We start from the raw sequence: 144,179 nt of genomic DNA on the forward strand, positions 1-144,179 counted from the left end.
TCGCATACAAACAACTACGGGGAGCCACAGGTGAGAGCTGAGTGCCAGCTGGGGACCAAAGTTGGACTAACCGCCTTGAAAAGGTCATGACATGCTCCCCCACCAGAGGTGCTACCCCTCCCTGACACCCCATACACCCCAAGTCTTGTGGCCATAAGGTGAATGTGAAAGCTGCATAAAAAGAGCAGTGGTCAGATTCATCATCAGGTTGCTGAAACTGTGAGGCAGCAACCCTGCCACCAATGTGCCATCCAAATGGGGTTACATACAGTACTGTGCAAAAGTCTTAGGCACATAAATATAACTAGGGTGCCCAAAACTTTTGCACAGTACTGTATTTGTCAACATGGAGCAGAGAGCGAACTTATAAAGGATGTTGGAAATGGTGAGGGTGGAGCACTGAGGAAGGGGTGAGGGACAGGTGGCAGAGAAGGAGTGCTAGGGGCAAGGTGTGGCATGGGTACAGACACACCCGGCCCTAAGTCACCAGGCAAGGTAATTTGATCCCAAACAACTGGCTTATTGATCAATATAGAATGTCCCTCTGGTGCTTCCCACTCTCGCCCCGCTCCAATCACCTTTACCCAACTATGATTCCCCTCTTCCCACCCCCTTCCCATTCTCAGCACACAGCAGAGACCCACATCAGAATCAGGTTTATCATCACTCACATATGTCATGATTTATTTTGCGGCGGCAGTGCAATACATAAAGCTACTATAGTACTATGCGAAAGTTTTAGGCGCCCTATCTGTGCTTAACACTTTTGCACAATTCTGAAGTTCATTTCAACTTCTGCTCGTAAGGCTAATTTTCCCATCCCAGTACTGAATTAGATGCTGCATTCTCAAGCACAAAGTCAAAACAGAGGTTAATCTGTTAACTAATTCAATGATCCCATGATACTTAAAGGAGCAGGATTTCTCCTTACTTCTGGCCAATGTTTAGCTCATCAGGTTGTTACTTCACTCATGTTTTTGGGACCTTGAGTGAAAATTAATTGTTATGTGTTCATGGTGACTCAAATTCTTAAGTATTTCACGAACTGTAAAGTAATTTGGGAAGATTCTGGAGTCATAAAAGGTGTTCGTGTAAAACCAAATATTATCAAATGATAACAAAAACATGCTAGAAGTCTTAAGTAAAATTTTTAAAAATGGAAGTACAACAGATCAAGCAGCATCTCTGGAAAAAGACACAGAGTAAATCCTTCTGATCTAGGGCAATTCAGCAGAACTGTGAAAGAGGGAAAGCAAGAGAGTTTGAAGTTGCAGAGGAATTGATTGTGGGGAGGGTGGAACAAATGATATCCATCTATGCTAGATGCCTTACCAAATATATTCTCTTTAGCCGATCCATTCCAGCTCTATTACTAAGAACTAACCTATCGTCTCTCTGGCCCAGTTCTAAATCAACATTCCTCAACTTGAAGTATGAATTCTGTTTCTCTCTCCATTTTGCTGCCTGATCTGCTGAGCATTTCTGGCATTTTCTGTTTTTGTTTTCTTTAGAAACAAGCTTGCATTTCACATCCATTTTGATGCAATTTTGGATATGATTTAGCACGACATCCACTATGCCCTTTATTCTCTGGATCATAAACAAAAATATCAGCTTCTGACCAATAGCTGAAGATAGTAAAATTCAATTTTGTTTTAAGGTACTGACAGCAACAGCTGATTAAAGCTGGGAGAAGGAGGGACAGAGAGGCATTGAGAAAGCAACAATAATGGAGGAGATAATAGACAGATAGACCCAAAGCACAAACTGTACATTTTCCTTCACGGATGCTGCCTGACCTGCTGAGTTCCTTCAGCAGCATTTTGTGTGTGTGTGTGTGTGTGTGTGTGTGTGTGTGTGTGTGTGAGTGTGTGTACGCATGCATGCATGCGCACACAAAGGACCCAACACTGATCACCAATAGTCATAGACTTGTAACTAAACAAATAGAAACATTGATGTTCTACCTAATAAGAAGATCTCAGGACAAAAGGCATTTCATTTAGTGAAGGAGGCAGGTTTTAAAAGGTGGGGAGAGAATGAGGGGGGAGAAGTCATGTGTATTGGAGAGTGAAACCTTAAGACAGGGTTTTGAGTTTCAGCATCAAGATGAACTGTGGAAGTGACTGAATTGGGTAACGCCAAGGAGTTGGAAGCAATAAACAGTTATAATAGAGATACAAAATTCAAATATCACACCAAGGTTATGAGCAATCTAGTTAAGTTTCACACAGTTAACGGAGAGAGGGATAGAGCTGACGAATGCGGAATGGAGTTTGTTACAGGGAACAAGATCTTAGTTTCTTCCTAGAAAGTGACTGGAGGAAATTTCTGTTCATGTGATGTTGAATGTTGATGATTTAGGTCTAGTGGAAAGATTGTGTGTGCAGATGACAAGCCAGTGAGTCTCCTTTGAGGATTTGTAAATGCTGACTGTCGTTTCAATTGACATTACTGAGTGAAGCAAGCAGATGATTAAATTGGATGTGCTGGAAGCAAAGAGAGATCCTTGGTGAAGGCAGAGATGACAGTGAGGACATAGAAAGAACAAGCATTATGAGTGAAAAAAAACATTTAAGGTATTAAACAGGCAAGAGTGCAAAAAAGATTTACAAGAAGGTTGCCAGGATTGTGGGACTGAGTTACATGGGGAGGTTGGATAAGCTAGGGCTTCCTTTCCTTGAAGTGTAAGAGATTGAGAGCTGATCTTACAGGGGCATATATAATCATGAGGGGTATAGATATGGTGAATACACTCAATGTTTTTCCCCCAGGGTTGAGAAATCAGGAAATAGAAGGCATAGTTTTAAGGTGAGAGTGGAAAGATTTAATCAGAATTTGAGGGACATTTTTTTTACACCAAGGGTAGTATTTATGTTCAATAAGCTCCCAGAGGAAGTGGTTGAGGCATGTATAATAACAGCTTTTAAAGACATTTGGAGAGATACATAGATGAAAAAGTTTCAGAAGGTCATGAGCAAAATTCTGGCAACTGGGACTAGCTTGGATGTACATTTTGGTCAGCATGAGGCCTATCTCTGAGCTCTATGACTCCTGTGATTCATTGGTTGGGACACAATAGATGAGTATGGACAGGCAAATATGCAGGCTCTCCAAATTAACGAAAGGGGAGAGCTGTTGAGAATTAGATTATGAGAACACTCAGTCCTCTTTTATTGTCATTTAGAAATGCATACATGCATTAAGAAATGATACAATGTTTAATGAATAATAGTGTATCCAATTTTATCAGAGTCTGCTGATAAACTAGGGCCAAGGAGCAGTACATTCTCCTTGTTATAACGGCGAAGTTTGCCATTGGTGAATTTGGAAATAGCACAGAAGCAGAAGCTCACTTGGAGGATTCACTGTAAGATAACAGGCTACATAAAGGAATTTGAGAGGACAAGGGCAGCCAAGTGGAAATGAGTTGATGGCTTGAATCTATGGTAGATTCAAGGGTCTGTTGTGCAAAGGATAGATGGAGGCAGAGGAAGGGTGATCCCTAAAGAAAGAGGAATATTCACAGTATGAAATTAAGACGAGGTGTAGGGTATGAGCAACACCCACACGCTGCTGGAGGAACTTAGCGGGCCTCTCTGCATCCATGGGAAAGAGGACAGTCGACGTTTCGGACCAAGACCTTTCAGCGGTCCTGTACCCTTTCCCACGGATGCTGCCTGGCCTGCTGAGTTCCTCCAGCGGCGTGTGGGTGTGGCTTGGGTTTCCAGCCTCTGTACATTTTCTCTTGTTTGTGACTAGGCTATGAGGTTGGGTAGTCAGCAGCTTCGAGTGAACGAGACCGAGGGACCAGAGAACGAGTCTCAAAGTAGTGATGAAAAATTGATCTTCGATTCATAGAGCATTAACAAATTAAAGACCTCCTGGTTTAGAGAGTATCGTTTTAAAACCCAGTGATTAGTTAAACCCCATTAGATCCCATCAGGATTAACTTAAAGCGCAATTAAGATTTCTCCCCTCAGTAAGTAATTCGAGTTCAGCGCGAGTAGGCTATGCTGCTTGGCCTCATCATTTCGCTCAGGGCTCAGGTTAGTCATTCACAAACCAGTAACGCAGATATATTAGTAAGATAGCTAATGTTGGGGTCGCAAATCTTCCCGTTCTTGTCCCTCTGATCTCAACTTAACGATGGCTTCAACCCTTTCTCCCGACCCATTCTCCTGTCAGCCTAACACCCACACAGTCATTATCCTGTGTGTTTTTTTTACAAAACTGGAGGCTCTGACTGGGAAGAACCGCCCGCCTTCAATCTTCCATTGCGGCCAATGGAGGAAAAAATGTCTCTCTTAAAGATTATCTGCTGAGCCAATGGTACGAGTCTGTGTGCTCCACGTGACTATATTTCCCCTGTCTTTCACATGGGTGTTATATAGTTCAATTCAGTGCAGCAGATAAAGCAATACTGGAGCAATGGGATGTCTGCACACAAGTGTCTGACTGTAAATAGAAGCATGCTTCTTTGTATAATTAATGGGACTTCCTCACCCTTTCCCTTCTCACCCAATATTAAAACTGAAAGGCACTGTACAGCTTAACGAAGATTGATAAGAATCTATACTGTCAACTGAACTGTAAGTATTTCTTTTAATGCACTTAACTACACAGATCCACACACCGACTCAGCAAATGTTTGTTAAACGGTCACATAACCTTGTAAATAAATACATTGGAAAAACGTTTAAAGTTTGTGGGGAAACAGCTCACATTCTGCAGTTTGACCTTAAATCACTTTTGTTTGAGGTGGGGAGGGGGTGGGAATTAAGAGTCGGCAGTTTAAGGGAGCTGCCGGCCCGCTGCAGTGGAGGCAGCCCGCTGCATTATTCAAGCAGAGCTGGAGATGAAGTCTGATGCTTGTGATAACACATCAGCCGTGTCCAATCAGTGGCATTGTGAGCAGTAAGTAGAACAAACTCAACTGACCCCACGGCGAGGGGCTGAAGCCTGTCCAGCCAACTCCGAGTTCAGTTCGTCCAACGAGTTGCTGAAAGGGCAGTGGCTTACAGAGACACAGCTGCAAGACTATGAAATTCAGACAAAGGCCAAGCAGGAGGGGATTTTTTTCTCTCTTTGTTGTGTGTGTTTACATTAATTAATCTTTCCTAGGCATTTCTACGTACAACACTGAGCAGCGGCCAGTAAATCCTGAAAGAAGCTGGACTTTATTGGGGCAGGCTTAAATCGGTCTCCAGTTCTCGGGAGAATGCACAGATAAAATAGAGTACATACATTCATGTAACAAGGGAATGAGCTTTTTTATATAGGCGTTTTTTCCCCTTTCTTTGTCTGCCGTCATGTCATCTACGGCGACTCCTCCTTCACCCCCCCCCCACTCCCCTCCTCCCTCTCTCTCTCCTTCCCCTTCACCACCACCCACTGTGAGCTGAGACACCTGAAGGCTAGACATAATGATCAACAGAGCTTTCGCCTGTCTGGCCGCCAGCCAGCTTTTCCCCTACAATCAAGGAGCCTGCACGCAATGCAGGTCGAGTGTATTTTCTGTACCGAGAGATCGACTACAGTGAGCTTCCATATACTGCAAACACTAAAAGGGTGGATTTTTAAAAATGTTACACGACCAGTCGTTTTTGGATCTGCCTACATTAAGGCACCTCAAAAACGACAGGACATGCAGGAGAGAGACAGTCGCTGCAGTAAACTTTGTACAGAGTTTGACCAGACCAGATGGCCGCGTGCCCTTTTATTATTTAGATGAGACTCTTCCTTTCAATAACATCATTCTTCCTGCTCATAAGGCCCAGCTTAAAGTTTCCAGCGAATGGAATCAGCTGAGTATTTTCAATACTAATTGACCATATGCAGAGGAAGGGCTCGTGTGTGCAGTCACTGGGACCTTTGTCAGACTAAGGGGATCAATCTGCTCTTTGTCTCCCTTTGCGATGGGGGGGTAGAGAAATTGAAAATTTTTTATGCAGCACTTGCTTCGGCGCTACCTCATTTCTGACACATCATTTACAGTACGTCGAGGGCTCCGGGGCTGCTGCTCTTGAACTTAATCGATCTATTGCGGACATTTCCCGCTTCAGTGTGGCTGCAACGTAAATATTCCGTCATAAGTTTTCGCGACTGGCATAACTTTCAAACTCTCCGCACTGATATGGAGTGACGACAGGATGGCTTGCCGGTTTCTTACCCTGGTCATTGAATACAGAGTAAAATCCCATTTGTGCCAGTTCCCAAGCATCCGTCAAACATGAGAACTTTTAAACTGTTTACATTTTTTGAAGAAAAAGCAGGAGATTAACGGCGCTTTGAATTACAGGCCTTTAGATGCATTGCATTTTAGCAAGCATTATTGCACATCTCCAGACAAAGTATTACTATATTGGCCAACGCCACTGGCAATAGGTCGTATCGGGACAAAAATATTTTCCAATTGAATCACGTCATTACTGCAAGGAAAATTTGGTCTTCAAACGCTCCTTATGGGCTCCTTATGGTATGAAGAAACCCTCTTACTACCCGGACCTGCACTTGTATTCCAGTCGCTTGCCCGCAATTCGAGCGGGTCTGATGGGAGGTTGAGAGTAGGTGTGTAAAGGCAGACTGGAAGTGACAAGAGGAAATGCCACCAAAGGTATCGTTCACGGTTCGCATAACCGAGAAGCCAGGTGTGTGTAACTGCATAGGGAGAGGCTGTAGCTCACTGCGGAGGAGGTGGCGGAAAGGCGCTCGTAGGCATAGGTACGCCACGCATAACTCGTGTAACCCGTGGTAGCTTTTTTGAATGACAAAAGTATCTGACGTCTGAAAGAGACGAACACCACGCCCGCAGAGAAGCTCCTCGCTGCAATGGCTCTTCTGCCGTCTAACGAGGCTCTTAGCTTCTAACGGTGAGGATTTAGATCGGCTTGATGGAATTTGAAAGGTAATCATAAGACAGGTTTTCTGTGCAATCTAAATTTTAAAGTTTTTTTAAAAAAATGCCCGTATTTCTTGCAACGGGTGGGAGAACAATTACACTGCTGGTGATCTTGAGTGTATTTTGTGGATTACCGCGGCTGGGAAAGAAGAAAGGCGGGTGTCACATGATGAATCCGCAGGGGCTGTCTGGACTTTTCATACGGTGCAAAGTGTGTGCAGTCAGTGCCCTCGGCCGGGTCAGCCCCTGCCCTCTTCATCGTCTCCCCCCGCGCCCAGGTGCAGCCAGCTACTTGACCTCTGTGGCGGGTGGGGGAGCTCTGACTGCCGGCTACACATGGAGCTGGGCAACCATGCAAGCCGCAGCCTACTCCCCTGCCCGTCTCCTCTGGTGCTGCTCCCGTCTGAAATGCCAATCTCAGCTTTTACTTCAGCCCTTTCGGATACCCTGAGAGCCCCGACGTGCCTCTAATGTGATTTCAACCTGCATTTAACTTATCAAGTGTAGAAAAATGCGGTAGCTGTTCTCAGTACTCCGATGCTGCCTGACCAACTCAGTTCCTCCAGCATTTTGTGTGTGTGTGTGTGTTACTTAGTTCTGTTTTGTGGGGGGAAAAATCTTGTGCCCTGAGAGCGCGCTTTTAACTCTACCTTTTCTTTCAAATTAAATAACCAGAGACGGCCCACAGGGGGTTTAAGGTACCTGGTCGCCTCCACGAGGAGGGAGAAGTGACACTTGACTCAAAAGAGCACTTGGGCTGTTACCATGACAAATGTTAAATTGAACGTGGCTTTGGAAGTGAGCGTTGGCCTCTCCCACCAATTCATGTGGCACGTTGAATTGTTTTACAACCCCTAGATTGGCCACCAGTTTTTGTAAACGGCCGCGTGTCTGCGAATTTTATGAACCGCGTACTGTTCGGTGTAGTAAAATGAAGAGTGAAGGTTCCGCGCTACCTGGTGGATAACGGAGAAGTATCACGTTCTGTGAAGAATCTTCTCAACTGTCTGTAAAGGGGGCCCTTTTCCCCTCCTGCCTTGCCACTCTGGAGTTGGGAAATTTGAAAATAGGGTCGTACAGACTATCTTCAGCATGAGACTTGGACAGCGTTTGGTTCGGTATTTCTTACATTGTTTCTTATTTCTTCACTCCCTCCTTCCCTTCCCAACTGTTTCTCTAATTTCACGACCGCCGTTTTCGTGCATGGTTGGAGGCGATGCATTTTATTTTAATCATGGACTTCATTATCAGTAACTTTCCTGGTGCGCTTCTTCATGAGAAATACAGCCCCCTCCCTGTAGCACCCTGTAATCCATTTTGCCACTGTTTCTGAAAGACAAAGCGAGACCTCGTGACAATCAATAATTGAGCAGCAAGCAATTGAATTCTGCGAAGACATGCATTTAAAATCAAAAGCCCAGACATGCTGTGAGCCTAACTGTCTGGATGCATTGCAGACATACAGAGCTTTGCTGAAAAGCCGCATTGCTCCATCTAAACTATACATTAAAACGTTACTCCATCCAGTGAACTAATCCATCCCCTTTTAGTAAAAGCTGGATATCATTACCGCTGCTGACTCGGAAAACACAAGTAGGCAGTTACACATAAAAATCAGTAAGAGATTCTTGTTCCTAATCAGAGTGCTTTGACGGTGTGCTACACAGCCATTTCCCCGTTAGACAGTAAATTATTAAAAGCACATTTTATGCCCCCCCTCCACTTTTAAGAAATTTAACGTGGTGTGTTTAATCTTTATGAACAGGCAGGAAAGAATTTAAGCAGCAAGTCAAAATACACACTTTCCAGATTTTTTTTCAAAAGTCTCCTGATGACTTAAATCGTTTCCACAGTCACTGTTTAACTGCGTGCATGGAGCAGTCTGAAAACCTGAGCTATGTTTTCCAACAAATCTTGGTAAACTGGTTAATATAAATTTACAGTACACTCTGCTGATTGAATAGATCAGCTAGGAGAAGAAATTTAATTTTGGCAATGCAAATACCCTGTAGCGGAGTTTAATGTTTTCTTTCACCCAGTGTGATGTTTCCCTTTGCTGTTTTATATTGGTGGAAGTACTAGGTAATGAATAGTTTGGTTGTGACTAAGGGACATCCTGCAAAGCCCAGGCCATATTAGTTCCACTCTTGGTCACATAGCCTTTTTTACCAAGCTCTCAGACAGGGTGGTGATTTTCTTGTTTGTGGATCATAATTTATATTTTAAAGTTGTACATTACAAGAACCAACTTTTAACCACCCTGAAGCTATTTTTTTTAATCAGAGCAATCTTTTGACTTTTAACTGCTGTGTTCAGTAGTGAATTTTGAAAGCATTTAAATTCAAGCCAGGAAGTGAAAGGTAGTAGAATTGCATGTTCTTGTTGAAGAGTGAACCTAGTGTAGCTGAACAAGGTACTTTTCATAGAGCGCTCAAAACTAAATTTTAGATATCTGGAACATGGATTCAAGTTTGCAATCCCTTTTGTCTTTTGAACCTGTCAAATTTTGCTCTGTACAGTTAAAGGACTAAGTGACTATTGATCACAGCACAAGGGGGTAGGATTATTTGGTAAGGAAAGGTTGTAGTCAACCCTTGTCTTGTTAATGCACTGCCCGCTCCAGTATCTGAGATTGCAAGATCGTTACTGGAAGCAGAGATTCCAATAGTTTGTTCTTTCAGGGATAAATGTTAATTTTGCTTTTTTGGCTAGGATCAAAGATTACGTCTTTAAAATGTTGGTTCCATGTGTGTCCACCAAGCCATTTGAAATATTATTGTTGCAATTTCACATTTTTTTCAAAGGCATATAATTTCTGACATTAACTCATTTATGTGTGGGTGGGGTGGGGGCAAATAATAGATGCCCCAAATTTGAATGAATGTGAACAGAGGTGAACAAACTTCAATGGCGTAAAGTTCAATTGGTTCACAATAGGAAAGGGTAATGACTGGGAATGTTGGGCCATAGGAACAAGAACACCTTTTAATTCCAACTAGATCACCTCATCTAGCACGTGCACAGAAATTTTCACCTCATTTTTCCTCCAGCTGTATTCCGTTGTATTTTTTAACTGGGTGCAAGGATACAATCTGAAGTACTGAGCTGTGTTCTCCAACAAGAATAGAATAATGTTTGTAAGCTGGTCAAATAATATAAGTTTATTGCAGATTCAACTGCAATTTGAATAGATTAGTTACAAGAAGAAAAAATCCAGTATGGGCAACTAAACCGTGGTACTTTACTCCTTTTGGTCCCAGAATATTATTCCAGATATATATTATTAAAGATGACAAAATGCGGTAATCAAGTTGACCTTTGTACAGTTTTTATCAAAAACAGGAAATGGTTGACTGGAAGTGGGAAGATTAAATAAAACTTTGCTCTCTAGCCATACTTCACGATTAAGAAACCATAACTTCAAATGCTATGTATTAGAAATTCTCATTGTTTAATCCACCTCATATCATAGATTTCCTTTAATGCTGAGCAGAGTATTTTTGTTTAACATATTGAGACTTAGTATTGGTTGTGTAGATCTTGTACCTCAAATAACAAAGAGGCCAACCTATTCACACTTTAAAATGGGGGACAAATTTTTACTATCTAACTATTACAGTCTTCATTCTGAAAACACCAATTTAACAATATTAAATTTTGAAATTGTGTCTCAAGAAGGCAACTTTAATTAAAAACTTCTCTGAGTTAATAGATTTTGTTAATTAAGGATGATCAGTTAAGAAGCCATGTTTCTGAAGAAAATTACATGTTAGTTTTAAATGCTCCACCCCTAAGTATTGTTGTAAGAATAAAATGTTGAATGTCACTGGGGATTGAGCTTTGATTTTGGCTGCTCCAAAATCTTTCTGCCATCTGCCAAGCATCCCGAATGATCATAGCAAAGTAGTTCTGCATTCTGGCTTCTGCATCCTTCCTTTTCTCAGGACCTCAGCCCAAAACATTGACTACTTATTCCCGTCCATAGATGCTGCCTGACCTGCTGAGTTCCTTCAGCACTTTGTGTTGCTGAAAATTTCCATCATTTGTTGATGATTGTTTATAACAAAGCAGTTATTTTTTTTAACTGGTACCCAGTTTAATTTTTCAAACAAACTGTGCTTCTAATTTTCCTTTGTAGACTATATTTAATACACCAATTTATTTTGTTTAAAATTAAATTCTGACAAAGTTTCAGTCGGTTTTGTAGTATCTGTTGACAAAAATGTACTGCCATCTTGTATATCGGCAGAGAAACCCAGGTTAATGGGTGATAGACGAATCTAGAATTGATCCTTTTGTCAATCAGTCAATGAGTAATGGCATGTCCTCTCTCCCTTACTACAGTATCATTTATTGCAACTTCCTAGTAGTGTGAGTCATGTTTTGATTTTCCTGGTTGTTGACAAAAAGTTGACATTGCCAATCTTAAAAATATTAAATTTAGTTTTCACCAAAATAATAGACTGAGGGAGATTTAAGCAAGAAAATAAGGAGGAAGAAAAAGCATCATTATCCCAGAACTGCATAAGTATTGATTTCTGTCTGTCAAGGTTTACTCTATTTACTGTGTAAGGAAAAGACGGGGTCAGTCAGATTTAGCTACAATGCCAAGTGCAAGGTCATTACAAAGATGTTTAAGATAAATTTATACAACAAATATTTGTTCACAGTTTGCAGTGGCGATATTTTTCTTGTATGACCTGACTAGAACGAGATTATATCCTTTCATATATTTCATGATCTCTTTCTCTTTTGTGTGAGTGTTATTTTCAATTATGCAAATCATTATTTAAGCTAGGGGCAATTAACAGTGTTTCACCAGAGCTTTTGTTTGTTTGAAAAGATAGTGAATAAATAGAGGCTGAAAAATGCAACTGTAGCAACTTTGTGAATATTAGTTTTAAATTTTAAAAAAATCCTTCCTTGGAGCTTAAATAAAATAAGCTGTAACTGTACAAAGCTACCTTTGACTGGCTTGGAACAGTTGCTGAGATGAAAAATAAAAGGTGGCTGTCAATAATGGCTGAAACAGCCCATGCTTTCTCTGCATAACACCTTGTGGCTGAAAGGATAAATTTTACACACCAGTGAGAAGAGTAACATTTAGGAATTCTGATTTTTCAGCAATTTGCTTTCCTCTTTCACATACTGTTTACAGTTATTTGAAAATGCTTAATCGTAATCTTTAAGATACAGAAAGTCCTCAGTAGATTTCAGGCTAGCCACATGTTTCCTATCATACAACATCTGCAAAGCTTGCCTCTGCACTTTCCGTTTAACCAGAAGAAAGTAGGGATCCAAAGAAAATCTTTCAATCTTGGTTTTCTCTGCTAGACAATTTTCTCTTTTTTTTTGAAAAATCTCCATGTAGTCATCAAAAGATTAATTAGAAAAATGCTGTTACGGTATAATATCTTTTCATTCTCTGCCAGATTTCTGATGAAGCAGAACACCATGGGATTATATACCTTAAAAAAAAATTCCGGTTTGTGACTTTTGACCAGTGAAAATATGAGAATTTTTTTGTGATATTGAAGTGCTTTACTTTACATTTGTGTTCTGCCAATTTATTCAGATAACGTATTCCCTACTAGTCTTGTGCTCCATACGTTCCGTCATAATGAACCCAATTAATTTGAGTATGGGCAAAATAAGTGACACCATATTGAAATGATCATTAGTGGCGTACTGTTAATCAAACAGATTGCAACTACCACTGATATGGGGGGGAAAGTTTTCTGTTGGATTCAACCTGCCAACTCTCAATAGCTTTTTTATGTCTCTATAATGTGTGACTCACAGACCTCTCCTGCTCTCATTGCCTTGACAAGATCAGCTTTGATTATTCCAGAACACAGAACATTGCAGCACATGCCAGGCCCTTCGGCCCACAATGATGTGCCAACCTTATTCTTTGGCATTTGATTTAGAAATGAAAAATGTTGGATGTGCTCAGCAGGTCAGACAGCATCAGCTTAGGGAAAAAACAGTTAATGTTTCAAGTCAGGGATCCTTCATTCCTGAGACCCAGAGCTCTATTTTTCTCTCTTTACAGCTGCTACCTTGAGAAATTTCTATTTTGTTTAAATTTAAGATTTTCAGCAGCTGCAGTTTTTCTCTGAAGTGTGATTGTCTGGGATAAACTGCTTAAATCAGTAATGTAGCATAGAACCACAAATATAGTTTTACTCTGAGCTTCCTTCTGGTTATGGATTCGTAGCTTGTTTAATTTACTAATCCAAATAATTTGACTTGCAAAAATTTGAGTACCATGATATGAAGCACATTGTATCAAACTGTGTGTGGAATAACCTAGCTAACTTCTGTGAAGTTGTTCACTTTGGTGTGCCTGTTTTTTAACTAGGTGAGAGACTGAGTAATGTTGATGTTCAAAGGGGCCTAGCTCTATTTGTGCAGGAGGCACTGAATACCAACCTGCAGCTGCAGCAAGTGATTATGAAGGCAACTGGTACATTGACCTTAATTACTGGAGATTTTGATTACAAAAGGCTTCTTATTGCAATTATCTGCATCTGGAGAATTGTGTACAGTTTGATCTCCTCAGAAAGGATGTGCCTTGATTAGTGTGGGTGCAGTGATCTGGTTTTGGAATAGTGAGTCTTCTTTATAAGAAGAGATAGAGTACACTAGGTCTATATTCCCTAGCATTTAGAAAAATTGAAAGAAGGTTTCAGTAAAACATTAAAAATTCAAGACTGAGACAAAGAATATATTCTGATGTAGAGGTGGTGTGTCTTTAACATTTTTTACTCTAGAGGTGCAAGGAGTTTCTGTTTGATCTTTCAAAGCAGAAGGGTAGATTTCTGGGCATTTAAGGAACAGGAGATATGGAGATGGTTCAGCAATGATCTCAAATGATGGAACAGCGTGGAGAGCCAAGTGACCTAGTCCTGAATCTAGTTATTATATTACGTTGCGTAAACTAATCATTGTTTAAAATACTAATCTGAACATAGTGGATTGGACAAGGTGTTAAGGAGCAGAATGAAAGAAAAATCGTCAAAGTTTAGAAATATGATGGCATATGACCGGATCTGGGCCGTACCCTCCAAATATCCGGACCTGCCTCTCAGTTTTTTTTTTGCACTACCTTACTTTCCCTTTTCTATTTTCTATTTATGATTTATAATTTAAATTTTTAATATTTACGATCAATTTGCAATCCAGGGAGCGCGAAGCGCAGAATCAAATATCGCTGTGATGATTGTACACTCTAGTATTAGTTGTTTGGCAACAATAAAGTGAAGTATTTGTATTGGTCATATAAACAGCCATTTCAACCCTGTGATCCAAGCTAGTGATACTAGTACTTTACGACAGTCTGCTTCATTGTACATGCAGAAAAGTCAGGAAATAATGTGAAATATTTCATATCATAATCTGGGTACCTGACTCGTGAGAAATGTTTGACTTCAAGGTGCAGTTTCTGTAGAACAAGGGTAATCTCACAAATATGCAGTGTGTGGATAGAAAAGGTACAATGTTGCTTTGAGCTACATCCTTGGTGAACAACCTTTGAGCATTGTGGCACATTCTCAGCTACCTTTTAGAACTTTAAGTGACAATACACTTGCTTAAGTCCTTCAAAGTGATCCTGTGCTTTCAACATGTATATTGCTTTGTACAATTTACTTTTGTAATCGGTGGGGTTTTAAGTGCTGAATTCTATTTTAGCTAAAGTATTTAATGAAACAAAGTATCTGACACATCCTTATATTTAGTCTGGGATGGGTTTTTTTTAAGGTCCGTGTGAGTTCCTTGATTAGTGCCTGTCTTGCAGGTTAAGAAGTTTTTAAAAATCTGCTTTGTTTAGTTTGATTGACTAATTGGAGTGCCCACTACTCTTAACCATGAGTGTTAATGTCTTGTATAATTAGACTGAAATGGTTAAATATATCATCAATTTGCTTTGTGATATGTTTAATGATCCTTCAAACAATATTATATGAAGTGAAATTTGCCCATTACCTAGTAAACATGGAACTGGATGGCTAAAATATTTAGATCTGACTTACCACGTACCATCTTGAAGATTAATAAACCTGATCAGGTATTTCTTGAACTATTGACTCTGTAGATAGCTTGTTTGTATATTTATTGAGATGCAACACAGAATAGGCCCTTCTGGTCCTTTGAGCTGTGCCAGCCAGCAATCCCCTGATTTAATCCTACCCTTATCACAGGACAATTTACGATGTCCAATTGGCCTACCAACTGGTATGTCTTTGGACTGTGGAAGGGGGGGAGAAACGGAGCATCTGGAGGAAACCCATGCGGTCACAGGGAGAATGTACAAACTCCTTACAGACAGCAGTAGGAAGCTTAGCAAGACAATTCTCATAATGTTTATGATTTTTATTGATGAAAGTTCTGCAAGGGGCATTAATTGGGCCTTCACAGATGTAACCAATGATTGATTATCACCAACTACAATGAATGTAAATGATCAAGAGGCATTTAGGTTTTAGAATTGGAGAATTTGAAAGTGTGAGTGTGTGTACGCATACACGATTTTTTTGGGGGGTTTATCTTGACCAGAATCTGCTATAGTTTTCTAAATTCAATACAATCCAGATTAATGTTAACTTAAACACGCACAGTAAAAAGCTGATTAATACATATGCTAATTCTACCAACTGATAAATAAGGTGCCATGTCAAACTTCAGGAAGGGGAAGTCAAGAGAACACACACCAGATCCTCATTGAGGAGTCAGAAGTGGAAAGGGTGAGTAGTCTCCAGTAACTGGGTGTCAACATCTCTGATGCAACATCTATCCTGGGCCCAACATATTAATGCAATTACTGGCTATATTTCATTTGAAATTTGAGGGGAATTGGTATGTCAGCAAAGACACTTGCAAATTTCTAAAGATGTACCGTGGAGAGCACTCTGGTTGCATCGCCATCTGGTATGGGGGGGGGGCACTGGGCAGGATTGGAAAAAGCTGTAGAAAATTGTAAACCCATCCAGTTCCATCATGGGTACTAGCCTCCCAAGAGCATGCAGGACACCTTCAAAAGGCGATGCCTCAAAAAGGCGCCGTCATCATTAGGAACCACCATCACCCTGGACATGCCCCCTTCTCACTGCTACCATCTGACAGGAGGTACAGGAGCCTGAAGAGACGCACTCAACATTTCAGGAACAGCTTCCTCCCCTTGGCCTTCAGATTTCTGAATGGATGTTGAATTAGCATTCATGGGTTCGGTATTATTTTCCCTCTAGTGATATTAAACCTGATTCTGATTCTGCTCTCATTTTAATAGATTTCTATTTAAGGTAATATGCAAATTTACATTGTTGGTCATTGTAGTTGTGGTGATCAATCATTGGTTATATCAGTGAAAGCTCATTTACTTTGTACTTCTATTAGTTAACAATATAATCATGTGCACATTGACAGGATAATACCAGTTTAACAAATAGCATTTACCTGTTAAAGGTTACAGTTGGTAGCTTAATGTTCTGGGCTAAGAGAACACTTGTATTTCTTTGCTTTAGCACAAAAGACAAACCTCTCTATCAGGGTATACTTCACGGGCTAAGAAGACTTTCTTCTTTAGTGTGTTTTATGCATAAGTTCACTGGATCCTCTTCACAAACTTATTAAAGTGTGCTTCATAATTTTGCTTAACTATATATAAGATAATATCAAATAACTAATGCCATAAAGAATAGCTTGTAGTAAATTTGCTTTGAACTGGATTGAAATACTGTTGCGCTTATTCGGTGTGGAAGTTGATTGTAAAAAGGCGTCCACTGGATGAAAACGCCAATTTTTAGTTGTGTCGCTCTGCCAGCAAAATGGAATCCTCTTGATTGTATTACTTATTTTTACGATGGGTCTATCGTTAGCCTTAAGAGCACAGCTTTCTCTTTCGAGTTGGAAGTCTTTTGTGAAGTTCATTGCCAGAGTTAAATTATCTCAGCAATCTCAGGTTTTGGAATTAACTGAAGAAGCTGATTTTTGGCTCTGGAACATATGTGCAGAGAGTGTTTGAATTGATCACAGATCAGTTTGACTGTCTCAGTCATTAGCCCACAGCTTGGATTTGAGCAGGTTCAGAACTGGGTTTGTAAACAACCATATACTTATTTTTCGAAAATGCTTTGCAGAAACCATGAATTGTTTGTATCTCTCGTGGCTGGTCAGAAGGAGCAGGTAGCAATGAAGTACATTATTGCAGAGTAGTAGACAAGGATCTCCATTGGGGAAACAAAGTTATTCCAAATATCTGAAGTCATGTTCATCAGTTATTAGTTATTGAAGTAAATAATTTTCTAACTTGCTGTACTAAGGACCTTTGTCTCCATTTCTAGTGGCAGAATATGGGGGAAAATATCCTCTTGCTCTCCTGATCTATCACATTGGCTGATAGTTCATTGTTATCTCCAAACCAAATCAGCCTGAAGGAGAGGCACTGGAAGGCTGGAAGCATCTTTTTATCATGCAGTTTTGGCTTGTGATACAAAAGAGGAGGGAGTGAGATAAAGAAGCACTAACTTAAAAGCTTTAGCACCAAAGGCTTAGAATGCTGGTGTTTTGGATTTGTTCCTATTTTGTTATCTTGCACTCATTCCTGTAACTTAACTGTGGACGACTTTTTAATTCTTTTCCCAGGTTTCCAGATGGTTTTGATGTTCTTAATTAAATTACACAGAAGATGCCATTTCTGGATCAGTAATCTCATTATTGCTCCTATCTAAACAGATGAAGGGTTTCTGCAAATTATGATTCAGGGGTGACAGCATCAATTCCCCTTCGCTCGCCCCTCCAAAGAGTGCTGAGTTGGCTGGAATTTTCAGGGTTGAGAGAGCCTTGCAAATGATTGCTTATCCCCTCCTCCACCTTCTCTGCAATACTGAGCTCCTGTCAAGACATGCCTGAGAGCTAACAGTGAGACAAAAGCAAATAGACTGAATTTTTCCATGAATATGAGTGTACTGTTACCATTAAAATCCCACAGGAAGGAGGGAAGCTGGATGTATTTTGTTTTTGAACTACAGTGGCTGCTGAGAATTAAATTGAAACCACTTAGCTGTTTTGTTCAGGCTGAACGCAAGGCTGGGTCAATTTTTTTGGGGGTCTTTGCAAGAGTAACTAACATATGCCTCCTTTTGGAATTTTAGTTGCTGTACGGTTATAATGCAAACATGAAGTTTGATTCTTGATTCAAAACTTACTGAGCACAAAATGTATATGTGTAACATTTGAGATAACATTTTAATTACAGCATGTTCTTATATTAAAGAATTGTGTGTTCTGACATGAGTTTTTCTTGTTCTCTAGGCTACTTGAATCTCTACGCCTTTGAGAGTTAAGTCTAGCAAAAGAAGGATGTGACTGAAGGCATTTCTGGCTGATCTACACTAAGGTAAGGGCGGTACATTGCCATGTGTTCTTGCCTTGAAGGCACAGACACAGATTAGCCCATTAAACTGGAAAAATCATAATGACTGGAGCCACACTATTATCCTGAGTCGAATCTTAAGCCGATGCGCCACTGGAAGTTAGGATATTTTGTTATCCTTTTACTTACTGCACATGGGCTGTAATTGCTGTTTGTTGTGGCTTCAAACTGTCTGCCATCAAGCAGGTGCTGAGAAACACGGATGCCTCAATAAAATGGACTCTGAATACCATTCTAGAGGAGGTAAAAATAACCCACTGCATGGACTCCTGTTCTTCCTGTGTCTCAGAATGCCTAGCTGAAGCTTTCTGATCTTGCTCTTTTCACAAATAAATGCTTCGGAGTAGTTATTAAATATTTTATTAATAAACATGCTGTGTATAAGCTACACACTCAATTGATAAACCCTTATAATTCTTTCTATTTTGCTTTCCAACACCCACTTTTACCCCCCTCCCTTGAAAGTTGTTTTTTTCCCCCCTGCTGTCCCTAGGCTTTCTTTTAGGTCTGCCTTTTCCTACAGAGTCCACACTGCATATTTTGAATCAGCCTGCTAAAGTGGTCAGACGGACATAAACTAGAAGATTATAGTTGCAGAAAATAAGAGGTTCAGGCAGTCTGAAAGCTGTCATTTTAATGGCCTTTCTGTGGTTGCTACAACTGTGAGAAATGGTGCCGAACCTGATTTCTGGGAACTGGGAATAACGAAGTCCAGTGAACAATTCCTGCATCTCTATTTTTAAAAGAAGCAAGAAGTGTTTTCGTTTTACAAGCTTCACACCCTCCAGCTGCTTTACGTCCTGTCTCTGCTCATTCACTAGGAGATTCCATTCTCTGGCTTCTCCTGCAATTATTTTTTGTCCATCTTTCATATGTAGCAGTAATTCACGGCTTTGACTGCTGTTCGGTGTTGGAAGTTTCCATTTCTTTGCGAACAAATGGGATGTTTTTCAACATGAAAGGAAGAGGATATGGAGATGTCCACTTTACAATGATGTGCCTTCCCTAGGTCCAGATTCCTAAAGCATGTTGAAATATCTTTCCTTCCAGTACCAGTTTTTGCAGGAGCAGTGCTCTGGTCACTTACCTGGTGTTGATCTGTGCTTTATCTACAGCTCTTTGCTGATAGTAACTTGTTTCCAAGCAGGTTTTCAATGTTATCTGAACCCACTCCTCTCCATTGTTCACAGAATACAAACTAAGATGATGCATGCTTCTTGTTCAAAATGTGTTCCGCTTGTTCCTTTCTGTCAAGCATTTCTGCCTTTTTAATTTCTGACAATTTTAGGTGTCATTCTTCCATTTTCTGAAAACCGTTAAGATTGACTTTCTAGCTGCTTTGGAGGTACTTAATGTGATTGGCTGTGGGCGAGAATAAATGTGTTTTTTGTGTCTCTGGGAATAATACAAACAGTGGATTGTTCAGCAAATGTAGCTTTAAATAGGGCAATTGTCTGTCTGGTGCTTGCACCATTCTTCTGAATTTCAGTTAACATTAATTCATTGACTAATGTCCTTCCTGATCCTTGGTACCAAGGATGAGTGCAAATCTGACGCCAAGTAGATCAGTTGTGAGCTAATCCAAATCTAGTAGGTTTGATTAAACTGGGATAAAAATCAGCTTTGCCTGGTTCGGCCCTAGAGATGATTTATTCATTTCATTAAATACTAGGCATTGTGAAAACTGGAGCAACATTGATTCAGATTTGGCATACATCTTGGGCTAGCGACTATTTAGTAATTTTAAAAGGATTGTATTCTTCAAAGCAGATTAGAATGAATCTTTAATCCAAATCTGGATCTTTGTCATGCACCTGTTCACATACTGTATATTTTAATTTTCTATAAGATGATACACAGTTCAAAGTGCTACATGCAAGCAGTGAACAAAATCTGTTACTACAAATCTCTTTAGGTAGATTGAGAACCATACCGCAGAGTTAGATGTGTGGAACAATGTAGCGAATGAACAAAGAATTTTTCAGAAGATTCTTTAGCGCAGTACAAAGCTGAGTAACAACTAGCATTTAATAAAATTGTGAAATTCAAGAGGAAATTGCCAGCGTTAAACCTGTTCAAAACATTTGTTAAGCTACAGTTAGACAGCAGTTTTAGGATTTTCACTGCCACTGTAATCTGTCATAATCCATCAAAAGCAACGCTTTGTCTATAATTTGACAAATGATCTCTCAGTACTCCTTGGCAGGAACTTTAAGCGCCTCACCTGAAAGTGAGCAGTGTAGCTCCATTGTGATTTGTAGCTGATTTGACACAATTTGCAACAATTCCTAATTTGCTCTTAGTTTTGTATTTTGTTCTGTATATCCACTTTTTTTTGGTATTTCAGATCTTAGGTGATCTGCAAATTGACTTAGGCTAAATCGTTAAAAAAGAAATTATTTACTTTTGGAAGAGACAAAGTTTTGTTCATCTTTTGCCATTTTTGATTGTTTAGAAGTTTTAATTGCATCAAACAGCTTTGCAGGAGATCATAACCCATTTTTTAAAGCATTGCACTATTTAATTCATAATGCCCTTACAATCAATGGTGTGCTGCTTACTTGTTTCCAAGCTGTAGAAGAAAATGATATTTATAGATTGGACCTCATTTTGTCTCAAGTAAAGAGGAGTCTCAAGTAAAGAGGAGTCGAAAGTATGTGTTTATTTTGTTTTATCTAACTGCCAATTACAGCTTTTAAGAAATCTTGCGACAGACAAACATATCTCTGTCTAATCCCCCTTTAGTCAGTTTTACATCTGCTAAGAATGCCTAAAGTGAATAAACATGTGAGTTCTTTTATGTCCTAAAAATTATAGGGTGTGTAGAGTACAAGCTTCAATGCCAGCCAACGTAGGAAAACATGCTATCAGGGGTTTTAAAACAAAACTGATCCAAAGACGATGATTGTGTTCATCCAAGAATTTTTTTAAAATCAAGATCTTAGCAGGCTAGTATTTAGCCTTGTGCATGCATTCGTTACCAGAACATTGATGATCCTGTTCTGGGATTATTCGAAAAAACTACCTTCTATTTGCATTGACAGTGTTCCATATTCAAGGGATGGATTCTTTCAGATGGAACAGTAGATTGAGGTCCGATCTGCTCAGCTGGGTGGAAATGAAAATCCTGTGCCGCTATACAAAACACAGTAGTGGAGTTATTCTTACTGTTCTGGTGAATATTTATCCCTCATCCAACATCCTGTAGCATTGATTGCAATGAAGTTTGTGGCATTTGGTGGTGCTTAAATGCCCCTGCACTTCCGCATCTTGCAATTGTAACTGCTTCCAAAACATTCTGTTAGGTACATCAAGACATCATGAGGTTGTGGAGGGGACTTTATAAATTTAAGTTATTCTCAAAACCACAGGAAATATGAAAGCATGCTGAATATTGAAAGTTTTTTAAAAAAACTACTGGTAGTCTGAAACAGTTTTTGCATATTTTATGGTGGATGAGGCTGCCTCCGTGTTTATTTAGGTGAGGTCCGTGAACAAGCCATTGTTCCCTGTTCAAATATTCACAACAAAACTGCTGAATAGTGTCATAAACAGTAAAACTGTATTTTCACCGGGGATATTAATTCACATGTAAGAGAGCATAGTACTTTCTGATGATTTTACTTAGGAAGTTCAGTCATCTAATGTACAGTATGAACAAGTACGGAAGGTAATGCTAGCTGGATTTGTCATTTAATTTGTCACGTTGTGCTAGTCATTTAGAGTGTTTTATTAAACAAGGCTGTCCAATCAGTGCTAAGCATAAGTAGTTAACTGTATTGAACCTAGTGACACTGTTTCTGCATTCTTTCAATCCTGAGTCTTTCTGAACTCTTTCACCCTACAGTGCTTACGAGATATGGATCTTTCACACTGCAGACAAAAGAGCTACTGTAGTGTTGTACAATGTTTAGCATAATGTAGCCTTTTATAAAACAGGCTTTAATAGGGGAAAATGGGAATACTGCTGTAATTATTTCACTATGTTGGCGGTGAACTTTAAAATGTACAAAACAACAAATGTATACCATTCACCTGTGACCATTCAGTGAAAGATTTCACTCATGGACTACTTAGCCTGTGAATATTTTCAAAGTCATTTTGAGTAAACTATTTGCCTTGTCTGATGAGATGAAAGCAACAAGATGAACATCACTCATTAGTCTAATATGCTTCAGCAGTATATTTAACGTGTCAACAAAGATTTTTCAAGTCATGGGAGGTGGTGGGGGGGTGGTGGTCAGTATCTCTTCTACACATTTCCCCATGTGCTGCTAAAATCTAGCAGGAATTGTCCAAGTTAACGATTCCTTAGTATGTTTTCTTAAAGATTCTTTTTTTTCTGAAAATTGCCGTTCCAAATTAATGAAGAGTACTCAAAATGATTATTTGCAGACAATGCAAATTAGGCAAATTGAAACCTCTGGAGAGTGGATTGTGAAGAAGGGAAAAAGACTCTGTTCAAACTTCCATGCAGTCGGAATGTGGTAATTCAAGCAAAATAAAAATGTTTTGTTCAGGGAAACTAACCACATTTCTCAGCACAAATAAACGTGACAGACAAAGGTACCATTTAATACATGCAAATGGAAGTCTGCATCTTTCTTAAACACTACAGCTCAATTTTTATTTTAACTAACTGCACATGTCAAGTAAATGGTTGTAGTAATGGTCACTCATTTATCTGACTGCTGGAGTAAACTGAATTATGAAATGAGATTTGATGGACTGAACTGCCTAATTCTGCTCCTATATTTTGTGATCCAGTGTTGAAAGATTGCAAATTTCTGGATGAGGTGAGTCAGGAGTTGTTAACCTAACAGCTGATGGTTCATGAGAAGTAATGTACCAACATTAAGGAGACAACCAAAAGTCATTTCATTCAAAGCTCAAGTGATTTGTTACTCTGGTATTAAGATTATTTCATATGAGAGTCTTGCCAAGCAGTCATCATAAAGATTTATTTAATCCAATATGCTTTTTTAATCATTCTTTAGTCCTTCTATCAAAAGTCAGATGCAAGGATCTTTGCTGACAGAAAATTAGAAAGCTGTTCACATGGAATGCTGCAAAAGAGCATGTTTAATAGCAAATAAATGAGTTGAGAATACAGTTTCTGTAAGTACTTACTGAACACAGGACAGCCTATTGGCATCCATTACTGGCTCACAATTGCAAGATTAAATTGCAGACAGGCTTGTAAGGTTGCCAGAAAATGCTTGTGTTCAGTGTACAATAATTACCAGCATTACCTCTAATAAATGTGCTATGATAACATCAGGATTCAACTAAGGTCTTAAATGATGTAATTCCACAGCCATTCTCAAAAATATCTAGGAGTGGGTAGCATTTGGACAAGGAAGCGGGTAGTTTTATCCAAAAAACAGTTTAAACTTTTTACAGAATGTACACCCTCTCTTTAAAGACCCCAATAAGTCATGCAAAAGTAGTTTCATTCAAAACATCTGCACTATTGGGATTTCAATAACTAAAGAACAGCAAACCTTAATTAGAATTAAATACATAAAACTGATTGAACATCTTAAACTCAACTATTCTTTAGTTTTTGGGTTATTATAAGACAGTATCATTATGAAAGATGAGAATTAAATAAAAATTGCCTATGTAACAGCGTTTCATTCAAATTAAAGATATTAAATCAGGAAAGCAGGTTACTACAACTAATCCATTACTGTACTAAGAACACTTTTAGGTAAGCAAACTAAGACTATAAAGGACAATGAATCTACAGTGAAGTGGCTATGATCTAATGTCTGTGGGACTTGAGCCTAACCATATACGACAGCAGAGAAAGCTGACTATTATTGCAGTCAGCAAGAATAAAATATTTGAAGATGGCTTTTATGCATGGCTTATTCATTCTGTAATGCATGCAGGATGTTTGTTTTCTTACAAGAATCTAAAGTGAATGATGATGCATTAAGATAATGTTTTTTTTAAACTGCATTGTTTCCCACAATGGCTCAGCAGCTGTAAAGACATTTTAATGAAAGAAGTTGGAGCAGGCTTGTCTCTGAATCAGAGGCAGCGTGCTGGATTCCAAATTCTGTGGGCTCCGGAGCACAAAACAAGGATGCCACGGTGCAGTACTGTAAAAGAGCTGCATTATCAAAGATGCATTTATGTAGACTGCACTCTAAACCAGTGTCTCCATACATGAGTGACAAGCCCTATTTGTACCACCTTGGAGGCTTCTTAATCAACAGCAGTAAAAAGAAGTTACTTAATTTTTTTTTTGTTCATTGGTTTAGTTTACCTTCTGCAACTCACTGGTTGTTTTGTACTCTAGGTTTTCTTTAGTTTTTGGTAGTGGAAAGCTGGAGATCTTTTAAGGCCGCCGATGTTAGGCAAGAGGGCTTATTATGAAAGCAATTGACCCATTTTGAGCATAACTATCTATCAGGCATCCCACCCTTCCCACCCTGCAAAAACTCATTCCAGGGAAGTAGCACCCCCGCACTCTCTCCCCCCCCCCCCCCCACTGTCGACCTCCAAGGGTGTATGTAATACTTTGTTTAGTGTTTTTGTCTAATCTGTAAACCATGTTGGGTATATGCAGCAAATGTGACATTAAAATATGTACTTATATTCTATTATATTATCATGTTTATTCTACTACAACTTTAAGCAAGCCTACAGGGAGTTTGGCCTCATCAAGTAGGACATCAATAGAGTAGCTCCTTAGCAGCTAGCCAGCTGGTTTAAATAACGTTAGCTATGCTGTAATGACACCTGTTAAATTCACCTAAACATGTCTTTTACATTTTAACCCACCATGGGCAATAGAAAAGTCGCTGTTGCAAACAGTGCAGCGAGCAACACTGTCATTATTTTTGAGGTCGACTGTAAAGCCCACCCACAGAGAAAACTGATAGGTCTACTTAGCAGGGGTCCCCAACATTTTGTGCACCGCAGACCGGTTTAATAATGACAATATTCTTGCGGACCAGCTGACGGGGGGTGTTAATCATGACTGGAATATAGGTGATAAGTCAATAGCATCATAACATTTTAAGTAACGTTTGGATATTAAACACACAGTGCATATTTTCCCTGTATGAACATATAAAATCATTGCAACACACCAATATCACTGAATCAGTGGGAGCCCTGGGCTTGTTTCCCTGCAACAAGACGGTCCTATCGAGGGATGATGGGAGACAGCGATACTCGAAGGGGGTTCCTTATGTCCATTCTATTCCGCAATTCAGTTTTCGTTGCATTCATTGCAGAAAACTCCACTTCGCAGCGATATGATATTGGAAATGGAAGCAACGTTTTCAATGCTTCCGTGGCTATCTTAGGATATCTTGACTTTGATCTAGAATGCCGTTGATCCAGAATACCGGCAGAGATGTTATGTCAAACATACTTTTCAGCCCACTGTCATTTACAAGCTCGAGGAGTTGATCTTTTTCCCGCGCTGACATGGATGATGCACGCATAATGACCTCGCATGCGTTCAAGTTCAACAGTGTGTGACAGGGAATGAGGAAAGGTGCAAATGACTCATATCGTTTCATATCGCCAAATCATAGTTTCCTCACGGCCCAGTGGTGGGGGACCACGCTTAGCATGAAGACAGACCAATCAGGGTGCTCACTCTCGCTCTCCCTCTCCCTCTCAAAAAAAATCTATTTCTGGGATATTGTATATAATTTCCAGGCATCAGGGAGCCACTATCGATATGCAGGAGACTCCCGGATCTTCCAGGAGAGGTGGGATGTCTGATCTAGCAATATAAAATTTTGGAACTGAGGCACTGTTCCCTCCTATGGTGGAGCACCCTTGAAGAACTGGACTGTCTGCTTCTCTTCTCATGATCTTAAAGTTGAAAAGAGTAGTGAAAAATTACTAGGTGCAAAGTAGAATGAAATGCCTCTGATCCTCTGCAGGCAAAAATAACTCAAAATAACCCAACAAAATTTGTATGGTTGCTTTCATTTAACAGGGGAAGTTTGGTAAGTGGAATGATTGAACTTTCACCACTATGTAATTTTAAGTATAACTGGAAGAACAGATTTAGTTGACAAAGTGGCACTGTGCTTATCTAAAATTAGAATGAAATGATTTGTGCCTATTTTATATCTTGGTTTGGTCAGTATGGTCTGAACTAATCAGGGAGATGTCAGAGTGGAAATAATTTACTGAGAAAAGTAAAGAAAATGAGTGCATGTGATGTGCTTAGCTTAAAATAACTCTTCATTATCTGACAGACATAATTATTCAGTGGCAGAACAGCAGAGTCTGACAACAGCAGTATATTTAATTTACTGTCAAGTCACAGGCACCAGTTTGATCAGACATCCAAGTGAGGCTGCAAGCTCTGTCATACCACCACCAGAGTCAAGTGTCCTTCTACCTTGCTCTCCTAATAATGGTATTTAAATTACAGACTTCTGGATTTTCTCAGTCACAATAAAACCTCAACATATTCTCCAGTCTCTCATTACAGTCTGTCTGTGCTGCAACAACCCTCTCATCTTCTTTTCATGCTACTCAGCTGCCTTCAACAAATAAAATATTCAAGGTGCCTTGGTGGAATGAGAACTTCTTTATCTCTTTGAGCTAGTATCGGAGCACTGTACATGTCTTTTTCCAATCAGGATTCTTATTTCCTTTGAAGAGATTTGCGGAATACATAAACTCAAAGCAGCTTCTTCAAATTGCTGGTGTATTCCCTCTTCGCGTTGCTGTATAATTACAGGGGCCCAGCAGAGGCTGTTCCATTTCGAGCGGGGAGAACCACTCAATCTCTGTTGCTGGCATTGTCTCTAGGCATACAATTCCTGCTGTACTGTGTGCTTGCCTCGGGCAACAGTGGATGAATTCCACTCCCATATCAGATCACACCCTACCCATAAATGGATATCAGTTCCTGTCTCTGGCTCCAGTCAAGGGTGCGCCTCTTGTCTCTTCCCTGAATTAGGTTTGGAGCCTGTTTTGTCACTTGCCGCCTTTTCGGTTTAGTTGCATGCATTACTACTGCCTTGATGATATCTCCACTCCTTCCATCCTTTTTACTTTCTACGTTGCCTCTCTGTCACTGTGCTGTTGAGATAAACAGACTTTGTAAGTGATGCCACAGACAGAGCGCTTGTGCAGTCTCTTTTTTTTCCAGTGTTCATTGTTAGAGTTTTCTATTCTGTTTTATCCCCTTTGCTTTGCCCTGCTTATTCCCTCCATATTTTCTCCATCAACTTCTTGCAGCATTTCCACCCTTTGGTGCAGTTGACTCCCACTGGGTGGATGTTCCCAGCACACGGAAGCTGGGATTTCAGGATGGGTAAAGGCAAATTTATGTATGGCAGGGAAGTGAGGAGATGATGACATGGTTATTTATTATATTTTTTATTCAGAGGTACAGTATGAAACAGCCTGTTCGAGCACAATGGGCCACGCCACTAATCCACCAATTGAACCCTAGCCTAATTACAGGACAAATTACAATGACAAATTAACCTACTTAACCTACTGGGTGGAAACCATAGGACACATAGGAAACATGCATGCACACGCCATACACAGTCTCTTAGTGATGACGCTGGATTTGAACTCCAAACTCTGACACCCTGAGCTGTAATAGCATTGCATTAACCACTACACTACCATGGTGCCCCGAAGTGCTTACTCCTCACTGGTTCCTTTTCTAGAAAAGTGGTATCCTCCCATGAATTTTAGCCTTGATGCTGATGAAAAGCTTCATACAAACTTTGTTCTGCTTCAGACCCGGAGTTCAGGGTGTTTTTTTATATTTGAAAGTCTGGGAAAAGAAGCATTGTTGGAATTAGGATTGAATAGCTTAGTGGAGATAGCCAAAAGAGTAAAGAACTACCATGGCTGTATATTTTCATTCCACAGTGTGATTGAATATGTATGAGAGTGTAGAAATGTTTAGTTTTACGATTAGTTTTGCAAAAGAAGTAGAGAGGGTGAGATGAAACAATGAAGAATCAGACAGAAAATCTGGTGCAATGACCATTTTCTTGCGAACTTTGAAAATAATTTGAACAGTTCAAGATATCAAATGCAATTTTTCAGTCTTGTAGTCATTTAAACTAATATGCTTTACACTTTTGTGAAATCTAGTTAGAACAGATCTGGGATCACCCTATTGACTTTGATGAAGATGGAGCAATATCATAAGATTTACATTGCAAGAATGGCAACTTCTATTCCTGTAGCCTCTCTATAAAAACTCCAAATCACGAACCAAGGTTGTCCTTCAGCATGTTCAAAGCAGTGATTATCATCAATTTTTAAATTTCTCGCATCCTGTAGAAATGGGTTCTGGTATTGTTTGACTTTAAGAATTCTGTCACATGTGCAATTGAAAATTGCTTTGCATTGAACTTAATAAAATGCACTAGCCTCCTGCTCAGAAAAGTAATTTCCTTCCACCAAGTCACTATTCCTACTTCAGGGAAAACGGGGCACAATAATTATTGCCTGACCTTTTTTTTTCCCATTGAAAGCTGTTGCATGGACTAGCCATTTTTGCACCTGTTTTAGATTAGAACCTGAATTGAAGATGATCCATGCAATATTGATTTGAACACTGGGGGGATATTTTGAGAATTTCTTGGTTTCAGTCTCCATTTTGCATTAGGATTTCAGTACGTGTTTTCATTTTCTTTTTGAAGAAACGACATGTGCTACTCAGTAAAGTTAGAAAAGTAGCCCCTGGGTTTCGAGCCCTTCCTTGAGTAACTTGGATTCATTTCAAATATGCCAGTGTTTGACAGGTTGTAGCATGAAAATAATCAGCCTCCTGTAACTTACGTGCCCCAGGTAAAGTAGTTTCTGATGTCCTCTAATTCTAGTACAGGTGTGTACCAAATGCTGTGGTGGGTGTCTCAACAACGGAAAATGTTGATGCTCAGATAGTAGCATCAGATAGTAGATAGTAGATAACTCTCCCTAAATATATCCATGAGGATTTTTTTTTCCTGACTTCCATTCTAATTCCAGCTGTACCAAGAGAAGTGCATAAGGTGATTCTGTAAGTTTCCAGCCAACTATTAATGTGTTCATTAAGCTTCTACTTGGGATGAAAATGATCCATTCCCATCTGAAAAAATTACCACGGTGATACTCATTATTGTAATTAAGTTATTGAATAGTTCTTCCCTATATGACTTGTAAAGAAGTTGCTGTAACCATCTTCTACAAGGAAAGGGCTTCCAGCCTCCAGAACTATTCCTCTAAATGCTCCAAGAAAGGGATAGCTCCTGGAGAACCTAATTCTCTTCTCTTCTCTTCTTTTTTTTGAAAAATACTTGCAAGGGTTGGAAGTTTTAAAGAATCTGAACCAGGGTACTCAACAGGTACCTTCCTGAACTATTTTTGGGGCAGGGACTGCGTTATGGACACCTGTCCGATAGCGATCCCTAGCATATGTGGCAGGGCATCAAGGGCAATACAGACTACACAAAGGAGGGAGGGGGGAAACTGCATTGACTGTACCAGTGATACTTCCCTCTCTGATGCTCTAAACAACTTCTATGCATGCTTCGAGGCATGCAACACAAAGCTGGGCAAATTCCTCCCAGGTGAGCAGCCACTCTGTCACAGCAGGATTCTGCAGGGAGTCAACCGGGCCGGAAAACATCCCAGGCCGAGTACCCCGGGAGTGTGCATACCAGTTCACTGATGTCTTCATGGACATCTTCAACACTTCGCCTATCCAGGCTGCTGTCCCCACATACTTCAAATCAACCACCATCATCCCTGTACCAAATAACTAACGTTTAGAACTAAATGTCTACAACCCAATGGCATTGACTCCAATCATCATGAAGTGCATTGAACACCTATAATGGCGCATATCAAAAACACCATCCCTGCTGCATTGGACACTCACCAATATGCTTACAGTCAGAACCGCTCTATGGCAGATGTCATAGCATCTATCATGCACCTGGCTATGAATGCTGTTTCTAGATTTCAGAACACTTTTGTCTCACTGACTTGGTGAACAAACACCCACTGCTCGGTCTAAATCTATCACTGTGCACTGGGTGTTGGACTTCCTAACGAACAGACCTCAGATAGTCAGGATACACAACTGCTCCTCCTGCACATCGCTGTTAACACGGGTGCTCCCCAGGGCAGTGTGCTGAGCCTGTTGCTGTGCACTCTGCTCACACGTGACTGTATGGCCAAACACCCCAGCAATCACATTGTCAAGTTCATTGTTGATACAACAGTAGTGGGCTCATTACCGACAGCAATGGAATGGCCTACAGGGAGAAGGTGGAAGAGCTAGAGGCCTGATGTTTGGCAAATAACCTCTTCCTTAATGTTAACAAAACAAAGGAGAAGGTTATGTATTTCAGGACAATTTGCACCACTCACCCCACCCCCACCCCCGCCCTTTACATCGGCGGCACAACAGTGGAAACTTGAAGCACTTCATCCCTTTAGCCTCTTCTACTTCTTGAGGAGGCTAAAGAGAGCCGGGCTTTGTACATCCATACTCGCGTCATTCTACAGACAAGCATCCTGACAAGCTGCATCACTGCATGATGCGGAAACTGCACTGCAGCGGACAGAAAGGCTCTACAGTGGGTAGTCAAAACTGCTTAAAGCATCACCAGCACTAGCCTATCCTCCGTTGAGGACATGTATTCAGAAAGGTTGCAGACGAGGGCCAGTAACATCGTGAAGGATCCCACCCACCCTGCTCATAGACTGTTTGTCCTACTCCGTCAGAGAGGAGGCTTCATAGCATCCATGCCAGGACCACCGGACTCAGTTACTTTCCCCAAGCAGTAAGGCTGATCCACACCTCCACTACGACTTTATTTCCTGTCAGTCACCTTATGCACAGCCTGGAGTCATTTTATGGACATAAAATCAATCAAAGTGTATAAGCCATTTTATGTATTTATAATTATTGTGTATTGAGTTCTTTATCGTTTGTGCTGTATCAGATCAACAGTAACAATTATTTTGTTCTCCTTTACACTTGTATACAGGAAATTACATTAAACAACCTTGAGTCTTGAATCATGACTCTTGAATGTGGCATACAGAGCAATATGCTCACAGATCCATCAATGCCCACAGCCCCCAGAATACCCAGTGAGTCCAGATCAATCGGATGCCCCTTTATACTTTCAGATCCTCAATGGGATGAGTATTGGCGGTGTCTGGGGTCATGGAATATTGAACTGTATTATTGTGACGTTGACAATGGTGCTAATTTGTTGCAGTTGGCTCTTCTGAAATGGCTTAGAGCCAATAATGATGGGGAGTTAATGCTAGTCTTGCCAGTGATAATTCCCCCCCATCTTGTAAATAACTTTAAGGACTTTTCAATCTGACGTGAGTAGTGTGCTCTGGTTAGCCTCAACATCTTCCATAAAATATGGTACCCAGAACTGCTTCAGTGACAACTACCATCTTACAAGCTAAAACTGTTTTGGTTAAGTTAATCAGCCAAAATGCTTGGTTTACAATAATATGTCAGCCATTTTGCCACTCCCTTTCGCTCTCTTCACAGGGTTATGTTATGAATATGCTTTTGTTTCTTAATTGACATCAGTTATCAGTAAAATATTGTAGAATTTTGTCAAAGGTGCAAGAGTCCACTAGCCACTATGGTTAATGTGTCACTGGGCAAAAGTCTGTAGAAGATCGATGAGGCTCCAGAGCTTCCTAGTCAATTTGCAATGTTTTACGTTTTATACCACCATGTTGCTCCTCACTCAAATTCACTGTTTAAGAACAAACTATTTGCTCTGTAAACTCTAGGCATTACACATTATTTTATGGTCTCATACATGGTCACTCCATTATTGAATAATACATTAAACAGTGTATGCAACTTTTTAAACCAGAAGCTATTTAAAAATTTACCACAGATATTACGTTCTAAAGAGAAAAAAAAATTGGAAGCAAATTTCAACTTGATCAAAGTTTGTAATTTGTCCTTGGCAAAGAACATGTCATAATACAATTGTTTCAATGTTGAGTGTCACATTTGGTCATGGAAACTATAATTAGTATCATTTAAAGCCAGCATTACTGTTCAAGGTGGTAATGTTACATTGGCAACAAGTGCAGAATAAGCCAATGATACCCTAAAACCAAATATTAATTGCAGTTTTTTTTTTGCTTTAACATTAAAGTAGGTTTTGTATCTGTTGTATTACTTTTGTGATGTGATGGTTAATGTAGACTATGTGGGTCATAATAAAGGAAAACTCAAAATGTTGTTTTCATGAAGTTGCCAGAAGCAAGTTCCATTACAATGGATTGTAATCAGGTTATTTGAAGTTTTCTCACACAATTGGAACCAGTTATCATAATGACCTTTTGATCACAAATCACCTTTGTCACAGCACGTTGTTTTAGTCTGAATGCTCTTTTTATAATGGCTGTTTCTGAGTCGGTCCATTCCCAGGCGTTAGAAGTCTCCTTGTGTCAGCCGTACTTCATTCATTTGGAATGTGGCCAGGGTCTGCGATAATCGAGGCATTAACTCAATTTGAGACATTTTTCTGGAAGCCCTGTGCACATGGTATGTTTTCTGATAGTTACTGTGATTATCACTGATTTAACACTCTTTCAACAATCACAACTAGCAAAATCACTTTACCCTAAATGGTCCCGAACTTCAAACATTTCACTTATGGCATTATCTTGCCAAAGGCCAAGGTTATAGTCTTAACCTTTTCCAGACAAAAAAAAAAATCAGATTTATAGCTGGTCGGTTGTATTTTTTCCAACTAAGAAAGATCATACAACATGTCAGGAATTCAAGAAAGATTTTTTATTAGAAATTAAAGATGTTACCCGAAACAAAAACTGCCTCCTTGAATCATGAATTAAGCCTCTTTCTAAGAGTACCAAAAGTCCAGCAATAGTGGCAGTGGATTTATAGGAAAAATCCATAAGAGCATACAATAGCTTGCTCAGGATGTTTGTTTCCATTCCTATTTCTAACTTGTTCTGTTGTGTAATGAAATATGGTTGTATTGCTTACAAGGTGGCAGTCACACTTTGTAAATGAGAGGACTAAATAAAAGGTCTGTAATTTCCTTAGTAATATGCTCTGGGAGATGGAGGAATTGATTTTGGGCAAAATTGGCAAAAATCCATTGGTGGCCAATTTTAAACCCTGTTTGATTCTCTTCCTTTTGAAGTCAATAGAACAGAACAGGTAGTAGTGTGAACAGTTAATGGAGTATAGGGGATTGCCAACTTGTTTTGGAATTACTACACAAAAATATTGCACCTTTACTGATTTCCCGGAAAATATTTGAATGGCTGTTTATTTAAATGCCAGCTAACCATACCATCTTCATCCCTTCTGAGCCAAATAATAGCTTTGTTCTGAAATGGACTTAGAATAGCATAAATTTACATTTTCGCAACATTCTGGGTGAAATTAGATTTGGCTGCGGATGCATTGGTAGTATTACTTTGTCGGTTGACACACATTGCTCAATCCTCCATTTATCCGCTGGAAGTGAATGGCCAGTCTGTATAGCATGTGACAAAATGATTCCATATCATTACTCAAGTCTATTGCCACATCTGCTATAATTAACATGGAACAATTAACATACTTTGCCATATTCAAGGAGGGAAGTGACACATGGGACTCCCCTGCTGGCTGACTATCAGTTCCTGGATGAAAACAGAGCATAGCCTTGGGTACAACTGGAGTCTGTTTCTGCTGTGAGCCACAGATGTGGTGAGACCTTTTTCCCCAGAAGGAAATAAGCTTGCTCTAACTTGATCACACCTGCGAGCTTCAGACTTGGAATCACTATGGTGTGGCAATGCTATTGGCTGTGGAGAGGGAGCTTAAAGCTCCACTTCTTACTAATCCCCATGAACCAGACTAGATTTAAGTCCTTAGGACTTCCACAGTGGGGAAGCAGGATCTCTCGATTCTCAGTCTCCTGCTGTAACTTTAGCAAAGTTAAACTGAAGAAATCCCAGAGCGAGATGAATTGAATTGAAGCAACACACATCAAAGTTGCTGGTGAACGCAGCAGGCCAGGCAGCATCTCTAGGAAGAGGTACAGTCGACGTTTCAGGCTGAGACCCTTCGTCAGGACTAACTGAAGGAAGAGTGAGTAAGAGATTTGAAAGTTGGAGGGGGAGTGGGAGATCCAAAATGATAGGAGAAGACAGGAGGGGGAGGGATGGAGCCAAGAGCTGGATAGGTGATAGGCAGAAGGGGGGATACGAGAGGATCATGGGACAGGAGGTCTGGGAAGAAAGACAAGGGGGGGGGGGGCCAGAGGATGGGCAAGAGGTATATTCAGAGGGACAGAGGGAGAAAAAGGAGAGTGAGAGAAAGAATGTGTGCATAAAAATGAGTAACAGATGGGATACGAGGGGGAGGTGGGGCCTTAGCGGAAGTTAGAGAAGTCGATGTTCATGCCATCAGGTTGGAGGCTACCCAGACGGAATATAAGGTGTTGTTCCTCCAACCTGAGTGTGGCTTCATCTTTACAGTAGAAGAGGCCGTGGATGGACATGTCAGAATGGGAATGGGATGTGGAATTAAAATGTGTGGCCACTGGGAGATCCTGCTTTCTCTGGCGGACAGAGCGTAGATGTTCAGCAAAGCGGTCTCCCGGTCTGCGTCGGGTCTCGCCAATATATAAAAGGCCACATCGGGAGCACCGGACGCAGTATATCACCCCAGTCGACTCACAGGTGAAGTGTTGCCTCACCTGGAAGGACTGTTTGGGGCCCTGAATGGTGGTAAGGGAGGAAGTGTAAGGGCATGTGTAGCACTTGTTCCGCTTACACGGATAAGTGCCAGGAGGGAGATCAGTGGGGAGTGATGGGGGGGACGAATGGACAAGGGAGTTGTGTAGGGAGCGATCCCTGTGGAATGCAGAGAGAGGGGGGGAGGGAAAGATGTGCTTAGTGGTGGGATCCCGTTGGAGGTGGTGGAAGTTACAGAGAATAATATGTTGGACCCGGAGGCTGGTGGGGTGGTAGGTGAGGACCAGGGGAACCCTATTCCAAGTGGGGTGGCGAGAGGATGGAGTGAGAGCAGATGTACGTGAAATGGGGGAGATGCGTTTAAGAGCAGAGTTGATAGTGGAGGAAGGGAAGCCCCTTTCTTTAAAAAAGGAAGACATCTCCCTCGTCCTAGAATGAAAAGCGTCATCCTGAGAGCAGATGCGGCGGAGACGGAGGAATTGCGAGAAGGGGATGGTGTTTTTGCAAGAGACAGGGTGAGAAGAGGAATAGTCCAGATAGCTGTGAGAGTCAGTAGGCTTATAGTAGACATCAGTGGATAAACGGTCTCCAGAGACAGAAAGATCTAGAAAGGGGAGGGAGGTGTTGGAAATGGACCTGGTAAACTTGAGGGCAGGGTGAAAGTTGGAGGCAAAGTTAATAAAGTCAACGAGTTCTGCATGCGTGCAGGAAGCAGCGCCAATGCAGTCGTCGATGTAGCGAAGGAAAAGTGGGGGACAGATACCAGAAGAGGCACGGAACATAGATTGTTCCACAAACCCAACTAAAAGGCAGGCATAGCTAGGACCCATATGGGTGCCCATAGCTACACCTTTAGTTTGGAGGAAGTGGGAGGAGCCAAAGGAGAAATTATTAAGAGTAAGGACTAATTCCGCTAGACGGAGCAGAGTGGTGGTAGAGGGGAACTGATTAGGTCTGGAATCCAAAAAGAAGCGTAGAGCTTTAAGACCTTCCTGATGGGGGATGGAAGTATATAAGGACTGGACATCCATGGTGAAAATAAAGCGGTGGGGGCCAGGGAACTTAAAATCATCGAAAAGTTTAAGAGCGTGAGAAGTGTCACGAACATAGGTCGGAAGGGATTAAACAAGGGGTGATAAAACAGTGTCGAGGTATGCAGAGATGAATTCATCTTTGGTTGAAGAACTGGAGGAAATAAACTTTGGAAAGCAAATTAAATGTGTCTTTTAAATTCTCAATCATTAAAGATATCAACCTATTTTTGCCATGCTTTCAATTTTATTATTCGGGTAAATGAACATAAAATCTGATTTTGGACACTTAATTGGGTGTTAACATTTTTACTGTACTGTCGGCAGCCAGTTTTTTTCCCCGTTTGTCCTCTCATTCATCCTTCTCTGCTTTCAGCCTGCATTCTGTTAATCATCAAGGAACATTGCAACACATAAAAGAAGTGAATGTAAGCCAGCTGGCATGTCTCAACTGGATAGGGTCCTTTTGCCAGTGTAGAAATGTCAAATACTTGAGAAGGAGCGTTTAAGGTTAGAGAGAAAAAGTTTTGAAGATGTGCAGGGTAAGTTATACGGAGAGTGGTAGGTACTTGGAATGAACTGCCAGGGGTGGTGGTGGTAGCAGATATGATGGTGGTGTTTTAGAGACTTACATAAATACCTGAATATACAGGGAACAGAGGGTTATGGATTATGTACTGGTAGAAGAGATTTGGTCTAATTCATCTTTCTTTGGCACAGACATTTTGGGCTGAATGGCCCGCACATGGGAATGTACTGTGTTCGGTGTTCGATGTTCTATGTCCTGTCTATAATCTGGGAAGGAGCCATTGGTGTCTGTTATCAGGATGTTTCTGCACTGTGATGCTGAAATTTGAGACTTTTCAAACCTAATGTAACGTAATCTATATAGGACCCTTGAAATGGTTGATTGATTCCTAGTATGCATTGTGAGGAATAGTTGTGCTGTACCGTAACTATGATCAAGCCTGTTTGTCAGTATGCCTAACAAAAGATTGGAACAAATCATTGGGTTAACTAGTTCTCAGTGTGTTCATGTCTAACCTGACAGTCTGTGTTTGTGTACCATCCTGTATCAGAGTGTAAACAACCAAAATTAACTGTTTTGTGCATTGAGAAATATTGTTTGGCACCAAGGAAATTTAGGGCAGGTGACCAAAATCCTGAATAGAGATCAGTTTTGCGGAAAACCTTGAAAGAAAAGGAGTCTATAAGAGCTCACAATTGAGGAAGGGAATTGAGTTGGGACCTAAACGGGTAAGGTGACAAAAGTGGTTAGTGAGCAAGAAGCCAGGGTTCTGGCTGGAGGAACCTTCCCACATCTATTAGCCTTAGAGTGGAGAAGGATTAGGAACCAGAAAGGCTTAGTACATTTTGTGTGGGTCTTTGTGTATGCTATGAACAACCCAGGGAGAAGATCAAAACCATTTCCAATCACTTGCCAGACAAATATACTATGTGACATTGGGACAAAGAAGGGCTTTATCATTTTTTTTCCCTGATTAACTTGATCATTGACTTGATGAAACAGCAACATTTGCAGAGGAATGAAAGTTTGCAGTACATCACTGTGTACTCAATTTCAATGAAATTCATTTTCCTAGCACAATGTTTAAAGGGGGCATCTTTGGTAGACAGCTGTGAAATGGGACATTATTTTTCTTGAGATGTAAAAGAAATTCAAAGGCCTTTTCAAGCAGATAGGACTCTGCTGAATCAAAGTAAAGATGTGTTGGTTTTCAGTGACAGAACAGCTTGTATAATTTACTTTTTTTGGTTTTATGATGGTCCTGATGTCTCTGCTCTGAGCACTTGATGAACATTTACTGGTCTTCCATCCATCTTAACCCTAATTATGATTCCACCCCCACCAGATTTCCAGTATATAAGATTAACAAGCACTTGAACCTACACCAGCACTGGGAATTCAGGGGAACACTGAATCCTCCGATTCTAAACTCTACAAATCCACCATCTCTGCTCATTTCCATGTGATCAATATTGAGTAAGGGACACCAAGGGTTTACAGAAATAAGGATGCATATTCAGTTTCAAATAATAGAAAAGCATCTAACTTTCATTCCTTGGCTTAGTGATGGCTCTGTACCTCTGCTCCGAGAAAGCTAAGGTCCATTTATGTTGTGCTCACATTGAAAATGATGTGCTTTGATGAAAACTGGAATGAAGTAGTTATTTTTTCATGGCACAAGCGAACAGTTTTCTTTGGAACTCCACTACAGAAGTTTTGGAACTTCCTATGAATGGCACATAGTCTGCAAAACACTCTGCTGCCAATGTTATGAGGGAGAGAGGGAGAATGAACTTGTGCAGATGAAGTCCTTGAAGAAAATAGACAAAAGGAATCTAATCACTTCTTGAATGCATATACACCATTGTTTCTGTGGCCTTCTGTGATTGATTAATTTATTCCACAACATTGGGTGTCACAGGCAATTCTACCAAGTCACCTCTTATTTGCAATTGTGCCCCAGGGAACAGAACTACTCGTCATCTGTTAGACCATCTCTATCATCTTTGTTCTTGCAGCCTTTATAAACTTCACTAAATTGCTAGTGATTTCAGCAATGGCATCACAACACTGTTCCTAACCCTGGCACCTGACAAAATATTTTTTGGTTCCATTTTATTATCAGAGAATGTATTCTGTATACAACCTGAAATTCTTACTCTTCACAGACCTCTGCAAAAAACAAGAGAACACCAAAGGAATGAACAACAGAAAAATGTTAGAACCCCAAAGCACCTCTCCCCGTGCCCCCCCCCCCCGCACAAGCGGGAGCAAAGCATCAACCTCCCCCTCCCCCCCCCCACCCATTTCAGCAGAAAGCATCAGCGCCCACCAAGCAATAGCAAAGCACCCAAAGAGAAATCATGATCTGCAATCATCAAAAGCTATTGTTCACGCAACAGTTCGACATGCCACAGGTGCACGCTCTCTCTCATTAACGAGAGACAGAGAGACATCACCCATTTCACAGTGAAAGGGGAGACCAACAAACAATCACTGTTACGATATTACATTCTGCCATGTGGCTTTTTATTCCAAGATTCTCCGACTCGAGAATTGGCAGCAAATTCTCCCCACCAAGAGAAAGAGAGAGCAATCACTCGAATACAGAGACCTCTCCGCAGCATCCACCGCTGCAAAATCCTGATGTTCCTTCTCCTGTCGGAAGCACAAGCCTGAAGTCGGTCGTCCGCAGGGCTGTACCCTGGCGTATTCCAGGCTGCTCGTGGAGAATGTCAGAGAACGGCCGGCAGGTGAGCTCCGAGAGCAGGAACTCATCAGCTGTGGGGGGGTGGGAACACAGTTGCAGATCAGGGACTTCGATAGGACCTCAACCTCCTTGAACAGGGGAGAAAAAGACATTAAAGAGAGGAATTTAAGCTGTTTTTGCAGCCATTTGGTGCCATCTTGGCTCTGCTCACAATTACCGCTATATTACCATATTACAGCTACAACTCATTGCTCTTCAGTCCAACATCGTTCTGGCCAGCTTTTCTTGATAGAAATTCATCGTTAAGTTTAGGGAGGAAAGCTTTACATCAAATGGAAATAAGATGTGCAAGATCATTAGTCGTTTGGTTGCCGATTACTGAAGAAGTTTACATTGCCAAAAGGCTTATTACAAACCAGGGAGATAAAACTAATTTAATTAAGCTTCCAGATAAGCAAACATGTCCTCCACTATTGTTCAATGGCTAAGATAGGGAGATGGAAACATTAAACTTGTGTTTGCTTTTTGCATGGGAACAAGCACTTACAAAATGACTGGAATGGTTTGTCTCAAGCTGTGCATAGAATCAATGTTCATTGATAGGAAAGTGAAGGTTTGGAAATAAATGAGATAAAGTCAGAGGCACAAAAATGCCTTTGCAGATGTACTGGGTTGGAGGTCTGCTTCTGCACTATGGTCCTGATATATTCAGGGGGATTGGTTAGACAAGACAAAAGGGACTGCTACTGAATAAAAGCGAAGGCAGTGGTGATGCCGAGGAGCGGTAACGTAATCACTGCTTTATCCCATGGGAGAACTCGAGGAACAAAAGGTTTGACTCTGCGAAGGATTGACTGCAGCAGCAGTGCTCCTCCAGTGGCCAGGAGGTAATGCTGCGTTTTTGGATCGCTCGAGGTTTAGCCCAGCCAGTAATTCGCTCAGTAAAGTGATATGATTTCTTTGCAGAGTGCCAGTAGCACAGTAGTCAGGCATTTGATTCATGCAAGTAGTGCTCGGTTTTTGTTTGTGAAAGTAATCCAACTGTGTACTTGTATGAATGGTGATGCCAAATCTCTCAACTGCTACACTGGGGCCTTCCCAGTTTCCAAACAGATAACAATAAAATTTCAGGCTTCTGCTTCAGACTTTAGTCTGCTGCTTGATTCCCATTAAATACTTCATGAAGTCCCATGAGTCACAACTGAAATCATTCAGTCATTCTCATTAATCTCTGTACAGAGGAGAGGCTCAAGAAGAGGAAAAAGATTAGGACAATGTGAATTCTAAAATGCTCTCACTCATGAATTGCGAATCTCTTAGTTCATCTGTGGGGGAAAAAATATATGTACTTAATACGTGAGTTGTGGTTTCTCACAATGAAATGCAAATCTTTGCAGTTTGCTTTTGCTACACCATTAAAAACTCTTCAACATTATTCAAAATTCTTCAATATCATTCAAGCTTCAGAAGGGAATGTTATGATGTAGCTACCAATCAATTAGCAGAAGTAGTCAATGTGAAGAATGATTATTGCTCTGAATTATTTTAATTGCCCTTTAAATGGTTTTATCCTCTAATACTTGGCATGCATTTTTCTTTCAAACATCTGTCTGTTAAAGCAATTGATGTATGCTCTTATAATATTGTATACCATAACCTTGTCTCAGCTGCTGAATGTGAAACCAAATCACACAACAGCTAGAAGAAACTTATTTGCTGATGGTTGGGGTCTTGAGTTCATACACTGGTCACCGATGTCGAGGCATTCGTGTTCCGGATTAAGCACAATAACCTAGAATGTATCCATTTTGGCACACTAAATGGGCAGAGTGTTTGCTGCAACATATTGGGCAATACCGCATCCCAAAATAAATTGGCCATCCTCACCCCATTAATAAGCTTGAGAAGCCTCTTTATGCAGATGCAGTAGGAGTTGGCGTTTGCTGCCTGAGCTAACTCGACCTGTGAGAGAGGGTTGGCACAGTTGAAGAGCTCCCTCCATGGCAATCACACTGCATGAAGACGAGGGAAGCTGGGTGGGTCGGGGAGGGGGTGAAATTAGGGCATAGGGATGGATTTTTATGGTGCGTTGCAGGTCCTGAGTTGCAGTCAGGTCAGTGGTAGCCAGGGCCAGAGATTTCAGCATGCATTGCACACATTGCTCTGATATGCACTCTTGCTACCGGTCTGAAAGGGCAGCACATTGAAATCAATGCTGGGAAGGCAATGAAGGTAATAGAAGATCTCTGGGGAGCTTTCAAATTCATGCATGATTCTTACCTTCCTGCATGGTTTACTCTTTTTTTTCTCTGTGAGTGAACAGCGAAGGTGTTGATTTTCTGATCTGGTCTCCATTGGTGAGTCGGAAACATGACCTTATCACCAATTAAAATGGGGAAATGGCATCAGTGTTGAGGTGAATTATAGCTACATGTCCCCCAGCAAATTTCCTCTTGGGCAGAACAGACCAGAAATGGTGCACACACCAAAATGTCCACATGCCTGATCTACACATTGGGGAAAAAAAAGTCACATTTTTTTTCTCACTAATCCATTTTATAGGCTTTCCTCGATCGTGTTCTGAGGGTCTGTCAGGTTTGACCACAGACGTGCAGTGCTGCTGAACAAGCATTTCATTTCGTGCCCTATTCCCAGTTGATCTGAATGATAGCTCATCCTGGTGCAAAATTAGAGACACCATTCTGACTACCAGAAATGCTTGAGGCAGTCCAAGTGAAATTCTATCTAGGCCATAGAAGGGTGAAAGAGGAATCATTTAAATTCTTCCATCTGGATGCATTCAAGTGCAGGCAATGTAGGTGAATTCCCATCATTCATCCATCCCAGCATCTAATTCTGAAATACAGGAATTTCTGAAATGCAGGAAATCCAGAGCAACAGAAACAAATTGCTGGAGGAACTCAGCAGGTCAGGCAGCATCTATGGAAAGGAATAAAGAGCTGATGTTTTGGGCAGAGACCCTTCATCAGGACTGGAAAGGAAGAGTGACGAAGCCAGAATAAGAAGGTGGGGGAGGGGGAGGAGTACAAGGTCGAAGGTCATAGGTGAAGCCAGGTGAGAGAAGGTAGATGGGTGGGAGAGAGGGGATGAATTGAGAAGCTGGGTGGTGAAAGATGGAACAGGTAAAGGACTGAAGAAGAGGGAATTTGATAGGAGAGGAGAATGAACCATGGCAAAAGGGGGGGAGGAGGAGGGGCACAAGGGAGAGGTGATGGGCAGATGAGGAGAAGAGGTAAAAGAGGAGCCAGAATGGGGAAGGGAAAAAGGGAGGGGGGGCAGAAATTGCCAGAAGTTAGAGAAATTAATATTCATGCTATCAGATTTGAGGCTACCCAGACAGAATGAGGTATTGCTCCCCCACCCTGAGAGTGGCCTCGTTGTGGCAATAGAGCAGGCCATGAACTACATGGCAGAATAGGAATGGGGATTGAAATCTAATTACCTGAAACAATTTTGTTGAAGAGCTTCACTAAATGCTATTTGATGTACACTTATCTGGAGTGTCAATGACATTTATCCAGATCATCTACCTGAACAGTTTCAAAATATTACAATCTAAAAATAAACCCAGAGATCTGTGTTGTTTCAGAAATACACACTTGTAACAGTTGACTAAGAAATGTAATACAAATCTGCAAATGTATTTATCTGCCTGTACTACTTGGTATAGTTTCATCTGTTATTTTTCTAGTAGGAGCTCTGATCTTGCAGTGCACAGAACATCGCTTAATCCAGTCCACATGGAGCTCACCACGTTAAACCCATTTTCTGTCTTTTTCCTCTAAATTCCGAATGTTTTGCAAATTTATTAAATTCTTCAAATGCTCTTTATACGTCGTCAGTATCAGGAGGGGATGTGGTGACATTTTCACTCCTGCGTTGGTAAGTTCCAGCTCAGATTCCATTGCAGAGGAGTAAGCACCAAAGTTGAGGCTGTCTCTCCAGTGCAATCAATATTTATCCCCCACTCTACCTCACTGAAAACACAAAGCATATGATAACTGTTACATTCTTCCTGCGACAACTTGTCCTGTATTAAATGGCTGTTCGTTTGCAGCATTGCAAAAATAACTACACAAATACTTCACCATAGTGCAGTGGTTAGCGTAGTACCATTACAGCGGATCATGTTCAATTCCTGCCATTGCCTGCAAGGAGTTTGCACATTCTCTGCATGACCACTTGGGTTTCCTCCGGGTGCTCTAGTTTCCTCTCGCGTTCCAAAGACATGCGGGCTAGTAGGTTAAATTGATCACATAGGTGTAATCGGGCAGTGTGGCCTTGTTGGACTGGAAGGGCCTGTTAAGTGCTGTAAGTCGCTAAATGTTTGTCATATAAAGTGTTTTGGAAATTCCCAAGGAATGCAGAAGACATAAAATAAACACACATTTCTCCTTTTGCATCAAGTGCTACTTGTAATGCATTCTACATTTTAATTAAAAAGGTATTTTTATAGTGCCTATATTAACTTTCAATCCTGCCTTTAAATTCCCATTTTATAATCACTCGGTATCGAAATCATTAGCTCCTGAAACAGTCTTCCTGTACTCATGTCCTGAGCGTTTCAATTACATCAGCCCTTAATCTTCCCAGTTGCTATAAAAGCAACATTAACTGCAGAAGTGGAATTGATCATTTCTGCACTTAAATTCTCTATTGCTCATCATAGGTTTTACCTTTCACCACAAAAGGCAGTCACTTTCTCCCTAAAAGGCAGCGTGAAACGTGGTGTCAAAGGCATGGTCCAGTCTCTGAAACCATCCGTATGAGAGGGGCCATAATCCTTGCTGTCAGCAGCAATACACGCAGACAGGCAGGTTTTAATTTGATGCCGTATCGCTTTTTGCAACGACTCAAGTGTTAATAATACTCTGCGCAATTGGTGACAGTATAATTGGCTCACTGAGTCACTGTACACCATCCACATTTAGAATAACACATGATATTGAAAGAGATTCTGTTGGCTGGTTCTGACAAAAATCTATATCTTGACTGAATTACATATTAGCAAATAGGGAAAAGAAGTGATGCATTATCTTAGACTTCTTTTAAGAGAAGAAACAAGGTCATAGTAATAATTGAGCAAAGAACACAGCAAGATTAGTCCTGATTGCAACCTGGTTTAAGTGGAATCTCCTGGAACTCTGACTAATTGTGAGGTTTTAACTGCCATTGACCTCTTGTCTAGACTGTAAATGCTTCTACTGCTTTCAAAGGGCTATATATTTCAGCAGCTCTAAAATTATCCTGAGAGGTGTTTGAAGTAAGGGCGGAGTTATCCAGACATGCACAATTTTTTTTACAGGAGTTGAGTTATAAAAATCCTTTTTAAGGACATTCCATTTAAATCATTTTTGGAATTATTTTCATTACCAAGTGACCATTTTAAAACAATTTTTGGTGCTACCTGTTGTTTTTGTAAGTTGCCCGGTCATGCAAGTACCTCCTAAATCAAAACTAATGAATGCAGGATGGCGTGCACCATCGACAGAGATTGCAATGTATTGCACCCTCTGCTTCTCAACCATCTTCGATGTTGGAGAGAATTGTAAATGGACGTCTCGCCGTGTAGATTTATTTCATTTCATTCCAGATGTAGATCTATGATTTTAATCTGTTTATGTCTCTGTGGCTGGATTTGTGTTGTCTGAAACCTGTAACTACCTTAATACAGTCCAGGAAGTGGGAGAAGATGGACTTGGAAACTAAAGCCATCAAAGTTTAATGTCATTAGCTAAAAATGGATCAATGAAGGGTTGTGTGGGGAGGGGTGGGGTCTAAGAGTATCAAAAGCAACAGCCTACAGACATATGAAACTTCTGTGTGTCTCCATTTTCGGTTAGCTCCAATCCCACACCTAGTAAATGACCCTGGATTGTACAATTGATGTTTGATGCTGTTGGCTGCAGCTGATCCCCTAGTTGCTGTTTTTTAAATTTTTCCTGCAGACACAGTGTCTGTACTTTGCTTGAAGAGTCTCAGGAGGGGTTCCTGTGCAGAGCAAGCACACCTCTGAGGTCACGTCATTTGGCTCGGTTGTCAACCCCATCACCTGAGCACTGTCACACTTCCAGAGGTGTGTGGAGGTCTCTGGGAACAGACACAAGTTGAGGAGTCTTCAGAGAGCACATCGGTTGTTCCTTCTGCTCTCTGAGCCTTTACAAAAATGAGTCACTGCTGGCTCACCTCAGTAATTTATCATGATAGACACATCTTGCTTGCACCACAAGCAGCATTGTAACTTCAAACACAGTTGGATGAATTATTATGGCCTTTGTTCTCTGTCTGCACTTATGAAACATAGTCAGTTTTACTTCTGCACAAGATGGTTAAACGGCTATTATGAATGAGCACCTTTGCAGCTCACTCAAGTGCTGACTGCTGGCAACTGTTACCTGTAGTTTTGGGCAGGCAGGTGAAGCTCTTGGCAAGACTGGACCATGCAAGCTGGAGTGTCTTCATGTCTGAGGGTACTTAGTGTCATTGTGACTGCATCTGGGTCAGTAAAGCCAGCATAGTGTTTTCACTTGCTGCATTGGAGCTGACCTGAATAAAAGAGAGTCATTGTTCTTGTGAGGCCAGACCTTACTGACTAGCTGAACTGGGACTGTGTGGTCACTTTTGGCCTGAGCCGTTAACCTATTCTTTTCACAAGCCTGATCACTTAGCTGGAACTTGTCATGGCTAAGACTCTGTAGATGAGAAGGACATTGTTTTCAAATGAGACCAGGTGGTTAAAATCTCATTGGCTTCCTGCTTCCTCTATCTTGTAGGTAATCAACTTTCCATACACACATACAATTCTGAAGGAACTCAGCAAGTCAGGCAGCATCTATGGAGGGAGTAAACAATTGATGCTTCAGGCTGAGACCCCTGAAACGTCAACTGCTTATACCCCCCCACTCCATAGATGCTGCCTGGCTTGGTAAGTTCTTCTATGTGTTTTACTCAAGATTTCCAGCAATTTTATGTGTGTCACTCAAGATTTCCGGCATCTGAAGAATCTCTTGCATCCGTAATCAACTTGCCGGTGCAGCTCGTCAGGGAACCTGACCTACAGTTATAATCCATCTAGTCAGTGTGCATTGTGATGTTGGTAATTCCATGACGAGCAGCAACAGTTGATTCAGGGCCTCTGGCCCATTCATCCTCATGTACACAGCGGGACCTATCCTGATTGGGTCCAGGATACTGTAGGATTGTGGAATTCAGCTTTGGCACATTCCGGAGTAATCATACCACTGTGCAGGTGTTTCAATGTGAGTTACTAAATGAGGAAACACTGCAAACTAAATGTGGAACTAACGCATTTCAGAGTTGGTTGCTCTGTGCACTTTTAGCACGGATAACGTTATTGAATGGAAAGTCATCAATTTCTGCCAGATAAACTTGGAGTGTAAATCTGAATGATGCTTATCTCCAAATGATGATGGCTGCACTAAGCTAATCTACATTTTGCTTTCCAGAGGTCTGAGGAAAGGATAGGCTGTGCACAGATTGTGACTGGATGGTGGAATGGCGTGAAGTTAACCTTGGTGACTTAACAAAATAACTGAAAAAGGTATTTTCCTTCCTAATACAATTCTTTCCTTTTCAGTATCCGTTGACTTTCCAGAGTAGATCAAAAGCTGAGCTGTCTGTCTTGGTTCCTGTCGTTATCTTTTTAAGATTTTTTTTCCACGTATTTGATAAAGTGCTGACAGAAAGTAATCGCTGTCTACAATGAAAAAGGTGCACCGTGTACTTAAAAGATGTAAAACTGAGACTACCACTTCTCCGTTCTCCCTCTGCTTTAACATCATCTCTGCCAGTTCATTGCCCTAAGCCTACAGGTACACGCAACAAAAATGGTTCAAGTAGGAAGGAGGAAATGTTGTGTTAAGTAAGTTGATTTTTTTCAGGAGTTGGTCGCAGGCATTGAAGCGGTGATGTGGCATTGAATGAGACAGCAAGAAGGAAAAGAAAGGAAGAAAGTATGGGAGAAATGTTAAAAAGACAAGAAACTGCCAAATTTTAAGGAGAGCAGCAGTGAAGAGGAAACAAATCTGCTTGTTAATAAGGACAGTCACCAGATTATCCCCTTTTGGAACCATATTACCCCTCCAATTCACAAGGTAGAACAGGTGTGCAGGAGATGAAGACAGTAAAGGAAAACTAGAATGTGTGAAAATTATCGGTTTATGTATAGTTCAGTGCAAGGCAAATCATTCTAAGAATATTACTGTTCCTTGCTTGTATTTTAACCTGAGGGATATAGATAAGGTGAGTTTGCACAGTCTTTTCCCCAGGGTTAGAGAATCGAGGGTGAAGGTGAGGAGTGAAAGATTTAATAGGAGCCTGAGGGCAATTCCTTCACTCCGAGTGTGGACATTCGTGGAATGAGCTGTCAGAGGAAGTTGAGGCAGGTACGTTGACAGCATTTAAAAGGCACTTAGACAGGTACATTAATAGGAAAGGTTTAGAGGGAGATGGGCAGTTGGGGCGGGGGGGGAGTGTTAGAGGACCGTAATGGTTAACACGATGATATTACAACATGGCATCAGAGTTCAGAGTTCAATTCTGATGTCATCAGTAAGGAGTCTGCATGTCCTCCCTGTAGAACACATTGGGAGGATACCGCAGTACCTGGAGAAAACCACAGTCCAAAGACAAACTGGTTAGTAGGTTCATTGGTCATTGTAAATTGTCCCGTGATTAGGCTAGTGTTAAATCGGGGGATGATGGAGTGGCGTGTCTTGAAGGGCTGACAGGCCCTTTCAGCCCTATCTCTAGATAAATAAATACATGGGATGAGCGGTGGTCGGCATGGATAAACCATTTGGGATAAAGGGCCTACCTCTGCGTTATATGACTTTTAAAAGCAGTTGCTGAGATTTAATAGATTTACAATGGGTATTTGTTACAAAAAGATGTATTTTGTAAGGGAGCTGAATAAGCTGTGGTAACCAAGGAACAGAATTATTACTTACAGGACTCGCTTTTGACCCTAACTATTGTGGCTCAGCCTCTCCCTTATTGTTTTCAATTACTTTAAAGGTAGCATTAGGCTTTGCTAAGCTGATATCATTTTTGGACAACACAAAGTAAAATGGGAATAGGAGCAACTGAACGCTTCTGCTGCATGACATGGAGAAGTAACGTTGCTGTTTGAGTGTGATGGGATCTTTATCTGGAGATGTCTGTCCCTGATGACTGTCTATGAGTCCTGCTAAATGATGCACGAGTGGATGTCGGGAAGGGTTTGGCACTATTTCCCTTAAGGCTGAGCTGGTCCGAAACATTGGATTCAGCACACACAAGAGTGGCTTCTTGGACTGAGTATTGCAGAGCTCATTGTCAGACTTCCCCAAACAGAGAGCAAGAAACTGGCAAAATGAATGACCTGTCAGAGGTTTGTGTGTGATTTTAATCTGTCACTTAGTTCCACATATGTAATGATCTCGGTGATGGAAAGTGGTACTTTAAACATTGGAGATATAGAATATGCAAACAACAGGAATTCTGCAGATGCTGGAAATTCAAGCAACACGCATCAAGGTTGCTGGTGAACGACGCAGAATATGCATTCTTTTCTAGCACCCCAGATTAATAATAGAAGCAATTGAGGGAACAGAAGGACATTTCAAAAATAGCATTCTTCATATTTTGAATGAATAATTTTGTGCAATATATTTCAAACTCCCCTTAAAATGCTATCTAAAGCAATGAAGTTGAAATCCATTATTTTGAGTAATTGTAATGTGGTAAGCTTATGAATTTAGGTAAAGTCATCACTTAAAGAAGTATATAATAATTACTGGAAAGAGTAAGGCATGGTTTCTGTTTGATGCAAAGACCTTTGGGTGTTGCATGGGACAGTTCCTCAAAGTGTTTTCCATATTGACATTTTGAAACCATAGTTTAGTTATCATTATATATAGATAGCTCCTTAAAGAACAACTTTGTTTGCACCACTTTTTAAGTTACCTATCCTTTCAATGAGTAAACATGAGAAAATCTGCGGATGGTGGAAATCTAAAGCAACACACACAATTCTGGAGGAACTCAGCAAGTCAGGCAGCGTCTATGGAAATGAGTAAGCAGTCCATTTTTTGGGGGGGGGGCTGAGGCTCATCATCAGGACTGAGAAGGAGGGGGCTGATGCCTGAATAAAAAGTTGGAGTGAGGGGAAGGAAGGTGATAGGTGAAGCCAGGTGTATGGGAAAGGTCAGGGGACTAGAGAAGAAAAATCTAAGGAGAGGGGAAAGTGGACCGTAAGAGAAAGGGATGCAGAGGGAAGTAATAGGCAGGTGAGAAGAGGTGAAAGGTCAGAGGGGGGAATAGAGGAAGAGGGTGTTGTGGGGGCGATTACTGGAAGGAGAAACCAATATTCATGCCATCAGGTTGGAGGCTTCCCAAGTGGAATATAAGGTGCTGCTTCTCCACCCTGAGGGTGGCCTCATCTTGGCACGAGGAGGCCATTGACAGACGCGTCGGAACGGGAAGGGGAATTTGAATTAAAATATTTGGCTACCAGAAATTTCCACTTGTGGTGGATGGAGCAGGGATGCTTAACAAAGCAGTCTCCCATTTTACGACAGTTGTCACCAATGTAGGGGAGGCTACACTGGGAGCACCGGGCACAACACACCACCTCAGCAGATTCGCAGGGGAAATGTTTTCTCACCTGGATATGGGCTGTTTGGGGCCCTGAATGGAGGTGAGGGAGTATGAATGGGCAGGTGGAGCATTTGGGCTACTTGCAGGGATAAGTGCCAGGAGGGAGATTAGTGGGGAGAGATGAATGGACAAGGGAATCACAGAGGAAGAGATCTCTGAGGAAAGCGCAGGGGAGGAGGTAAAGACAGGTTTAGTTGTCGGATCCCTTTGGATATGGCGGAAGTTGCGGAGGATGATGTGTTAGATGCAGAGGCTGATGGAGTGGTAGGTTAGTACAAGAGGAATGCTGTCACTGTAGTGGTCGCAGGGAGATGGAGTGAGCGTGGATGTTTAGGAAATGGAGATGAGAGTGAGGGCAACATCAACAGTGGAGGGAGGGAAACCCTGTCCTTTGAAGAAGGAGGATACCTCTGATATCCTGGGGAAGAAGGCCGTATCTTGAGAACAGATGCAGTGGAGATGAGGGATGTGAGAAAAGGAAATAGCATTTTTACAGGAGATGGGATAGGAAGAGGTATAGTTGGGATGACGGTGAGAATCAGTAGGTTTATAAAAGATATCAGTTGACAGTTTGTCTCCAGAGATCGGGACAGAGAGATTGAGAAAGGGGAGGGAGCTGTCAGAAATTGACGTAGTGAATTTAAGGGCAGTGTGGAAGTTAGAGGCAAAGTTGATGAGCTTAGCACGGGTGCATGAAGCAGCACCAATGCAGTTGTCAATGTAGTGAGGAAGGCTTTGAATGTGGACTGTTCTGCATAGCCAACAAAGAGGCAGGCATAGCTGGGACCCATGGCTACCCCTCGATTCTGGAGAAAGTGGGAGCTGAGGGGAAAAAATTGTCCAGGGTGAGGACCAGTTCTGCCAGACAGAAGAGGGTGGTATATGTGCTTATTTACTCACTGCAAAACAAATAAGGACAGTGTGATCACTGTAAATACCCTAGACCAAAGATACGAATTGACCAGAGCAAAGATGAACATAAGATACGGACAAGATCATTAGCTGACAAACTGGTGCAACAGGTTACAGGAAGTAGAATAGGTCCAAATACTGGCTAATTCCAGCCTAATTCATGCTTTTATTAAGAGGATTCTCACACAAATGCAGTGTCAACTTTAAACTGTTACACTCACACCAATAAAACATCTATCATCATTCCAATTTATTTAATAGCTGTCAAAATAATCATCCAGCTAAAAGGGTCACTGTTCACAAGAGAAACTGTCAACAAAGACTTCCTTGTATGATGGTCCAGCATATACAGTATTTAATGCTAACATTTTGGAAATTTTTACATAAGCAGTTCCCATCTCCCACAGTTCACTGTGGCATTAGTGTCGTCTGCCTATACTACTGCGTGATGGGGGTATTAAAGATTCCAAGGCTTAGTGGGAAGGCCATTGCAGCACCCTAAGAGGTGTTCAGTGGGCATCTTCAAAACAAGCAGTTAATGCATCATTATTTGAAATGTTATTTCTGCCTTTAGATTACGTAAAAAGTGCATTTCCATATTTGCCTTTCTAAGAACTATCACTGCTCCATGGAGAAAATCATTGCATTGGTAGCATTGTTGATCCATTACTTTTTAGTGGACAGAGAGCACTTACTGTCAAATATCCCATCCATGGAGAAGAGCATTCACTAGAATTTACAAATGAGCTTCTGTTATTTGTTGAATTGTTTGATTTACTTAGAGTTCACCAATTCAGTATGTCAATTCAACAGTGGGAGTGCAATTATGATGGAGAAGAACAAAAAATCTTTGCCTTTATTCACATTGTCATGCTGAGCTTTGAAATATAGGGGTGAAAATTCTAATTCCTCACTGCTTGGTACAAATCCAGAAATGCCACTACAAGTTTTGCACTCTTGGGCTATGATATTCTGTCCACTAAAATGACTGGACCAGAAGCCAAGAGGGGAAGATGGGCTCCAGGCATGTGTCAAGAATCAGCTCATCAGAATCTTTTGCCTTTGGATTATAAACCCTCCATTTGCAGTAACATGCCAAAACAAATTAGTGTTACAGTTTGACTGTGGAAATCTTTTCTGAATGTTTTTGATTTTAATGGAAGTAACTGTACAATAAACTGGTGCACTGACGTTTCATTATTATGTTCATTGCATGGGTAAAATGGTTTGATGTCTTGTCTCTGCTAGCTGGGACTTCAGCATTTTTTTTTTGAAGCAATGCCAACTGATTACACAACAGAATTAGTAATGGTTTCTCTCCTACAGTGGAAATGTTCATCCACTGTACTTGGGTGTACAGTAAGCATCCTACAAGAGAAAATGTGAGTCACTACTTTCTCAGAACATCACTTGCATGCATGTGCTGATTACCAAGTTAATCTGAATCACAATATTAGCATGAACTCTTTGTTGATACTTCAAACACTTCGCTTGAAACAAGCTCTGCATCCAACATTAAAACCGTTAAGCTGTTCCATTCAAATCATCCCTGTAGTTTAAAACCTAATCTCTCAGAAGAGAATTTAGGGCAAGGTCTCTTGCATTGTCTCAGGTGGTTGTAAAATAAACATCTAGCACTATTTTGAAAAGCAATAGTGCAGTTCTCCTTGTCCTTGTTAATAGATATCCCTCAGTCAGCATTAGTGAAGAAATAGACCAGTTATCATATAGTTCTTTGTGGGATCTGTGGTGTATGCAATAGGGCTGCCACATTTCCTACATTACAACAGCAATTGCACTTCGAAGGTAGTTGTAAAGCCGAAATCATTAAAGATTCAATATGAATTGGAGCTTTTCTTTCATAAGTGTGCAGCCTGTTTACATCTTTTCAAATTTGGAAAGTAAATGAAGCCTTCATAAAGTGACCCCTGGGTTTGCTCAGTCCAAGGATTATGGTAAGGTACAGGCAATAATTAGTGCCTTGCGTCAAAAACAAAGGTTATGTATGGAGTAGGGCATTGTTAACATAAAATGGCTACTTGGATGAATTTAAGAGAAATTTATTTAGCTAGAGCACTAGGAATGCAGAACAATTTAATACAGAAGGGATACAGCATGGTGCATGTTCTTCATGCAGGTTAGTAGGTGGATTGGCTGGTGTATACTTAGTGGCCACATTATTAGGTAACTCCTGTGCCTAATAAAGTGCCCACTGAATGTATGTTCATAATCTTCTGCTGAGCCCATCCACTTCTAGGTTTGACATTTTGTGTGTTCAGAGATGCTCTTCTGCACACCACTGTTGTAAGGTATTGTTATTTTCCTGTCAACTTGAATCAGTCTGGCTATTCTCCTCTGAACACTGTTCATTAATAAGACATTTTTGCCCACAGAACTGCCCCTCACTAGAAGTTTTCTTATTTTTCACACCATTGTCTGTAAACTCTAGAGAATTGTGTGTGAAAATCCCCGGAGATCAGCAGTTTTCTGGGATACTCAAACCACCCCATCTGGCACCAAGAATCATTCTGCCATCAAATTCACTTAGGCCATATTTCTTCTCTGTTCTTGTGCCTGGTCTGAACAACAACTGAACCGTTGACCATATCTGCATGCTTTTATGCATTGAGTTGCTGCCACATGACGGCTGATTAGATATTTGCGTTAATGAGCTGGTATACATAATAAAGTGTAATGTTCTATGTTCTAACTGGTGAAACATCTTTACACAGTGGTGTAGTTAGTCATCTGCTTCCAAACATCCCAATCTTATTCAAGGAAACAATGTAAGCTGACATTGAAGTTAGCATTTTAAATGTTAGGCTATAGTTACAATTATATGTGGGACTTCAACATGTACATAAGAAGTCATAGAATCAAAGCTTCTCTTGCCACCCAGCCAGTATTAAATAGGTCATTTTAATCTGCTTCTGCTGTGCATTCACACCGGAGTTTTTTCCAGAGCATTGGGCTAGAAACACACTCATATGGTGCAGTCAAGCTGAAAGAGACTTTCCGCCTGAAGGGAGAAGAGCAAAAAAAAAGTGGATAAGCTTTTTGAAATATGGGGTGGGGTAAAAATATGTCAGCCTTGCACTAATACCATGCTAACTCTTCTCAGAAAGTGCCATAAATTCTGTAAAATGGAGGAAAAGAAACAAAATGCATTTGTGGGAACAACATTAGCACACAGATGATGAATTTATAAACACGATGTCAAAGGCATGTAATTTAACTCTCAAACTGCTTTGAAGGGTAGTATAAAAATTACATCTTTTATCAATTGGTGGAGGGAGAAGCTGGTGGTAGACAAATTTATCGGGCATCTAAAGTACACCCTACTATGTAGATTAAGGAGAAACACTTATTTGCTTTTACCCGGTGACTCCAGGCAGAATTGCCCCACTCTCCCTACTGGGAATCAAAAACCAGCCATTTCAATCCTGAGGGAAAGCTTGACTGAATCGCACCAGATGGCTTCTCTTAGATTACAGTGCAGTGGATATTAAGCAACTGGTATTGTTTATGGGTTTGGGTTTTATCCTTCCAGATTGAGGAAGGAAGAGGGATAAATAATTAAGTCTTTGATATCATTCGATAACTAGAACTTGGCTGATGACTACAGAGCAGAATTTAGAATACAGCGAGAAAAATTAAGAATACCATTTACACAAAAAAAAATTAGTGTATTCGATTTGCATTTGGCCATCATGAAGGCAGGGAATGCTTTTTTTTTTGAAGAAATGAATGAACTTTCTACTTGACAGTCCAACTTCTTTGTATGAATATTTTATGCAGCTTTCACACAGAGAAATGGGCTGAGGGGCCCATCCGATGGTCTTTATCTACAGGATAAAGGCTCTTGTACCTTTATTCTCAACTCCTCAACATACCTTCTGTTGTGTTGATGATTTAATTGCTGTATTGTGCCTCCATGAGGTGCTTTCACCTATTTTATCTGTAAACTTTCCTTATGACATGAATTTAGGATTGACTTTAGTCATAAAGTGGGAACTGGAGCACTGAAGACCCAACAACATGGACTCAGTCAATTTGGTCTACACTTGATTAACAATCCTCTAAACCATAGAGCTAAGCCCTGGGTGAAACAGTAGAACTGCTCCCACAAAGTTCTAACAAGACGGATTCAATTGTTAACTCCAGCCACCATCTGTGTGGAGTTTTGTAAATTCACCTTTGACCACATGGGCTTCCCCGAGTGCTCTGGTCTTCCCCACACACCAAACACATGCAGACAGGTAGGTTAACTGGCCACCGTAACCATCCCCTAGTCTGTAGTTATGTAGTGAAACTGGAGAGAGCTGATGGGAAAATTTGTGCAGAATGGCAATGTTCAGTGAGTTGACGTAGACTTAATTGTTGAACTAGCTTCCTATGATAGAAAGAAATAAATATTTGACCTCTTTTAATTTGATATTCTAGGAAGAACTTACTCCATTTGAAATGTCAAGAGCAAAAAAAAAAGTACCGGATGTGCAAATGTTAGAAAATATGGCTGTAATAATGAATAACTTGAAATTAAAGAATTATCTTTAATGTGCAACAGATGTAAGGGACTTCTGAGACCAGTTCTGGGCATCAGACCTTAAGGATACATTATTCTATCCTGCACTACCTCAGAGATTTAATAGAATAATACCAACACTCGCAAAAGTTAAATTTTACAATTTCACAAGCTATTTGCTGCAGTTTAGTAGCTGGGGGGGGGGGGAGAAGATCTAATTGATTTTTATTATAATATGAGGGAAGAAAGAGAGAAAAAATATTTCTGCCGGTTGAGATATTTAGGAGTAGTGCAAATGTCTATTAATTGGGAGCTGCTTTTCAGGAGTGATGGGAGGAATGAATACGAGAGAGAGAGAGATTTACAAATCTCTTCTGTGGATGGCAGATAATACCAGGGCATTTGCTCATTTTATCTCTGAATTTTATAGATTTTCAATCAGTGATAATGTAGACATAGTGAATACCTGGATTAAATAACGTATTAGCCATGGTATTATTGAATAATGAAACAGGCTTACTGCACCAACTAGTCTGCCAGGGTCCAATGTTCCCCTCATAAGCATGGTGGGGTGAATTTAACATTTCATTGTATTGGCTTTCAAGATTAACATGTTTATTAAAAAAAAACAACAAACAAAGAACAACAACAAGTTACAGCTCTGGGTATGCCAATCCAATAGCATTTCAACAGGGATGTGGAGGTTTACCATTTTCTGGAAACAAATTTATCTTGTGAGTTGGCATAATCCCTCTGTTGCCTGAAAGAAGGTTTGAACAGCTTTAAACCAGCATCCTGTCCCTCTGTGGGCACAACCCTAAGACTTGATACAGTTGGCAGGAATAAGTGCTTTCATCATGCCCATAAGGGCAGTCAGCGTGGGACTTGGAAGAGCAGTTCATTCCTGTAGTGTTGGGCAATAACTTTGGGAGGTTGGGATTTAGACTCACAGGGGAAAGAGTGTACATCTTTAAAGGAAAGCTCTCTCATTTTGCCAGCTTGCTGCTGTTGAGTTATACATAGGTAGATTTGTATTTCTAATCATAAACCAGTAAATGTGCAATTAGAATGCTGAACCAAATTATTCAAAAGTAATGCTGACTAATGCAATTTTCAACTCTTATGTGATTTTTGAAACCTGCACTCAGCTAGTATATCCTTGATGCTGCACAGAAATTTACAAGTCAAAGGTGCACATGGTGGTAGCTGAGTTCATATTTGACAGTGGAGGTGACATCCGGGACTTAGATTACTTCTCCTTTCCTCAGTAAACATAGAGTCTGGCACTGTGTTACTTCACAGTAGAGGATGAAAGCATATCACATTTAAGTTGTTACGATCGTTCTGTTTACGATGATTGGAAAAGAAACATCCAGAGAATTTCAAAAGCAACATGGAACATTTAACTTACTGAACCAAAATCCCTTATAATGAGTAGGATTATAGTTTCATTTTGCAGAATACCTTTATTTATCACAACTGCTTTGATTTAAAAAAATATTATTGTGAGAAGCAGTCTTTTCTATTGAAACAAACTGAATAACATGTAAAACACTTTTAGAAGATGAATCAATGTCACCAGAATGAAGTACAACATCAAATTTTAGATTTGCACTACTTGATAGCTAGCTTTTCATCTGTGAGAAAGTCAGCATTATGTTACAAAGAAAATATTGTGACACAAAGTTGGATGGTTGTATCATTTCAATGATACTCAATTAGTAGGTCCAATTGCTGCCTCGATCTGCAGTTTGAGTTTGTTCCAGTTTTATCATGCATCTTGACAGGATTAATTTCAATACAGATTTCCATGTTCAAGCATTGCGAGCACTCTGCAACATTTTACAGTTGCAATTAGTTTAATCTCACAGATCAAAGGAAGCAGGCTGCTGCAAAGTGAGAGAGCCTGGGGTTCAATTAATGATGGACAGCTAATCCACTTGAGAAATGACTCCAGTCAGAAACTAATTCTTTGTACTTTGAAGTTATGTTCCTTCTCAAAATTGGTCAGCACACCTCTTTTTAATTCCATTACAGTGCCATTCCCTGAGAATAAGTTGGATGATTTCTACCACTTAAAGATTATTGATGAAAATTTTCTCCACATTTCCTCAGTGTTGAACAGGATAATTAATGTACAGGCTTTTTATGGGCAGTACTCTTCCAGTTCAGTGTGCCATCTCTTGGTGTAATTATTTTTTGACTATTTTACATGTGTAGTCCCCCCGGCCACCCTCAGGGCCGCTCGGCTCGCTGTCGTCTAGGGAAACCGCCTCGGCCCCGCCAAACTGGATAATTCGTTTGTGTGGATGCTGTGTGAGGTACCCCACCCTGCCCAAATAACAGACAATACACCAGATACAATTAAATGATTTACAGTTTATAGATATTACTGGAACTATATAATTAAAAGAGAATAAAATGTAAAAGGAAAATAAAAGGCACCACACTTATCAAAGTTCAATCTCTTCGTGCACAAAAACCGTTGGAGCTCAAGGACCTTCTTCTTCACCCTGCGACCCCTCAGACCACCTTGACCGGCTGCCTGGGACCAACAACAGTGGTCGACCAGACGCTCCACACGAGTCCGTCTCCATCTCCTCACCGAACGTCCCGCTCAGGGTCCGACCCCATTAGCGGACTTACAGCACCTCGTCCATCCTCTGTCTCGATCTCCCGCCTTCTGCCCCAAAACCCCGTGCATACAGTATCTTCAAATACACCAAAACCATAACAACTATCCCAATTGGTTAATAGCACCCTCTTATCAGACTCTAAAGCAAAAACAAACTGTTAGTGCAAACTTTCTCGGTGTTTAACACAACAAAGCCGCATTCCCCAGATTAACATAACAAAGACGCCATTTTAATTAGCCTCCGCAGTAACATAAAAATCGAAACCCCCTTACACTCTCCCCCCACCAAATAAAGTCATGTCCTCATGACTTATAAATAACTCGCCACCCAGTCCTACAGACACACAACACACACATACACAGATACACACAGTGACTGTGCTCCCCAAACAGTGGACCTTACTCCCGTCCCACGGACGCTACATAGGCCAACCTATCTGGGAGCTTCTTAACCCTCTGAGACCTCCGTACCCCCCCACCTAAACCCAAAAGGCTCAGACACTACTAGGGATACCTCGGGCCTGCTTGCCAACTCCTCTCCCACTCAGGCCACCACTACAGCTCGGAGCCCCCAGTCCAGTGTCCGGGGCCCCGCCTCTCCTCCTTCCTGATCCTGCTGTAACTCAGACTGCCCACAGCTAGCTCTCCCCGTTACACCTGACTCAGTGGGAGAAAGGCCAAAGGTCTCTTCCTCAATCACGGGGAAGTTAGCGAAAGGCAGCATGTACCACATGTGCAGCACATCATCCTTCGAATCCGTATCTTTCCTCATTCCCTCAATCGGTAGCTGCTGTTTGAGTTTCTCCAAACTGAAACATTTAGCCGGGGCTACCCCTTCAGCCTCCTGCAGTCGAGATGTCAGCCTCTTCGGGGACTCCTTCAACTCTCGCCACAGCCTCCGCAGTTCTGACTCAGGGTTCCTGGCCATCTCAGTCTGGGACGCAGTTACCCCACCAGCTTCTTCCACCCTGACCTGAAAAGCAGCAGTTAAAGAATGTTCAGCCTCCGGTTGTTTCTTCCTGAGGGCGTCTTCCAGGTCAACTTTCAGTTTTTCCACTTCATTTAAACTCGCGATAGTCACCTTCAGGTTCCTTTCAAGCGTCCGCCTCCCTTTTCCGAGATCTGTCCTCCATTTCTTCACCTCCTCGGGAGTGTAGTCAAACTCCCCTCCCTGGGCTCTTGGTTTTCTATTGACCTTAGTCAGAACACTTCCTTGATCTTCCCCAACTTGTAAATTTTCCAATCTGTTCTGAATGGACGTCTTGAGTTTCTGCTGATCCCTTCCAAGGTGGGTCATTGTTTCTTCTCGCTGGATTAATTCATCAGTACATGACCGCAGTGCGGTGCAAATCCCCTCTCTTCCCTGTGTCTCATTCAGATTGACGACCTGGGTTTCCATCCCCCAGTCCACCACTCTCTGTCCCAACACCAGGAAGTTCAACTGGTATGTCAGGTCATTTTCCTCACATTGCACCAAACTCCTCCACATTTGACACTCCGCTTCAGTCGCCCGGGCTCAGCCACTTGCCTCGCCTCATAGTCCCCCCAGGCGAATCCAAGCTCTAGGCGGTCATCCACATACGTCAAAACTCCACACTCCTTCACTTCCCCCATGGTTTTCCTTATGCCCCGCGGGAAGGATGCAGGGGCTCCGGATATACCCTTGGGCATCTTTTCAGATCGGAAGAATCCTAGGGAACTAGTAAAGGCCATCTTCAGCGCAACAGCCGCACTCCTCAGGATCTGGCAACATCCACCCCTCAGATGCAGCACATTAAACCACATCGCATAATCCACACACACACTGCCTTCATCTCCCACGCCGCCAGGGTCCAGTTGCCGCGACCTCTCTCCCGCTGAGGTGTCTTCAGCGGTCAACTCCCCTCCCTCGTGGTAGTTCGGAGCATCTACTAAGAGGGTCTCACCCTCAGCTACTTTCCCCAGGCCGTACCACTGCTGGGTCTCGCTTAAACTTGGTACCAGCTCTAGGCTGCTACACACATCCTCAGAAGCAACTCGACACGCTGGGTGCCCAGAAAATGCCTCCATGAACTCCAGGGTCATTAACCAATCATCGTCTTCTGGATAACTACTGCCACTGGTACCCAAAGTCTCCGCTGCCCTTGCGGTTGTCAAGGATAAATGCTTCAGACACCGGTTGTAAAATGAACTGTCCAACAACTTGATCTGTGCCCCGGGGTCAAGGATAGCTTTAGCATCGCTTCCCTCTATCCATAGTGCCACCCTGGGGCGTGGCCCCTCTAAGCCTTCAGGAATAGGGTCTTTTCCTTTCAGAAGTTCATTGGTACATTGCTGGGAATGTGCTTCCCCAGAGAGCCCAAGCCGTTCCCCCACTGGCCCTCCACTAAGTTTCCCGACACCTCTCTGATCAGCTGAACAACTGATCCCCTGAAATGATCCCCCGGCACTGCAAGCAATTTAGCCGCCCTCCTCGCCAGAAAAGACACACTGAAAACTCCCCCCCCCCCCTTTCAAATAACTGACAGCTGTCACTACGGTGTAAGTGAACCTGACAGCTCTAACACCGTCACCAGCCCGCCTACTCAAACTTTCAACCAATCCCTGTCGCTCTCCCTCAACCGAGCCTACCACTCATCTAACAACTGAGTGATCCGCTCCGCCCACGTCTCGCACGCCTCCGCCCCTCCTGGGGTGGACACTATCCCAAGTGCCAGGCGGAGCCTGCCAGAGCTAGAACATTTATTCGCAGACCCTACCTCCAAATCAGGCCACTCTTCCCTCTCTCTCCCAACCGCTTGGGCAGCTCCGAGTGCCACCTCCAACTCGTCAATGCCAGCCCGAACTCGAACAAAGACCTCACCCACCACGCATACAGCAATCACCAGCAAATAACCCACAGAGACACACATTGCAGATTTAAACAGGGTACCCACACAGCATGCCAGCAGACTCAATCCCGGACAAAGCCCACACAATGTAGCCCCCCCCGGCCACCCTCAGGGTCGCTCGGCTCGCTGTCGTCTAGGGAAACAGCCTTGGCCCCGCCAAACTGGATAATTCGTTTGTGTGGATGCTGTGTGAGGTACCCCACCCCGCCCAAATAACAGACAATACACCAGATGCAATTAAATGATTTACAGTTTATAGATATTACTGGAACTATATAATTAAAAGAGAATAAAATATAAAAGGCGCCACATTTATCAAAGTTCAATCTCTTCGTGCACAAAACCATTGGAGCTCAAGGACCTTCTTCTTCACCCTGCGACCCCTCGGACCACCTCGACCGGCTGCCTGGGACCAACAACGGTGGTCGACCAGACGATCCACACGAGTCCGTCTCCGTCTCCTCGCCGAATGTCCCGCTCAGGGTCCGACCCCGTTAGCGGACTCACAGCACCTCGTCCATCCTCTGTCTCGCTCTCCCGCCTTCTGCCCCAAAACCCCGCGCATACAGTATCTTCAAATACACCAAAGCCATAACAACTATCCCAATTGGTTAATAGCACCCTCTTATCAGACTCTAAAGCAAAAACAAACTGTTAGCGCAAACTTTCTCAGTGTTTAACACAACAAAGCCGCATCCCTCAGATTACATAACAAAGACGCCATTTTAATTAGCCTCCGCAGTAACATAAAAATCGAAACCCCCTTACACATGCGTTTATTTTAACTTGCAGAATTTCCAAAATAATTTTATTTGGCAGGAGTGGAGAGCATGGAAGGAAGTTGATCTGCTTAAAAGGTCGCTTTCCACCCTCAGATGTATTATTCTGATCTTTTTCAGAGTGGAGAAGACAGACATAATTATGTAGAAAATCAACAATTTAACCATTTTGACTCATTTCACAGCTATGAGCTAAACAGCATCACATTTCTTTTGCTTCCTATGAATCATAAACAGGTGATTATCACTCTCTTATGATGTGAAATTTGTCACTTTGTGGCACTGTCATAAAGTTACTATAAATTATAATTTTTTTTTAAAGAGTAAGTAAAGCAATAATGAGGTAGTATTCATGGGTTGATGTACTGTTTAGAAATCTGGTGGCAGGGAGGAAAAAGCTGTTTCTGAATGACTGAGTGTGTCTTGGACTCCTCCCTGAAGGTGATAATGAGAAGAGGGCATATCCCAGATGGTGAGGTCCTTAATGATGACGCAGCCTTCCTGGGGTATCATCTCTTCAAGTTGCCCTCAGTGGCGGGGAGGGTTGTGCCTATGATAAGCTTGATGAGTCGACAACTCTCTGCAGCCTCTTGCGAACTTGTGCATTGGAACGTCCATACTAGGCTGTGATGCAACCAATCTGAATGCTCTCCACCATATATGTATAGAAATTTGTAAGTGTCTTCGGTGACGCACTGAATTTCCTTAAACTCCCAATGAAGCAGAGTCACTGGTGTGCCACCTTTGTGATTGCTTCAATGAGTTGGGCCCAGAATAGATCGCCCAAGATGTTAACAACCAGGAACTGAAAGGCATTCACCTTTTCCAACGCTGACCCCTCAATGAGAACTGGTATGTGTTTACCTGTCTTCCCCTTCCTGAACACCACAATAAATTCTTTGATCTTGCTGATGCTGAATACAAAGTTGGTGTTGTGACACCACTCAAATCACTGATCAGTGTTACTCCTGTATAGCTCCTCATTGTCATCTGAGAGGCCTTGGTACATTTCCTCACCCCCCCCCCCCTGACTCCCTAAGTAAAGTTTGTAGGTAGAAAGTTTCATGGAGTATCAACAATTCCTATTGTTACATACTATGTGGTTAAATTCATTTGCCATATGCTTGCTAAAAACAAAAATCTTACTGGAGCACAATTCTTAAAGTTGGTTTACCACTAAGTTGGGGAAGTTTTTGTTCTCCATTTGTTTTTACCATTTTGTTATTATTGAGCACCCTCTGTATGCAAAGTACTGACAAAAATATCAAAGTTCCACTGTTTGGTAACATGTCCTAGTTTGCATTTTATTCTTCTGTGTGAATAGATTTCCAGAAACAAGGGAACTTACAAAATACGGTAGTAGAATCTTCCAACATGGAAATGCATTTGAACCACCTTTCCTTTGCTACTTATGAACAGCCTGTCTGGTTTTCCATTCTAGCTCTGGATTTTTTTTTACTTATACAATAAGCACATTGTAAATTCTCTTTTGAATGTCATTGCTGAATCTGTTTCTGTCATGCTGCATGAAAATGATTTTCACCGATGCACATTCCGTGCAAGTAACAGGGAGATATGAAATGAAAGAGAAGGTAAGGGCAGTCTTATCTTTAATACAGATTGGAGATGAGCATTACCGAGCCTGATGAATATCAAGAGCTTTTTCTCATTTGGGTTTTTCTTGAAGCTCATCTACTCCGCACATGGAAAGTAGCTCATCTTAAAGCAGTTGTTTATGATATAGTTATAAACATAAGAGCCTGTTACAGCCTTGTAAAATAATTCAACCACATCTGAAGATCCAGTGCAAGTTGCTGGTGAACTTCCTTTAGACCATGGTAGCTCAGCAAAACCTTATGCTATCACAATAAATTGTCTAATAGCATCACATTAGGATTATCAACAAGAGGGATTGGCACAGACCAGCAGCTTGTTTGGAGTCCCTAATAGCACTTGCTTTCTGGTTAATGGATTTTGAATGTCATTTAAACTGATTGTAGTTACTAATGGCTAGGAGGTGGATCCAATAGCTAGGCGCATGTGACCTCACTACAAACCGGATCCTGATGAAGGGTCTCGGCCCAAAGCATAAACTATTATTGTCCACTCCCATAGATGCTGTCTGACCTGCTGTGTATCCAGCATTTTGCTATTGTCACTGCAAACCATAACTCGTTAATATTTAAGTAGCGTGAAGATGACTGCAAATATTAAATGTTTTCTATTTCTAACTTTAAACATTCCAAAGCACTGTTTTCCAGCTTTCAAAGGATTTGCTATTTTATCAACCTGCTGAAACTTGATAGGATTCATAAGGCCTGAAGTAATATGAGATGTTGTGCAGGAGATGGGCGTGTAACCTTTGCATGGTAATTGGTAAAATGTGGCTCCTAATCACGGAAGTAGTGATCCAGCTGGTTTAAGGAGAAAACCACTAGTTGTGAAATGACAATAAGAGAAAGGAATCAGTTTTTCTGATTTGGCCTTCATGGACACTACCTTATTTGGAGTGCCCACATTCACATAGTTTCTACAGTACAGAATCCTAGCACCATGAGTGAAGCCTTGTGATGTGTGCATTAAAAGGCTGTAACGTTGGGTGAGGTTCCATATAGACAACAGCTTTTTGAAGGAGAAATATTTACAGTGCTTATAAGAATACAATACCCGAACCATAGTGGATCTAATTTGGCCTTTTTGACACTGATCAACAAAAATAGACTCTCAAGTCAAAGTGAAAATGAATCTCTACAAAGTGATCTAAATTAATTACAAATATAAAACACAAAAGTTATTGCATAAGTACTCACCCCCTTCAAGATAGTATTTAGTAGATGCATCTTTGGCAGCAATTACAGCCTTGCGTCTGTGTGGATAGATCTCTATCAGCTTTGCACATCTGGACACTGCAATTTTTTCCCATTCTTCTTTACAAAACTGCTCAAGCTCTGTCAGATTGCATGGGGATCACTCATGAACAATCCTTTTCAAGTAAGGCCACAAGTTCTCAATTGGATTGAGATCTGGACTTGACTTGAAACTTTGTTTTTTTTTAGCCATTCCTATGTAGCTTTGGCTTTATGCTTGGAAAATAAATCTTCTCCCAAGTCGCAGTTCTCTTGCAGACTGCATCAGGTTTTCTTCCAGGATTTCCCTCTATTTTGCTGCATTAATTTTACCCTCCAATAGTCTTCCGGGGCCTGCTGCAGTGAAGCAATGCCACAGCATGATACAGCCACCACCATACTTCACAGTAGGGATGGTGTGTTTTTGATGATGTGCAGTGTTAGGCTTACATCTAACATAGTGTTTAGTCTGTTAGCCAGAAAGCTCAATTTTGGTTTCATCAGACCATAGAACCTTCTTCCAGCTGACTTCAGAGTCTCCCACATGCCTTCTGGCAAACTGTAGCTGAGATTTCATGTGAGTTTTTTTTTCCAACAGAGGCTTTCTCTTTGCCACTCTCCCATAAGCTGCAACTGGTGAAGCACCCGGGCAACAATTATTGCATGTACAGCCTCTCCCATCTCAGCCATTGAAGCTTGTAATTCCTCCAGAGTTGTCATGGGTCTCTTGGTAGCCTCCCTCACTAGTCCCCTTCTTGCATGGTCACTCAGTGTTTGAGGATGGCCTGCTCGAGGCAGATTTACAGCTGTGCCATATTCTTTCCATTTCTTGATTGACTTAACTGTACTCCAAGGGATATGCAGTGACTTGGAGTGTTATTTTGTCTTCATAGTGTAATTTTTGCCAGGATACTGACTCACCAGCAGTTGGACCTTCCAGATACAGGTGTATTTTTACTACAATCAATTGAAATGCCTCGACTGCCCACACGTTTCCAGAAACAGATTTCCATTTAACTAATTATGTGACTTCTAAAACCAGTTGGCTGCACCAGTGATGATTTGGTGTGTCATATTAAATGAGGTGATTACTTATGCAATCAATTATTTTGTGTTTTATATGTGTAATTAATTTAGATCACTTTGTTCGAGATCTGTTTTCACTTTGACACAAAAGAGTCTTTTTCTGTTGATCAGTATCAAAAAAGCCAAATTAAATCCACTGTGATAAAATGTTGTAAAACAATAAAACATTAAAATGTCTGGTGGGGGAGGCGGGGTGAATACTTTTTATAGGCACTGTATAGCTATTTAATGTTTTGCCATAATACAGTCAGATCAGTATACTACTTTGTTATATAAAATCTAAATGGATTTATGACAAAGACTCCTCTTGCCGACAGCTCCTGTTAGGGATTGGACATGGACTTTCTGAATGGATTTGGCCAGTCTTGGTTGAGTTAGCAAGAGGACATTGACATTGGCCTCTGCCTCTTGATAGATAACTGGCAAAGGTAGGAATAAACTGGGATCAGATGCCTCTTGAGGTCTAATTGCTCATACTCACTTGATAAGCAGATCCCCCCAGAGAATAGATAGCATGAAACTAAAGCAGTAACTATGGACTCTGAGAGGGGATTAGGGATAAAATGAAATGTGTTGTAAGGTTGGATGTTGGGGGCATGTTTGGTGGTGAAGATGGAAGATCGAGGGCAAATTGCACATTGAGGTACATAGCAAATGATAACTTAAAACTGTTTAATGAAACACCTAACAAGTTCAAGTTCAGGGTTATTGCCATCTGACTGTACCCATATACAACCAAACAACATTCCTCTGGACCACAGTGTACCCACAGAATTGATCACACACAGCACATAAACCAAAATATAATCAGAAATAAGTTAATAAAATATAGTTTAAAGTGTATGTTGTGTACAGCACAGATAAACGGTACAGTAAACAGCTCGCTTTCCTGGTGACAAGACCTCGGCGGTGGGCAGGGAATTCATTAGTTTCGCAGCCTAGAGAAAGAAGCCATTATCCCGTCTGTCAGGCCACGTCCTGATGCTTCTGAATCTCCTCCTTGATGGTAGAGGGTCAAAGAGATTGTGGGATGGGTGGTAGGGATCCTGATCATGCTTTGGGCATTTAATTCAACACACAATTCTCAATGTTTCCATTTAGGGATTTTAAAATTCTGCTTCCTGGAAAACAAAGCCCTTAAACCATATTAGACCCAGGATGAACAAGTGAGAGTGCCATAGCATATGAACTTGCTAAAGATCTTAACTGTGCAGGGAGCATAATCCAATTAGATCTCCCTGCACTTTAATTTTAGTTGATACTGATGATGAATCAGAATTTAATTTCATTGTCAGAAATGAGAGAATAAAAAAAGCCTGAGATAACCATCAACTGGGGCTAACTGACCTTACATCTGTACTCCTGGCAGATGTTCAGCAGATGGATTTCTTTTCTGTGGCGTTACAGTAAGTGTGCAGATGCCTGGGAACACTGCAATACTTTGCTTGCAGTAACAAAACGTTCCCATCTCAATCAGAGCATTCGCAAAGCTGCTTGAATCTGGGTAGAGGGTTTAAAAATAATCACTGCAGAATGGAACATATTAACTCAAATGGCCTTCCTCGTAGTGGGACTATATAATCCTAAAATAGCACAACCACATTAAGACGTACAATCCTGGCTTTCTTGAGCATGGGTGGAATGTGTCTTGTTAATGCAGCTTCAGATTCCTTTTACATGGGATGTTCTCATGGAAATACATCAGTCAAGTTGCTCCCAAAGGAATGTGGCATTGAATGAATCATTTTCATATTAAATCTTTTTTAATTTTCAAAGCGTCAACATTTCACATTCAGCCAGAGCCAAGGGTTTTAAAGGAGAGATTTGACTTCCAACCAGAAAGTTCCATTCTCCAAGTGCTAGCCTGGATGATGTTTTATTTTTTTTCTGCACCCTTGGGTGGATTATCTTTGTTTTTTTTCCAGCCCAGGATGATGAGAAACTGGTAAAAACACCTGCTTTTCACAGCAACACTTTGCTTTGTAACTTCTTCCCACAGTATTGCTGCTGGTTGTCATCAGAGAGGGCCATGCAGAAATTTCTCCACCGCAGAAGGGGAAAATAAAAGGGAAGGAAAGAGTGACATAAAAAAAGGACACTAATTATTTAACTTGTTGGTCTGGAAGACGTAAAAAGAAAATAAATTCTAATCCTTTCATAGTTTCTGCAGCTGCGGCTGTGATCAAGGATTAACTCTAGAAATAACCTAAGCTCTTAATAATTAGAAAGCAAAAGAGATCACGCTGATCCCTATAGGAACATGGATGCAATCAGGGATAGAAATAAAGATGATGTTTTTATTTCCTCCCTGGGTTTAAATCCCAGGGCAGCAAATTAAGGGCAGAATACCAAAGCTGTGCCGCACCACACGATTTGGGAGGGGATGCTCCATTTCACACACTTGCCCTCCAGACAGTCTGGTTTAGGCAGTTGCTTCAGTTTGGCACAGATTGCTAGCTACTGTCATCTCAGCTGACTTGTAGCAGTTCAAGGACCCTGTGGATATCTTGCGAAGCACAAACTGCTCCCTGATTCACTTCTCTCACATGCATTTTGAGATCGGATTCCAGACAAGGAGGGGAGGGGACAGGGTGAGGTGTAAGGCGACTGGAGAAAGAGTATGTGCAAAACGACAATTAGCCTGAGCATTTGTTCTGCGTAAACTTGAGATGGGAGTCAATACAATTCTGGGAATTAAGGGAATTCACAAACATGGAGGTAGTGCTGGAAAAACTGGCATTGAGATAAAAGATCAGCCATGACTATTCAATGGCAGGATTGTGTTCCAGGGGCTGCATGGTCTTACACTGATCTATTTTTATTATTATTTCTTGGCTCTGCAATTCCTTATTTGGAAAAGATTAACAGATTGAACCTGATTTGAGCTGTTATTAGAGTTCATGATTTCTATACAGCCAAGAACAAATGAAGCCTTGGATTCTTAAGGAAAGTTGTATTAGATTTTTAGTAAGAACAAATATTTTAATTTTGCCTTGCTTGTGTTTTTGTAATATAATCCAGTTCTGTACTTGCGAATATCCAATAGTACAAAACAGTATATTTCTGCGGATCTAAAAACACAAACGCGAGGAACCTGCAGATGCTGGAAATCCAAGTGACACACACAAAATGCTGGTGGAACGCAGCAGTTAGCCCTGACAAAGGGTCTTGGCCCGAAACGTTGACTGTATTTCTTCCTATAGATGCTGCCTGTCCTGCTGCATTCCACCAGCACTTTGTGTATTTCTGTGGATCAATCCCCTTCTAAAAAGCAGGTCTCAGTCACCCACTTTTCATAAACAGAACACATACAGTGTGCTCACACAAAATATAAACCTGGTGTGCTTTTTCATCATATTTGATCCACACGATCTGGTGTGTTGTAAGTGTATAGTGTACCAAGAAATTAAAATAGAAGATTTAAAGATGGATTAGTATTTACACTTTATAAAGACACTCGTGTTTCACTATACCTTTGATTGCAAGTATTCTTTAGCTTAGTTATAGGTTTCTTTGTTTAAAGCTCATTCCTTCTATATTCATCAGCAGAGGAAACCTGCATAATAATCAAAATGCAGCTTCCGAATATACTGACTTAGAGACCATCATATACCCTCTTCTTCCACTCACTGGCCATGAGATTCACTTCATACCTTCAAAGATGATGCATAATTATTAGTAATTAACATGACACAGCATCTTTCCTCAGCCTCTGATGCAGTACGGGCTTTCCGATTATCTGCTCTCTAATCAAGTGTCTGAAGGTCATTTGAGCTGATTGAAATAGAAAATGAAACTTGACCCACCACAGAACCCACAGCTGATGGCACACACTGGAGATAGTTCAATGTCAGCTGCAGTGGTGAGAGTGAATCATCAGCTCAACTGCAAATGATTCCACTAAACGCGCACAAGATGCTGGAGGAACCCGGCAGGTCTACAGAGAGGAATAAATAATCAATGTTTTGGGCTGATTTCACCTATCGCTTGCTAGCTTGCACTCTTCCCTTCCAGTCTTGATGAAGGGTTTTGGCCCAAAAAGTCATCTGTTTATTCCTTTCTATGTATGCTGAGTGAGGTGTTGAGTTCCTCCAGCATTTTGGATGTGTTTCCCTGGATTTCCAGCATCTGCAGAATCTCTTGTGTTTAGGTAACGCTCCAGCTGGCAGCAATTGCAATGCACGACTTTTGGATTCTTACAGGTATGGCCTTGAAGGCTACTCCACAGGACTAAAAAAGCCTTTGCCACCTGAGGTTATTTGAAAAATGCTTAATTTAACATTAGGAAAAACATATGTGCTCCACCAGACTAATCTGCAGTTTCCAATCCGGCATATGTCTGCAGGAGTAAAGTCTCTACCAAATAAAAGGGCTTTCACTGTAACTAGCCTTGCCCATTAACCTGGCTGAGAGTTAACCTGGTTATCCTTAAGTTTAACACAGCTTTGGCTAACCTAGCATTTGGAGATACCAGTGACTGGGTGTTGTCCCACTTTCCATCATATTTACTTCTCCCTCTGACTGTCTAGAGGGCACCTTCCTCTCTCCTCTCGGTTAGTTGGTGTTTTGTCCAGGTGAATTGGAGGCTCCTGCTTAATGCTGAAGAGCCAGCAACCTCTACACCTGCTGCCTTTCTCAGCACTCATAACGTCTTCAATAATATGATGTTCAAATACGCTATAAGGATGGGGGGAAATCGGAAATGGCAATAAAGGATATCTCCTGGCAGAAAGGAAGTGTTGAGTAGTTAACTGTAGAATGAAAGAAAATGTTGGCTGGTGTGCTGGAGATTTTATTTTGATTGCACTGCAGTTTCATTTCTTTATTTCTATAGACTTCCATGGCAACTCATTGTTCCAACCACCTATGGAGGAGGGATGTTGAAGGTGGAATTCTTTACGGCCACAATGAATGCAGTCCCCTGCCCACCCAGGAGGAGGTGGATTTCTGCAGATCTGGCAGTGGGTGTTTACTGGGGAGCTGCCATTTAGAAGTATGTAGATCTGTGCATTAAATATTAGACATAGCTCACAGCTTCAGACGAAATGGGCTGCCTTGCCAGCTTGAACCTAATTAGGCACCATGCCACCAACCCACATCTACCAGTTACTCCTTAAACCCACTACAGAACTGGAGCTGTATGATGTAAAATAAATCAATCTTCCAAACAGGGAACTATTTTAAAATTCCATTTGCCAAGCATAATATAAGTTTATGGGACTAATGTGTAAAGCAGACAACTGGAACTATTCCAGAATAGTTGTTCATAATACTGTTCAACAACTTAATATTGCCTGCTCCCTTCCCTCCCTTTGTCTCCATCCCCGCCCAATCAACATTTTTATTGTGATTCAAGCCAGGAGGGCTAATGATTCAGTTTTGACTGGGCTATGTTTTATATGTATTTTAGAAACCATTTGGCATTTGAGGGTTTTTGGATATGCTTTAATTGATTGTGAAAGTCAGTCATTAATGGGTTATTACTAAAATCTTCCCAGCAAAACACCGAAGGGAAATTACATCTTTAAGCCATTATCTTGGCTGCTGCACCCTTGTCAGACCTGAACCCTGGAGTGTGAGCAGCAGTTATATTTGAACCTGATCATTAAGGAAGCTAAAATCCTCCTGTGAGTGGAGGTTTTAAAGACCCTGTGTTGGCTGGAAGGAAGCAAACAAATCAAATCCTACTGTGGTGACATAAGCACTGAGAGCTGACATCTTCTGTTATCCTCTGAGAATGAACATTAGCTTTGGAACAGTGTCAAAGTCAAACTGTTACGAGAAAATAGTACATTCACAGTTCCTGTCACCTAGGCAAGGGTCTTATAGGGCTACCTCAACCTAACACCATTTAAAAAGGTCAACATTTCCTTTAAATAAATACACTTCCAACCTTAAAAAGTGATCAGATGTTGACAACTGTTATCAATTGAGTTTCCTTGTTGTTCAGCAACATTCAGAAAGTAAATAATTATTTTAGTTTGATTTGTTGAGGAAGCCATAGTTTTAATTGTGGAGGAATAGGTTAGATCTTGAGTAATAGAGCCATTGAGGAGATGATCTGTGGACAGTTCAATGCCAGTTGAGTATAGTGAAGAGAGTGGTGTCACCTAATCAGTTGGATGGGGGAGAGTGAGTAGAAGGACACTAATGAGCAATCATTTGGCATTGGTGGAAATGCAGGGATTTCTCTTGTCATATTAGCCAATGTTCCTCCTTAATTATCCCTACAAAAAAATGGAGTGAGATGACAGTTCATAACCCAGTGCTATATATCCAACGTTTCATTCATAGCTAATTTCTAAATGTGTTGGATTGGAAAAAAAGGATGCAGGGAATATCACTGACATCTGTTACTTATTTTCCATTGTTTGTAAAGACCTTTGGTGGAAAGTACAAGTTCCATGGAGTAGTTTTGTCAATGGCAAGAAGATATTTTCAAAGTATCCCTGAGTCTTTCCCACCCAATTCTCTTCTATTACTGTTCAGGGAGCATTGTGGTCATATCAATGACATTTAAACATTTCTTTTTTGTTACTTTACAAATAAAATTGAATTTTCTCCTGACATCAGCAATCTTGAACAGCAAGCAGATATTTGTCACTATACAGAAATACTTAAAACACTGGAAATGCTTTCAATGCATTTTGTTTATTACAGCAGTGGTTTGAGTCTTCAGTAAACCACTAAAATTTCTTGTGTGTAGGTCAGCATAACCTTAGTCCATGTTCTGAAAGTTACAGTATAGCAAGCCATACACTGTGCACAAACTATATGAGTAGAAAACTTAAGCCATTTCCTCATCTCCAAAATGGGCTCAAACATCTTAACTGGTATAAGTTCAATCCTTTGGAGTTCATAAATTGCTTTAAAAAGATCTTATGATCCATACACTACACATATGCCTGCAACACACACATTTAGCATCTTGCAACAGAAGAAAGTGTAGTTACACAAAAGTTAATAGAAGACCTTGCATAAAGTTGTCAAACTGCCATGTATATTACAAATTCATCTCACTTTATTCTTCTGACCTTCATCCAAATGGGTTCAACAACTTTTTCTCTGCTACTCAGTTTGAGTTTCAAAATAGCCTAAGCTTTTTTTCCCTGTACTTATCCGGGAAAAGAAGCTCATTGAATTTGCTTGCTGAAAATGCATGGAAATTACAACTATTTAAACAGTTGCCAACATAAAACCAAGAACCTGACGAGGTCACGCTAACCTACTTTACCATAAACAGGCTGTAATCATGCAAAACAGCATAATTTGCATGTGCTGTGGTCACCCTGTATGCCATCTAGCCACAGAGGCCGTCTGGAGAAAACTGCAGTGGGTTAAATATTCTATGTGGATTCTGCCTTTTGTGAATACTTTTTAAATACTTTGTTTCAACGTCTGTATGATTAATCATCTGTGTCCCTTGTGCAGGTTCCAGACTTCTATTCACAGGCAATGCAGTGTATTAGTAAAAAAACATACATTTGAACAGGAATTTCTTTGTAAGGTGTATTTCTTGCTGTCACCATTGTTCATTTAATTGCCTTCACTCCCAACCTTTCCATTCTTAAAGGTTGATTTTTTTTCCCCTTGGTGGTGGGAGTTAAAGGTGTGGGGGAAGGGAGCATTGAGGAAAAATGTCTTTCAATGAAAACAATCAATCATTACCTCCTCACATTGTTACGGCCATACTGACTGTAATGGCAGGGGAAGGGGATTTTTTTTTTGCAAGAAAACAGATTTAAAATGTTTCTGAAATTATTTATTCAACCGGAATGTTCTTCGTGAGCTCATGGCTCTGAATTCTTGCCTTTTTTTTGCAGATTTAACTGATTCAACTTTCTTTGTGTCAGAAAAGTGCAGAAGAATTACAGAAGGCAAAAAAAAACCTCTTTGGCTTTTATTTTTCTTTCCTCACTTTAAATTATGTTTACTGGTGGCTTCAGGGAACATTCAACGCTGTCGGTGAGTTTGATGCTATTGGAGGAACCATCGACCGTTGATTGTACCTTGTAGCCAGCCTCCTCCAACTGCTTTTGGGCTAGTTTAGGCCACGGAGATCGATCTGAAAACTATTATCTGCTTATTATGACGGATGCTAACATGATCATTACAGATAATTCCAGGGAATGTGGAAAACAAGTTCCTGCAAAGGTCACAATCAACATTCATTGCTGTCGGTGGGTTGAACTCTATGGTAAAGCTCGCTGAACAATGAATGCAACTGCGGCCCAGACTTTAGCAACGGTACCAACAGAATCTACATTGAACAAGACAGAGCTGAGATAGGTTATAATCCATGAATGACCGTTACTTATTCAGAATTACTACGAGCCATGTAGTAATAAAACTTTCATTTCGAATTGGTCAGTGTACTTAACATACTTTGTAGCTTTAACATTGAAACTGATTTTAACAAATATACTGCTGTGACTTCCTGAAAGCCTTGGTCTGTGTGATTGAGATATTTTTATCAGTTAGAAAGTGGCAATTGCGAAAAAAAAAAATACCCTGAAGTACAGGCACGTTGTGAAACTGATCGAATGAACATTCTTTCCAAATCTTTCGCCACTGAAAAAGATAAGAATTCTTGATTGTTATGAAACAGGTGTCACTAAGTGAGGTACTTTTTGCCAGACAGCTGTACAAAAGGCTGAACCAGCCTAGTGCAAAAACAAAGGTTCAGTTCGGCATCTGAACAAAATCAAGTATCAACCCAGAGGATTGGTAAAAGATACATTAGGGTTGTAAACTCAGCCAGCTCCATCAGGCACTAGCCTCCCCACCGTTGAGGACATTTTTAGAAAGTGATGCCTCAAGTAGTGATATCCATCATTACGAACTCTTACCATCCAGGACATGTCCTCTTCTCATTTCTACCACCAGGGAGGAGGTACAGGAGACACATTCAACATTTTAGGAACATTTTCTTCCCCTCTGCCATCGGATTTCTGAGTAGTTCATGAACCCATGACCACGACCTCTGATTTTCTCCTGCATGGGCTGCGTGCGCAGTCTGCTCTGGTGCTTGACTGCCCTGCTAGTCCATTTCAAACTGAATCGTCAAGTTAGCTGATAACACAACAGTGGCTGGCCTCATCAACAACATTAATAATACAACATACGGAGAGGAGGTAGAGAGGCCGGTAGAATGGGGTGAGCACAACAACTTGAGTCTCAGCATGGATAAGACCAAAGGGATGACTGTCAACTTTAGGAAGCTGCAGGCTGACCATTCCTCACAGCGCATACACAGCTCCTCCACAGAGAGAATTAGGAGCACTAAGTTTCAGGGAATGCACATAATGGACAATCCCAGTTGGTTGGTCAAAGCCACCGCTTTGGTCAAGGAAGTACAGCCGCATCTCCATTTCCTGAGGAGTTTGAGGCAAGTAAGCCTCCTCCACCCACTCCATCCCCCGCATTATAACCAATTTCTACAGGAGCACCATCGAGAGTGCCTGACCAGCTGCATCACTGTCTGGTACAGGAATTGTAAGGCATCTGATTGCAAGTTCCAACATGGCTTTGCAAGAACTTCTGAGAGGATCACTGGGGTCTCTCTCCCATCCATCAGAGATATTCATCAGGAGCACTGTCAGTGTAGGGCCCTTAGCATTATCAATAATCCTTCCCATCCGTTCAACAATCCCTGACCCCCTACCCTTAAGCAAGAGGTCCCGTAGCAATCAGGACAAGAACTGTTAGGATGGGAAATGGCTTCTTCCCCCCCCCCACCCCACCCCACCCCCAGGCTATAAGAGCACTGAACTCTCTGCCAGCACCCAGGTCTCGTCACGCATGAAGCGCCAGTAGCACTACGTTGTTTATTTAAAGCTTGCGTCACAAAATGCACCTTATTATTTGTGGTAATATTATTGTATGTGTTAACTGTGTGAGTTATACGTTGTACTGTGCACCTTGATACAGAGGAATGTTGTTTCGTTTGATTGCATACCTGTGTATGTTTGAATGACAATAAATTTGAACTTAATGCACTACTTATGGTTTATATTTCTTTTTGCCACTTAGTTATTTTTTAGGTATCACACTACTGCCGCTGCAAAACAACAAATTTTGTGACATATGTCAAATAAACCTGATTCTGATTTTGTATCTGATTAATTGGTCCTTGTTAAAGATCAGAAAGGCTTCAAACCAGCTGGGGTTTGGACCATTTGGAATTTTCTTTTCGCTCATTTCCTGCGGAACTTGTTGGGAACAAATAGTATTGAATTCAGCTGCTCTGTCTGGCTTGGCCTCAACTCAATTAGTTCCCCTATTGCTGCAGTAATGTCATATAATATCAAACAACCATCACCAGTATCTCTGAGTCCCAGCTCACTTTGCAAAGTATAACACCATATATTTCACCAAGTGCTTTCTTTCACTCCACTGTATATTTTTGGGTGATAAAAATGTAACACAAAATAAAGTTTGGATCTGCCTTGGTTGAAAAGTGTTTCAAAGGTTTAAAGGTCCAATTTAATGTCAGAGAAATGTATACAATATACATCCTGAAATGCTTTTTCTTCGCAACCATCCACGAAAACAGAGGTGTCCTGAAGAATGAACAATAGTTAAATGTTAGAAGCCCAAAGTCCTGCCCAGCTCCCCTCCCTCCTGTGCGTAAGCAGCAGCAAGCAATAATCCCCCTCCCCCCCCCCCACCGGCAGCAAAAAAGCATCAGTATCCACCACCAAGCGCTCAAGCGTGAGCAAAGCAATATCAAAGGCACAGACTTGCAGTTACCCCAAAGACCACATTGTTCACCTGGCATTCGACGTACCACAGGCTCTCTCTTCCCCCTAATAAGGGAGAAGATGGTATGTCTGTTTTAAGGCTCTTTATACTACACATAATGGTACTTGTTAATGGGGTAGATAAAATAACTTGCCATAAACTTCATTGAGTAAGTAAACTGATAAAGACATTAACTGGAATAATTCTAGGGGCTATTTAAAGTGTCATGTTGTACTTATGGTCATTCATTAGAGCATATTCTGCACAATTTTTGCTGGAGATATAAAGATATAATCTCTCTAAATCCAAAATCTATTCATTTAGTTTTCCTTTAATGACAACTAAATTCTGCACGAAATTGCCTGCAATTGATTTTCTTTTTCTCAATCCCTAACACAGTACTCAAACATTTGCTGTTGGCTTAAAAGCACTTTGTAATATGCCAAGTCATGAAAAGTGCTTTACAATAAACTCCTTTTATAGTCTGTCAAGCCAGTAGTGTTCATTTTATTACCTCCCCACTGTTCAAGGTCATGAAACTATCTTAAATTCATTTAATGCCCCAAAAAAGATTTGTTATAAGCATCAGGCATTTAAGGTAAGTCATAGAACACTACAGCACAGAAAAAAGCCATACACCCATCTAGTCCATGCTGAACTGTGGCATTGACCTGCGTCTGGACCTTAGCCCTCCAGACCCCTCCCATCCACTTACCTATCCAAATTTCTCTCAAGTGTTGAAATCAAACATGCATCCACCCCTTCCACTAGCAGCTTGCTCCACACTCACCACAATCTGAGTGAAGGAAGTTCTCCCTTACGTTCCCTTTAAACATTTCACCTTAACCCATAACGTGCTGGGCACATGGCCAAGTGGTTAAGGCGTTTGTCTAGTTACCTCAAGGGTGCTAGTTTGAGCCTCAGCTGTGGCTGCATGTTTGTGCCCTTGAGCAAGGCACTTAATGGCATATTGCTCTAGTCTGTGCGAGGAGTAGCGCCCCACACAGACTTCCAATCTGCGCCTTGTAAGACATGAAAATGCCCGACGCATGCCTCTCATGGTCTGAGTCGAGGTTCCCTCCCTCCCCCGCCCCCCATAACCTCTAATTGTAATCTCACCCAACCTCAGTGGAAAAAGTTTGCTTGCATGTACCCTAACAAGACTCCTCATAATTTTGTATCATCATCATCAGGTGCCGTGCACAGTTTGAGCTTTAAATGCCATGGCCCACACATTCCTGTTTCGGGTCAAGTGGATTAATTCATTGGTACTCATTTCCAGTTCTCTGGCTGCTGTCTCCATTGTCATTTGTCTTTGTCTTCCTCTTGCTTTCTTCCCTTCAATTTTTCCCATAATTACTGTGCATTCGAACTCCTCATTCCTAATCACATGTCCAACGAAGTTACGTTGCCTTTTCTTGATCTCATACATTATTTCTCTTTTTGTGTTTGCTCTGTTCATGACATCCTCGTTAGAGATTCATTTCGTCCATGATATTCTTTGCATCCTCCTCAAAAACCACATTTCTGCTGCTTCAATTCATTTCCTCATGTTACTAGATATTGTTACATAATTTTGTATACCTATATCAAATCTCCCCTCATTGTCCTACGCTCTGGAGAATAAAATCCTAACCTAGCCAACCTTTCTCTATAACTCAGGTCCTCAAGTCCTGGCAACATCCCTGGAAATCTTCTCTGCACTATTTCAATCTTATTGACATTTTTCCTGTGGGTAGGTGACCAAAACTGCATACAATACTGCAAATTAGGCCTCACTAATATACATAACATCCCACCTCCTATACTCAATACTTTGATTTATGAAAGCCAATGTGCCAAAAGCTTTTTTATGACCCTATCTACCTGAGGTGCCAGTTTGAAGAAATGAGGGATCTGTATTACCAGATCCTACCCCACTCCTCAGTGCCCTACCGCTCACCGTGTAAGTCTTACCCAGTTGGTCCTACTTATGTGCAACATCTCATTTGTCTGCATTAAATTCCATCTGCCATTTTTCTAGCTGGTCCAGTTCCCACTATAAGCTTTGATAGTCTCCCTTATTGTCTACTACACCCCAATCTTGGTGTCATCCGCAAATTTGCTGATCCATTTTATTACATTATCATCCAGTTTTTTGATAAAGATGACAAACAACACCACACTCAGCAATGATCCATGAGGCACACTACTAGTCACAAGCCTCAAGTCAGAGACGCAACCATCTACTATCACTCTCCGGCATCTAATCCATTTTACTACCTTATCTCGAATGCCAAGTGACTGAACATTCTTTGCCTACCTTCCATGCAGGACCTTGCTGAAGTATGAGCTCCCATAAAAAAAATCTCACTTCACCTACAAGAAATCTATAGACCCCAAGGATTTTATGTGTTAAATAAAGAGGGGAGAGATTGAGGAAGGATGTATTTGTTCTTCCTGACCTTATTTTGCATTTATTTCCCTTTGTGGAAATCATTTTCAGGATCACAATTCTTATAAAACAGGTATGAAGAAGGAATGCTAAATAGCACATGAACTGCCTATCTCCTATTTTAATGACAACTTGAATTTTTTTAAAAAGATTTTGAATGATCAGTCAGAATCTGGAATAAATTACTGATTTTGGTTCATGTCATGAAAGTATGACTTTAAGACTGACTTTTTATTTCATTCCTCAGAGCAAAAGTGAGTTTAAAATAGAATGCACTTAGTAAATCCAAGCCTGATGCTCGACATCCTTTCAAATTATAGATAATCTCGTTAGTTTGCCTCATCTTGTCCTAATGGCCAGATTCTTATTTCTTTTGGGGAATGGGAATGCTGACCAACTTTCAACTCATTTATTATCCTGTTTAACACCTCCATTCCAGACTTAGGGAACCATGTTCAGATCCCTTAGATGCGACAAAGAAATACAAAGTCAGTGACATTTTAAATCATGTTACTTTTGCTGGTTTTAGATCAGCTAACAATAATAATATTTAGGATTATTCCACCGCACTGCATTGGTAAAAACTACTCCATTAGATATTTTAAATGTTACAGAAAATCAATACTGTCTTAATTTTAGTTTTAGGAAAATAAGATTATTTGCTCACTGTGTTCTTTATGCAGACTTACTTTATCTCAAGTGTTTTAATTATAATTTCCATTTTTTTGAAACGTATATTTTTCAACAGCTATTGAATATATTTGTTTACTTACATTGTACCCTGCTAACAGTTTAACAACTCACCACTGAAAACAATCACTGGGGTGTAATTACTTGCCTTTGCTATTACAGAAAAGTAATCCAGAACATTTGAGACAGACATACCCATCTTAGATGCTACAATTAAACTCATACCAGCATAATTTTCAATCTCTACTTTGAATCATCCTAAAGCATGACATACAATGTGTACAGTTCAGTTAAATTTGAACATTAGCAGCAGGGATTCTTTGGTATTACTTGGGAATTTTCCATGAATTGATGATAGAATAGATCACACCAGAGTCCCTAAAAAAAATTAGATTGGTTTTTATTTGTCACATGTACATCTACCTACAGTGAAAAATGTCATTTACATTAAATCAAATCAGTAAGGATTACACTGGGCAGCCCACAGGTGTTGCCACACTTCCAGTGTCAAAATAGCATGCCCATGACTCACAAACCATAACTGGTGCTCTTTGGAATATGTGAGAAAGCCAGAGCATCTAGAAGACACCCACACAGTCACAGAGAGAACATTCAAACTCCTTACACAAAGTAGTGGAAATTAACCCTGATCAATGATCACTAGTGTTGTAATAGCATTACGCTAACATGCTGATGTGGTCCAGAGATACAAACTGGTTAGATCTAATTTATATTTGCCCTGTTAAATATTTGGACTGGCAGCCTATTGTCACTACACTACATTGAGGCATAGCTATTTTGTAGATGTGAAATATTAATTACTTAAACATCCTATTTTCTAGTACAACGGAAGTAATTGAGAAATCAGCACAAGGCTACAGCAACCCAGTGTTGTTGATTTAGTTCAAATGCAGCAGCAACATTTGTCCCAGGAGTAGACATGTTTAATTTGAGAGAGTCTTCAAAGTGAATTCAAAAAGCAGCATGAGAAAACTTGACGTATTAATTAGAGTATCTCTGAATTTCTTATGAAGACAGCAAGTGTAATTTTCATCTAAAAACAAACCTCCTGAAAATAATAGCAGGTAACACTTTGGACATCATGGTTTGATGTGAAATAATATCAAAAGAAATGAATTCATCATTTGGGGGTATTCTTTCTGAAAATTTCCTGCTCTACAGGCATTTCCCTATCTACATACTCCTTGAACAACAGTAACTTTGAATTGGTTTTAGACTACATTAAGCTGGAAGTTTTGTGGTCCTATGGAGACAGACTACCTTAAAAAAGCTCAATTAACAGCCTACTTAAGGAGCATGTCATTCAAATTATTGTGCGTAATTGAACAGAATATCTGCTAACTAATTTTTCTTTTAGAAATATTCTATAAAAAGTGTTGAATAGGTATAATTTGCAGTTTGTCAGAACACTCGAGTGTCAGGTCTAATTAATGCCAGGATTATTGATGCTTACCCACTGTTAAACGACAATATTGTAGAGTTTGTCTCCACAGTGGCTGACAGCAAATGTACAGTTATTGATGGAACCGACATCCTTTTCTTGGAAATCAGTAAGTTTATTTCATGTTACCTGCAACATCAAATTTTCAGGAACAACCTGATGGAATTCTGTACCTCTTACTGTGGATGGCTGTGCAAGTATCCAGCGAATGTGGAGCTTGCCTAGTTTCTGCTGATAAGCTGCAGAATTCCAAGTCCCGATGAAGTGTCTCAGCCCAAAACATTGACTGTTTATTCCTCTCCATAGATGTTGCCTGACCTGTTGAGCTCCTTCAGCACTTTGTATGTGTTACTTCAGAATCCTAAGTCAGTCTTGCATCAAATCCGAGAATTCACTGCACTAGTTTTCATTATATGTATTTTTATTTCTGATTTGAAGGTGTAGTAAACCATAGGAGGCAGCCCAGCCAACTTATCACAATGTCACAAATCTAGAAAATTGTCATTCTCCAAAAAGAATCATCTTAAGGAAGGCAATTTATAATGAGTTATTGTATTATTCATTCTACATCTAACCAGAAACAGGTAGATTTTTTTGGGCATGTAACCTATCATTACAAAGATCAAAAGTGGAGTAACCAGTAGAGCAGTGATTGCATGCTCCAAGGGTTTTGATACATGGAATGTAGTTTCTAAATGCTTCGGTGAGCTGGTAGATAATGCAGTGGATGCTGTTTATTGTAATTTACAATTGCTCTACAATAACAACAGTGCAATCTTCCAAGCAGTAGAATATTTAAATAATTTTACCACACACAATTCCAGGAGGATATTTATTCAAATGCCAACAGAATTATGTAAATTTAGTGCAAATTATATCTGAATATTTGTGTGTAAAACCTGAAGTTTCCAACGTGCATTTGTCAAGTAATACTTAGTACATACAGAAACAATGAAGAATATGGACTACAACAGTGGCAGTAATGTTTACAGGCTAGGAATAAACTAGAAGTACTTGGCAATCATTGCTATCTGTTGGATGTTGTGAATAAGCTCTGTGCTCCAAAGAGTGGCTACGTCAGGGGGGCACATTTATGGAGTGTGCTGATGCAAACAAATCTCAGCCCCTACCACAGAATCAACATTTGTCTCCAGTAACAACAAACAATCAGGCGGTTTGTCCACATACAATGCTGATTCGATGCCTGCACTGTTATTTTGGGACATTGTGCTCCAGACAATGCCTGTTCTTGTCCCGGCCTAGTTAAAACCCCATTCAGCAGCAGGAAGGATGCATCCCACCTAGGCCCACACACACTCCTATTTAAAAGAGTTCATCAAGATCAGTTTGTGGGTTTTGTTTTGCTGTCGCTATGATTCTACAAGCATTTGGTGTTTTATAAGTTAGTTCAAATTGCAGGAGCCTATAGAAAGGGGAGGGGTATGTCGACTCAGACCATGAGAGGCCTGCATCAGGCATTTTCATGGAAGAGATATGCTATGTACTGCAGAACCAATGAAGTCAAGTTTTCTGCACAATCTACATGCTTCCAGACATAGGGAAGAGAGTGGGCATTCTTCTTTGAATGCAACATGATTTCACGAATAAGAGGCATCAGCTATTGCAGCGTGAAGCAGAGGAGGGCGAGAGGACTCACTGTCAGACTGCTTTATCCACCTAAGGTACTCAGGATCATTTCTCTTCTTCAAACCCAATAAGATTGTGAGGTGCCCGTTGTAGCAAGGACATCCTTGCTGGAATATGTCATTTGTTGCAGCCACAACTTCCAGTTTTAGAGCAAGGCAAGGACCAACTTGCTAGGATGACATGAATTACTTGGAAGAGGCTGTCACTCTGGAGTAGGGCTGTACAGCAGACATCCCACCTCTCCCGGAAGTTCCGGGAGTCTCCCGCATATTGATAGTGGCTCCCTGACGCCCGCAATTGTATACAATATCCTGGAAATCGATTCTTTTGAGACCGAGCAAGTGAGAGAGTGTGAGAGAGCAAGCGAGAGAGAGAGAGCGCGAGAGAGAGAGAGCACTATGGCAGGGTGTTCCAAAAAAAGAAAATATAAAACGTACATCACCCCAGACTACACTAAAGTGTACCCCTGCCTAATAGGGGTCAAAAATAATGACAGTGTTGCTCTCTGCACTGTTTGCAACAGGAACTTTTCTATTGCCCATGGTGGGTTAAGACCGTAAAAGACATGCTGAGGTGAGTTTAACAGGTGTTATTTGTTCATTAGCATAGCTAACATTACTTAAACTAGCTGGCTAGCTGCTAACGTGCTACTCTATTGCAGACATCCCACCTCTCCCGGAAGTTCCGGGAGTCTCCTGCAAATTGATGGTGCTACCTCCCTGAAATGAGTTTTTGCAGGGTGGGATGTCTGGTACAACCACTCTAGAAGTGCAGATAGCCCTGTCTACAACCCTGAGAACCATCAGAAACAGTGTCACACCATCATCTCTCAAGACGTACAGATGCCGATGATGATTACTCCAGCGCATACGTGGACAACAGGCACATTACAAATAGGATGACATCTGATGGAGCAGATTATTGGCATGCTGCAACAACATCTCTTTCAACAATCAAATTTAGATTTATAGAGCACCTTTCCCAATCTCAGCATGTTCCTACAGTGCTCCATAACGAAGTACTTGAGATAAGTGGCCACTATCATAGAGAAGAAGTGCTATAAAGCTCAGAGGAACATGGTGGTCTGCCATGTGCTCCAAACATGGACACCAAGGACAGGCAGTTCATGCCATCAGTGTTGATGGTCACAGAGAGGAGGAAACCCTGATAAGTACATAGTGCTCACATCTGCTACTCAGAATCAGAATCAGGTTCATTATCACTGGCATGTGATGTGAAATCTGTGAACTTAGCAGCAGCAGTTCAATGCAATACATAATCTAGCAGAGAGAGAAAAAATAATAAAATAAAACATAAAGAAACAAGTAAATCAATTACGTATATTGAATAGATTTTAAAAAGATGTTTTATTTCTCTGTACTGTTGGTTGAGAGGAGTGGAGTTGTCGACACTAAGTTTTTCTTCTTTCCCATTTTCAAGTTGTTAGTATTGCCCAAGTCTTTTAGTTTAGTTGACTAATTCTGTTTAGTTTAGTTTTTGGGGATTGGGTTTGGTTTTTTTTCTATTTTTTTCTTTTTCATGATTTTTTTTCAGTTTTTTTTTGCTTTGTATTATTCATTGTTATTCTACATGATTGGAAGCTTCATCAATTTATGCTATTTGGTTTTACAATCTCATTTTAAGTGTAACAATGTATCTCCTACTAGTATGTTTGCTTTATGTTCTCATTCTATGAAATTAATAAAAAGATTGAAAAGATGTGCAAAAACAGAAATACTGTATATTACAAAAAGTGAGGTAGTGTCCAAAGCTTCAATATCCATTTAGGACACTGTTGAGTGAATCAATAACTACAAATGCTCACATCTTTAATTCCCTATCCAACAGATGTTCACATCTTCACTTGGTCACTACCAGCGTCTGACCACAGTGCAAACAGAAAAAAAAATCATCAAATGAACATAGCCAGTTTATGTTACTAATCCAATCATACCACATGTTTGTAGCTATCAACTCATTGTACAGAACTTGTACATATTTTAGTGCCTTTACCTATTCCAGCTCCCCTAACACCATGCTATCCAGTGACTGTGGCAAAGAGGGTCCCAAACTGCTGGGTCGCAAATAGAATAGAGGGTGGTGCAGTGGCACATCTAGTAAAGCTGTTGCCTCATAGCCTCAGTCACTTGGGGTTCAATCCTGACCTCGCTGTTCTCTGTGTGGAGTCTGCATGTTCTCATTTTGACTTAGTAAGAACGGCCCCCACCCCAATGTGTTCCCATTTCCTTCCACATTCCAAAGAGGAGCTGGCTTTCGGCTGACTGGCCTCAGTAGATATTGCAAGTAGTAGAAGCTGGGGAATGTGGGGGGAATAAATTGGGATTAGTGTAATGGGTGCTGGAGGGCCAGTGTGGATGGCAGGCCAGAGGACCTAAGTCCATGTCCTAGGACTCTGTAATGGATACCCTCAAATCACCCTGGTCCTGGCTGGCTCTGTATGTTGATCTACCACTATCCGGCCTGCTGGCAGTTCTTAAGGCATTCGAAAAGGAGAAAGCAGAAGAATAACTGGCAAATGGCAGGGTGTGGCCACTAGCACTTCCTGAGTGGTTGTTAGATGATGTGGTCATGGCTGAATACCCACTAGGTACACACGTGCAAGTAAAGCTTGCAGCAGTGTTGAGATGTGAGGTTAAGATATACAAGGACATTCTGATGGGGCTGTGGTGACTGAGCAGTTAACGAGGCTCCCGGTGATCATGTATGACATTCAACGATATGCCTTGACCTCATTTGTGAGCTCAGTTGCATTCTTGCAGCATTGTGACTAGTTTTGAAGAGAATGAATGACCTGCTTGCACTGCCTTCTGACACTGTTTGAGGACCTCGTGCAGACTATAGGAACTCTCTCTTACTTCCAAGATTTCCAGTGCAACACCCATAAACACAGCTATGGAACAGTTCTTCCAATTTTGTCTCAAGACCCTCAGATGCTAAAGACAGCTCGACAACAGAATTCTGTTTGTTTACTAGTTCAATCATCACTGTTATTGATAACAAATCGTTATTCCAGATTAATGGATTTAAATTTGATCATACTCTCCAGATTAGACCATAAAACATAGGAACAGAATTAGGCCATTCGGCCCATTGAGTCTCCTCCACCATTGAATCCTGCCTCAACCCTGCTCTCCTGCCATGTCCTCATAACCTTTGACGCCCATACTAATCAAGAACCTATAAACCTCTGCTTTAAATAGCCCAATGATTTGGCCTCCACAGCTGCCTATGGCAATGAATTCCATAGATTCACCACCCTTTCGCAGAAGAAATTCCTCCTCAACTCTGCTCTAAAGGAACATCCTAGTATTCTGAGGCTGTATGCTCTGGTTCTAGATTCTCCCACTAATGGAAGCACAGTCAACATGACCACTCAGACTAGGCCTTTCAATATTCAATAGGTTTTAAAGAGATACCCCACCCCCATTCTCCTAAACTCCAGTGACTACAGGCCCAGAGCTATCAAATGCTCCTCATACATTAACCATTTCACTCTCAGGATCATTCTCATAAACCTCCTCTGGATCGTCTCCAATGCCAGCACATCCCTTCTTAGATACAGGGTCTAAAAATATTCACAATACTGTACTCCAAATTTAGTCTGACTAATGCATTATAAAGCTTCACCATTTACATCCTCGCTTTTATATTCTAGTCCTCTCAAAATGAATGCCAACATTGCTAGTGTAAAAAAAACTTCTCTGCTACAGGTCCTGGGGCAAAAAATTAAGCTAATTGGTACGAAGGGATAGTGTCTCTGCTCGCACAAAGGAAGAAGATAGTGATTGCGGGAGACCAATCATCTCAGTCCCCCAACATTGTTGCAAAATACTTCTGGGCAATTTGCTAGCCCCATTCATCTTCATCAGTGAGCAAACCATCATAAGATCAGTTCCATTTGAAACTCCTCCGATAATGAAACTATCCATTTCCACATGAAACAAGGATAGGGTTCTAGCATGACTGATTACTTTACTTTGCTTTATTGTCGCCAAACGATTGATACTAGAGCGTACAATCATCACAGTGATATCTGATTCTGCACTTCCCCCTCCCCGGAGTACAAATCGATAATAAATATAGTAAAAATTTAAATTATAAATCATAAATAGAAAATAGAAAAGGGAAAGTAAGGTAGTGCCAAAAAACCGAGAGGCAGGTCCGGATATTTGGGGGTACGGCCCAGATCCGGGTCAGGGTCCGTTCAGCAGTCTTATCACAGTTGGAAAGAAGCTGTTCCCAAATCTGGCCGTACGAGCCTTCAAGCTCCTGAGCCTTCTCCCGGAGGGAAGAGGGATGAAAAGTGTGTTGGCTGGGTGGGTCATGTCCTTGATTATCCTGGCAGCACTGCTCCAACAGCGTGTGGTGTAGATGGAAGATTGGTTTGTGTGATGTGCTGGGCTGTGTTCACAATCTTCTGCAGCTTCTTTCAGTCTTGGACAGGACAACTTCCACACCAGGTTGTGATGCACCCTAGAAGAATGCTTTCTACAGTGCATCTATAAAAATTAGTGAGGGTTTTAGGGGACAGACCAAATTTCTTTAGCTTTCTCAGGAAGTAAAGGCACTGGTGGGCCTTCTTGACAGTGGACTCTGCTTGGTTGGACCAAGTCAGGTCATTTGTGATATTGACCCCGAGGAACTTGAAGCTTTTGACCTGTTCCACTTGCTGATGTAAATTGGGTCGTGTGGTCCGCTACTCCTTCTGAAGTCAACAACCAATTCCTTCGTCTTGCTGATGTCGAGGGATAGGTTATTGTCTTCGCACCATGCCACCAGGTTCTTAATTTCCTCTCTGTACTCAAACTTATCATTACCTGAGATACGGCCTACAATTGTGATGTCATCAGCAAACTTATATATTGAGTTTGATGGAAACTTGGCTACACAATCATGGGTGTACAGTGAGTACAGCAGGTGGCTGAGTACACAGCCTTGTGGGGCACCAGTGCTCAGAGTGATTGTAGAGTAGAGCTTGTCCCCTATTTTTACAGCCTGGGTCTTGTCTGTGAGGAAGTTGAAGACCCAGCTGCAGATCTGAGTGCTAATGAGTGATTAGTGCTAGACAACTGTCATATAAATGCCAGCTATAATCATCTTGAACAAGAGAAAGTCTAAAACATTTTCTTTTTTTTAAAACTTAGCTCTATCCCTGTCATCAAATCACACCGATCAGAGACCTGACTTGATGAATGACGCATACAATGCCTATAAAAAGTATTCACACCCCTTGTAAGTTTTCATGTTTTATTGTTTTAAAACATTGAACCACAATGGATGTAATTTGTCTTTTTTTGACACTGATCAACAGAAACAGACTCTTTCAAGTCAAAGTAAAAATGGATCATTACAAAGTGATCTAAATTAATTACAAATATAAAAAAAGAAAATTTATTGCATAAGTATTCACTTCATTCAAGTCAGTATTTAGTAGATGTACCTTTGGCATCAATTACTGCCTTAGGTCTGTGTGGATAGGTCTCTATCAGCTTTGCACATCTGGACACTGCAATATTTCCCCATTCTTTACAAAACTGCTCAAGCTCTGTCAGAATGCATGGGGATCATGAGTGAACAGCCCTTTTCAAGTCCAGGCATAACTTCTCAGTTGGATTGAGGTCTGGACTTTTACTTAACAACTCCAGGACATTATCTTTGTTGTTTTTAAGCCATTACTATGGAGCTTGGGCTTTATGCTTGGGGTCATTATCTTGCTGGAAAACAAATCTTCTCCCAAGTCGCAGTTCCCTTGCAAGCTGCATCAGGTTTTAGGATTTCCTGTATTTTGCTGTATTCATTTTACCCTCTACCTTCACAAGCCTTCCACTGTCTGCTGCAGTGAAGCATCTCCACAGCATGATGCAGTCACCACCATGCTTCATGGTAGATGTGGTGCGTTTTTGATGATGTGCTGTGTTTGGCTTACACCAAACATAGCATTTAATCTGAAGGGAAAAAAGCTCAATTTTGGTTTCATCAGACCATAGAACCTCCTTCCAGCTGACTTCAGAGTCTCCCATATGCTTTCTGGCAAACTCTAGCCGAGATTTCATGTGAGTTTTTTTCAATAATGGCTTCCTCTTTGCCACTCTCCCATAAAGCTGCGACTGGTGAAGCACTTGGTAACGGTTGTTGTATGCACAGTCTCTCCCATCTCAGCCACTGAAGCTTGTAACTCCTCCAGAGCTGTGTGATGGCTTTCCTCACTTGTTTCGGTCTTGCGTGGTCACTCAGTTTTTGAGGACGGCCTGTTCTAGGCATGTTCTTTCCATTTCTTGATGATTGACTTAACTGTATTCCAAGGGATATTCAAAGACTTGGAAACGTTCTCATACCCATCTGCTGACTTGTGCTTTTCAAGAACCTTTTTGCGGAGTTGCTTCAAGTGTGGTTTTCGTCAGGATACTGACTCACCAGCAGTTGGACCTTCCAGATACAGGTATATTTTTACTACAATCAATTGAAACACCGTGACTGCACACAGGTGATCTCCATTTAACTAATTAGATAGAGAATTTATTAATCCTGAATGTATATACAGTGTCACAGTAGCATTACATGTGCACAGATATACAAATATAATTTGTAGACAATTTAGAATGGAATTGAGGAAAAACTTTTTCACACAGAGGGTTGTGGTTCTAAGGGATTTAGAATGTATGTCTAGTGCACATTCCGGAGCAGAGGGTGGCAGTAATGTACCATTAAGCTGGATGCCAACCGCTGTAAAACAAGATACAGACAGACAGGGTTGTGGATCTGTGGAATGCTCTGTCTCAGAAGGCAGTGGAGGCCAGTTCTCTGGATTCTTTCAAAAAGGAGTTAGATAGAGCTCTTAAAGATAGCGGAGTGAAGGGATATGGGGAGAAGGCAGGAAAAGGGTACTGATTGTGGATGATCAGCCATGATCACAGTGAATGGTGGTGCTGGCTCGAAGGGTTGAATGGCCTACTCCTGCACCTATTGTCTATTGTCTATAAGAGGAGAAGTAAGAAGGAATAAAAAATGAGTTACCTCAAACAGTCTTACAGGAGGGGGTCATTACTTCCCCAACTATAGGTTGACCCTTTCTAATGGCTGAGGGTAAGAATGACCTCAAATAGCGCTCTCTGGAGCAGTGCAGTTGTCTTAGTCTATCACTAAAAGTGCTCCTCAGTTTAGTCAAGGTGGCATGCAGAGAGTGAGAAACATTGCCCAGAATTGCCTGGATTTTCCATAGGGTCCTTTGCTCTACCACAGCCTGCAGTGTGTCAAGTTTGACTCCTACTTCGGAGGGGTGGAGCAAAGTGATGATGGCGCTAAATGGCGACTCCTCTGCTTGCATCTTTGGAAACAGCTCTGTTTCTAGCTTTTATATCTTTTTTTCCCTTTTCAAAATTTTTTTGAAGACCCTGACCTGGAGATAAACTCTGACTTTGGTCTTTTGTGGGAATAGGACCCGCTACCAGGGCTTCACGACCAGCTGCTTTTTGATATCCCAAGGATGCGGCCTGGAAGACTAACACGCTTTCGTGCCTCTGGAGACGGGCTGATTCTAGGCCAGTGCCCCTGGCTGAAGTGTTGTGGGAGAACACAGAACATCAGGAGCAGCAGGTTAGCTGCTGTGGGTTGTGTGTCCGAAGAACTGCGCCTTTCTGGGGCCAAGTCTCTGGGTGCAGAGCGCGAAAAAAGTGACACAACAGACCTTTAACATCGTAAATCTGTGAGTTGTGAGTTGTTTGTTAAGTCTCCCTCTTGCTGTGAAACGGGGACACTTCTTTTTCCCTTATTCGGGAGAGTCTGTGGTATGTCGAATTACCGGGTGAACTACTAGTCTTTGGGGCACTGCAAGTCTGTGTCTTTATTGATGCTTGCTGCACGGTTGAGTGCTTGGTGGAGGGCGCTGATGCGTTTTCCTGGTGGGGTGGTGGGAGGGTCGTTGCCTTGCTGCTGCTTGTGTGTGGGAGGGGTGAGCTGGGGAAGGGGGGCTTTGGGTTTCTAATGTTTAACTGTCATTCATTCTTTGGAGCACTCCTCTGTTTTTGTGGATGTCAGTGAAGAAAAAGAATTTCAGGACGTATATTTTATACATTTCTCTGTTGGTAAATGTACCTAAAGAAACTATAACAGAAACACGAGGAAATCTGCAGATGCTGGAATTTCAAGCAACACACATAAAAGTTGCTGGTGAACGCAGCAGGCCTGGCAGCATCTCTAGGAAGAGGTACAGTCGATGTTTCGGGCTGAGACCCTTCGTCAGGACAAACTGAAAGAAGAGCTAGTAAGGGATTTGAAAGTGGAAGGGGGAGGGGGAGATCCAAAATGATAGAAGACGGGGCGGGGGGGGGATGGAGCCAAGAGCTGGACAGTTGATTGGCAAGAGGGATATGAGAGGATCATGGGACAGGAGGCCTAAGGAGAAAGAAAAGGGGGAGGGGGGAAAACCCAGAGGATGGGCAAGGGGTATAGTGAGAGGGACAGAGGGAGAAAAAGAAGAGAGAGAAAAAGAATGTGTGTATATAAATAAATAACGGATGGGGTACGAGGGGGAGATGGGGCATTAGCGGAAGTTTGAGAAGTCAATGTTCATGCCATCAGGTTGGAGGCTACCCAGACGGAATATAAGGTGTTGTTCCTCCAACCTGAGTGTGACTTCATCTTTACAGTAAAGGAGGCCGTGGATAGACATATCAGAATGGGAATGGGACGTGGAATTAAAATGTGTGACCACTGGGAGATCCTGCTATAATAGAGTCAGCTTTTTAATCAGTTTATTAAGCCTGTTGGTATCACCCTTGTTGATGCCATTGCCCCAGCACACCACCACATAGAAGGTTGTACTGGTGACAACAGATTGGTAGGACATGTGAAAGAGAGGACTGCATACTCCAAAGGACCTCAGTCTCCTCAGGAAGTAGAGGTGACTCTGGCCCTTTATGCACACAGCTTAGGGTGGAGCTTAGAAAGATGATGACGCCTAACGGCAACTCCTTTGCTTGCATCTTCAGAAACAGCTATTTCAATCCTTGACAGCTATTTTTTTCCCTTTCAAGGTTCTTTTGAAGACGCTGACCTGGAGTTACACGCTAACTTCGGTTCCTTGTGGAAATGGGACCCGCTCACAGGTTCTCACGACCGGCTGCTTTTGGTATGTCAAGGACGCGGCCTGGAAGGCCAGCACGCCTTCAGGGTGTTGGATTTTCATGGCTCTGGAGACCAGCTGATTCAAGACCGGTCCTGTCACCTGATGTGTCGTGGGACTACATGTAAGGTCGAAAGCAACGGGCTGGCTGCTGGTTGTGTGCCCAGGGACCTGAGTTCTTTGGGCACAGAACTCAGAAAAAGCGACACAACAGTCTTTTAACACCATAAATCAGCAAGTTGTTTTATTATGTCTCCCCTCTCGCTGTGAAAAGGGGACACCTCTGTTTTTCTTATTAGGGAGAGAGAGAGTCTGTGGTATGTTGAATTACCAGGTGAACAAGCAGTCTTTGCTGCTGCTTGTGCATGGGTGGGGGGGGCTGGGTGGTTTTGGGGTTCTAACATTTAACTGTCATCCATCCTTTGGGGCACTCCTCTGTTTTCATGGATGTTTGCAAAGAAAAAGAATTTCAGGATGTATATTGTATACATTTCTCTGACATTAAATGTACCTATTGAAACCTATTAATTGAAACCTCTGTGTTGGTACTCCACTCGAGTCTGTCATTCAGGTGCACCCCCAGGTACTGGTAGGTCCTCACATATCTACTCCTCACCATCAATAGTAACAGAGAGCAGTGCAGATTTCACCTTCCTAAAGTCCATCACCATTTCTTTTCTCTACTGATGCTGATCTGCAGATGATTCAGCTTGAACCATTTGACAAAATCCTCCACCAGGGTCCTGTACTCATCATCTCGTCCTCCTTTTATATACCCAACTATTGCTGAGTCATCAGAGAATTTCTGCAGATGACATGACTTAGCGTTGTATCTACAGTCTGAGGTATACAGGATAAGCAGGAAGGAAGCCAATATAGTCCCCTGTGGGGCCCCAGTGCCGCTTATTGCCATGTCTGGCACACAGCTCTGAAGCCACACAAACTGTAGTCTGCCAGTCAGGTAGCCCATTATCCAGGACAAAATGGAAGTGCCAACCTGCATTGAATGGAGCTTTTCCCCCAGCAATGAGGGCTGTATAGTATTGAAAGCACTTGAGAAATCAAAAAATGTGGTCCTCACGGTGCTGCCCTGCTTATCCAAATGGGAGTAGGCTCTGTTCAGCAGGTAGATGACAGCATCATCGACTGCAATGTACTCCTGGTGGGCAAACTACAGGGGATTGAAGGCTGATCTGACCAGGGGTTGGAGATGAGCCAGGACCAGCCTCTCTCAGGTCTTCATGATATAACTTCTAAAACCAATTGGCTACACCAGTGATGATTTGGTGTGTCATATTGAAAAGGATAAATACGTATGCAATTAATTATTTTTGTTTTATATTTGTAATTAATATAGATCAAGACTTTTTCTGTTGATCAGTGTCAAAAAAAGCCGAATTAAATCCACTGTGATTCTATTTTATAAAACAATAAAACATGAAAACTTCCAAGGGGAGTGAATACTTTTTATAGACACTGTATCTAGCTACAGGAGCAAGTTAGATGCTGACTATTCTGAAGTAAGTGACCATCTTTTAACTCCTCCAGCACTTTCTGAGAGGATTCAGCCAGTTCGCCAGAACAACACTGCCCACTTGATTGGCACCCAATTCATCAACTAAAAAAATCTTGTTTTTGAAGTAATTACGCAAGGTGTCTGCAATGGGTATCATATAGAAACACTATGGTGACTTGGAAAGGTTTCTTTAAAAGCATCGTATATTTCTGTGTCCACTGCCACCTTGAGAGACGGGGACAGCAGTAAATAGTAACATTACAATCTACAAGTCAAATTTCAGGAGCTCCCAAACAACATGGTGGGAATACTTAAAGCACAGAGAGTTCACCACCACCCTTTCAATGGATAAGGATAATAGTAAATACCGCCAAGGAGCCAGGACACATGAATGAAGAGGAATCACACAGCCCATTTTCTGCCATGTTATGCTTTCACTATTTTCCAGGTCGGATTCACTTTTGCCATGGTTCATCGTCCCTGCTCTAGTCAAACTTAAAATATGCAGGCATCTCCAACTGGATCTGGCCACTCAGGGTCTTGGCTCCCTACTCCTGTTGTTTTCTATCCCTAGCTACTGATGGTGTGAGATAGTCATGTACCAAAGTCCATGCACATTTTTTTCAGGGTAATCAAAGTTAGCCTTTAATGTACTTATTCGATATCAGTGCCCATGGACTCAATGGTGGCCTTTCCATCACTAGCACATTTGGCTATCTACAGAATACAGAGCACATACTCACTGACCTATCTCTGACAGCATTCCAGTCAGAGCATGATAGTCATCCAAGATCAACATCACTAAAAGCAGATCATCTGGTCACCATCACTGCTGATGTGTGGCAAAATGTCATTTGGGCTTTTTACGTCTCGACCACGACCACACTTTACGGATACCTCATCAACAAACAAGGGCTAAAGGACGTCTTGAGTTTTTGAACAATTATCAAAATGCTGGTTCTTTCTTTCCTGGGGTATTTTTGTTGTTGAGCTTTATTTTCTATGAGGGATCCACAATATCCAGCACTGCTGTGCAACACACACCTGCATGGGGAACTCAGCAGGTCAGGCAGCATCTATGGAAATGAATAAACAGTTGCTGTTTCAGGCTGAAAGCCTCCTTCAGGATTGAGAAGGAAGGTGGAAGATGCCAGAATAAAAAGGTGGGGAGAGGGGAAGGAGCATAGTTGAAGCCAGGTGTGTGGGAAAGGTAAAGGGCTGGAGAAGAAGGAATCTAATCGGAGAAGAGAGTGGACCATAGGAGAAAGGGAAGAAGGAGGGGACCCAGGAGGAAGTGATAGGTAGGTGAGAAGAGGTAAAAGGTCAGAGTGGGGAATGGAGGAAGTGGGGGGGGGGTTGAAAAATTTTGCTGTGCGTAAGTTTGGGGCAATTTTCTACAGGTTGAACTATACTAGGACATAGATCCCTGCCCAAACTTCCACCCATCTAATCTTCCCATGTGATATAGGGTAGTTGAGCTGCCCCTCCACAACCAACCAGTATCCAGCTAGTCTCCATGCTGCAGTCCAGCTTCCGGTTCTGTAGCTTATGACCTGTAATCCCAGAACCCACTGATAGGCCCCTGCCATTACAGACTACACAAGACTTTTCAGCAGGTCAACATCAGAATCAGATTTATTATCACTGTCATATATCATGTGAAATATTACTTTTTTGTGGCAGCAACACAGTGCAAAGACATAAAATTACTATGAATTACAAAATAAATAGTGCAATAAAAAGGAATAATGAGACTGTATTCAGGGGCATATGGTCCATTCAGAAGTCTGATGGCAGAGGAGAAAATGCTGTGTTCTGAATTATTAAAATGGATCTTCAGGCTCCTTGACCTTCTCCCTGATGGTTGTAATGAGAAGAGGGTATGTCCCAGATGGTAAAGGCCCTTAGTGATGGACGCTGCCTCTTGATGTCATCTTCGATGGTGGGGAAGAGTTGGGCCTATGATGATGCTGGCCAACCTTCTAAAGCAAGAATTCCCAACCTGGGGTCTTTGGACTCCTCAGTTAATTGTAGGGGTCCATGGCATAAAAAAAGGCTGGGAAACCCTGCTCTAAAGCCTGTTGTGAACTTGTCCATTGGAAGCTCTCTACTAGGCTGCGATGTAACCAATCAGAATGCTCTTTTGTAAGAATTTTTGGTGACATACCAAATCTCAAACTTCGAACAAAATAGAGCCACTAACAAGCCTTCTTCCTGGTTTCATCTATATGTTGGGCTCAGGATGGAACTAACACCGAGAAATGTGAATTCTGCTCACCCTTTCCACCACTGACACTGCAATGAGGATTGAAGCATATTCTGCTGACTTCCCCTTCCTGATATCCACAATTAATTCCTTGGTCTTGCTGACACTGAGTGAAAGGTTATCGTTACAATATCACTCAACCAGCCACCTCTACAGGCGTCATCATCACCGTCATCTGCAAATGGTGCTTTCATTGTGCCTAGCAATGTAGTTATGAGTATAGAAAGAGTAAAATAATGACCTAAGCACACATCCTTAAGCTGCGCCTGTGTTTAGCAGTCCTTTGCGGTATCCAAAGACTATTCAGATCAAACAGGAAACTTATTCAAATGAATGGGGTTGCTATTCCTACATTAGCCCTCCCTGTCACAATGCTAAAGACAAATCTGAGGTCTTCTCTTCAGGCAGCACGCAATCTGGTAGGAACCATCTGACATTAAGGATGTGTCGGACTAACTGAATGATTAAGGAGAGTGAGTTGATTTAATGTATTTGGACTTTAATCAGCTCTGGTGAGATTAAACCTGGAATATAGAGATTGAACTAGGTTTTATCTTCCTATCCAAGGATTATGGTAATACCATGAAGATTCATCGGACAGAAGTTTGTTCTATGAAGTGAGATTAAGCCTACATTCTCTTGAGGTTAGAAGGAACGATTATAATGGAGCCTCAAAAGGAAAGATGTTGGGATGATGTTTGCACTGACTTTAATGTCCAGGCTAGGCGTCGACTCTTCAAACTCAGGGGCCAGCATTTCAGATCTGAGGAGAAAAAAAGGTTCTTCATCCACAAGGTGGTGAACCTTTGGAATTCTCTACTCAAGAGGTGTGTTTACATTTTTGTAAACTTAAAGGAATCATGAAGTTAGTCCAGAAAAGTACTGCTGAGGTAAAATATCAGCCATGGATTTACCAAATGGTGGAGCCGATAAAGGGCTGAATGGCCTCCTGTTTCTGACTCTTGCATCTTTTGGGATTCTGCATCTAACTGCATTTGCTGTGAAGTTCAAGAGCTCCCAAAGTATAAACCACCAATGACCAATTAACTCAACCCTATGCTGGGAGACTTCATGCTAATACAAAATGGCTTTGGTGATCTCCAACCTGTCACAAACCACAATGTGAATTGCTTAGAAAATAGGACATGGGTAATGCCCAGAAATTCCCGCCAGGAAAGATTAGCTTCATCTTTGTCTTGCAGTCAGAACGCTGCCCTTGTGAGCCACAGAATTTGCCCTTCATAGGCATAAAGGGAGGGTTGGCAGAGAACTGGACACTTAAAAAAACCTTTCATGCATGGAAATTACCAACTCATGGAGCTGCAAAGAGCAACACGAGCAAACCAGATCCATTTGACAGGCAAATCTGAACAGCAAAGTCACTTCAGAATATGGAGCTCGAAGGGTTAAAGGAAAAAGTGAACCAAGAACACAACTATTCCGACTGGAATTTAAATTGGAGATGTGATGAAGATTAACTCTGCTTATTTCAGTTTCCCCCCACTTTATGGCCCTGTTAAGAGTCAGTCATCTTGTTTCAGGCGCCCTGCTATTTCAACTACTGAGCTTCTCGTGGCCATTAAGGGTGAGCTAGCAGGAGCGATAATTCAAATCTAAAGTAGACAGACAGGCTGTAATTACTCTTCCTCCCCTCCCCCCACTTTAAATGGAGCAGTTACTTGTGTGAGTGAGTTATTCGATCCGGAGGCACTGGTCTGAGCCCAGACAAAACAGACTCAAGTTCAAGTGCAAGACTTAAAAATCTGGGAAGTCGAATATTTTAAACTCAGCTACTGGCTTCGAGTCACTCTCCTCGGCCGGTCCTTCTTAAAACATGATCAGGCAATGGAATCCTCTGGCGCTCTCCCTCAGAACGGCCAGGACTTCTTTATTTCTTTAAACTATTCAACGACTGATTTACGGGTGGATTGTCATATTGGAACAAAACAAATAGTGTTTCGATGTAAAGGGCTTTACACCTACAGGAGGAATGCAGCCGTGCAGCCCCTAAATGCCCTGGCCTTGTTGTTGCACTCCTGTGTTGGAATGCGACCCGGACTCCCACAGAAGCCCTCCAGACAAGGCGGCGGGGAGTCACGTTTCACCGTCGCGCACTTGATGGTTTGAACTTTTGCACGCGTCTGCCACTGAGGAATGTCGCTCCACACAGACGACAGAATCCACAAGTATAGAAGGCGGCGCGGCTATGAGCTGCTCTCACGGAGCACATCGCTGCCCCGGGAGTTGCTCATAACTTACAATAGCGCCCAGGCAATGCAGCTGGGGAATCAATTGGGGTCTGACTACACCTTCTGAGGCGCTTCTCCGCTGAAACAATACAGCAGCGGCAGACAGATGTACCTCTTTCCACTTTGCTGTCGGTTACCAATATTGCCCTCTTTACACCCTCCCCTCCCCCCCCCCTGTGCAATCGTTGAGTTTACCAGCTCTAAAAATTGTGCACAGCTGGCCTGCAGCTACCTTGGGGTGGGGGTTGGCGGTCAGGACTGTGCTGCAAAGAATTAACGGTCAGGAAGTACTCTGCACCTGCACAGCAGCCATCTAGTCCAGCACACTGAGCAAAGGAGATTTAAAGCGACACGCCTCCCCCTTGTACACCCCCTGTCTGCTGCACATTGAGAGACCACTTCCCAAATCTGTGAGGTAGTCACCCTCTGTTGATTTATATATAAAGCAAAATGATGAAGTTATTTAGTTAATCTAGTGGCATCCACCAATGACAATCCAAAGGGACAATAGAGAGCGATTAATTCCACGATCGGAACATTCATAATCTGACAGGGAAGTGTTAATGGAAAAGCCACACGTGAGGAATTCTATTGAACGGATTACACTTCCAGAGACCACAGCCCTCTGCTTTGGGCTGCTTGTGTGGACCGTGAACCAAACATTTAGTGATGAAATTCAATCGATCGTTTAAACTCTGTGTTGGAACACTGAAACGGAAGTTTCTCTGAACAACAGTAATGTACCAGTTACGTATTGACGATTGGCTCTATCCTAAAAATCAACAAATTCTAGAATATTTTAAGAATTTTGCAACTGAGCTGAAAAATTAAGACTGAGGTCTAGCTCTCCTGACAGCCTTGACTCATCCCAGAACACTACAAGCAACGAAGTACTTTCACTTGTATTCACTTTTGTAAGGTAGGTATTGGTATTGTATTATTATTTTCATATGTAACAAGGTACAGTGAAACATTTGTCCTTATACTGTTCATACAGATCAAATCATTGCACAGTGCATTGAGGTAAAACAATAACAATGCAGAATAAAATGTAAAATCTACTGAAAATGAGTAGTGCAAGATCATAACGAAGTAGCTAGAAAAGTGCCAATAAATCTCTGCACCAAAAGTTCCCGTGATCAGCAATGTAATAGAACTAGGATAATACAATCTGTTCCTGTTATGTTGATTGCAGTATAAATATTGGGTAGGACCCCAGGTTGACACCAAGCCCCTCCTGCACCCTGCTACCACATTCCTCTTTAGTAAAAAGTGAAGCTAAGTCAATGTGAGAGAAGACACCTACCTTGGTTTAATAGGCATCTTCAGCAGTGTAGCAGCCCTTATACCCTGATACTGAAAAATTAGCCTAGATTTTCCTGCTCAAGCAAAACTTGAACACTAAGAAGTAGATTGAAGTAGCCTCTGGAATCTGAAGTAGATAGAGAATGCCCCCTGGGGTTGATCATCCCAGAAGGAACCCCTGTGGGTCAGTGGCCAAAGTGATGCAAAAGAAACCGCATACTCTCCCCCTACTTCACAACCTGATGGCTAAAGAGTTCACTACACAACTATTCTCCCGCCCATCTCTGCCAAGCTACCATAGCTGGAGGAATGGCAAGAGAAGCCGCCTGACCCAGCAGCTGAATAGTCCTCTCAAAAATAATTTGAAACTCTTCATTTTTAGATCCCTTGTGCTTTCTTACAGGAAAATTCAGTGTCCACAGTGATGACTTGTGTATTAAAATGGTATTCTTCGCACATTGCATGTACAAGCAATTCAGCTGATAGAAAAGTGGAAAGCTATGTAAGAGCGAAGGGTTAGATTGGTCTTAGAGTAGTTTAAAAGTTGGCACAACATCATGGACTGAAGACCCTGTACTGCCTGTAATGTTCTATGTTCTATTAAATGGACTTGTAGACTTTCTAATTGTCCTGGAGTGGAGCTGACACACAGGGCCAAGGATACCCTTTGCGATGTGAACAGTGTCTCACCAGCTAAAAGGCCAGCCCTGACCTTATAGACTTGCTGGATTGTTAACAAAAACCGGCAGAGAATTGATAGCGTTTTCATACAACATGCATGTGTACTGTGTCAAAGAATGTATTATATGTGAGTTTGTTATATTCGCATACTCTTTCACTAAGTCTTTACTGTTGGATTTTAAAAGCTGTCAAGTGCAAATATTGGACTTTTGTATATGATATATTGGCAATGTATATCTTACAAACTGATTGGGTTAATTTTCAGTGCCAATATTGGCAATAGTTGACCAGTAAAGGCCCTGGATCTGGGTTCAGTAACTTGCTCTAGTTATCTCACCAACTGGACCACTGCGACTTCCACACCTCCACTCTTGGGCAATAAAAATACCCGTCTGGATGATAGATACATTGTGCACAGGATGTCAGCTGTGACTCAGAATCGGGGTTATTATCACTGACTCATAGTTCCCATACCCCACACTGCTCGTTTCTAACTCTTAGCTAAGATCCACAAAACTGACTGTCCAGGTAAGCCCATCATTTCTGCCTGCTCCTGCCCCACTGAACTCTTGTCCACATATCTCGACTCCATTTTGTCCCTCTTGGTTCAGTCTGTTCCAACCTAAATCTGTGACACTTAACAAGCTCTCAATTGCTTCAATCATTCAAAGTTCCCTGGTCGCTGATTGCTGCGTTTTCACTATTGATATCCAGTCCCTATATACTTCTATCCCTCTTCAGGAAGGGCTTAAAGTTCTAGACAACATACCTAATCAGTTCCCCTCCATCATCATCCTCCGTCTGGTGAAACTGGTTCTCACCCTCAACAATTTCTCTTTCAGCTCCTCCCACTTTCTCTAAATCTAAGGTGTAGCCATGGCCACCTGCATGGCCCCCAGTTCCGACTACCTTTTCATTAGCTATGTGGAACAGTCCATGTTCCAAGCCTACACTGGTAAATGCTCCCCAGTCCTTTCTACATTACATTGACGATTGCATTGGTACTGCTTCCTGAACCCATGCCAAGCTCATTAATTTCATCAACTTTGTCTCCTACTTCCACCCTACCCTCAAACTTACTTGGCTCTTTTCTGACACTTCCCTCGCCTTGCTCAATCCTGTTGTTTCCATCTCTGGAGAAAGATTCCCTACTGATATCTTTTATAAACCTACTGGCTCTCACAACCATCTTGACTATACCACTTCCTACCCTGTAACTTGTGAAAATGCTATTCCTTTTTCTCAGTTCCTCCATCTGTACTACATCTGTTTTCAGGATGAGGCTTTCCATTCTAGAACATCTGAGATGTCCTCTTTCTTACTTCATCCCCTCTCCCCCTCCCCACTCACTCACCTTCCCCTTCACCTAGTCACACCTAATACCTGCCAGTTCGTTCTTTCCCTCCCCCATCTTCTTATTCTGGCTTCTTCGCTCTTCATTTCCAGTCCTGATGAAGGATCTTGGCTCAGAGCATCAACTGTTTACTCCACTCTATAGATACTGCCTGATTAGCTGAATGCTTCCAACATGTTGTGTGGGTTGCTCCAGGTTTTCAGCATCTGCAGAATCTCTTGTGCTTATGTTGAAAAATTTGTTGGTTTGCAGAAGTACAGTGCAAAACTTAAAAATTACTATGTCACAATAAATAAATAGTGTAAAAGACAATTTACGAGGCCGTGTTCATGGGTTTATGGACTGATATCAAAGGGAAGGAAGCTGTTCCTAAAATGTTGAATGTGGGTTTCCAGGCCCCTGTGCCTGAGGATTAATGAGAACAGGATATGCCTCAGATGGTGAGGGTCTTCACTGATAGATGCCACCTTCCTGAGGTACCCATTTGGAAGATGTCCTCCATGCCAGGTTGGGTTGTGCCTGTGATGGAGCTAATTGAGTCTACAGCCCTCTGCAGCATTTTATGATGATGCATATTGGAAACCCCTACTAGGTCATGATGGAGCAATGCATCTATAGAAACTTGCAAGATCCTTTGATGGCAAACCAGATCTTCTCAAATCCTAATGAACTGGAGCTATTGACATGCCCAGGGTAGATCCTCTGAAATGTTGACACAAAGGAACTTGAAGCTGGTCACCCTTTCCACTGTTGACCCCTCAACGAGGACTGCTGTGTGATCTCCAACTCCCCCTTCCACAGCTACCATGTCTCTGGCATCTGGCTCTGTGGCTTACAGGGGAAGTGGGGAGGGAGATGGGGGGAGAAGAGAGTGGTGGAGATTTAATAGTTAGGGAACAGACTGGAGATTATTGTATATGTCAAGGAGATGGATGGTATGTTGCCTCTCAAATGGTAGGGTCAGGGACATCTCAGATCCACAGCATTCTTTAGGGGGAGAGAGCAGGTAGAAGTCATGGTACACATCGATACCTTTGACATAGGTAGGAAAAGGGATGAGGTTCTGAAGAGTGAATATAGGGAACTAAGTAGGATGCTAAAATGCAGGATTTCAAGGGTAGTAATCTCTGGATTACTATCTGTGTCACGTACCAGTGAGGGTAAGAGTGGGATGATTTAGCAGGTGAATGTATGGCTGGAAAACTGGTGCAGGGGCAAAGGTTCAGATTTGTGGATTGTTAGGAACTTTTCTGGGGAAAGTATGACCTGTACAAAAAGCTCAGTTTACACCTGAACTCAAGAAGGTCCAATGTCTTCGTGGGCAGTTTTACTAGAGCTGTTGGGGAGGGTTTAAAACTGGCTGTTAGGGATGGTGGGGTGGGGGGAGAGATTAAATGAGTTTGACAGGATGATGGGAACCAGAGTGATCAGTCAGATGATGGAGCAGTTGTTGTACTGTTAGATGAAAGATGAAATGAGTAGAGAGACTATGAAGAAGCATGGACAGTCGAAGCACCATCTATGAAGTTAATTATATGGGTTGAAGTATGTCAAATTTAATGTGAAAAGTATTAGGGACAAGAGTGATGAATAAGATGAGCATGGATCAGTAGTTGGAGCTAGGATGTTGTGGCCATTATAAAGTCTTGGGCAGGAATGACTACTGGATGTTCCAGGATTTAGATGTGTCAAAAGGGGCAGGGGGATAATAAATAGGGTGGGGCAGAGACATTGCTAATCAAGGATAGTATCACAGCTGCAAAAAAGGAGGGCATCATGGAGAGACTGTCTATTGAGTCAGTGTGGGTAAAGATGGGAGCAATCACCCCATTAGGAGTATGCTTTCATCCTTCCCAGGGGTTTTTAGATGCGTCCAGGAAGGATTCCTGGCACACTATGTAGACAAGCTGACTAAAGGAGAGGTCATACTGGATCTAGTACGAGGCATTAAACTAAGTCAGGTGACAAATCTCTCGGTGGGTGAGCACTTCAGAGACAGTGACCACAACTCCCTGACCTTTGCCATATCCTTAGACAGGGACAAGAATAGATGGTATGGGAAAGCATTTAATTTGGGGAGGATGAATTATGATGCTATTAGGTAGAAAGTTGGGAACAGATGTACTTGAGGAAATGCTCAACAGAAATGTGGAGGTTGTTTAAGGAGCACATGCACAGGGTTCTGGTAGGTTTGTCCCATTGAGGCAGGGAAAGGATAATAGGATGAAGCAACCATGATTGACAAGAGAAGTGGAATATCCAGTCAAGAGGAAGAAGGAAGCATACTTAGTATTTAAGAAGCAAGGATCAAACAGGGCTCATAAGAGTTATAAAGTAGCCAAGAAGGAGCTTAAGAAGGGACTTAGAGAGCTAAAAGTGGACATGATAAGGCCTTGGCAAATCGGATGAAGAAAAATCCCAAGGTGTTCTACACGTATGTGAAGAACAGTAGGATGATGAGAGTGCAGGTAGGGATGATCAGGGATAAAAGATTTGGTGGATTCCTTGGATTTGGTGAAGGTAAGGGAGGCCCTTAATGAATACTTTACTTCAGTGTTCACTAGTGAGAGGGACTTTGATGGGGGTGAGTTCAGCATAGAACATGCTAATTTGCTGGAACATGTCCATGATAAGTAAAAGGATGTTCTGCAATTTTTGAAAAATATTAGAATAAGTAAATTCTTGCGACTGGATGGGATATGCTCCAGATTAATATGAGAAGTGAGGAAAAAGATTCCTGCACCTTTGGCGATGATCTTTGTGTCCTCGCTGGTTGCAGGAGTAGCATGAAGATTAGAAGATGGCAAATATTATTCCTTTGTTCAAGAAAAATAATAGGGATAATCCTGGAGTTATAGACCAGTGGATCTTTCAACAAATGGTAGGCAAATTATTGGAGAGAATTCTGATTAGGGATATTGTGAGGGACAGATCATGCCTTACAAGCCATTTTGAGTTCTTCAAGGTAGAACAGTGGATGTGCTGCATATGGATTTTAGAAAGACGTTCAACAAGGCTTCCATCTTAAGCTCATTTATAATAATATGAAGCATGGGATCCATTGAAATTTGGCTACATGGATTCAGAATTGGCTTGCCCACAGAAGGCAGAGGGTGCTAGTAGATGGAGCATATTATGCTTGGAAATCTGTTACTAGTGGTGTTCAGTAGGCATCTGTTCTGGGGCATTTGCTCCTTGTGATGTTTATAAATGACTTGTATGAAGAAGTGCAAGGGTGGGATCGTAGTCTGCAATGACAGGAAAGCTTGTGGTGTTGTGGATAGCATAAAAGGTTGTTGTAGGTTACAATGAGACTTTGGTAGGATGCAGAGCTGGGCTGAGAAGTGTCAGATAGTACTCAATCTGTAAAGTGTGAAGTAAAGGTTGAACCTGAAGGCAGAGTACAAGGTTAACATTAGGATTTGTAGCAGTGTGGAGGTGCATAGAGATGTTGAGGTTTCTGGCCCATGGGTCTCTCAAAGTTGCCACACAAGTTGACAGGGTGGTTGAGAAGGCATATGGTGTGTTGGCCTTCATTAGTTGGAGGAACTGAGTTCATGGTAATGTTGCTGCTCCATAAGACCCTGGCTAGACCACACGTGAGTATCGTGTTCATTTCCGGTTGCCTCATTACAGGAAGGATGTAGAAACTTTAGTGAGAGTGCTGAAGAGATTTACCAGGATGTTGCCTGGACTAGAGATCAATCTTATGAGGTAAGGCTGGGCAAGCTAGGGCTTTTTTTTATGCAACAATGAAGAATAAGAGGTGGCTTGTAAGAGGCATATAAGATAACGAGAGACATAGACAGAGTGGACACGAAGCACATTTTTTCCCACGGCAGTAATGGCCAACACCAGATAATATCCATTTAAGGTGAGTGGAGGACAGTTTCACAGAGATTTTTCTGTTACACAGAAAGCGGTGAGAGACTGGAATGCTGTACTGGGAATGGTGACACTAATACAACAGGGACATTTAAGAGACTCTTAGCTAGGCACATAGATATAAGATCAACAAAGGGCTATATTGGAGCTAAGTTAGATTGATCATGCTGTAGGTTAAAAGGTTGGTACAATGTTGTGGAACAAAGGGCCGGAACCAAGTAGTACTATTCTATGAAGTCCATAGTCAACTCCTTGTCCTTGTTGACGTTGAATGCAAGGTTGTTGTTGTGACACTACTCAACCAACCAATCTCTGTATGGTTCCTCGTTGTCTCACTGTATCACAGATGTGCAAAGTACACACACCAACTGTTCTGTCAACAAAGAAGAAGTTGTCTCACTGGTAATAGTGAGTTCGAAATTATTTTTGGTGAGACTAATTATGAAGTTAATTCCTGGTCCATGTAGCTTGACAGCCACTCTTTGGAACACTGGCCACTGACCCATTAGGGTTTTTGAGGCTCTCAAGTAGGTCCTCAGAGACAGAGTGGGGGAAGTCCCCACCTCGAGAGCTGTGGGCAGTTTGCATGAAATACTTAGATACAGCCTGGCTGTCTTCCTGCATGCACTGCAGTGAGTCAGACTCTGAACATGTGTCTTCTCCAGATATGCAAATCATCAACTACCAAAGATAATTTCTCCCTTTTTCTCAAAAGAGGGGAAAAACAGTGTTTATGGTTCTTTAGTTGAGGATTTCTGGCTCCATCCTGCTCTAATAGTCTGTAGCTAAGGGGGCTTCCAATGTTGCCCATCAAAGGATATTACATTCTTGAAAGTGAGGCCCTGACTTTGTGGAGACACTGAGTGCATCTCCCTGTGACGGTTGCTCCAAGCTTCTCAGCGTAATTGCAACCATCTTTTAGTAATGGCTGTTGTAAAATCCCAGACAAACTCTCAAATTTCCCCATAATTGTTGCTATAGGCTTCCTGTGTTCCGGCTTCTCTAGACTGCCCCTATGGCTACAATTTCAGACTTCCAAACTCGGTTAAACTGCCGATGCTCCTGACTTCTTACAGTAAACTGCTTTAGGACTACTGGCTAGGAGTAGACTGGCTGCACATTTTTAAACTCCTGGTGTCCCTAATTTCTGCAATGATGCTCATTTTGTTTGTCAGTGGACTTTTGAAAGCTATGCACTGGCAACCAATAATTCTATTTGAGTTTATTTAGACCATCATTTTGTTTCAATTGGAAACCCTTGTGGAATTTTGTTTATCTAAATAAAATGAAATATTCATCAGTAAAGTGTCTCCATGTCAAGAACATCTTTAGAGACAGCACAGCAGCATATGATTCATGGGCTCAATGAGTGATATTTGCAGGAATTTGCTCTGTTTCTTCTTAATGCAATACTGCACAGAAAGCAAGTTGTATCATGTATTCCAGTCCAGTTCAATGATCACAAAGTAACCAGAGCAATAAGCGGCTTTATGATACAAATTACTACATGCTCAGCAATGAGAAATGACATATATCTCCTCACGAGAATGAACTCAGTGACTTTTAACCATGGGTAATTAGGTCATCACTGTTCCATATACACAAATGTCTATTTGAATCATCAATTCAACGGAGGGCCAGAAAAGAGCTTTTTAAACAAACATTTATTCCACTCCCATGTCACTAAGCCAAGTTACAACTAGCTTGGTTCTTTGGCCAGATTTTTATTCGTTACTAATGGAGACTTGAATACAGTTGTCTTTCGGTGTATGCTTTGCAAGAGTTAAAAGTAAAATCAATCTTCATCTTTATTTATTACCTCATTGCTCGTGTTTACGAATCAATCTTTGAAGTTAGGTTTTGTAATAAAATTTCTGATGTTATTTCACTTTGCTGCCAGTCGAGTCATTCTGAGAATATTTCTCGGGATTGTAGAGTTGGAGACAGTAGATTTGTAAAAAATTATGTCATGTTAATCTCTAAAGAAACACATCATTACAAAAGCTTTATTTCAATTTGGGTGTCTTTTCAATGACTCTGAAGTATCCCTCTGTCACAAAATATCATGCAAGCATTATTGCTATGCATCTTGAAGCCAAAGAATTACAAAAAATTTCTCCTTACCCACTCTTTTTCCTACTTTTCATTAAACTGAGGGGTTTAACTGCCAGTCGTAGTATGGCCTACTGGAAAAGGAGTTAAGTATAGATGAGCAGAATTTCCTACCGGACTAGATTTACCATTTGCTTGCTGTCCTCAAGAATGTAACATCCTCATAATCTGTTGTTTTCCCTCAACCTGGCTGTCAAGTGCAGAGCATAACGATGCACTTCTTCATTCCAATGCATTCTGATTTTATCCAACTGCTTCACATAAGTCCTGCACTAGTTTTCCCGCTGCTTGAGTGGGCAACATTTTAAAACAGCATGGTGTAGCCTGGTGGTCACAGCTCAAGCCTCATGGGGTATTTCAAACCTTACTGCAGTTCCTGTATGCCTTACTTCAAAGCTCAGCAACCCAGCTGCATAAATATATTAAACCAAGAAAGCAATTTCAAATTAACTTGTGGGAATCATTGGAAAAATATGACGGTTTTTCCCCCTCCATCTGGTGCAAACGTAATTATTCACAATGACAAGGAGCTATGTTTTAAATAGATTAAATACTTTCAGACTTATTCCATATTTTGAAGTATTTTTTTGTTTAAAGTGATCTGTGTACAATGTTTACATTTGTAAAATCATCATTATGCTAAAACTCGGCCTTTAGCCATCTGGATCAAAGAATTTGCCAGAATTCTCTCGCTTGTCTGTCAACGTGGAAAGTTGTGAAATTCTATCAGGTAAAAATTAAAGTGAGGAATCTTCCTCTTGGACAATAATCCATCAGAAGTTGAGGATGTCTTCTTTCCACTCTAGCTTTGTTGATCTGGAAATGAATAATATGTCTAATGTGGGAACCACAGAGTTTTCTACAAATTGGGAGGTACACTCCTTCCGCAGTCCACACAGGGCCTCTGCACTCTTCTGATGCTTGGTTTCGAGGAATCATAGTTTAACAGAATCCATGCAAGAAGCATAGTTACTCCTACAACCAGCAGAAATGGCTGAGTTATTGACCCAAAATGCCAATATATCCTTTAGTTACTAGCTGTTCGACACATTACAAAAACTTACACATTAAGATCTGTTGGCAACTCGTTCACTGTTCATCAGGGGTTTACTAAGTATATTAATTGACTTTTTATCCTATGGTGAGGATTTTCATGTTGTCTGAAAGAAAGATGTGCTTTATTTTGATGCCCTCACCTGACCTCACCTGTTCATACAACACTTACAACTGATAGTAAATGGCTACCACAAAAGGATGGGGTGAATTCAAGGGCATGATTTAACCTACTTCATTAATAGTCAGGCATTCACCCAAAGAACTTAAGTTCTCACAATAGGAAATGCTCCACAAGAACACATTCTCAACAATACACCCAATAGGACTATTCCTTTATATTTTTAAAAATCTGGTGTTAAATGAGAGAGAAATTGCAGAGATACATAACATGGCTTCATTTTCCATCCATTAATCTGGGGAAAGGGCTAGAGAGCCATTAGTCCCATTTCACTCTGCCATCTGCTCTAAACCTTTAACCTTCTGTTCGATAACCTTGTTTTTAGTCCAAAGCATAACATCGTTTCATTTTGCTTGTTCTGGCCTTGAATTCATATGAAGTGACAGAGAATTATAAACAAGAGTTTTGATCACTAAAACTTTAAAATAAAGCGAAGTCTCAGGTGTAAGTCACCCCAAAGGGCTTCTTTAAATCTCAAGGCAATTGTCTGATTGGTTTTGTGTTGATAAAATAATTAGAATTGGCATCAACAGTTTTTTTAATAAGGTAAAAGACTAAATTGACTGACCATAACAGTGTAATTCCAAAATCAAACCAATTCTGCTCTTTTAAAGGGAAACCCTTTAAACCACCAACTCATTTGTGCAAGATTAAATTAACAGAAGTGCAGCTTCACATGAATTCAGCTGAAACTCGATGAAACTGGCACAGAACACAAACCATGACCCATTCACAATGCAGTGCAATACTGAGAAAGCACCTCGACATAAAACTCCCTTTTGTAACCATAAAACAAGGGCTGCGATTGTAATGAGTTTTATTGCAGAGATGGCATTCTTAAAGACGCTGCCCCAGCTGCACGCAATTCATGCCCAGATTAATTCAGAGACATGCAATCCTCTCCTGTCCTGCTCTGAAGGTCAGGCTGCCTTCCCCTTAATCAGCCCTTTGGAGTCACAGACAGCTTGTTTCCACTCCAGTGTGGGAGTTCTGAGGTGGGTAGTAAATGTAGTGTGTGGCCCACTTACTGCCACAAGTAGGGCAGGAAAGTCCTGACAGGGAATGGAGGTGGTGGGTGATGGTACACTTCCTTGGCCATTTTTACTGTGTCAACGGGTCCACCCACAGTTCAGATTCTTGCGGGGGATAGTGTCAAGATTCATTCCTCTTCGCTTTACAAGCTTTAAGAGACAAGCTCAGTGAAATCCACGTAATACTTGTACATTTCAGGAGGCCATGGGTCAGGCATTGCAACAGGTCAGGTTTTCGAGGAGGCTTTGAGAGCATCTTTGAACTCTTCTTTCCTCTTGGTAATCCCCTGTTGTGAGGAACCTCAGAATAGGGCACCTGCCTCAGGGGTCTGATAGCCCAGAGTTCTACCCCAGAAACAGGTTGATTGTAACCAGGACATCAGTGTTAGGGGCTTTCGCATGGGAGACAACACTGACATTGGTTTCCTTACAATGCCTGTGGAGAATTTTGCAGAGATGGTTTTAGTAGCACCTCTCTGTTGTATTGCAAGTGATCCTTACCTCACAGGCATACAGGAGGACAAGAGCCACTGTAGTCAGAATGAGAATCAGGTTTAATATCACTAGCATGTGGTGTGAGGTTTGTTGTTTTGCAGCAGTGGTACATTGCAATACATGATAGTAAAGGGAACTATAAATTACGATAAGACATATATATAAAGAATTAAGTTAAATAAGTAGTGCAAAAAATAGAGCAAAAAAAAAAGAAAAAGAAGTGAGATAGTGTACATGGGTTCAGAAATCCTGAAACGTTGAGTGTGTCTCTTCAGGCTCCAATATCTCCTCCTTGATAATGACAATGAGAAAAGGGCATGTTCTGGGTGATGGGGTCCTTAATGATGGATGTCATCTTTTTGAGGCATTGCCTTTTGGAAGTGTCATTGATGCTGTCTCATGGTGCAGCAAGCTGAGTTTAGAACTTCCAACAGCATTTTTTCCCGATCCTGTGCAGTGGCCTTTCTATACCAGATGGTGATGCAACCAGTTAGAATGCGCTCCACAGTACATCTTTATAAATTTCTATTACACTGAGCTTCGTACTCTATTTGAGGCCTTAATCATTCAGTTTCTTCAGACAACTAGAAGTGATGGGAAAATATAATCCTTAATCTTTGCCATTAGGGAGGGCTGTCATCTGAAATATTGTATTGGCCAATAATTTCTAGCTTTTTGCTGTGGACTTTTATAATAGGAGCGCAGCATTGTGTGCTGGGAGAATGTTGATAGAAGATTGCTTTGCAGAAGTTAAGACCCTTGCTGTAATTTGGACTCTGGTATCCAAACCTCCCCAGCCACTAGTGGCTTCAGTGCACTTCAGATGTTTTATTGAGATGAGAGTGACCTTGGTCTTGTACTGAAAGTAAAAACAGCTTAGTGATTTTCCCAACTATCCTGTAGATCAGATCTATTCCAGCAGGGATCTCACTGAGAGTGATAAAAGTTTGTGAAGAAGATTGAAGCTGAACATCATTCTGCAAAGGATTTTGTCCATGGCTAAGCCTATTGGTTGGAATCCTTGCCTGCACGCTGTCATGTAGCAGATGTTGATATACCTGCTGAATTTGGGAAAGTTAATCACAGTTCCTCTTGACTGAAGGATTCAGATGCTTTTTTTTTAAAGATCTGAAGTGACTCGTGTATTGTCATTCCTGCCAAACTCTGCATTTTACTTGGAATTGTTGCTCTGCGAAAATCAGGTTCATTTTGTCTGGATGTACAGAATAGACACCACAGTTCCGAACAGATCACTAAGAGGAGGTGATGAAGATCCTTCCTGATGACTTACCCTATAGAAGACCTCCTCTCATTAGATTTGTCCCAAAAATGGTTATGATTATGGTACATTTCTGGCGCCCGATACATCTCCTCTTTCCAGATGGGCAGGTGAGCTGATGAAATTGTGTCCAAAATTCCCCTCTGTCAAAATTTAGACCTTCAGCAGGGATACCACTTCAGCATAGTAGTTCCACATATACCAAGAACCCACTGACACCTCATATGGAAAAAGGCAATGGAAGATAACTGGGGCTAGAAGAATTTCACAGCAATGCTTGAATCTTCTCCTATTCTACAGTTCACACTCAGTTGCAATCAAGGAAGTATTATCTTGCTGATTTTTATCGCATTCCAAAACCCATGTTAAGGTCACCTACAGTTAAAGCAGTATGACTATATCTTCAATCAAAGCAATCCTGAGTTACACACTTTAAATGTGCTGGTCCCTGAGCACACGCTTAGGAGTTTGGGTTTTAATAAATGTTGTGGAGACAACAGATGAATTTTTTTGCTCTGCCATCTTGTAATTGTCATGATTTTGAAGCCAACAGTTTCAGTTTGTTCTGCCTCAATAGCCTGTCAAGTCATGTCAGAAACAAGTCTCTCTAACTTTAACATTTCACTGTACCATGACGTAACACTGAAATTATAATGGAGGAATGAGAGTAAATAGGTGAAGTATACCAATGTGATTGGTGTTAGATCCCTATTCACTGTTTACTGTTTTGAACTGATGGTCTTTCTTCAATGAGCTACAGGGATTTGGAATGGATAGCAGAAACTCCCACAACCTGTCCTCGTTGATACTATCGCTAACATGGCACTTTAGAAGGCTGCATTTGCACAACAGCATCTGATTCAGCTTCAGATTAATTTATTTATTACATGCACATCAAAACATACAGTGAAATGTGTCTTTGGTGATAACAAACGACACAACCTAACCACAAGGGCTGGCACACACTCTAGTGCCAACACAGCACGTCCATAATGTTCAGCAGAGCAGCACAAGCACCAACAAGAGCAACACGACAACAGCAATGAAACAAAAAAAGCAAAACAAGCCTCTTTCCTCTCTCTCACCCACCCACTTACACACACAGGCCTCCAATTGCAGGATAGGATGCCTCCAGCTCTCCACTGGACTTGCAGACACCAGGCCCTTGACTTCCCCGGTGAACTTGCATACCAGGGCTTCAGCCATGAGGGTTCGACACCTGGACTCGCCGACATCAGGCTTCGACCTTGGGCTTCAAAATTCAGTATCGACCCCAGGAGGCGCCAATGGCAGGACCATGAACTCCAGGCCTCCAACTCTGGACTTGCCAACTTGCTGACCCAGAGGAGTCATTGGTCCTCATACCACCTGGCCAAATGGACCACCAGTCCTTGGACCTGCCAAGTTGGGGGAACTCATTAACCTGTTTTCTCTTGTGGGGGGTTGGGGGGGGGTTCACCAGTCCTTTTACTCACTGGTGTTCATCCACAGCACTTGCCAAACCAATATCCATCCAAGGGAGTCCTAGTCTTCAACTACAGAGTGCTTTGATATGGACTCCGTCCTGATCTCCAACTTCACACAGCCCTATCCAGGACCCTACCCTCACCCCTAGCTCTATACCTGTCCCCAAATCCATCTCTACGAAATCTAAAGTCGACTAAATCTGAGTCACGACTTCACCAGAGACTGCACTCAGCACCATCTTGATGGGAAGATCTGCTTCAATGCTGTGTGCAAGGTGCAAGATGTACTTGATAATTCTCTGAGCATCTTCCTTTCAAGGGAAATACTTCAGTAGAACATGCAGAACCCCTAACACCAAGATCCAGCAATGGAGAATATCCATTTACACTGCATGAGAAGTATAAAGTTTAATATTCAAATGTTCAATATTCAAATCTTCCTTTATGGCATTGAAGCTCCTGCAGATATTGGGCCTGGTTATAATTCAACGGTCATGTGGAGTGCAAGTTCAAGGTACTTACATTGTCACAATGGTATTTAGGTCAGTGGCTCTGAGAAATGCATCTGATATCAGGCATCAAGACTGAATGAGTGTAAACTTGGAGATCAGGATCCATGGCATGGTTTCATTAATATTTTTCTCCAACTCCGCCAATTGCTTCTTAATCCTTTCTCGCCACTCCCCTATCCATCTCACCTCCCCACTCTCAGTCCTGATGCAGTCATTATACCAGAAACATCAACAATTCCTTTTGTCCTGCAGATGTTGCTTGACCCACTGGGTTCTTCCAGCTGAGCTTCTTCAACAATTGTTCAGCCTATTATCTGTGTATTTAAAGGGCCAGTGCTCCCTCTCGTCTGAGTAACGGAGGCATTTTATTTTAATTCTGGATAGTTCAGGCATTTTAAGTGAAAAATGTGTATGGTTTCCTAACTACCATATTAGGACTTAGAAGACAAGTATAACATCTGAAAAATGGGAACTATGTAGGCTACATAGATGGTTTTCTTGAAACAAAACAGATGTAAAATCCTTATTCAAAACTTTAAAAACAAAAAGCTGCAATAAATACAACTTATAATTTCAGGCTCCTGTAAACACAGAGTAGGCTTGACTGAAATAACCCACTCTCCATAATCACTAGCTAGTGGTCTTAAATGCTGCTGCATGTTAACCATTAACAACAAGACAAACGTTATTTGTGGATATTCAATTGGTTGTTTTTGCCCATTTGAACTTGCCATAACCCTGGCACATTGATGAGATCATGTCGAGATAAGAGAAAGGCTAACCAAAGTTCAGGTGAAAAAGAAGTGGACAGAATACCACAGAGGAAATGGAACCTTGCCCTTTTTTGTACAAAGCTTCATTGAGTAAGACTATGTAAAAACACAAAGCTATGCTTACATACTCAGCATCTGAAAACCAAAAAATATAGGTCAAAAATATGATAACAATATAAGTGGGTCTTATGTCAAGTAGGATAAAACATAACTGAGGGCGAAGTTTAAAATTTAGGATCTGTGGTTAGCTATCACTGATTTAATATTCCCTACATCCAAGTACATCAATGTCAAAAAATTTTTTTGGCAAAAGGAGTCCGTTTTTCCTTGATTGATTGCTCAGGAAGGAACCACATTTTTTCATGGGATTTGGGACCTGGGAGAGTTGGGTTCATGGCCGAGATAGGCCTGGAGTGGGGGCGGGGAACTTAACATAGCTAAGTTGGATATTGTGATGGTTAATTAAAGTGACTGGGATGGTAGGTTGTTGGGAGGGTGGGAGCTGGAAATGGATGGATGGGGCAATGTAGGTGAAAGGGTATTAACTTGCTGCTCATTTTGGGGTAGATGCAAATCAGAGCATAAGGAGGTGAGGGGAGAAAGTTTTGGCACCAGTATCGAAGTATTATTGGGTTTGTTTAAAATGGAGTTCAAAAAGTTTTTGATTAGTAAGGGCATCAAAGGTTATGAGGAGAAAGCGGGAGACTAGGGTTGAGCAGGGAAAATAAATCAGCCTTCACCTACCTGCATACAGGTAGAAGCTAGAGAGAAAAGCTCTAGAGATGAGGACAACAAAGAGGTGGTCACAGGATGCAAAGGAGCGGCTACAGGATTGCTTTGAGTCAAAGGCTCATCTAGGGATCTGAATGAATACACCATGGCTGTAATGGTTTTTATTAAAATAAACAGCTGTAGACGAGTGTGTCCCCACAAAGTTATTCAGAGTCTTCCTCAATCAGAAGCTCTCGATGAACAATGAGATGTGAAATCTGCTGACGGGCAGGTCAGAGGCATTTGAGTCTGGTAACCAAGAAAACTACAAGAGGTCCAGGTACAATCTCCAGAAAGCCATCTCACAGGCGAAGTGGCAATTTCGGACCAAACTTGAATTAACGAAAGTTGTGGCAAGGCTGGAATACTATCACCTCTTATAAAGTTAAATCAAATGACATAGGAGACAGCAGAGCTTTGCTTCCAGATGAGCTCAAAGTCTACGCTCGCTTTGACTGTCAAAACACGGAGGAGCCGTCATGAACTCCTATTACCCTGATGATCCTGAGCAGCATTCAGGAGGGTGAACCCAAGAAATGCATCTGGCTGAGATGGGGTACCTGCCAAATACTAAAGACCTGTGCTGATCAACTGGCTGGTGTGTTCACTGAGATCTCTTAACCTCTTGCTTCAGCAGTATATGGTACCCATCTGTTTCAAGCAGGCTTCAATTATACCGGTGCCCAAGAACGCAGTGACCTGTCTCGATGACTGCACCCAGTAACACTTATATCCACAGTGATTAAGTGTTTTGAGTGATTGGTGTTGGAACACATCAACTCCTGCCAGCAAAACGAATTAGTTCTGCTCCAGTTTGTCTACTGGAGCAACAGGTCCACAGTAGATCCCATATTATTGGTTTTTCACTCATTCCTGGAACACCTAGACAGCAAAGATGCAAGTATTAAAATGCTCTTTTATCAGCTACTGTCACAACCATGAACTCGGCTGCGTGTTTTTAACTCCTTCCTTTTCATTGTAGTGCTTGTTGAGACTTGAGCAGAGCTGAAGACTAGCGTTATTCATTTTACATTAGCTATTTCTTTCAGCTGCAGTGTTGCCATCTAGTTTTCCATTTGAGAGTTTTAGTTAATGATGCTGCTTGACCTAATGTTTATTGTTTTCCTTTCCCTTAAAACCCTGCTCAGATTAAAGACTGAATTATTGACCCATTTCCGTGTTTCTCTCTCCGCTCCTGGACCATACACGAATGTACCGACAGCACGTCTTGACAACACGAAGACGTCTGGAGCCAGCAGAGAGAGAGAGAGAGAGAGAGAGAGAGAGAGAGAGAGAAAGCAGCTGACCCTGAGATTCAATAGTCAGGTAAGATACAAGCTACAGGCAATTGAATCTGTTCTGGGTGAAGTTACTGAAGCAATGAGGCAGATAATGTCATGCCGACAAGCCCAGCCTCATCTGGAGGAACAGGTATCATCCCTTGTCGCAACTGTTCAACAGCTCACCGCAGACAATCGGAGTCAGATATCTATGATTTTCACTCTCACAGCTGCCGTCCTTGAATTCATCAGCTGACAGCCATTAGGGTTCTTGCCAACACAATTCAGCAGCCTCTGGCCATATCAGTCCCACTCCCAGTATCTCACAGGCCTTCTTTTTCTGTTGCCCTGACAACCTCTGCCACTACTGCTCCCAGTCCCGCGCCTGGTCCAGAACTGACTCCCGATTTTGGACCATCACAGCCTCCCGTGTCCGTACAAGAACCAAGTGTTCTACGACTGGGCAGATACACTGGCAATCCTGATGGCTGCAGAAATCATATTACCCAGTGCAAGCTGACATTCCAAGCCCAGCCTGGTCGTTTTGGTGATGATACATGAAAACTGGCGTACATGGCCATTCTCCTAGATGAAGCTCCACTCAGCCCTTTCAAGGCTTTATGGGAGCAAGGATACCCCAGTCATTTTGCTATTTTGTTGCAGTGTTAAGGAAGGTTTGTGATCTTCCAGTATGAGGTCAAGAGACTGCCCACTGATTCTTGGACCTGTGTCAAGGGCCTATGCAGTCAAATTCCACACACTTGCAGTAGAGACAGGATGAAATGAGAGCTCTCTCAATCACTGCCTTCTAGAGTTGACTGACCACAGGGGTCCAGCACAAGATCGCTGTCCATAACGAGCGGGATAGTCTGGATTAATCTGGATATTCAAGTTGACGACCGAGTAACTAAGTGGTGCAGGGAAAGAATATCTCGAGCTTCCACCACCTTTCCTTAGCCTCTCCTTCATCACTTTGCACCCCGTCCATGGATGATCTTGTGCAAGCGGGGTGCGTGTGCCTGTCTCAGGAGGAACGAGAGTGGTGCAGGAGAACAAGTTCCTGCCTCTATTGTGGTGACCGAGGACATTTCCGGGTGACATGTCCCGACAGTCCAGTAAAAGATGGATTGGTTCTCTCTGCAGTCAGCTTCCCCTAATTGTGCAATGCTCTTTATTGACTTCCTTGTTGAAGGGGCCTCGGACCCATGAACTTAAGACGCTTATCGACTCCGGTTCAGCAAGGAATCTCATGAACATCCTTCGAGCTCACTGATGGGGAGTTCCAACTCAGGAATTAAAAGAAAAGGTCAATATCAAGGCCCTGGATGGTCAACCTCTGGGCACTGGCCAGATCCACCTTTCCACCCAACTCCTCCAACTTATGCTTGAAGGCAACCACAGTGAAGAACTCTCCATCTATCTGGTTGATTCGTCTGAACTGCCACTGGTGCTTGGTCTCCCCTGGTTATTCCAACATAACCTATGGATCGATTGGTCTCTGGAAGCACTCCAAGGGTGGGGGCTGGCATGTCTGTATATGTGGATCTTCTTGAGGTCTTCAGTAAGAGGAAGGCCACTTCCCTAACCCCATAAGACTGTGCCATGGGCCTCTTCCCTGGCATTTCCTCCCCGGGGCCGGCTCTTTTCCCTCTCTCGTCCTGAAACAGTGGCCATGGAGGAATACATGAAGGAGGCATTGGCCATAGGGTTTATCCATTCATCAACCTCACCAGCAGGAGCAGGCTTCTATTTTTGTGGGCAAGAAAGGTGGCAAGCTCGAGCCCTGCATCAATTATTGGCCCCTGAACAATATTACTGTGAAGAACTGCTGCTGTCTTCCCCTGCTGGTGACTGCATTCTAACGTCTCCAGAGAGCAACCATATTTTCCAAAATTGATCTGCACAATGCATATAATCTGGTTCATATGAGAGAAGGGGATGAGAGGAAGACAGCTTTCAACACCTCTAATGGCCACTATGAGTACCTTGTGATGCACTTTAGTCTGGCCAACATGAGTATGCTGTATTCCGGCCCTTAGTTAACAATGTGCTCAGGGACATGTTGAACCACTTGATTTTTGTGTATTTAGACGACATCCTTATCTATTCCCACTCTCATCAGGAACACATTCAGCATGTCCGAAGGGTTTTCAGACGGCTCCTCGAAAAGAACCTGTAGGCCAAGCCTGAAAAATGTGAGTTACATAAACACCAGGTGTTGTTTTTGGGCTATATACTTACCCCATCCAGTGTTCAAATGGACTGTAGCAAAGCTCAGGCAGTTTCAGAGTGGCCCAACCCACCTACAGTCAAACAGGTATGGTGCTTCATGGGGTTTGTGAACTTTTATCGCTGCTTCATCCGAAATTTCGGCTTTATCTTGGCTCCCATGGATGCCCTCACCAGGAAGGCCTGTTCAGGATTCCATTGGACAGACAATGCTGACTGAGCATTTTCGGAGTTAAAGTGATGCTTTACCACTGCCTCAGTGCTGCAATACCCAGACCCATCACAGCCATTCATAGTTGAGGTGGACATATTTAATGCTGGCAATGGAGCTATCCTCTCGCAGCGCTCTTCTGTGGATAGACGGCAGCACCCTTGTGCCTTTCTTTCCCTTCTGCTTGTCTCTGGCTGAAAGTAACTACAATGATGGGAGCCAGGAACTTCTGGCTGTCAAAGAGGCCATGGAGGAATGGCAACACTGGCTGAAGGGGGAAGACCATCCATTCTTGATCTGGACAGATCACACAAACCTCTCCTACATTCAACTCTCGTCAAGCCGGGTGGGCTCTCTTCTTCACACGGTTTAATTTCTTCCTCCCCTATCATCCCAGCAGGAAGAATACCAAGGCCAGTGCTCTCTCCCGATAGTTCAACAGATCTGAGGACAATGCTGATCCGGAGCCCATCCTTCCTCACTCATGCATTGGTGCTCTGATGATCTGGGCAATAAAGGCAGATTTGAGGACCACCCAACAGTCAGACCCTGACCAAGGTGGGAGACCTCCCAACCGGCTGTTTGTCCCTGCTGCGGTGCACTCCAAAGTGTTGGAATGGGGTTGCTCCTCCAGTCTGGGAATTCAATGGACTGAGGAGATTATAAAGAGACAATTTTGGGGGCCATCTATGATTAGATTAGATTCAACTTTATTGTCATTGTGCCGAGTACAGATACAAAGCCAATGAAATGCAGTTGGCATTGGACCAGAAATACAAAGAGCAGTGTTATTTACAAAATAACTGTGAATAAAAAGTAAGTGCTACAGTACACAAATATAGAAGTACTGAGACAGTACAATATGGGTGCAATACTGCTTAGCGCTGTGATGTGAGGTTCAGCAGGGTCACAGCCTCAGGGAAGAAGCTCCTCCTGTGCCTCCTGGTGAGGGAGCGGAGGCTCCTGTAGCGCCTACTGGATGGGAGGTGAGTAAAAAGTCCATGGTTAGGGTGAGATGCATCCCTGATAATGCTTTTCGCCCTGCCCAGGCAGTGCTTATGGTAGATGTTCTCAATGGTGGGCAATTGGATGCCGATAATCCGCTGGGCAGTTTTCACCACCCACTGGAGTGCTTTGTGGTCCGATACAGGACAATTGCCATACCACACTGAGTGCAGTTGGTGACTATGCTCTCAATGGTACAGCGGTAAAAGTCCATCAGTATCCTGGGACAGAGGTGAGCTTTCTTCATGCTCTGCGGGAAATAAAGGCGCTGTTGCGCCTTTTTGATCAGGATGGAGGAGTTCAGGGACCAGGTGAGATCCTCGGAAATGTGGACACCAAGGAATTTGAAGCTTGATACATGCTCCACCACAGCTCCTTTGATGTAGATGGGGATGTGAGTGTGGCTCCAAGCATGCCTGAATCCCACAATGATCTCCTTGGTCTTCTGGGTGTTAAGGGCCAGGTTGTTGTCGGCGCACCATGCAGCCAGGTGCTGGACCTCGTCCCTGTAGGCCATCTCATCATCCCCTCTGATCAGGCCAACCACTGTGGTGTCGTCTGCAAACTTGATTATGGAGTTAGAACCATGTACAGGAACGCAGTCATAGGTGAAAAGGGAGTACAGAAAAGGGCTTAGCACACAACATTGAGGCACACCAGTATTCAGGGTGAGAGTGGAGGAGGAGAGATTGTCTAACTTAACTGATTGGGGTCTGTTAGTCAGAAAATCCAAGGTCCAGTTGCTGAGGGATGAGCTGATACCAAGCTGACGAAGTCTGGCGATCAGCTTGGAGGGGATCACAGTATTGAATGCCGAACTAAAGTTAATGAACAGCATTCTGACGTAAGAGTTGGGGCTGTCCGGGTGGGTCAGGGCAGAGTGAAGTGCCGTGGAGATGGTGTCCTCTGTTGACCTATGTCCCAGGATTTCAACAACTGTCCCACCTGCACTCAGAACAAGACGTCATGCCAGCATCCTGTGGGTCTGCTATGTCTGCTGCCCCTGGCCACACCTCTCATTTCACCACTGGGCTGCCCCCGTCTCATGGAAACACAACCATTTTGGTCATTGTGGATCAATTTTGCACAGCTGCCCACTTCATTATCCTCCCTAAACTCCCATCGGCTGGTGAGACTGTCACACTCAAGGATCAACATGTGTTCAGGCTCCACGGCTTCCCTCAAGACATAGTGTCTGATCTTGGACCACAGTTCAGTTTACTTCCTGCTTTTGGAAGGCTTTCTGCTCTCTTGTAGGAGTCACGGTCTGCCTCTCCTCTGGTTTCCAACCCCAATCCAGTGGCCAGACTGAGAGAGTGAACCAAGAGTTGGAGACAACTCTGTTGCCTCTTCCAACCCCATGTCCTGGAGCTCCCAATTGTTTTGTGCAGAGACTGCCCACAATAACCTCCAGTTGGCCTCCATGGGAATATCCCCCCTTGAATGCCAAAAAGGATTCCAGCCACTGCTTTTCCTTGAGCAGCCGATTGATGTAGGAGTTCCTGCTGATGAACAGTTGATTCAGCGCTACAAGCACACCTGGAGGTGAGCTAGGGCTTCTCTTCTTCGCACCCAGAAATGACATGCCTGGTAAACTGATCGGTTCCACTGACAGGTAAGGCCATTCAAGTCAGAAGAGGAGGCCTGGTTGGCATCAAGGGATCTTCCCCTGAAAGTCGAGAGTTGTAAACTGGCTCTGTGCTACATGGGACCATTGTAGTGGAAAAGGCTGTCTACAAGCTCTCGTATAGATTGTGTCTACCAGCATCAATGAAGATCCACCCAACGATCCAGGTTTCTGAGCTTAAGTTAATTACCACCTCTCCCCTGGCCCCAGTCATCCCACCTCTCCCTCCTCCCCACTTGGTAGATGGTGCGGCACCTCCTGGCCTTTCTCCCGGTATGTGGTAAGGTCCAGTACCTTGCGGATCTGAAGGGTATTGTCCTGAAGAACATCTTGGATCCCGGCAAAATACATCTTGGACAACTCACTCACCCTGGACTTCCAGCGGGCACAGGTCTGACGCCTCAGGAGCTGCCCTGGGGAAAGGGCCCTGTCACAACCACAGACTTGGCTGCGCAGCAAATTCGGCAATTGTGCTTGTGAATATGCACTTGTCAACTAATTATTACTTTATTTTGGCAGTATTTAACTCCCTTCTTTTCGATTTGTAGCACTTGTTAAGACTTGAGCAAAACACAGCAATGTTACGCCGCCTGCCTGCGTTCAGCCTTGCCTGAGAAAGTGGACTATCGAGTCGACTGACACTGAAGACTTGCGGTATTTGTTTTGTATTTAGAAATTCCTTTCAGCTGCGGTGTTGGTACCTAGTTTTCTATTTGAAAGTTTTATTCAATGATGCTGTTTGGCCGAGCATTTATTGTTTTCCTTTCCCTTAAAAGTCTGTGAACTATTGACCCTCTTCTAATGTCTCTCTCTCTCCACACTTGGGTCATATGTGAACTTACTGACAACTATAGCTTAACACTCAATGCCATCATCCCCTAAAACCTAATCAACAAGCTCCAAGACCTTGGCCTCAATACCTCTTTGTGCAATTGGATTCTCGATTTCCTCAATTGTAGTCCCCACACAGTTCAGATTGGCAGCAGTGTCTCCTCCATAATCACCATCAGCACAGGTCCACCACATGGCTGGGGTTTAGTTCTCTGCTCTACTCACTTTACACTTACAGTATGACTGTGTGGCTGGGCGCAGCTTCAATGCTCAATGCATTGAATGAGCTAGTTCGACTCCCATATCCCATGATCATAGTAACAGCCAACTTAGCTAGGGAAAGTTTATTTTTCTCTCTAAAGTTTGAATATATGAAAAAGTACATTTATGTGTGAGCAAAACATATTTTCATTTATGTCACAGCAACGTGGCATCAGTTTTCATACACTCCTTGAACAAAGATTTTCAGGCTTTTATTTAACTCAAGCTCTAATCCCTCAGTGTGCAATAATGAGGTGGCCTTGGATTACATGCTGAAGTTCTCTTTGTTCCCACTGATGTTTAGCATGGGCCCAACGATGTTGCTGGGGGCTATTCCATTTAGCTGGATTGGGCTGCGCAACCTGTCTTTCATAGAGAAGTGGTGATGAACACTTTTGTGTACTATGACTGATTTACATTTTAAATAGGACCTACCCGAGGGGAGTTCATCAGTGCCAGACTTCTACGTAGGACCCCATAAGTCATGACAGAGCAGACTGCACACATTGTAAAAGCATTTTGTATGTGTGGCCCGAGAGATGAGAGATTATGTACCAACATTATGGAGATGCTTCTAGCAGTGCTTTATATAAAGTCAGATACCACAGTACGAGTCAGAGATTCATACAGTACTGAAAACAAGTCTGCATCAACCATCAAGCACCCATCCACATCAAGATATGGTGTCTGGACACCTTGTCTGTGCCAAGAGATTGGAAGTAAGATGAAATGGGCTGTTTTTGCTTTGCATATTCCATGATAGACTGAGTGGCCCCTTTCTCAACCAAAAATGTTCAGGATTGTACAACCTATCCCCTACATGCTAGCAAATCACAACACCTAAATCACAGAGTTTCACAAAACCTACACTTAGTCCACAATATTCCTCAGTGACTAATTTTGCTTTGGAAATTGAACCTCACTGCATGTGACAACACTTTGTGCAATCCAGCACTTCCAGCAACACAATATTCACTATAAAATTGCCATTCTGGTTTGAATACTCAGCTGGCTGAGTGTTTGAAGTCATACTCTGACTCAGAGGGAAGTCTGTCACCAGTGGGCTACAGCAACACCATTCAGATGAGGAATAAGCAAACATAGAAGAGCAAAAATTGGTTAGAGTATTTCAAAATTACTTGTCACTTTCTAAAATATGTGAAATAACAATACCTTGGTTAATTTGATTTATTTCCCAAACTAAGTCAATTGCATCAGCTTTTGGACTTTCAAGCACTTCAAGCTTCACTTGTACTGCAAGTACAGTGTTGAAGGAGACTCATTACTAACCACTGTCAAATGAGAGAAACACAAGGTCTCGTTTGATTACAGATGATCTTTAAGTTGACCATTAGATTTAACTAGCTAGCTGAGATTTCAAAATCCTTATGTTGTGGTGCCGATTTCCTTTCAATGGTTAGACCACACTTACAGAGTTGTGTTCAGTTTTGGTTCCCTCATTATAGGCAGGACGGATGACCTTTGGAGATGGTGCAGAGGAGATTTACCAGGAAGCTGACTGGATATGTGAGCATGCCATAGGAGGACAGGTTGAATGAGCTAAGGCTTTTCACTTTAGAACAACAAAGGATGAGAGGTGATTTGATAGAGGTGGATAAGATAATGAGAGGCACAGATAAAGTGGACAGCCAGCACCCTTTTCCCGGAGATGCAATGTCCTCTCTGAGGATATTCATTTAATGTGAGTGGAGGGAAGTTTAGGGGAGAAGTCAGAGGTAGATTTTTTTTTGATCTAGAGAGTGGTGGGTGCCTGGAATGAACTGCCAGGGATGGTAGAGGTTGATACAATATGGACATTTAAAATGAGTCTTAGATGCTTGGATGTACAGTAAGAAAAATTAAGGATTATGGGCTGTGTAGGAGGGAAGGGTTAGATTGATCGTGGATTAGGTTTATACAAGTTGGTACAACATCTCGGGCTGAAGGACCCATATTGTGCTGTACTGTGCTGTGCTCCATCTCTTGCATCCCCAGAGTATGAGCTACAGTGATTTTTGATGAAAAACTAACATGGGCTAGAAGAGCAGCCCTCTTGCCCTCCATTGAACTAACGCGATACATCTGTATGTTGAACATCTCAATTGAAATAATGCTGCTGAAAATCTGATTTGCTACTAAGGACTACAGCAACTGTTGTGCAGATTCCTTTGGTTGTCAGTGCAATAGCAAAGGAATGGTGCATTGTTAAAGTGGTTGTCTTTTGGCTGAGAGGTTAAGCCAGAGTTTGTTATGGCAAGATCTGAATGCTTGCATCAGAGCAAAGAAACCTCGTGTTGTGGCCAGCAGTTCTCAGTGTGCCAGCGCCACCTCAAACCAACTATTCACCTCATTTGATCTTTGTGGGGCGTGTGTGTACATTGGATGACTTTCAGCACATAACAATCACTGTCTTTAAAATCTAGTTCATAGGATATGAAGTGTTTTGGATATGCTGTCTGAACTCAAGTTCCCACTTTCCAAACACCTAACTGGAATGCTAGTCTGTAAACTGCCTCTCGTTTCATAAATGCACTTCAAATTGCCAGGACGTCTTAGCAGCTCATTTGAAAACTTTGAAATTCAGATTTTAAAGCATGCGCTTTCTTTTATGTGCCGACGCAAGAGCAAAGCTTAAGCTGTGGATGACAAACACTTGGAGGTGGTCCTGAACCGAAAGCCAAACATTGAATTCATACTGGTTTGGCTGCAAACACATTGAACATTTTGTGTTATTGTTAACGCAAAACACATTCATGTTATTCCTCTTTTAAAACAAGCATCAAATGGATTTACCATCATCGAGTGCCCATATCAACACCTTGGGTGACCCCACTGACCAGCAACTCAAACGGACTATCACATAAATCCTGTGACTATGAGAGGCAATCCGATACTGACTACTATATTCTTCAGTGAATTATTTGCTTCCTGACACCGCAGGGCCTTTCCACCATCTACATGGCACGGTACAGAAATGTGACACAATATCCAAGCTTACCCTAGTGCAGCTCTAATAATACTCATGAAGTCATTGACAAAGCAAGCTGGCACTCCAGCACCCACCTTTAACAGTCATTCCCTCTTCCGGCAGACTACTGTGACTGTTGTGTTTATCGTGCACAGTCACAATTACTCACCCAAATTATTCTGACTGCATATCTCCATTATCAACAAGGGCAAAGGCAGTGGATGCATACTCCAGCTTCACATTCTCCTCCAAATCACACATCACCCCAATTTATAAATATAACACTGATTCTTCATCTTCCCTCGCTCCAAGTCCTGGAACTGTTTGTGCAACAGCGTAGTATTCTGGCATTTTCACCTGATGGGCTGGAGCAGGTCAAACTAATGGCTCGCAACCTCTGTCCCAAGGGCAATTAGGGACGGGGAATAAATGCTGTCCTGTTTGTGCTGCTGAGATCCTCTAAAATGAATTTAAAAATCCAGCCTGAATGTTTATGAATCCCCTGTGTTGGTCAAAAGATGCATTGTTAAGGTAGGCAGGAGGCATAATTTTAACTTTATCTGACAAGTGGAGGCGACCAGCTGTTAAAATAGCCTCCTGCTGACTAATTTTCATAGCTGGCAATCTAAACTCTGCATGATGCTAATAGAGTTCACCTTTAGGTACACAGAGTAGCACAGACTGCTCTTATTATGTTGGTCTCATTGCAAAGACCTCTTTAATTTAGGGCAGAGAGGAGGTTCTTTGAGGATACCCAATTAATAAGGCTGGTGATTAAAATTAGCCTGCCTCCCTCTTGCAGGATGCATTCCCAAGAGTTAAGCTCCCTTCTTTTGGTACCTATATTGTGTTGCACAGCGGCACACTAGGTAGAGCTGCTAACTCACAGTCTGAGTGACCAGTATTCAAGTCTCACCTCTGGTTATGAATGTGGAGTTCGCACATTTACCCTGCGACCATGTAGGTGTCTACCAGGTGTTCTAGTTCCTGACCCATCATGAAGATTGGCCACTGTAAATTGCCCCGATAACAAGTGGATGTGGGGAAAATAGGTTACAAGGAAAATTAGTCAGCAGTGGGATTGCTCTGTGAGAATCAATGCACTGAATAGCTTCCTTCATATCATAAGGAAATACAGAAATATGGTCATTATACCCACAGAGTACAGAAGCAGAGGGACCATTGTTGGAGTGGGGCAATGTTAGAGTGGTTTGGCTTTAGTTCCACAGGCTTAGGTGAGAACAGGCTTGGGCAAAGACAGGTGGAAGTTCTAAGTAAATAAGAAAGAAAGTTTATAGTAAGTGTTTTTTCGGTTAGTACATAGCTAGTATGCTGAGAATGGATCGAGAGGTAATGGTGTATTTCTTGTGAGAGACCTGGGATCTTTGGGAGACCCCCTGTCTTCCTGATAACTACATATCCATGAAGTGCGTTGAGCTGCAGCCATGGTGAAATGGTGGAGTAGACTCAAAGGGCCAAGTGGCCTAATTCTGCTCCTATGCCCTTTAGTCTTGAGGTATTTGTTTGTTATTACAGCATATCAAGCCAATTGAAAATAATTCAAGCCAACATGTAGCGTTCAGCAGTGGTTTGGGGGAGGTGTTTTTCTTCCCATTTTGTTGATTGTCATATTTGGTTCATCTTATTTCTGTGTAATACCAAATATTACGTCACAACAATGAGCGCCAAATTGTGCAAGGGAAGTTGCAGGAAGAGGCAACATCGCCAGCAGTGAGTGTGAAACAGATATTCTCCTCATTTTCAAATTGGGCAGGTTGTAGGGCAAGGGCTAAAGAGTACTGAAACTGACTGGGAAGCACGTGGAATGAATATAACCTTTGATCTACCGTTATTGACAGGATTGGTCGGTCTGAGCTGGGGTGTATGGGAAAATGGGGAATATCAGAGTTTTAATTGGTTGCCCACATATACTTTATACTTTATTGTCGCCAAACAATTGGTACTAGAACATAAAATCATCACAGCGATATTTGATTCTGTGCTTCACATTCCCTGGATTACAAATATTAATATTAAAAATATTTATAATAGTTAAAATTAATATTAAAAATTTAAGTTAAATCATAAGTAGAAAATAGAAAAATGAGAAGTAAGGTAGTGCAAACAAACCAGGAGGCAGGTCTGGATATTTGGAGGGTATGGCCCAGATCCAGGTCAGGATCCTTTCAGCAGTCTTATCACAGTTGGAAAGAAGCTGTTTCCAAATCTGGCCATACGAGTCTTCAAGCTCCTGAACCTTCTCCTGGAGGGAAGAGGGACGAAAGTGTGTTGGGTGGGTGGGTCGTGTCCTTGATTATCCTGGCAGCACTGCTCCGACAGCATGCGGTGTAAAGTGAGTCCGCGGACGGAAGATTGGTTTGTGTGATGTGCTGCGCCGTGTTCACGATCTTCTGCAGCTTCTTTCGGTCTTGGACAGGACAACTTTCATACCAGGTTGTGATGCACCCTAGAAGAATGCTTTCTACAGTGCATCTATAAAAATTAGTGAGGGTTTTAAGGGACAGGCCAAATTTCTTTAGTTTTCTCAGGAAGTAAAGGCGCTGGTGGGCCTTCTTGGCAGTGAACTCTGCTTGGCTGGACCAAGTCAGGTCATTTGCGATATTGACCCCGAGGAACTTAAAGCTTTTGACCTGTTCCACTTGCACACCACTGATGTAAATGGGGTTGTGCGGTCCACTACTCCTTCTGAAGTCAACAACCAATTCCTTCGTCTTGCTGATGTTGAGGGATAGGTTATTGTCTTCGCACCATGCCACCAGGTTCTTAATTTCCTCTCTGTACTCAAACTTATCATTACCTGAGATACGGCCTACAATTGTGATGTCATCAGCAAACTTATATATTGAGTTTGATAGAAACTTGGCTACACAATCATGGGTGTACAGTGAGTACAGCAGGGGGCTGAGTACACAGCCTTGTGGGGCACCGGTGCTCAGAGTGATTGTAGAGTAGAGCTTGTCCCCTATTTTTACAGCCTGGGTCCTGTCTGTGAGGAAGTTGAAGATCCAGCTGCAGATTTGAGTGCTAAGGCCCAGGTTCCGGAGCTTAGGAATCAGTTTATTTGGAATGATGATATTAAAGGCAGAGCTGTAGTCAATGAAAAGGAGCCTTACGTATGTGTCTTTATTCTCCAGATGTTCTAAGTAGGAACGTAGGGCCAGAGAGATGGCATCTGCCATTGACCTGTTGCTCCGGTAGGCGGATTGCAAAGCGTCGAGGTTGACCAGTAGGCTGTGGTTGATGTGTGCCATAACCAATCTCTCGAAGCACTTCATAGCAATTGATGTCAGAGCCACAGGTCGATAGTCATTCAGGCATGCCACTTTGCCTTCTTCGGCTCTGGGATTATCGTTGCCTTTTTAAAACGAGGGGATCTTAGACTGAAGCAAAGAGTTGTTGAAGATGTCAGCAAACACTCCAGCTAGCTCGCTTGCACAGGCCCGGAGAACCCATCCTGGGACACCATCTGGGCCTGTCGCCTTCCTTGGATTTATCTTCAGGAAGGCCCTTCTAATGTCCTCCTCGGTCATGATGAATCTCGATGCCACCAGGTCTGGTTCATCCGGAGGGAGCGGGATGCTCCTCCTCTGTTCGAATCTTGCGTAGAATACGTTTAGTTCATCAGGAAGAGAAGCGCCACAGTTATTGATATTCCCAGCCTTTTCTTTGCACCCAGTGATCTCATTTAGACCCTGCCATAGTCTACTGGCATCCCTTGGTTAGCTTGGGCTTCCAACTTGGCTCGATATTGCCTCTTGGCACCCTTAATGGCTTTCCAGAGTTCACGCCTGGATTTCGTGTAGCGACTGGTATCCCCGGGCCTAAAAGCCGCAGCTCTAGCCTTTAAAAGGGACTTGACCTCATAATTCATCCAAGGTTTCCGGTTAGGGAATACCAGGATTGTCTTCCGTGCACTTCCAAATAAAGTCCGTGACAGCTGAGGCATACTCATCGAGGTTAGCTGCCGAGTCCTTGAATACTAACCAGTCCACCAAGTCAAAGCAGTCATGGAGGACCTCATCCGTTTCCTCCGTCCAACGCGACACTACTTTTGACACCGTGACCTCCCGCTTCAGTTTCTGTTTGCAATCCGGGAGGAGGAGTGCGTCCTGATGGTCCGATTTTCCGGTGAGGTCGTGGGACGGAACAGTAGGCATCCTTGACTGCTGTGTAGTAGTGGTCAAGTATATTCGGGCCTCTAGTGGGGCAGGGAGACATGTTGGTGTAACTTTGGCAGCGCCTTCCTGAGGTTGGCCTTGACTAAGTGAGTTCGAGGAACCTCCAGTGGTTTCTGCTGTTGTACTTGTTTCTGTGCATATATACCCATCAAGACAAAGATACAAGCTCAGAGACAGAAATATAAAGTCACAGAAACACTTGGAAACAAAGAGTCAAAGATGTGCAGAGACAAAGACATCGACAGAAACAAACACAAGCACAGATGTACAGGGACAGAGAAACTCAAAAACACAGAAACAAGTACAGAGGCAGAAACACACAGAGAAAACCAGTTACAGAATCGCACAAGTTCAGAAACAATCACGTTTACAGCAAATAGAGACACAGAGAGACATTCATATAAAACCAAACACTCACACATTCAGAACCACACACCAACTCAGAAGCATAGAAATGCAGAGAGAAAGCAACAAGTTGTGGAAACACATGTGCAGAGGAACACACGGATATTCACATACATAAGAAACAGTCAGAGTAACATACAGACAGAAACATACAAAAGCTCAGATGCAGAAATAAATGAAACGGGAACATGCAATAACAACAACACAGATACAGACTCTCAGGCACATACCGAAATAGAAACCCACAGAGAAATGCAGAATTATAGATATACACAGATGTGTGTACACACACAGGCACAGAAGTATGCACAGGTACATACATGGGATCATCTACAAAACCTGACACAGACACAGAAATACACATAGAAAAGCGCTGACACCAAAACTCAAAGGCAGGAGCCATCACCAACTCAGTAACGCACGCACACACCACACCAGTGCAGAAATGCACAGATATACTACCTGAAAACTCAGATGCAAAAAGACATAGAAACATACACAGATGTACAGAAACATAGAACACACACACACACACACACAAAACAAACACGGCAACAGAAAAATATGCAGGTGCTGAAGGACACCAATGGAGAGACACACAGGCACACAAGGGCAGACACGGGTACACAATATCGTCAACTTCTATTTGATGATTTTTTGATATTACTGAATAAATCGTGAATTAACAAATGAAGTTGCATGTCATCTTACTCGTAAATTAATAAACATGGTCAATATACCATAGATATTTCTGATTTTAATCCCATGAATTCAAAATGCACACAGTCACTTCATAGCAATAAAACATTTCTCTTTTTACCCCAATGTATAGACTGTCAGTACAATGCAAGTAAAGAGTCGATTAATACTTGGTCCATATACTGCTCGATTCCTTTCTGTATGATTGCTATTTTGCCCCCAGTATTGTATTTATTCCTATAATTGAATATCCAATACAAAACACTTTTATAGTTATGGAAAATATTCCACTGCTTTGGGATGTCCTGCAGAAATTTCCATTCAATGAAGTGCTGTTTCAGTGAGAGGTAATGGACCAGCCAATCTGTGTGCATTAAATTTTCACAAACAGCAATGATTAAGACAAGATGACTCAGACTTTTAAGTGATGTAGACTGACAAAGATTCGCCAGGATAGCAGCTCCGCTTAATCGCCCTGAAGTTGTGCCACTGAATTTTTTAAGGAGGAAAACCGCACTTCATTTGGCATCTTATCAAAATAAATAAATCAGAAAATTCTAGAAACAATTAGAAAAGTAGGCAGCATCTGCATAATGAGATATCTGATTAATGTTTCAGGTTGATCAGAAATTAACATGTAACTTGCCAACAAAGCTGCACTCCCTCAGTATTGCACATGAATATCCCAATTATGTACTCAAATATCTGAAGTGAGACTTGTGTAAACAACTATCTGGATCAGAACTCTCACTTGTTCTAGCAACCAAGCTGGGATGTGTATTTTGTGGAAGAAATTAAGGCTCATTGGGCCCTGCTGATGTTAATTGCTTCACCTTTCTGTAGGTTTTTCTGATACACCCCATGTTAATGAGGCAATAAAATGCTCCTCAAATTCTCAGGCCTGTACTAAAGAAATGCCAAGAGATTCCAGGATAATCTAATGAGCCACCTCTAGTTTCTGGCTTTGGCCGTGTTGAATCCTGTTTTCTTTGTCTAAACTGGATTGAATGGCATTAGTTTTTGCTTTTCCTTAACTGGTACTCCTATCCATTGCACCAGATTGAGAGTCTCAAGGAGACAAAGGCTGAAGAACAGAAATTTACTTTCCAGCAGGATGCACTGCTTGCTCCCAGAAGATGTTAATTGAGCCAATGGCTTTATTTCTCTCTTTCTCTCTCACTCTGTGACGATTCTCCAGCAGATTAAAAACTCTTGCAACTTTGTCTTCAAGCTTAAAAGTAAAACTCCCCTGGAACAGATAAGTATATGTAAATGTCAAATTAAATGGTCTGATTCCAACATTCAGAATAACAGATGGTGTTAATTGATCTATTTTGACTTTCTGAAAATCAGGTGAACTGGTGAAGTGTTGGCTTGCTGGTACTGCGAAGAGTAATTTTTAATCTAATTTTCATTATGTGAAAAAGGAATATGGTTAAATACTGCAATTATTTGTTCAGGGCCAAGGAAAGGGTCTGCGTCTTAAAACAGGCACAACAGGTGGAAGGAAGGTAGGGCCCACTTTTTTCCCTCTATAGCCCCAACCCCACCCACAGTAGAACAGCAGCGTACATAAATCATGAGGAATTGTGTGGAATAAAATTGGCCTTGTATCAAAGACCTGAATAGTTACCTGCCCCGATCATTCAGATGCCAGGCACCTTTGGGGAATATCACCTTACAATAGGTACTTTCATCAGCTCACTATTTTGGCAAAATACTACAAAAATTTGAAAATAACCGCAAGGCAAGGGCAAATCTGATGAAACAATTAACCTCTGGTGAAAATTGTGTCCAGTTATTGTCTAAAGGGATATGTAGAAAATTTTGGCAGATCTCACCAAAGGGTGTGAGGACCATCAATTAACTTTTGATGCAGGAATTTGGGGAAAACCATAAAGAGCTTTGGTTTGACTGTTGTTGTATAATTCATACAAAGTAATTTGCCAGCACAAAATGGCACAGTGCCATAGTTAGTAAAGCTGCTGCCTCAGCTTATTGACCTGGCTTCAACCCCGACCTGCTCTCCACTTGGAGTTTGCATGTTCTCATGTGACCTCACGGGTGTCTTTCAAGTGCTCCAGTTTTCGCCTATGTCCTAACGATGTGCGGATTGGTAGATTAATTGCCCTCTACGAAGAGCACCTAGTATGTATGTGATTATGAAGGACCCCATGCACCCCTCATATAAACTCTTCTCCCTCCTGCCATCTGGAAAAAGGCACCGAAGCATTCAGGCTCTCACGACCAGACTATGTAACAGTTTCTTCCCCCAAGCCATCAGACTCCTCAATACCCGGAGCCTGGCTTGACACCAACCTACTATACCCTCTACTGTGCCTACTGTTTTGTTTATTATTTATTATTTATTTATTGTAGTGCCTGCACTGTTTTGTGCACTTTATGCAGTCTTGGATAGGTCTGTAGCCTAGTGTAGTTTTTGTGTTTTTTCTTATGTAGTTCAGTGTAGTTTTTGTATTATTTCATGTAGCACCATGGTCCTGGAAAACATTGTCTCATTTTCACTATGTTCTGTACCAGCAGTTATGGTTGAAATGACAATAAAAGTGACTTGACTTGACTTGATTAGTGAAACGTTGTTGTAGAAATTGGAAGGGATGGGGTAGAGTTAGATAGATAGATAGATAGATATAGATATACCTTATTGATCCTGAGGGAAATTGGGTTTCCTTATAGCTGCACCAACCAAGAATAGAGCATAAATATAGCAATACAAAAACCACAAACAATCAAACACCAATATACAAACTATGCCAGATGGAAATAAGTCCAGGACCAGCCTATTGACTCAGGATGTCTGACCCTCCATGGGAGGAGCTGCAAAGTTCAATGGCCACAGGCAGGAACAACCTCCCATGATGCCCAGTGTTGTATCTCGGTGGAATATGGCCGGAGTCCAACAGCAAAAAGTTCAATATCCGGGCTACAAACACGTTCCTTGATCGTAATATGACCAGGATTGCACCATCCGTTGTTAACCAGAACAGCAAGCCCCCAACTCCTTTATGCTTACCGCTCTCAGTGCACTTCCGGTCAGCCCGAACGGTTGATGGGAATGAGGGGCTGATGAGGGGAAAAAAAGGTGTGGGCTTAGTGTGAATGGTTGTATGATGGCTGGTGTCTATTCGGTAAGCCCAAGTCCTATATGACTCTAAAACCCTTTACATGACAAAATAATGTCCCCTCAATTTAGTCCAAATCTGGACATGCATTAAAGTAAAAACTGAAATCAGCTCCAACCTTCCAACTCTACAGTGCCGCTGTTTCCTCATATTTATTTTATATCTTTTTAAACAAAAGAACAGGGAATTATGTTAAATGTCTTCACTTCAATCATGTGACCTCATCATCAGCTACTGATAGAGTTGTAAGAGAGCGTACAGACCAGCAGGTAAATTGGAAGGAGCAGATAGGTCATCCAGGAGTCCCCATGAGTCTGCCTGTCTCATGTACAGGATTTGGATTGTGGTGAGGAGAATGGTCCCCTGGGGAGCACAGCCAGAACTGGGAGTGTGGCAGCTATACAGGAGAAGGTGAAGAAGAGAGAGCTGCTAACGTTAAAGGAAATTTGACTTGGGGAGAAGCTAGGTGCATCTGTCTCTGAAGAGTCCCTGTTTAGTAGTATAGACAATAGGTGCAGGAGTAGGCCATTTGGCCCTTCGAGCCAGCACCACCATTCACTGTGATCATGGCTGATCATCCACAATCAGTATCCAGTTCCTGCCTTATCCCCATAACCTTTGATTCCGCTATCTTTAAGAGCTCTATCCATCTCTTTCTTGAAAGCATCCAGAGACTTGGCCTCCACAGCCTTCTGGGGCAGAGTATTCCATATATCCACCACTTTCTGGGTGAAAAAGTTTTTCCTCAACTCCGTTCTAAATGGTGTACCCCTTATTCTTAAACTGTGGCCTCTGGTTCTGGACTCACCCATCAGTGGGAACATGCTTCCTGCCTCCAGCGTGTCCAATCCCTTAGTATGTTACCTTCCAGGTCCTAGGATCAAGAAGCTCACTGAACTGCTGCTGAGAGGATTAAAAAAATAAAGAATTCTGACCAACAGGCATTATCAGTAACAGAGGAAGGTGATGGGGAGGTGAAGAGATACACACACATATTTATAAATAATCTGAAAGGAAGTAATCTTAGGGTTACTCCCAGTGTTAACAAAAACAGAAAGAAGACAGAATAAATGAATGCATGAGTTGAGAAATAGTGCATGAGGGAAGACTTTAGACTTTGGAGACAGTTGTGACCTGTACAAATCAAATGGTTATACTCAACAAAACTGGGACTATCCTTGCAATGGTGTGTTCCCTGGTAATTGGGAAGGGTGATGTGAAACTGAGAGGAGAGCCAAGAGGGAGAGAAACAATCCTAGAAGTGGGAGTCAGAAATGTAATAAGTAAACAGGCGGTGGAAATAAAGGCAGGCACAAAAACAGTCAGAGTGACGAAAACAGTAAAAGATGAGATTTAAAGGCACCATGTCTGAATGCACATTGAATCCACAAAAAGGATGAAGAAATATGAAGGTTGTTTAGGGAGCCCTTGCATGGGGCTTTGGATAATTATGTCCCATTGAGGAAGGGAAAGAATGGTAGGGTAATGGAAACATGGTTGATAAAATATGTGGAACATCTCGACAAGAGAAAGAAAGAAGCTTGCTGATAAGATGCTGGCTTGCTTGGACTCAGCGGCTACTTTGGATCCAATGGTAGGTGTAATTATGCCAAGGCGGTGCATAGTGATTGTCTTGGACATTTTTATTGTGATTGCAAGACCCTGCTGGACATTGGTAATGTAGTATACTGCAAATCCAGTTCACTAGTTCATAGGCGAGACTGATGGCGGGGGAGCTGCATTTCCTCCGTCGTGGCGAGGATTAGGCACACAAGCTGCGGGGCGGAGGCAGTGTGGGAGAGAGCAGATGTGGGTGCGTGCGATCTGTACCGGGTTGGGAGCTGCCTCTCCTGTCAGTGCTGTCCTCCAGTGTTCGCTTGGTGCTGCTCTCCTGTGTTTTCGGTGGAAGAACAAGCCGGACCAGGACAATTTACATTCAGTCTCCAGGCCACGCCACTCAGGGACTTAGACTATAATTCTTTTTATTCCTTGTGACTGTATGTTTTTCTGCAATTGTAACCATTTCTGCTTTTGTGCAGTTTGCTGCGTGCTGTCAGGAATGTGTTTTGCACCTTGGCCCTGGAGCAATGCTGTTTCATTTGGTTATATTCATGTATGATTGAATGATAATTAAATTTGAACTTGAAATTACTTAAAGTTTAGGAAGCAAGGATCGGATAGGGCTCCTGAGTGGTACAAGGTAGCTAGGAAGTAGCTGAGGAATGGATTTAGGAGAGTTAGAAGAGGGCATGTGAAGGCCTTGGCAAGTAGAATTGTGGAAACCCCCAAGGAGTTCTACACATATGTGAAAAATAGAAGGATAATTAATGCCAGGGTAGGACTGATTAGAAATTAAAAAGGAAACTTGCGTGGAGTTGAAGGAGGTAGTGGTGGTCCTCATTGAATACTTTGCTTCAGTATTCAGCAGTGAGAGGAACCTTGATGAAAATGAGGTCAGCATAGAATAGGTTAATGTGTTGGAGCATGTTGACGTTAAGATAAAGGATATGCTGGAACTTTTGAAAAACTTGGAAAATCCCTGGGGCCAGATGGGATATATCTCAAGGAAACAAGGGAAGAGCTTCCTGTTCCTTTGGGAATGATCTTCATGTCCTCACTGGCCACAGGAGTTGTACCAGATGACTGGAGCATGGAAAATGTAATACCTTTGTTCAAGAAAGGGTGTAGAGATAATTGTGGGAATTATGGATCAGTGAGTCTTACTTCAGTGGTGGGCAAAATATTGGAGAGGATTTTTAGAGAGCGTACTTACAAGCATTTGGAGAAGCATAGTCTAATTAGGGATAGTCAGCACAGTTTTGTGATGGGCATGTCATACCTCACGAGCCTGATTGAATTCTTTGAATAGTGACAAAATACATTGACAAAGACAGAGCAATAGATGTGGTGTATATGGATTTTAGTAATGCATTTGGTAAGGTTCCTTGCGGTGGGCCCATTCAGAAATTCAGGGGGCATGCGATCAAGGAAACTTGGCAGTGTGGATACAGAATTGGCTTGCCCACAGAAGGCTGAAGGTGGGAGTAGATGGAGCTTGTTTTGCTTGGCGGCCAGTGACCAGTGTTTTTCCTTAGGAACTTGTTCTGGGACGCTGCTCTTTGTTAAAATGACTTGGATGCGGAAGTGGAAGGGTGGGTTAGTAAGTTTGCAGATGACAGGAAGGCTGCTGGAGTTGTGTATAGTGTAGAAGGTTGTCAAAAGTTACAACAGAACGTTGACAGAATGCAGAGCTGGACTGAGAAGTGGCAGATGGTGTTCAGTCTGGAAAAATGTGAATGATTCACTGTGGAAGGTTGAATTACCGGGTTAATAGCAGGATTATTGGCAGTGTGGAGGATCTCTGGGTCTCGTCCATAGATCCCTCAAAGTTGATATGGTAGTAAGAAGGTTTATGATGTGCTGGACTTCATTTGTTATTGGATAGAATTTAAGAGATCCGAGGTAATGTTTCAGCTCTGTAAAATCCTGGTTAGACTATATTTAGAATTTTATGTTCAGTTCTTGTTGGCTCATTATTGGAAGGATGTGGAAGCTTTAGAGAGGATGCAGAGGATACTTATGACAACACTGCTTGAAAGACATGAGGATAGGTTGACTAAATTAGGGCTTTTCTGTTTGGAGAAAAGGAGGAGAAGAGGTCACTTGATAATGGTGTACAAGATAATAAGGGGCATGGATTAAGTAGATAGCCAGAGACTTTCCCAGTGCAGAAATGGCTAATGAAAGAGCATGGAATTTCAAGGTGATTGAGGGAAGTATAGGGCAAATGTCAGAGATAAGTTTTTTTTCATTGAGAGTGGTGGGTGCGTGGAATGACCTGCCAAGGATGATGGTAAAGACAGATATATTAAGGGTTTAAAAAAAGTCTGAGATAGGCACATGGATCATCGAGAAATGGAGAGCTATGTAGGAAGGAAGACCACACAAAAGGCATGCCCTGTGCCGCTATGTTCGATGCTCTATAATTAAGGGCATAGATTGTCATATATATGTGTATGAACATATTGTCATGACCAAAACATGGGCAAAGTTGGGGAATAATAACTCCAGAGAATACAACATTTAGAAGGAATGGGTAAAAATGAAAAGGAAATCTGGAAGCGCTAGAACAAAGGGATGGTGTCAAAAGTGTTAGAAAAATCTTGACTTGGCAGATTGTTGTGAAGAACTAGAATCAATTTGGATGGAGCTAATTAAGAAAAATTGACTGAAAATAAAGGTGTCTCCCAAACTCTGATTAGAAATTATGATGTAGGACATGGTAAAAATGAGGAAATCTAAGATTTGTTTTGATATGGATACGAGAAGGAGACATGCTTGAAGTTTGTGTTAATAGGAACCATTGATATTTAGCAAGCTCCAGCCTTTAACCCATTTCTACTGTATCCTATGTTGATATCACAAAGTATTGTTTTCTGTAATACTGCAATAACTAATAGCTATTGAAATCCCCAGCATACACCTGTGTGATCAAAGATCATTGTTGATTAAAATGGAAATGCACAATGTTTACCCAGACAGCAACCACTTGACGTCATTGGTTCATAGTGTACACTCTCAGAATGAAATATATGTGCCAGAAATCCTGACCTTGAATAGGAATATGCGCATGGATACTTCTTTCTGTAGTGCTGGGATAGACAACAGATGGTATGCAGTCTGGCAGATTTGGCCAAATGTACAGTGAACATGGAAGGCTATGTTGAAACAGACAGGATAAAGGATCAAGTTCGCAGGAATCCACATTATTCCATTGATAGATACATTAAAGCATCAAGACAGTGTTGTGACAATAGATAAGAGAAATGATGGATTGAAATGGTATAAAGGGATGTGAAGTTTATTAGATCACTGAGAAAAGCTATCAGTAGGAAGCAGATAAAGTATGAATGGGCAGCACATTAGGGGTCCATTTGAGAATTCAGTGACCATCACTATTTTAACATGGATCTCCAAGAGATATAAGGATTGACCATGGGTTGCTGTCCGTCAAGCCAGGCAAGGAATGGCCGTAATTACATCTGATGAGCTGTCAATCACATGTCAGATGTTATCATTGTATCCAAAATATATAGAGCAAATTCTCTTTGCTGATCTCCTCTGAAAGTACTGTGACTGAATAGAGGCTCTCACCATCTACTGCTCTAATCTCCGATTTTTACACCCATTACACAAGTAACGATGACAAGACAGTAATTATGGTAATTTCAATCTACATATAGGCTGGGCAAATCATTTAGTACGGAAGATATAGTGAATAAATTATTGAAACATATGCAATATGGATTTCTGGTATATTGAAGAACTGACTCGGAAGCAGGCTATTTTAGATTTAGTATTGGGCAACATGAAAGGATCCTCAACCTACAAGTTGTCTCCATGTTACAAATGCCAAACCTGTGTACAGTACAAACATAAAAATGAGCTTTCCGGAGACTGGAGGGATGGATTTGCTGGCTGCTGCAGGGCTACAGTTACCTCCTGCCACCTGAGAACGTGTCCAGGTTACTTACAGTTCAAAGAAATGAAAATCTGCCTAACCTGGGTACAACCTTTCATGTTGTTGTAAAGGGGCTCCTAGAATACAATGACCACAATACTTCAGAATTTTGCATTAACCTTGTAAGTGCTATTGTTTAGTCTCAAATCGGAAGTTTAGGTCCAAGCAGAGGGAACTATAAGGGGTGATTAGAGCTCAATACATGAAGGAAAGGCCCTTAAGCACAAAGAGTGCAAGTGTTCTTCTGCAATGCACTGTGCCTAGTGCACTAGAGAATCCTCCAGAACAGTAACTGGCCCCTGAATAAAACATTCATCGGGATGCCGCTCTCTGCTCGTTTAATACACCCTTCTGAGTGCCATTGAATTTCTGGGCCTGATTTATTTTGCAGACTAAAAGTCAATCCACTGCACTAAATCCTAATGCAAACATAATCAACTGCTACATCCCATAATAACAACTTTAACTTGGTAATTTCATGCTGGAAATTTTACAGTCTCACTCTGCCTGAACACTGATGGTTTATATCAGATCACCTCCTCGGATTTAACAAAACTACCTTAGGTTAGGGCATTAAAGGTGGATCTCCAACCTCATCAAAGCACATACACAAAATGGTTGACAGAGTCCCTTCCAGCACACCTAAAAAACACATTTCTTACTTACCTTGTGTGGATCTCTGCTTAACTACTTGCAGATGCTTCACCACAGCATCATGAAACATCTTGGCAAACAAGCAGGAATGTCACAATTTAAGAATTATTATCCTTCCTGAGCTTCACTGCCCAGTGTCAGTTGTAGGCAGTAATGGGGCGACCTACCTTAAACTGACAACAGAAGAGATCAGCACTGGGGCATGATTGAGGAGCAGAGTGGCAAGGGACATAAAGGACCAGTGGGTGGGGGTTTGTAGACAAAAGGAACTGCACTCATTTACATCACAAAGATTCTGGCCTGCAACTTTAGTAGAAAACAATGCCACGGATATGAATGACTGTTTTGGGCCAGTGGTGACATTGCCTTGTGCACGTGTATATAGTCTGCTCTGAGGCTCTGACAAACCTGCACACAAACTTATAGACAAACCACAGGAGATCAAAAATTTCTACACAATTTCACATCACAATTCAGCATCAGTACTAGGAACTTCTAACTGAGGTGAGTTGGCAATCTGACATTGCAATTAGCTGAAGCTCTCCAGTACTGACCAAACTTGACAAACATGAGAAGACAATAGTGAGAGTAAATCCACAGAGAATGTACATTTATTTATGCTGAATGAAAGTATTATCCACAATGATCTTATGTAGCAGCTGCACTGAATTTATACAGTTAGTAAGTATAGTGAAGTGTAGTTTACTAGCAGTGGAGATGGCACCAACCTCTTTCCTCAGGAGCATATTGCATTGTTATTTCCTTAATTGAACAAATTAATTTAACTCCTCTATTGGACAAAATGTTCACTTTTCACAAATATAGTGCAGAAACAGACCCTGCAGTTCATCAAGTCTGTGCCAACCATCAGGCACCCATTTGCACTCAATCCATGCCAAAACTCCCTATATTCCCATCACCACCCCCTCCACTATTCCACCACTCACACAGAGTTTGTCACTTTAATCATAGTACTGCTTTGTACTTACACATCTTGGTTGCCAAATAAAAATGGAAATTTTCTTAAGTGAAGCAATTTTATAATAAGGTCTCACGGGTATGCATTAAAGATTTGTGAAATTAAATAAATCTCAGTATTTCAATAATTCAAATAATTTCATTAACATGCAAATGTTCTATTTCTGCTCTAAGATACAGTAATTGCATGCTGTTCTGAGTTCCCGATGAGCTACAGTCACAGCTTGGAACTTTGATTCCAAAGCAGAAGTACTGGCAGCTCTAGAGCTAAAGTAGGTTAGTTGCAGTGGCTGCCGAATTGAGAACAAGTTTGGCGTATTTACAGATAGTCTTAGTTACATTTAAAAATAAAACAGAGAAAATCCTGACTCACTTAATATTAAGAACATAGTGATTCAATGCAGAATATTTAGATCAGGGACATACAAAATGCTTCAAATAATTTTGAAGCCAGTCATAAATACACATCATTGACTCTGATGTGTTTTAGTCAGTAACTACAAAATAAAGTTCAAAGTTCAAAGTCAATTCATTGGCAAAGTACATAAATGTTTCTTGCAGACATGCTCCATAATAGAGTATTAATAGAATCAATGAAAGACCGTAATAACTTGGGCATTCAACCAATGTGGAAAAGACAACAAACGGTACAAAGACAAAAAATAAATAAATAATTAAGCAATAAATATTAGAAACATGAGATGAAGAGTCCTTAAAAGTGAGTCCATAGGTTGTGGGAACATTTCAAAGATGAACAAGTGAAGTTGAGTGAAGTTATCCCCTTTGGTTCAAGTGCCTGATGGTCGAAGGGTAACAACTGTTCCTGAACCTGGTGGTGTGAGACCTGAGGCTCCTATGGCTTCTTCCCAATGACAGGACCAAGAAGAGAGCATGTCCTCTGGTGGAGGTCCCTGCTGTTGAATGCTGCTTTCCTGCGACAACGTTCCATGTGGATGCGCTTAATGGTGGGGAGACAAGGCTGTGTCTGTTACTTTTTGAAGGAGTCTCCAATCAAGGGCATTTGCGTTTCAATACCAGGCTGTAATGTAGCCAGACAATATACTCTCCACTACACATCTATAGAAGTTTGTCAAAGTTTTAGATATCATGCCTCATGCAGAATATTTGCCAACTCCTAAGGAAGCAGAGGACTGCTGCGCTTTCTTCTTAATTGCACTTACGTGCTGGGCCCAGGACAGGTCCTCTGAAATAATAACACCGAGGAATTTAAAGTTGATGACGATAACAAATGTTCAGTTGCATTAATTAGAGCTAGGAAGATGATTCAGGGTTACCTCAGGTACTGCATAACATAGGATCTTGCCTTACCCATTGTGAAGAAGGAACTGGTGTATGGACTACCTGAGCTGACCTCTGACTTCACTGTACCAGCAGCTTGTTCTCATTTATTTGACAGGAATGCAGATTCATAAAGCAAATTTTTCTCGAATGGTAGCATTCATAAGCCTCAGGTATGCAAATTTTGAAATTACTGACTGATACACAATAGGGTCAGTGATGGTAAAATAATTTTGTCTGGCTTTAAAAATATTTGAAACATTTGGCACACCCCTGTGCTAAAACTATCATGGAGAATCACTGTTTTGAAAGCAAGACCAGACAACAACTAGACAATAGGACAGATGGGCATCAAGGTTTGGTTCATATTGGTTTGAACAGTTAATGAATGTAGTTATAAAGTGCGTGTCAATCTCTCAGCACAAAGGATTTTAACCTGCCACCTGACCAGCACTCAAACGCTAGCAGCAATTTTCAGCCATCCAATTGGATAAGGTGCTGTATGACTTCATTAACTTGCACATCTTCCTTCTTCTCTTCCCATGAGTTTGAGGAGGATTTCCTTCCACTTCAGTTCTGTGGATTCTGAGGTAGCTGCTCAGACCATGAAAGCCACAAGTTTTGCCAGAGGTGGGCAGGAGGTGTTTGAAAGGGAGCATTCCTTTTACCATTTATGTCAGAGTTTTGCAGGCTCCTGTTGCAAGGGCTCCAGGCATTCCAAGTACTCCACTTTCAGCATAAGCAATTATGGGAAAATATCCCAATGGGGCACTGGAGCTGTGAAAATATTCTCAAATTTTCCCTCATGCACCCGACAATTTATGACCATGTTCAAGCTTGAAATAAAGTATCTGCTGTGCAGTTTGGTGTCAGCTTGTGAATGACAAGGCCTGCCTCTTGAAGGAAATGGAAGGCAATTCCAACTTCAGTATTGGCAATGTTGCCAGGGTGAGGACACTGATAGTAGTCATAGTCATAGTCATACTTTATTGATCCCGGGGGAAATTGGTTTTCGTTACAGTTGAACCATAAATAATTAAATAGTAATATGTAAATTATGCCAGAAAATAAGTCCAGGACCAGCCTATTGGCTCAGGGTGTCTGACCCTCCAAGGGAGGAGTTGTAAAGTTTGATGGCCACAGGCAGGAATGACTTCCTATGACGCTCTGTGTTGCATCTCGATGGAATGAGTCTCTGGCTGAATGTACTCCTGTGCCCAACCAATACATTATGTAGTGGATGGGAGACATTGTCCAAGATGGCATGCAACTTGGACAGCATCCTCTTTTCAGACACCACCGTCAGAGAGTCCATTTCCATCCCCACAACATCACTGGCCTTTACGAATGAGTTTGTTGATTCTGTTGGTGTCTGCTACCCTCAGCCTGCTGCCCCAGCACACCACAGCAAACATGATCGCACTGGCCACCACAGACTTGTAGAACATCCTCAGCATCGTCTGGCAGATGTTAAAGGACCTTAGTCTCCTCAGGAAATAGAGATGGCTCTGACCCTTCTTGTAGACAGCCTCAGTGTTCTTTGACCAGTCCAGTTTATTGTCAATTCGATCCCCAGGTATTTGTAATCATCCACCATGTCCACACTGACCCCCTGGATGGAATCAGGGGTCACCGGTACCTTAGCTCTCCTCAGGTCTACCACCAGCTTCTTAGTCTTTTTCACATTAAGCTACAGATAATTCTGCTCACACCATGTGACAAAGTTTCCTACCGTAGCCCTGTACTCAGCCTCATCTCCCTTGCTGATGCATCCAGCTATGGCAGAGTCATCAGAAAACTTCTGAAGATGACAAGACTCTGTTCAGTAGTTGAAGTCCGAGGTGTAAATGGTGAAGAGAAAGGGAGACAAGACAGTCCCCTGTGGAGCCCCAGTGCTGCTGATCACTCTGTTGGACACACAGTGTTGCAAGCACACGTACTGTGGTCTGCCAGTCAGGTAATCAAGAATCCATGACACCAGGAAAGCATCCACCTGCATCACTGTCAGCTTCTCCCCTAGCAGAGCAAGGGCGGATGGTGTTGAACGCACTGGAAAAGTCAAAAAACATGACCCTCACAGTGCTTGCTGGCTTGTCCAGGTGGGCGTAGACACGGTTCAGCAGGTAGACGATGGCATCCTCAACTCCTAGTCGGGGCTGGTAGGC

At 41.9% G+C, this 144,179-nt stretch overlaps 1 long non-coding RNA gene across 4 annotated transcripts; it reads left to right on the forward strand.

Annotated features, from left to right (window-relative positions):
* The first annotated feature begins 4,437 nt into the window (after positions 1-4,437).
* LOC140206361 (uncharacterized) lies at positions 4,438-92,141 on the forward strand. 4 transcript variants are annotated; one of them, XR_011888124.1, is made up of 4 exons: positions 4,438-4,592; positions 18,215-18,299; positions 46,812-46,906; positions 91,687-92,141. It is a non-coding gene; the product is annotated as an uncharacterized lncRNA (long non-coding RNA). The 4 variants fall into 4 exon arrangements; XR_011888126.1 differs by lacking the exon at positions 91,687-92,141 and adding an exon at positions 90,090-90,112; XR_011888125.1 differs by lacking the exon at positions 91,687-92,141 and adding an exon at positions 70,492-70,880.
* The last annotated feature ends 52,038 nt before the right edge of the window (positions 92,142-144,179 follow it).

Source organism: Mobula birostris, chromosome 12 (assembly GCF_030028105.1).
Source record: "Mobula birostris isolate sMobBir1 chromosome 12, sMobBir1.hap1, whole genome shotgun sequence".
Taxonomy (NCBI): Eukaryota; Metazoa; Chordata; class Chondrichthyes; order Myliobatiformes; family Myliobatidae; genus Mobula; species Mobula birostris.